This window comes from Acartia tonsa, chromosome 11, assembly GCF_053477335.1.
Source record: "Acartia tonsa isolate MP-2025a chromosome 11, ASM5347733v1, whole genome shotgun sequence".
Classification (NCBI taxonomy): domain Eukaryota; kingdom Metazoa; phylum Arthropoda; class Copepoda; order Calanoida; family Acartiidae; genus Acartia; species Acartia tonsa.
The window spans coordinates 35,636,541-35,741,993 of NC_137270.1; the positions used below are offsets into that span (position 1 = coordinate 35,636,541).

Genomic DNA, 105,453 nt, shown 5'->3' on the forward strand with positions numbered 1-105,453 from the left:
TATAGCCCTCTCTATTCTTCGACTTTAATATTTCAAATAAAATTTTTTTATTTTAATTATTTTCATACTATTTAGTTAATAAAACATTTATAATTATCTATATGCCTATTCTTTTATATTCAATATTATGAGATTTTCTTCTAAAATAATTTTGCTGTTGAGTTTCAATGTATAAAATTTTTGTCTAATTAAAGAATAGAAAATTTAGATTTTATCGTTTTAATTAGATTCAAAATATTTAGATTTCTTAATTATTTACTTTTATAACATTTAACTTATATCACACTATATAACTCAAGTAGCGCAGCTACTTTAAAATTGTAACCTTCTAACCGTCAACAACCCTTATTTCAGATTTTTCAAAAATCATTGATACCCCATGAAAGTAATGACATATTTTGTGATTAACTGTCAATACCTGCCAAAAATAATCAAATATATCATTTTTAGTTTTATATAAAGCTTTTTCCAGTATGGATTTGCAACCGAACAATATCCGCTGGATTAGAACCGGTTCTCAACCACACTGAAAAATTATGTATAGCATAGTATTACACACAATTTTCCACAAAAATTAAAATATAAAACATAAAATTTTTCATCTTTTTCTAAAGACTTACAAAACTGGGCCTAAAAAACTGGTTTTAATCTAATAATTTTTCTTTTTGATATCCACGGAAAGCTGTCTATAATACGATGCGATAAATTACTATTATTGCCTCGCTAAGCTTGGACAAAATTGTTCTTATTATGTAATGGCTTATTTGTCATTTTATAATTCAACTCTTTAGTGAGATTTTTTCTACTAAATTTAATATTTACATAAAATCAACACATAATTACTACGAGGAACAGTAAATTTAAAAACCACATATTTGAGAAATGCAAAATTATATAAAGATGCTGTTTTACAAAAATAAACTAAAAGTTTTATGAAATTTCTTAAAATTTTGATATCTATAGCATTGAGTATGTTAGTTTTTGTTTGATTTTAATAGCTCTTTGATTTAAGAACCTTTGAGTTTTCTCAAATTTTTGATTGAAGCTGTTTAAGTGCATATAAAAAAATGACGCCATACAATACAAGTGACCAATGAAAGGCCATTACACTGACTTAATTACCAATGGCAGGACAGTATGATGTCATTTTTTAAAGCACGATAAAAAGCTTTTTTTGATTGAATAGCAGAAAAAAAGGGGTGAAGATTAACATTGGTGTCATAGTCTTATCCATCAATAACTCATATTTATTAGATAGGGGTGATTCATTTATTATTCAACACCCCAATTTGCACTTTGGGATTGAATCATCAAATGCTTTCCAAACTCTAGTTTGCGATGGTGGTTGTCGGAGCAGTTATTGGAATGGTAAAAAACTCCAAATTTTCCTCCTCCCCAATTTCTTCCACCTCATTCTCCTCCTCCTCTTCCCCAATTTCATCTCCCTCCTCATCCCCCTCGCCTGTCGCGCCCGGAGCGGTCAAACTTGACGTGACCGGCGTTATGGGAATGGTAGCGCCGGCAAGAACCGGTTTTTGGGATGTGGTGGTGGTGGGTGTTGATGTGGCCACTGTTGTTATAAATGGTGCTTGCCCTAAAAAAATCTTTTTATAGAGTCTACAAAAAATGACGTCATACTGGCCTACCATTAGTCAATTGAAATCAATACTGGCTGGTAATTTAGTCTACCTATAATTTGTCATTAGTATGACGTCATTTTTTAAAGGCACTATAAAAAGCTTCAAAAGTTAATATTCCTTTTACACAAAGAAAATTAATCCAGTTATAACGTCAAGATACAATATTTTTGTAATTAATAAATTTGTAGCTGATTTTAGGATGTTGATACACTATTAATATCTTAACATCCACGAATATTTACAATATAAAACAAACATAGTTATATAGTTACAGACAGTGAGAGGTAGTAAGCTTTTTAGAACGCACTTTGCGTGTTAAAAAGGAACAAAAAGGAGTTTCATCAGAGTTACATAGTTGCGCACAAAGTTAATGCAAGTCGTAGAAAACGCTTCAAGTGTTTGAAATTATCTATAGCCAAAAATACGGCATACACAAAGAGAGTAGAATTTATTATTCTTCCATCTACTCAAAATTGATTTTGAAGAGAAAAATATTTGACTGGCTGAATAGTTAGAAGATATTTGTACCTGGTTCTAGTTTAGCAGTTTCCGGCTTGATGTAAGTCTTGGTGTACTCTGTGAGTGTCATGGAGTGCTTCACCCTCAAATGATTCAAGATGGCGGTGTACTCGTGTTTTACATCTCGTGAACAAACCTTTAAAAAACACAATACAGTAAAATGATGCTGGTAACAAAACCTACCTGGTTCCTGGGATTATTACAGGGATCCTGATATAGCAGTATAATAAATAATCCTGCAACCTTAATTGTTTATTATTCCTGAGATGGGTTTATGAAAGGAGAATGCTGCGTTTTTTCGACATTTTTTAGACCTGTCGTCTTCGTTCAATCAATTATTATTATGAAAGGCCCTGTAGGATTTAAACAGAGTATACAACTATTTATTTAAATATTTCGCTTTTGTTGGTACGGCTTTTATAGAAGAAAAATAAATAATATTAGACATTATACAAATAGCTAAAATAATAATTTTAAATTTTGAATTCCTAAGTTGTATACTCTGTTTAAATCCTACGAGTATTTTCTTAATAATGATTGATTAAACGAAGACGACAGGTCTAAAAAATGTCGAAAAAACGCGGCATTCTTTTTTCAAAAATCTAGCTCTGGTGCTAGCAACATATGTACAATCCTGGCCACATCCAATATTAGAAATTATCCCGGTATAAGCAAAAAGCGTTTTTAAAAACTAGTCGCTACTATTTGATGTAATCGTCCTTGGTTAGGTATATTTCTAAAAAAGTATAATTCTTTAACATATTTTGCTTTTGTAAAGAAAATAACAAGGATGACAGCATCCATAAAGTATTTTAAAAAGCAGATGTTCAATGGTCAAATGTTTTAATAATATATATTTTGCAGTTTGGCTGATAGACCAAGAGATTAAGTAAAGTGTCATGTATGACGTCATAAAAATACGCCTATTGTTTATCTCTTTTTTAAGGATTTACTTTCCCACTTTTCCTATCATCCCACCTTTTAGATATATTTTTATGACGTCTCACATGAAACTTTCCAGCGCGCTGCAGCGCTTCAATTAAATTATACAATGAATGCTTGACGGACCGGACAGACAAAGTAAATTACAGAGTAGCTTCGCTACAAAAAATGTTATTCGACATGTTACTTTTTACATGATTAAATATTTCTCACGAACATCAACTTTGAAGAAATAAACTTATTCTTTTCTTATATTCTACAAGTTACATGCACAGCATCTGTACAAAATGGTATTTGTAGGGAACGTTCCATTCCCTCATTGATCAAATCCTATTATATAACGTAGTAAGCTTTTTGTCTGTAGTGAAGGATCTCGCGAATAACTGAAACGATATGGTTCTCCTAATCTTCTTATAGGTCCAGGGAACTATTTTTGGGAAGGATATTTCCATCCTCCCATGATAAATCGCTCTTTAAAAAAACACTCCTTCCCAATTTTTTTTTAATTAAAGCCAATATTGAAAATAAATGGAGGGGGGGGGGGATAGGAGCGTAACCTCTAGTAACTTACTATTGTACCTAACAGAGATGAAAACATTTATAAGTAGCTAAGCTCCTAAATATAAAAGTAAGACGAAAAGTAAAAAAGATGTTTGAAAAAAATAAGCATCTATCAGTTTATCTTTAATAGCGGCCAAGAAAATCACAGAAGGGCATTTTAAAAAGTATATTAGTTTCGCTACTAAAAAGTGTTCTGTTTGCAAATAATATAATATACTTTCAAACTTATCATTACCCTTAAAATGCGTAGTTTTGCTTGTTTTCATCCTTGCTAAACATTTATATAATTCTAACGTAATTTTTATAATCCTTTTTCGAAAGAACGTTTTTCATGTGTTAATGTTCAAAAGATATTCTTTTATTAAGTACATGTAGAAATAAAGACAATCACGTCCAACACTAGCGATGCCTTTTCAAATATAATCTATTTATCGAAAGCAAACTTGGGGGAGGGGGGGTATTTTAAAACTACAGAAGGATATGGAAAATATATAGAGTAGCTTCTTAATAAAAAAATGTATAAAAACCTGTTTTTTTTAAATTACAGCACCTATAACCCCCCATTTCTCATGTTTTAAGCTATTTTACTTTTAGATTTAAGTCTTTGGATAATGTTAGGCTATTTTTCTGCCCTTTTTTACCCCTTTGAATACTGAGTTTCTCTCTTGATGCTAGGGGCTTAGCCGCTAGTGTTATTTATCTTGAAATAATACTTTAAAGGAAGCCTGCAAGAAAAACACCACTATAACTGCTGAAAGAATGCCACAGGTAGAACCAAATACCCAAAACTTGCAGCCCTTAGCTTCAATGACAAAAAAGATATAGGCACTTATAATGACATTGTATATAAAATTATTGAAAGTTTTTCAAATCTCATGATAGAAATTTAAAAAGTAAATAACGTCGTCTAGAAGTAAAATTAAAAGCTTATTTTCAGTAGAAAGTTATGTTGCCTGTAACTGAATAAACTGTATTTTAACAATATAGACACCCATTTGCATACTTAAAATCATTCCAAAATTTAAAAAACCGTACCTGACACTTATGAAGTGTTAAAGTCAACGCCGAGCTTCCAAAATTATTTTGATATTCATCCGGTGTTAAGCTGTGAGCAAGTTGGATATGCTTCTTAAATACAAACTCCTAAAAAATTCAATATTAATAGAATTAAGAAATAAATAAATCAATAAGGAAAAAATTAAGTCTTTTATATAGAGATCTTCGCTACTTATGGATGTTGTCATCCTTGTACCCTTTATACAAGTGTTCACGTGACTTTAATTAATAATTGAGTACAAGTGTTCACGTGACTTTAATTAATAATTGAGTTTCAATTACAGCTTATGAGCTTTCTAGCATCAAAAGAAAAACAACCGTCTGCAAAGTTTTAGGTCACTGGAAAAGGGAAGCAGGTAGTTGACTGTATATACCTTTATTCAATAGATCTATTAATGAAATCGACATTTACACAATCGTGTCAAGCGACACCTTAACAGAGTGTACAAAGCGAAGCTTTACAGAATACACAATGCACGTTATGCAGCTTTTATTACCTATAAAAATTACAACAAACAATACAAATGACCAATGATAGGCTAGTAATAGCATACATTTTACCATTGGTCAAGTAGGCCTATCATTGGTCATTTTTATTGTATGACTTCATCTTTTTATAGGCACGATAAGCTGATTTTTTTGTACGTCTAGAAATGTTACCTCTGGGAAAGTGATTTCAGGGCACATTTTACACTGATATTTGCATCCATTCGCCCAATGATTCTTTCGGACCTAAAAATAAAAAATAGTTATTTATCGAATCGTATTATAGACAATTTTCCGCGGATAGTTTGTTTGTTTTAAAGATATGTATTTCATAAAGAGAAGACATATAAATACAAAATTACAAATTATAGTACGAGACTTTTATTTACATCAACATAGCTTGGTAGCTAGAAATTAATCAGAAAAAAAAGTAATCACTGTGTTATTAAAAAATTAAGAAAATCAGAGATAAAATTAGTTTCTTGCCCTACATTTTGTAACAGTTTGAAGGAAAATTAGGTTAGGAGAATTGTATGGGCATGCAGGTTGTTTTTATTTTATTCCAATTTAAAATACAGTCTTCTTTGCTTAATTTGAGTGATTTGTTTTTGCGGCTAAAATAAGATTGGATAGTTGAGTATATACATTTAACGAGAAATCATCATAATACATATTAAATAAGTAAAAGCTTTCTTTTAGAAAAATAAATTGAGGTTGTCCATTATTATACTTAATATCTAAACAGCTAGTGTATGAATGAAATAAGAAGGAAATACACAAAAGAATAATGCATGATCTGTATTGCTTTCTGTTTTACATTTGTTGCAAATATTTTCAACAAGCTTATAGAGTGCCTAATAAAAATGACATTATACATTGTAATTGACTACAGTAATGGTGAAAAGTATACTGGCCTATCATTGGTCATTTGTATTGTATGGCGTCATTTTTCATTAGGCACGGCTAAAATACTACTTGTTGTTAATGCGCTATAATAACTTGAAAATTACCTTAAAAACAAGCTGTTTAGATTTATCAACAACAGGAGGTGTTCCCGTAGGAGGAGTGGCATTAAGCACCTCCTTGTCAACCGGCGTCTTGGCCAGCAGGTTGGCTGTGGGGGTCAACTTCAGCAGTGGAGAGGTCACAAGTTGTTGTTGTTGTTGTGCTTGTTGTGCTGCTACTTGGGCTTGAACAGCTGCCACCTGTTAAAAAGCATTGCTATTTCAAATTTTGTTGTTTTATGGGGGGAATTCTGTCAATACATACATATGTTTTCCTTTATATTAACGAAGCTACTCTTTAATTCACTTTATCTGTCCATCCGTAATGCTATTAAAACATGCTTTTCTCAGCTTCTATTAAGATATAAAAGTGAATTTATAGTGAAGATTCCCTGCACTTATGAGAATTCACTTCATAATTTACTTGGTCCGTCAGTCTGTCTGCCATGCTTTAAAAAGACATAGATTCTAATTTCTTAGAAAGGTATCGTGTAACTTTGTCTGATTGTCCATCCATGATTTTAAATACTTCACTACTTATGGATGTTGTCATCCTTGTTTTCCAAACTTAAATAAAAGATGAAATGACAATGCTTTCCTGTGCAAGAGCATTTATTGCGGCAGCTTGATTGCCGCCAAACAAGCTGCTTACGACAGCTGACATTGAAGCGGACGTGGCAGGGTTAGCCATGAGTGTACTTGGGCTAGCTACCAGTGTCCCTGCTGGGCTGGCTACAAGTGAGTTGGGGCTAGCTACAAGTGCGCTAGGGCTAGCTACAGCTGTCAGGCCAGTGCTGGGACTTGATGAGATGATTGTGATAGCCTGTGGACTGCTGAGTGTTGTTGTTGCCAGGTTTTGCTTGGTGGGTGCCAAAGAAGTTGTAGGAACTAAAGAAATAATATACTTTAACTGACTTTTAAAACATGAAGAAAATATTTAATTAAAATCATGTACAAAAAATGATTTTTATTGACTTGACAAAGGCGTTTGATACAATACTAATTAAAAGAAACATGCAATATAGAGAAGCTTCCTTACAACTTACCTATATATTTGGAGTAATACTGTGTGAGAGTGAGTGAATGTGACTCCAGATGGCTGGCCATAGTTCCTGATGACAGCTTCACACTCAGTCCACAAAGACTGCAGCTGTGGAACATCTGCTTTTCGCAGCTGCCAGGATTTGATGCTGAAAATAGATGGGAATTATTTTACTGAAAATTTTGAGTGAGAAAGAGAGTTTTTTTCTTTTCCACATTCTTATTGCCTTTTCATTAATTTAGTGTTCAAATTGTCGATTCTTATTAGAAATGGCATAATAACCTTGTCAATAGTTCGCAATTTCTGATTATATTTAAAATCATACATTTTAAAATTTTTTACATTAGTTGAATAGCAAATTGTGACACTGCGCTGAATGAATCTAATTGTTGGTATTTCCCTTTTTGCTTTGCTTTATGTTATTATTATGCCTGCATATTGTTATCCATTCTATGGTACATGGTAAGGTTTTTGTCTCAAACTAAAGATCTCAAAAATCCTGGTCCGATTTGGTTAAACTTTTTAGGGTAGCTTCAAAACTGTCTTGGGTTAGTTTAAAGCTCTTTCCTAATCCCTAAATTCCCCTAGATGGTAGAGGCGAAGCAACTAGTGTATTTAGAATAATCTAACCTGAATATTGGATAATAGAAACAGAATGGCTGTTTGCCAAATGATTTGAGAATGTGTTGATATCTCCAATGACTGTGGTGCTACAAACTTTACAAAATCTTGTCTCTCCTTGACTCCATTGTTCCACACTCTAAACAAATAGTTATATTAAAGGAACCCTGCAAGAAGTACACTGATTTATCTGCTGTAAGACTGCTACAAATAGACCTAATACCCAAAATATGAGCCTCTAGCTTCATTAACAAAAGAATAACAAAATTTCAAAATGACATTTAGATACATGAAAATTTTGAAAGTTTTCCATTGCTCATGTTAGAAATTTATATAGAAGCAAAAATAAAGGCTTATTTTAGGCAGAACGTTAGATTGCATTTAACTTATTGCATTCAAAAATTCAGTTTATGGTATTAACAACCAAGTTCAAGTCCACTTATATCGTCTAAAAATGTGCTCATGTTGCAATTTTAATCACGCAACCTCCACTATAATATTTACAAATAATTGCTTACCTTAGTAAAAGTTCCCGTTGTTTTAGCTGGCAGGGACGAGGTATCTGGCATAGACGTCGTAGGAGCTACAGGTCCCTTCTAAATATTTATCAATTATTTAGCGGTAAAAAAAGTATATTAATCCATCCATGGAATTTTAAAGAATTAGAATTAAGAAAAAAGTAGAGTGAATTATCTTATTTAATCGTGATTAGCAAAAGGGGATTCATATTTAAGGGGGGAAGTGATAGGCATGCAGAAACCATTATGTAAAGCTTCCCTATGATCGAGAACTCTAGCAATTTAGTAGCTATCGAAAGTTTAAGCTTCAGACAAAAAAAATTTCTACTTTACATAATAGAATACAGTTATTTTAACATTCTCTTTTATAACAAATATTAAATGTTTTTTTTTAGGAAGTAGAGAGATTGTTTTTTTTTCTATTTTATAAATGAGGATTAACTTTATATAAGGGTAACAGTATATCCGTTTGTGTGTGTTCATCGGTGTAGCGAAGAATCTGCTTTACAATAAAGCTTCTTATTGGTCAAGGGAAATTTTTAAGCAACTAGAGGGAGGATACCACCAAGAGAAAAACCCTAGTTAAAAATGGCCAACTCCTAATAGGTTTTTACGTTTTCTTTTTAAAATCACTATTGGAGGGTTAAGACTTTCCTGCCATCCCCTAGAGGCCACTACAAGAGTAGCCACTATTTGCAAATATTTACCTGTTTGATATATTTTTCTTCATATTCATTCATGGTCATATTGTGTGACTTGAGGTGGTCATTAATTCCAGAATATGTCCAGCTAACATACCTGGTACATCCAGGAACTCTAAATAATGTTTTTAAAGATTAATTTCATCATTACCACCAAGGAGGAAGGGGACATTGAGCTAGTTTTATAAGTAATGTTTTCCTATTTGGTGGCTTAACAACTTTGGGGACTTTTATTGGTTGAGTGTCCAAAAGTTTCAACCTCTAATTGTTATCTACAGAAGGGTTATTTTGTGTTTTTTGTACATCAATTTATTGCCTATTGTCTTATCCCTTTAGATCCATGCGTGTAATTAGAGGCTAATTAGAGAGAAATAAGAGATGTTTTAATACTATACAAATTATATATTTATGTAAATTTTTTAGAGATATTTTCTTTTTAATTCTGTAAATATAATCTACAATTTTTGAAAGTAAAATTTAATTGTAAATCATATATAAATGTGAAAGAGATACGTCTTTATTCTGAGTATTCTAAATGTTTTGAAAATATTCTCTCCCGATATTCAATTTTAATTCCTCCTTTTGACTGTTTTTTTTTATAAAAAAAACTTAATACCTATTTTAAAACTATCTTTCAATAAAGTGCCAAAGCGGTAGATATTTTTAGTTTTGTTGGCCCCGAGGGGCCCAAGGCTCGGAACAACATTCACCACCAACAATTTCACCAATCTTAAATCGCAGCTGAGAAAATCAAATTTCTCCATAGCTTTACGATAGGACTGACGGACAGACAAAACAAATACAGCACAGCTTCGCTACTAAAATGTAGAAACAAGGATATAATATTTCATAACATCCTCTACTAGACCTCACAGAGGGTTAGAATTTATTTAAATAAATTTTTAGAGGCAAACGTAATGTACTGGGAATTGTAAATTTTACTTACTTAGATCAAAGTAAGTGTTCCAAAAACTTCATATTAAATAAAAATAGCCGGAAAAATCCTCTAAACTGCCGTATGCCCCTCCCCCCCTCCCCCCCACTCCAAACCAATTTTTCTCCAATTTGAAAAGAACAAAATTGTACCCAGGGGATATTTAAAAAGTTTCGGGGTAAGATTGATTTTCCTTCCAGTACCTTTTCCCTGTTTGTTTATGTTTATATTTTTTCTAAAGAGCTTTCATCAGTGTTTCGGAGCCGGAGCCGTGGAGCCGCCATATCAAAAATTGAACTTTTAAAACCTTTTTTTTCTCTTGATTTTAGGTCGGAACCGGAGCCGCACCCAAATCAAACGGCTCCGAAACGCTTTCATAATATATTTTCCTAATCATTGTGTTATGATTTTGCATGTTACCTACTTTATTCAATTATAAAGTTACATAAGAGAGTATTTGAAAAGGTAGGGTTAAACTGAAAGAAGCCAATTAATTTTACAAATTTATGCAAAATCTTTAATTAAAAATAATTAATAATTTTAAACAGAGGTGGATTCTTAAAAACTTTTGCCTCACTAAAAATTCTTTGCCTTACTAAAATTAGTGAGGCTTGCTAAAAATTTAGAGGGGATAATTTTGCCTCACTATTTTAGTGAGGCAAAATGCCAAAAAGTATTTTAAGAATTCACCTCGGGATTCATTTCGATTATATCAAAGTTAAGTTAAGTGAAAAATCAAAGTTATAGAGGGGGATGTTATTTTGGAACCTAGTAAAGGTGTCTGACTCTGATTAAGACGTAAAAAATTGCCAATGAGAGGCCAGTATACATTGTAATTGACCAATGGTAAAATTTATAGTGGCCTCTCATTAGCTATTTTTTTACGTCATAATCAGAGTCAGACACTTCTACTTTTTTATTTTGTATTGGTTAAATCTACTGAAAATAATTTCCAACCCATATTAAAAGTATATGTTTAACTTATTTTTATTTCAAAATGTTTTTTTTAAAATTAAAGATAAAATAAAAGAAATAATATTAGATTTAGAATAAATGGATGTTGTGATAGGGGAATTTTAGTCGTCAAATAAGGTTGCTAATATATAGTCCTCAGATATTGGTCAATATGTTTCTCCATGGTCAGAAAAGGGGTTGGGGTAAAGTCATAAAGATAAGACTTGGGGGGAGGAGGGTGTCGTTATATTGGCCAGTTGGGAGAAACATTTTATTATAGTGTGTAGGAATCACAATTTCCACGTATTCTATATCCATTGAAGGAAAATTTACTAAATCTAAATAAAATTACTTTTTTGGCCTTTGATTATTGTGTTTAGTATTTCTATATTTTTCTCCCTTAATTAAAAAAAAAGATTTTACACAATTCAATCGGAAATATCCTAAAAAAGAATGTTTGTAAAAATGAATCACCTGCATGTGTATTGATTGATTTCTTCCTGACTTCCAAATTGTTCCCTGTATTCTCGTAAATTCATTCCGTGCTTGCTGTTTATATGGCTGATATAAGACACCTTAAATATACATTTATAGTTAGACATTTACCCCATCAAGAGGAAGGTGGTTCTAAAAGCCCCCCCCCCCCCATACACACACATACAGTTAATGGGCTGTTTATTACAATAGTCCCAAAATATATATAACAAAGTTTTCTTATTCGTTGGCTCAACAACTTTGGGTACTTGAGTGAACTTTGATTTGTTGATTTATTACGTTGAGTGTTAAATGAACAAACCAATGAAAATTCAATAAAAGTCCCCAAGGCTGTTAACCCAAACGAGGAAACGTTATTATAAGACTTTGGGGACAATTGTATTAAACAATATCAAAACAAAAACATTAAAATGAAACATGTATAATGAGGTCAAACGGAACAATAATTAAAACAAAATATTATTAAAATAAATTTTGATTATTTGAAGGATTCTTTTAAAAATAATTCTGCTCTTAATTATGTTACTTTTGTAATACGTCATATACATAATTCTTTACATATGTATACAATTTTTAATTGGATATTTCTTTAAAATAAGATTGTAAAGGAACAAAACGTTTCATGAAATCTTGTTAATAAGCTCCAAAATTTCCCATTGTTTTCTCGTCACAAAACTACTCTAAAACTGTAATTGTCCGTTTATTTGAATCCAGAAAGAGAGAGGGGGCTGTTTATTACAATAGTATAACAGTATATGTATAATAATGTTTTCTTATTCGTTGGCTTAACAAATTTGGGAACTTTAGTTAATTTTGATTGGTTGATTTATTAAGTTGTGTGTTCAAATGTTTAAACCACTAATTATTATCTACAGAAGGGTAATTTTGTGTATCATCATTGAGGATGTACATCAATTTATCGGCCATTGTCTTATCCTTTCAGATCCCTAATTTGAATCACTAGGAAATACAAAAATATATTAGGAAATATAAAGTAGTAAGGTTTTTGTATGAAGCTAAAAACCTAGGAAATTACAGGTCCAAATGGGTTGGTATGTGGTGGTTTTTATCTAGTTTCTTGACATCTCCCAACCTCCCCTAGAGGCCAGGGGCGAAGCAACTAGTTTAATAAAATAAAAACTATTTAGAAAGAAATATCTAACTTTAATTTTAATGCTGCACTACCATATAACTATTTTTATCCTTACATATTCTCATGAATTTTACCAATTTAAATAAATATTTTCAAAGAGCGGGAGCATAATTGGGAAATATAAACAGTAACAAGATAAGGTTTCATAAAATATTATGCATTTCAAAATTAAAATAAAGATTCAGGGATCTTAAGGGATAAACAATGGCCGATAAATTGATGTTCATCCCCAATCATGATCACACAATTTTACTAATATGTAGATTACAATTAATAATAATGTAGTGGTTAAAAAGTTTTGACACTCAACCTAATGAACCAACCAATCAAAATTCAACTTCAAAGTTGTTGACCCAACAAAAAAAACATTATTGTGAAAATTTAGGGACTAGTGTAATAAACAGCCCAATGCTCCCCCCCCCCCCCCCATCCCTAATAAAGCTATCTGTTCTTTTGTGCAGAAATTATTTTCTAATACCTAGGCAAAGTCTGATAAAAATGGTCAAAAATTTCACATAAACAGACATACATACATCCTCCTAATTAGGTCGATATGGCATACAATCAAAATGAAAGCTTTGTAATGCTTTTTCCGCGATGATAAGGCATTAAATAATCTATTAGAAATTTTTATAAAAATTAAGCTTTAATGTTCTATTTAATCTGTCCTGTTTTACTTTCATAGAAAGAACTATTCCATATCCCTAATACCTATAATTTTCTTTATTAAAATTCTATTAATTAGTATGTCCAGATCTTCTTCTCTAAGAAGACAGTATGTTTAATCAATTCCGCAATACATAATCAGTGGCGTGAACAGGGTTTTGTCAGGAGTGTTTAAAATTGACAACCCCTTAACCAAAATCAAAGGGGGTGTAGAGGCTTGTATGAGAGATACCTGAGGGGTGTATTTCTATTTTCAGATGGCTGGATACACCTCCTTAATTGTTTATCCCTCTTCATGACCAACAACAAAGTAAAACAAAAGTGGGGGAAGTCTATTCTTTTAACTTGACCCTTCCTTTGTCGCGTTCATTGGGTGTAGATCCTTGTCCAGGGGGTTTTATGTGTTTAGGGGGTTGCATCCAACCCCCTTAATTGTTAGGGAAAGTTATACAACCTCCTTCTACACGCCACTAAATTCCTAATAGTATTTCATGATCTCAAAAAGTCACCATAGCAAATAAATTTGAGATTTTGTTTAATGATGATAAAGAAAAGCAAAGGGGGGGATTTTTTCATGTGTATTTTCCGCAAAGTTGTGTTTAGCGTTTAATGAAATATGCTTATTAAAGACAGCTTGACTTAATAAGCGCATTTGACTAGACGCTAACACATAACTTTACAAAAAATATGATAAAAAATACCCTCTTTATAATGTGATACGTTAGATTATACAAAGTGTCCGAAAAAAAGTGTGACGTCAATAGATCCATCTCTTTTAAAGGGTTTTCCCACTTCTCCTCTCATCTCTCCCTGTTATAACGTCACACGGCTAATTTTTTCGAACACTTTGTAAAGTCTCGTGATACGTGTGCGGAGGTGAATGCACAACTCCTAAGAGGCCTCCTAATTAATTTCAAACTCTATTCAATTTATTCCTCAATTCTTTTTAAAATTGGAATATTACCAACTTTTTAATTGCGAATATAGTTAACAAAACTTATTTTTTGGTTTGTCTTTCATTTTTTTTCAATGGTATCCAATGTTTTAATGCAGGTTATCTCATTTGTTTGCTTTAAAACTTTGGGTACCTGAATTCAAAATTGATTAGTTGTTTTAAACTTGAGAGTGTAAAATCTTATTGACCATGAATCTTGATCTACAGAAAAGGTTATTTTGTGTTTTATATGTTTTTTTTTCAAATCCAGGTATCCAATGACTTATAAGATAAAGTTCAAGATTAAAAAAAAAGGCTTTTCTGCAATTGCATAAAATCCACCATGTTTTTATATCTTATAACTCTAACTATGATTAATTTAGGTTCAATATTTAGAAAAAAACTGAAATTTTTAACAAGGTAGAGACCATTGTAAATTTTTCATTAATTTTCATCAATACTTGAACCTTTATTCTAAAAAAAAAACTCAATGAAATAAGATTAAATTAATACTTTTTTAATTTAAATAGACATTTTCCTTCAATAGTCAAAAGAGAGTTTGTTTTATAGAATTTTTAAAAAAGGTTGAAGAATAAGGAAAAAGTAGTGTTCAGGTAATTTTGTAAAAAGAAAGAATTAAATTATTTGAATTTCATTTAATTAAATATATACCTCACCACCATCCCCCACCTATCTTTCTATAACTAAGAACGTCCAAGCTTTTTTAGTTGGAAAATTGAGGGGTTTTAAAGGTTTAAAATGGGGTAATTTAATGTATTTTTTTTGTTGAGAGGAGTAAAATAAGGGGTTTCTAAGTTTGAATCAAACAACCCAGCCCCTGTGTCTATAACCAAACCTTCTTCTTTTCAACCAAAACTCCGACAAAGGTTCCTTCTTTCCACAATATGGTTTTACCTGTGCTGTAAACTGTCTGTTGCAAGGTATACATGTAAATCTGGAGCCACGGTACCACGGCGCTTTCCCGTCCTGCGGCAGCCGCGTTGCGTTGGTTGCTGGAGGCAGACTGACCGACAGACGGCCGGCTGATCCTTCACCGGATGGAGTTATGTTACCGCCGGGTATTATCACTTCTCCTAGCTTTTGCGGTGATAGCTCAGTGCTAAAAAAAAACATTTAATTTAATTGAATATGGATTATATATATAACGTAAAATAAAAAATCTTCCTTTTAAACTCAGAGGCCAGCTGTTTGGCCGTAAGCAGCACTAAAAGTTGCCTTAATTGACGGTAAATTAATATACATCATAAATGATGATAAACAAGATTACAACTTCCTTAGAATAAAATTATTTTTTGAAAAGTTAAGACAAGAAAACTACTTAAGGTTTTTCAGCCAACGAATAAAATATCTAGGTGATAAAACTTTGGGTGCCAGTGTAATTTACATTCTAATGTCCAACACTCCCTGACTTGCCTTGGAATAAACTGGGAGGCCGTGTGTGCTCCCAGAGTCCTTTGGGTGGCCACTGTCGACCTCCGGGACTCTCCTATAGTCACCACAGGGCTCGGGATCTGGCTCTCATACTCTTCCAGGGTGAGGCTGTGCTTAGCCTAGAGAGATAGATATATTGTAGATGGATAGATAGACATATAGTTAGATATATTGTAGATGGATGGAAAGATAGATAGTTAGATATTTTGTAAATGGGTGGATAGACAGATAATTAGATATTTAAAGTCAAACTATTCTTAATTTTGACTAAATGTATATAAATTAAAAGGCCATAATCAGTTTGACTTAATAAGCACATTTGACTGGAAGCTTGCATTTCATTATCCTCATTTGTTGCTTTCTAAATTAATAAACAGATAGATAGGAATATAGAATATAGATGAATAGCTTAGATGGAGAGAAATGTGAAGAAATAGATAAATAGATGATGGTAAATAGACAAATGAATAGACAACGACTGTTCGTCTGCCCAGGGCTAGTCTATCTTTGGACTAAGCCTTAATAGATGGATTTAAAGTAAGATCGACACTGATAAAAATAAACGATTTCGCAGTTTATTGACCATAAAAGATAGATACATACAGAAATCTAAAGAATGAAAGAGGTACCTCTAAATGATATTTAATAATATCTCTCTCGCATTTCATGGATCTTTGACACAGTGAACAATGAAATATTCTTGTCTCAACTTCGCAGCTGCCAAACTCATTCTAAATAAAGATAAAATTACGTATACAATCAAACGCTTTTGTGACATCGATAAATTTTAGATTCTAAATAATCAACAGAAACTTTATAATTTTTAAAAGTGAACCCAAATTTTCAAAATTGTATACATTTTCAGACAGATATCTGAATTATGGAAATTTTAAAAAAATTAGGTTTAGTCCTAAAATATTCAGTCAGTAATATATCTGTAAGAAAAAAATCAATCCTAGGATTTTTCTTCAATTTTTTCTGGGATATTTGGATAAAAACATATACATATATATGAGATATATATTTTTTGATTACTGAGGTGAATTATTTTTTAAAAATTTGCCTCGCTAAAATCTTAGTGGGGCAAACTGGTTTTAGTGAGGCAAAAGTTTTTTTTAAGAATTCACCTCTGGTGTAAATTAAGTGGAAATTTATCAAATTCCAAACCGTTTTTTAGTTTCAATATAATCATTTAAAAATTATGATTGGGTGTCTATTAATTTTAATGGTTTTTTAGAATAAAATTATTAATAAACGTCTAATATCAAACTGTTAAATTAAAACCTATAATTTATAAAAAGAAATGTACACGTTCTAATTAAAATAAGCCACTTCAGAATAAAATGAAATTTTGATGAAAATTAGGCCTCTTTAAAAATCTAATTATTTTACAATATAACAGGGATCTAAAGGGATAAGACAATGGCCGAAAGAATGATGTACACCCCCAATTATGATTCGCAATTCTACCCTTACAAATATTACAAATAGAGATTAAATCGTCTTAAAGAAACAACCAATCAAAATAAATAAAAGTCCCCAAAGTTGTTCAGCCAACAAATAAGAAAAAGTTCTTTAAAAACTTTGGGGACCAGTGTAATAAACAGCAAAATGTCGCCTTCCCCCTTGACAATATACGTTTTTTTTTACAAATATAACAAATTTAAAATAAAAAATAGCTGTAATAAAGACAAAAAAATGCGAAGACACGGGCCATCAAAACTGGTTTTAATATTATGATTGTATGTATATTCTCATATTCGTAGAAAACTGGATATAATACGATACGATATATTTTTTTCAGTGTGGCTGAGAACCAGTTTTATCCACCGGATATAAATCGGATTCGAAGCCATGCTGGAACTAATATTACCTCATACGCTGTTCTTGATAGTTTATGGACAGAATCCAAATGATATCTACATGCTTGCGGATAATGCCAGTACTAAAAAAATAAAATATATTATAACATTGCATATACAAAGCATAAGACTATGTTAATTTGAAATGAAACAAGGATGACAACATTCATATAGTAGCAGAGCTAATAAATATAAAAGTAGGAAGAACAGCCAATCATATCTTTACACAAGAAAGTCTCAAATACAGAATAACCGACAGACAGGCTGACGGGAATGGTAAGTTATACATTAGATTCTCAGTGCTTATAAATATGAATATTAAACAAGGATGACAACATCCATAAAAGCGAAGCACTGAAACGGTAGGACAAACGGACATAAACACTTGTTTAGTATCTGAACTGAATAATCAGAATTTAAAAGTATAAGAGTCGAAGCAAAATTGTAAGTAAATATGTTGAAAAACTGCTTGAAGCAGGATAATATTTATGGACATACTTACATTTTTGGACTTGATTATAGAGTTGCTTCGCTTATAATATTGTTCTTTTTTGTCCCAGGAATCAATATACCAAAAATCATATCAAACGGATAATTAGAACACTTGAAAATTTGTTGTTAAAAAAGTAGAAAAATCAACATGTTAAAAATGGACGTACGGACATTCTGGTAATGATTATAGAGTTGCTACGCTTTCTAAATCGTACCCAACTACTACAGGAATCATCATGCAAAGTTTGAAATCGATAAGACAATTCTAACATGCCTAAATTAACGAATAAAAGCTATCTATCTCGGACGGACGTACGGACCGACCCTAATTATAGAAAAGCTTCGCTTTTAAAAAATTCTACAGAAGACAGATGACAATAAATGGTAGAAACGTTTGTACACTCGACAAAATGAACAAACAAACAAAAATTCAATAAGCCCCCAAAGTTGTTCACTCAACGAATAAGACTACGTTATTATGAGACTTTGGGGACTAGTGAAATTACAGGCCAATGTCCCTTCCCTCCCTCCAAAAAATAAAATAACCTTTTGACATATTTGACAGCTATATCTGCATCCAAAATACCAAGGAACATAGTCAACTCCTTCCACCTAAAAATAATTCATTTCCCTATTTTTTTATTTGCCAATTTACCTTACAGAAAATTACCCCTTCTGTAGATTACACTTAATGGTTGAAACATTTTAACACTCCAACCAATCAAAATTCACAATCAAAAGTCACCAAAGTTTCAAAGCCAACTAATAAGAATACGTTATTATAAAACTTTGGGGACTAGTGTAATAAACATCCCATTGTCCCCTCTATCTCTCTTTTAATCTCTCCTTTTTTTGACATTTACTTTTAGGGTCATTTTCTAATTCTATGAATATTCTTGAAAATGTTTATGGTGCCTATAAAAAAATTACGTCATACAATACAAATTACTAAATTACCAATGACAGACCAGTATACATTTTTATTGACCAATGGCAGGCTAGTATACATTTTAATTGACCTGATAGGCCTAGTATACACAGACTAAATTACCAATTGCAGACCAGTATACATTTTAATTGACCAATGGTAGGCTAAAACATCAGGGAGTAAGGGAGGGGACAATGGATCGAATATTCAATTTTTAAGTAGTCTCAGACTTTGGGGACTGGCTTAAAGGGAATGTGCACGAATACAGCAGATTCTTACTGATTTTGGGGACTTGCGCATCAATGCCCCGCTAACTAGCTGAGCTAGTTTTGAATATGCAGACAGAAAAGTTTGTTTTTTATCGCTGGTTTTAACAAATATTTTTTCCCAAGAAAATGTCTTTTCATGTATAGAAACTCTACTGTGATATTTATGTATTAAATAATCTAAGAACCGCTTGAATTTTGGGGTCAGTTATAAATATATTAGAAGGGTTGAGGGTGGTTTAAACAAGATTTTTCTAGTGATTAATTACAGAATGTTTACTACATTGTGATGTGTTGATAATTTAATTTTCAAGTAAATGATTTTTTCTTAGAACTAATTTTGTTCTAAATTAGGTTACCATGATCCCCTTACAATTTTGGTAAAATTTTCTTGAAAAATCTGGTTTTCGTTGCTTTTCAGCGAACCCTCTTAAATTGAATTAATTGCCCATTGTCCCCTCCCTTACTCCCTGCTAAAACATAGACTAAAATACCAATGACATGCAAGTAAACATTTTAATTGACCAATGGTAGGCCAGTTTTACGTCATTTTTATATTCACTACAAAAAGCTTCATATTCTTGATCTAATTTTCCTAAATTTTTCTCTATAGCTTGGCTAATAATCATTAATTAACATTTAGACTTTTATGCTTTTGACAACTACAAAGAAAATAGTATTTAAAGAGAATGGTATTTAGAAAAACAAAAATCACTCTCTTTTATGTAAATATGTAATAACACCATATCTGTCTATCTGTCTGTCTGTCTGTCTATCTATCTATCTAAGAACTTACTGGAAGAGTACTCATGCTAGTGATAGTAGGATCAATGGTATGAGCAGGTGGTGAATATACTTCTCCAATCTCAGCTGTATCGTCAATAATTATCTCTCCATCTTCCTCTCCCTCCAACTCTTCTAAAAAATCAAGGATGTCAACATATCAAAGAGCAGATTTAACAATAAATAAATGAAAAACTTACATTTATTTGTGTTAAAAATTAGTAAATTTTCAAAAGGAGATAATAATTTTTGTGTTTTCAATCATTAAATAACAGGAGATCTTTTTGTGATCACGCTAACCGCTAAACCGATATGGTTCTCCTATACAATGTATCTTAGGTTGGGTTCTAGGATGGTTTATAACTATTTTAAGAGAGAGTACCACCAACCTCCGACGAGAAAGCAATTCTAGAAAAAAAATCTAGATGCGAAGCTGCTAGTGTTGGTTAAAAAGTTTTAAATGTGTGGGATGATTCTGTAATATCTAACCTCTGGAATGATCTATATCGTCATCATCATCAATAGCAATACCATCCCCAACCTCTTCTAAGATGACTGGACCATCAAGTGTAACATTTTCAGATCCCTCCTACAATATTATAATAGTTATAAGTTGTTGTTTTTTTTCTTTCGAACAAAGAAAATCAATAATTTTGTGAGTTAACAATATTGGGGTTGAAAAATAACAGTTAATTGTGATACATTTTAAATTTGGAATTTAAATCAATAAAAAGAAAAAATTAAGCATTTGATAGTTTTTAAAAAAATATTACAAAAGTTAGGGCACGTTCTTTGAATAAATTTCTTTCTTTTTAAATTCAAACTTATATTTAATCATTTATTGTATTTTCCTCGGATATTAAAATGAAAATTTTTAAGATTAAAACCAGTTTGTAAGCCCTAAGTGGCCGAAGGCCAGGGCAAACAAGTGGATATTAATTTTATTATTCTTGGAAAATTAGTAGATTATTCAGTATTCCTTTAAATTATAATCGATTTCGAAGCCATACTAGAAAAAAACTAACACTTTTTATTTGAAAAAAGCAATAATTATTAACCAACCTGCATTCTTTGAAGTAAAAATTGCGACAAATCCGGCCCGTCATAGCCGTCATTTGATTCCGGCCGCAGCACGGCTAGATTTGGCGGTGGCGGGAGTGTTGGTCGCGCGTTCTTGCGCGGTTTGCGCTGCTCGCGCGCAACCACTTGGTCACTGGCGTCCATATATGCCCGTTCATAATCAATAAGCTCCTATAATATATATATTTTTATACCTAATGACTCAAGAAAAAGACCAAATTTTTTTAAGCAAGGTTTAGCCAAATTATTGATTTCAAGTTTTCAACTAAATATTTGTAACTGGAGAAAGTGTCTCAAAATTCAGCCATGTGACGTCATAAAAATGAGAGATTATCCATCTCTTTTTTAGGATTTTTTCCCCACTTCTCCTCTCATCTCCCTCATTTTATGACGTCACAATGCTAATTTTTGAGACACTTTGTCCAGTTACAAATATTTATATTTTTTTTATCTATATTTACATTTTTAGGACTTTAAGGCACAATATAAATCTATCGCTTTACAATGTTGTTTCTTTTGGGAGGTACTGGGAGGGTTCATAACTATTTCGAGAGGGGGGACTCCACCCTTCAAAATTGGCCCTGAAAAAAACCTTCTCGCCAATAATTTTTTTTTACTTTTTCTAAAAAAAATAAAAATTTTGTGTGAGTTCGACTCTGCCCCCCCCCCCCCCTCCCAACACACAAACTCAAACGCCCCTAGAGGCCTTTAGTTAAAAATAAAGATCAACTTACCAGTGTATGAACATTAAGTAGATGTTGAATAATTATTCCTTTCTGACACTTCAATTCTTTAGCACAAATAAGACAGCTCCAATATTTGGTTATAGTCTCTGCGTTACCATACCTTAACAATAAATATTATTATAGTTATTTATCGCAGCTTTTCGCGGATATTAAAATAAAAAAAATCTTCTAGATTGTTAATATGTTAATTATAAAAAATAAATGCATTAAAATGCCGTTTACAAAATCGCTAATTGAAAGTAGAAAAACGGAAATGTGGTTTCTAAAAAGGAAGGGTAAAAATATGCTAAAATAATATCTAAAATTCAAATTAATACCTATTTTTGATATTTTTAACATGTACTGTACATTTATGATAGAATTCTTTGAAATTAAGTAGTCAGGGAAGAGACAATGAAGCTAAAATTAAGCTACTCAATTTTCTCCCCCCTCCACCAATTTTCAAAATCATAAGAAAAACTAGGTGAAATTTTTTATTTATGGTTCATTTAGTCCTTGTTTAGTGTTTATGGCTGTCTTTCAACAGAAAAAAAGTTTTATTGAATCTGTATTGGGATTCATTAAAACTAATTAAAACATTTTATATACTTTTACATCATTTTTATGGTAGGTCTAAAACAGAAGCGTGCAAAAATCCTTAGGGGTTAATACTAGGGTTGGGCCGGATATCTGGCCAACGTTCGATATCCGGCAAATGAACGGATATCCGGCATTTAAAAAATCACCACTAAAAATATAAATTATTCGATTTTTAAAATATTATAAAATGACTATAATCTTCTGTAATAAAAGCTATTTTAATATTGCTGCGCTACTTTAAGACAAGGATAAAATTGTAATTATTTCATAAAAAAATCCTTCTGTCTGCAAATATTGTTAATTCAATTAAACAAGTTTTAATTTGTTTTCAAATTCAATTAGAAATATAAATTAGTATTATCTCATAACAGTACATCCTATTTAATATCCAAATAGATAGGCGCGTGTATAGAAATTTTGCCCGGGAAGTGCGCGAAGCGCACAAAATTTTTAAAACCAGAGGTTATGAGAAATCATTTTGCTCGTATTTCTGGATGTTGACAAACAAGGATAAGTAGCAATAAACATTTTGTATAAGAAAAATCACGAAACCTTTCTGACATATTTGTTTAATATTTATATTTCAATATGAAAATGCTATATTGTAATTTTTAAGCTTCTGTGAAGAAAAATATAAATTAAAAGATGAATATGATAAAAAAAATCACGTAACTATATAAACACTATTCAATGCAGTATAGTGGACACTATGTTGATCAAATAATACCCCAAATAAATGGTAGCCCCTTTTATAAATTGTAAAATATTAATTATAAAAATTACAGCTTTTAATGAAGTGTTTTCTCAAAATGTTACTGTTTTATGAACTTAAAAAAGGCTAGTTATATATTTCTCTACTCATTAGAACTTAGAGCCCCTAGATGCTCAGGGCTATTTAGTCTATCAAATGTTAAATTAAGGTCTAGAAATGATTTAAAAATAATATAAATTGTATCCTGTACATTATTTCTTTCTAATGCTTTGTTTAAGTCTTAGTGATATAAATAACTTATTAATTAAGGAATGACTTTGTTTTCTTTCCATGATCCACTTATTAATATGAAGGAATTTTATATTACTTACTTTGATTCATATTCCTTTCTTGACAGATTGTGAATTCCATTTAGATGCATTCGTAGAGCCTAAAATAGAAAATATTTATGAAGCACTGGAAAGTGTCAAGTGTGACGTCATAAATAGACGTCTAAAAAGGAGGGATGAGAGTAGAAGTGGAAAAGGAAACCTCTGAAAAAGAAATGAATTTAGATGTAATTTTTATGACGTCACACATGAAACTTTCCAAGGCTTCATATTTATCTATATCATTATTAGATTAGCATCATTTATTTTTCTACTTTGGTAATGATAATGACGTAAATATGAGACAAATAAGCCACCCGCTCAACATAGGCGTCCAAGGGGGGGGGTAATGGGCCATTTGGCACCCCCAAAATTTTGTGAACAATACCCCCCCCCAAAAAAAATTACCCCTACCTTGGGGGTGCCGTAGGCACCCCCAACGATTTTGGGGGGGGTATTTACCCAACCCAAACCATTTTGGGGGGGGGTAATTACCCCCCCCAAAATAAATGTTCTTTAAAAAAATTTTTTTATGTTCTTAAAAAAAAAAATTTTACTGAAAATTTTTTTTTTGGGGGGGGAGAGTAAATACCATCCCGGGGATCTATGATGTAATTGTAAAGCACTGAAGATTCCATAAAATAGATACCTAACTAAATTAAATATTTCATTAAATAATGAAAAAGAATTTCTATAGGCGATTTCTTTTGGGAGGATGTCAGGGTGTCTCAAAACTAGTTATAAAACTTACCAGGACCTATAAGACGCTTCACTTTAAAGTATAATCATATTGGTTCATTGGTTAGTGAGTTAATTATTGTATTTTTATGTTCTAAAGAATAAGATACTACTATATATTTGAATAGTAGTGGCGCCCTTAGCATCTAAGAACTCGTGTTTTCTAAAGGGTAAAAAGGGAGGAGAAAAATAGCCTAAAACCACTCAAAGGATTGACCTATAATAGTGTGGAACCATCATGGGATCTATGTGAAGCTTTCCTAAAAAGGAGAACTCAGTATTAAAAGTAATGAAATCTGAAGCTATAGTCAAATAAACCTTACTTACTACTTTATGTTATAGGATAGTACTTATTAACTTAATAGATTAGGTAGGTGCTTTTTTTACATAATTAAATTACCCCCCCAAAAAATTTTACCCCCGGGGTAAATTAGTTTGGGGGGGGGTAATTACCCCCCCCAACAGATTTGGGGGGAGTATTTACCCCCCCCCCCCAACAGACTTTAGGGGGGTAATTACCCCCCCCAATCAAATTTTACCCCCGGGGTAAAAATTTTGGGGGGGGTAAAAATAATTTTACCCCCCCCAAACACGAATTACCCCCCCCTAAAATTTTTTACCCCCCCCCAAAAAAAAGCTTGGACGCCCCTGCCGCTCAATATCGTCTTATATTCCACAAAAAGACTAAAATTTAAGATTTTCTTGAAAAAAATTAATAGTATCTTACTTATAAAAAACAAAGTAGCAATTAATTTAAAACGTTTTATACAAACAAAAATCTTCCTTTTTACCTTATTACATTGCAATAAAAAAAAACTATCAGTAAACTTAGAACGAACGTCTCCAAGGAAACTTTGTAACCAATAATAATATAAAAACTTGTAAATTGGAAAGGTCATAATAAAATACATTCATTATAAAAGTTTTTAGGATTATTTATATAAAAAGCCTATAAAACAACACATTGTATATGATTTATCAATATCCAGTATGGCTTTAAAACCGATTTATATCCGCCGGTTCTAAGCCATACTGAAAAATCACGTATCGTATCTTAGATTTAACAAGGATGGTTTAAATTTTATAATCGTACATTTTTATATCCGAGGAAAGGTGTTTATAATACGATTCGATAAATAACTATTATAAATTGAATAAGAAGGAAAAAAATGAAATCATTGCTGTATTGTTATAAAACCTAAAAGAATATTTTCCTTAACTGTTTATCAATAACAAATCATAGACAAGAAAGTAGTAGTTTTATATTGCAAAGCTTACTTAGATTTTATTTACAAACATTTGCTATAAAATTTGTGCATTGAATCCTTGTTTTTTAGAATAACTTAAGCTTAGAATGTCTGAGGTTAGACTTTTTAAATGTTAGGTTAAACCCAAGAGGATAAAACAAAGAAAATCCTAAGTATAATAAGCAAAATAACCCTTCATTCGATTAATTTGATCAGTTGAAAAGTTACGGCACAGTAGAACAAAATCGCAGACCCCAATCAAGATTCAAATCAAAGGAGTTTTTATGCCAACGAATAAGATGTCAAATTTATAAAACTTTGGGGACCAGTGAAATGTTCTCATAAGTGTTACCTTTACTGTATATAGACAAACGGATATATATTATAGAGAATCCTTGCTACTAATAATATCAATTGCATGATAATTAAGAAGCAATCTTTACTAAATCGCTTTGTTTATCATGAAAACATTGATTCGACATAAATACTTTCCTACAACAATTTTACACCCAAACCTTTTATGAAAGTAACAGTATGTGTGTCTGTCTGTGTGCACCGAAGGATATGGTTCTCCTTTACAGTGAAGCTTTATATAGATCCTGGAAGTGTTTGTAACTATTTTGGGGGAGTACCAACACCCTTCCAAGAGAAACCGCCCTGATAAAAAATGTCCCCCAAAATATTTTTTTACTTTTTTTAATATCAAAATTAAAAACGGGTACGGGTCGACTACCACCCCCCCCCCCCTTTCCCAAACGTACACCCCAAGAAACCTCTAGGAGCGTGGCTTCTAGTACGTAATAAATTAACATCAATACTAAGACGTTATTTCTATTCTTAACCCTTACAGATCGGGCCCCAATTCCCACCTTAATAGATCGGGAGGGCCCCCCCCCCCCCCTCTATCTCGGCTCCTGGTACAGATAAAGACGTAAATTTTTTTCTGGTGGTTCATGTGTATTTTTAGAGAAAATTACTTTTTCTAGTCATAGCGTTCAGACCGCTCCTTAGCCGCTTTTTAGCGGCAGCCGCTAAATTTTAAAACAGCTGTAGAGCGGCCAATTTTGCAGCTAGGATGACCAAATTTTAGGACGAACTTTTCTTTTTCCTAACAAAAAAAAATTACTTTTTCTGATCATCGCCGAAAAACGGCAAATAACGGAAAACGCCATTTTCGGCGGTTACGGCGGTAAAACGGCGGTTGGCGGCGCAAACTAATATTTTTATCTGTTTATTATTGCTCAAGGATTTACCAAAAAAAAATTAGGTCTCTAGCTGTAATAGAAGTCACGATATTCATGATATATGTCTGTAGTAAAAGCCGGACAAAAATCGGTCATAAAGTCGGTCAGGGAGCGGTTAAACGGTCATAACACCGCTTTTCTCAGAAGGTCATTGATATCTAAGTATTCACCAAAAAAAATTTAGATTTCTACCTTATACACAAAAGTCATAATGTAGAAATTAAGATTTATTTAGAATTTTTTCTAATTTTTTTTGCTACCCAACCGACTTTGACCGGACACCACGACCGACACAGATTAGATATCCTAATAAAATCAACTCTTGTCGACGTATAATTACTAAACTTAAAAAGTCATGAAGTTACAGCTCTCCATCTTACCTACAAAAAAAAATGAGATTGAAAAAACTAGAGGGGGGGGGGCTCTTTGAGTCCCCCCCCCCCGATCTGTAAGGGTTAAGATTGTTCAAAAAAAAAAAATCTACTAAAACAATTTTCTTTTAACAAAAAGTTTACAACTATTATTTTTACCTTTTTCTGGCCTAATTCTTTTTAGTAAAAGGTAATAATAATTAATTAAATAAACAAAAGATTAACTTTTTGTCAATTAAAGTTTTTATTTAGTGTCCTATTTCAAAGCTAATTATAGAGCCTGTAAAAATAACATCATTCTGGCCTACCATAGGTCACTTAAAATGTATGCTGGCCTGCCATTGGTATTTAGTCAGTCATTTGTATTGTATGACGGAATTTTTTGTGTAGGCACTTTAAATAAATTGATTTACATCTTTAATGATGATACACAAAATTAAAGACCCGTTGTTAAAACGTTTGGACACTCTACTTAATGAACCAACCAATAAAAATTCAATAAAAGTCCCCAAAGTTGTTAAGCCATTAAATAACAAAACATTATCTTGATACTTTGGGGACTAGTGTGATAAACAGCCCATTGTCCTGTTCCTTCCTGGTAGACTGTCAGTATTTCCTGTATGATCTCGTAAACGACTGGAACGATCGTTCCACAAACTTCATTGAAGTTTGGAATTGGTCTTGGGCAGGTTTACGGCTACTTTTAGGGAGGTGCATTAGCTCCCTTTTGAGATATAACCGTGTATAGCACATAAAAATGAGTGAAAAAGTTGTCTAAACAAAAACTTCCTTTTTAATTGCGACTTGATTTAAAGTTTTTTTTTATAACTATTTCTAGACACCAAAATGTCTGATAACTTCGCCATAGGCCATTTTCATTTACAGACATAAAAGATAAGTAAATTTGATATATCAACGGGGGAGGGGGGGGGGGGAGCAAGCCTTTTAAGGCATTAATCATTGCAAACCCTTAGTGAAATGATAATTTTATCTTAAATAAAAAGTTAAGAAAAAAGCTAAAGAAATATTCAATAAAATTTTATTTCAGTAAGAGTTATTTCCAGTATGGCTTAGAAACCGATTAATTTCAGGCATCTCGGGACTAACAAAACTGGTTTTAATCTTATATGTTATAACTATTATCGCATCGTATTATAGACAATATATTCTGCTATTGTAAAATTAAGAAACATTAAATTAATTCCAGGTTTGTTGGCCCCTAGAGACTAACGGCCAAGAACCGGCTACATTCCACCAAAAATGATTTAATTCGAAGCCATGCTGAAAAACAAATTATACTCTTATCCCATATAGATTGGAATATTGATAATTACACAATCAACAAATACCCAGCAGCTAGAAAAATAGATTAATAAAAGTCATTTCGTTGTGTTATTCCAAAGGATCTAAAGGTATAAGACAATGGCCAATAAATTGATGTACTCCCCAAGGGTGATACACAGTATTACCACTACTGTAGATTACAATTAATGGGTGAAACGTTCGGACCCCCAACTTAATGAACCAACCAATAAAAAGTTTTTAAGACAACGAATAAGAAAACATTATTATAAAACTTTGGAGACTAATGTAATAAACAGCCCAATGCCCCCCCCCCCCCACTCCTACCTATTTTTTCCCCAAAAGTTTTCTATGACCCTTAATAGCAGCGACGAGGCTATCCTATTATTACGTAGTTTCCGTATGTCTAAGAAGACGTTTTGAAAAAAATCAAGATTTACGAGTCTGACAGAATGTGGAAGGCTGAAAACTGTTTTAATGATAAATTGCATATTTTCTAAAACATTACTTTACGTCCAGCATTATAATCTGACATTTTACTTATTTGGGGTTTAAATGAAATAAAGTATATTTATCGCATCATATTATGGACAGTTTTCCACAGACGGTAAAATTCTTTAATAAAGTAAAAGGATCTCTGTGTGTCTGTATGTCTGTCTGTGTGTACCAAAGGTTCATGCTAACCATTGAACCGAAACGGTTCTCCTTTACAGGGCAGCATCTCATAGGTTCTGGGAAGGTCTATAACACCCTCACAAGGGAAATCGCAAAAAATATAATTAAGCCCATCTAGCGGCAGAAAAATATTTAGCATAGATTGAAAAAAAATATTCTATGTGCCCCTAGAGGCCGCTAGTATAAAATTATAGTATTATTTTACCTGTGGAACTGTGAAATATTTTTCCTCTGGACAGGCCTTGCATGTAAATTTACACTGGTTGTACCATTTTCCTGAACAAAAAGAAGAAAATAAATAGTTAATTTGATCTCAGACATTTCTAAAGAAGCAGCTATTAGTGCCTATAAAAATTACGTCATACAATACAAATTACCAATGATAGGCCATTATACATATTAATTGAACGATGGTAAAATGTATCTGGCCTATCATTGGTCATTTGTTTTGTATGACCTCATTTTTTATAGGTGCTGTAGCTGCTTTGTTTTTAAATCATTTTTGCTTAAAAAATTAAGTTAGAGGGAAGAAAAGTTTCTTGCCACAAAAAAAGACAACTCGACAAACACTTAAAGACCTTTTAGAATTATTGCAGGTATTATCCCTAAATAAGTATTCATAGCTTACCCCATGGATTTCTACCTGTAGGGGACGAAATATCAGCTGACACGCGTTGGGTAGGCAGCCGTGACTTGGACCCCTCCCCACTCTCCTCCGTCTCTCCCCCCAAATCAGCTGATGAAAGTTGACCGCCTTGTTGGGTGCTATCCAGCCTAATTTTATAAATATTATAAGGAAACAGTTTTTGATATTAGAAATATTAATTTGTTAAAGGTATTGGATATTTAAAAAGTGTGAGTCATAGAAAGAAAACGAAGTAGCGGGTTTCGTCGTTTTTTCTTCACAAAAGCTTTTGATAGCTTATTTTAGGTTAGATAAATGTTAATGATTGCCCCGCAGGATTAGTAATTTAGCCCCGCAGGGTTAGAGACCCCCCCCCCCCCGAGACTAAAAATAGGAGAAAAGTTATTGTGAATATACGACGAAACCCGCTTTCTTTCCATGATCCATAAGTTCCAGTATACTATAGATACAAGCATTGATAAATGAAAGATTAATTGATTAATTTCCTACTCATTTTAATGATCATAACTTCTCTAAATAGGGGAAGATTAATTACTCATCTCTTTAAATTGAATGACTTGTTGAACTGACCCAATTACAATAAACAAAAATATCTTTTTTTGTTAATTTGAATAATTGGTTGAAAAATTTGCATACAAAAAGATTGTACAATCCCATCAAGTTTTAATACAACTACCCAAAGTTTTAAAGCAAACCAAAAAATGGTGAATTCTTAAAAAAATTTTGCCCCACTAAAATCAATGAGGCAAACTAAAAATTTAGAGGGGATAATTTTGCCTCACTAAAATTTTAGTGGGGCAAAAGTTTTTTTAAGAATTCACCTCAGTATAATTTACAGTCCAATGCCAATGGCCCCTCCCTCCCCGGGTATAGCTGTCATCATTATTTTAAAGTTACTAAACCTGATTCTCTTAGGGCTGGGTTCATCATCCCCACCATTAGTTGACACGGTGACGGTATTGTTCCGACCAATCTCTGTATCTGTTGAATACCTAAAAATGAAGATTATCCTTATATAAAAGTAACAGGATGCTGTCTGTCTGTGTTTACCGAAGGATCTCGCTAACAGCTTAACTGATATTGTTCTTCTTTAAATTGTAGCTTGAAGGTCCTGTAAAGGTATAAAACTATATTGAGGGAAAGTACCAAACCAACCTCCTACCAAGAGAAATTACCTAGCCCCCTAAAAAAAAATAATTAACTCCCCAAATTTTTCAAATTTTTCAATAAAAATTGGAAGTGGGTTAACGCACACACGGAAGCATTGTAGGATACCCCTTAAAACACAAATCTCCTTTACTTAATCTTTACAAGCTTTTGCTTTTTCGGAAAGCTATCCTTTGACCAAACATTTTAGATAAACAATAGAAAACTAGAAGTGCTGAACAGAATACTTTGAACGAGTTCCTCCAAAACTTATGAGAAAAACATATTAAGAAATAAAAAAGACAATACTTTAAATATATTTATAAAATAGAACCAAAAAGAATAGATCTAGTAGAAATAGATGGTAAAATTGGCCCCATAATCCGTCATACTGATAATCTGTATTTCAAGCTATGTATGGTGTATTCCCATTATATGAGTGGCTATATTTTTGGACAATAAAGCTAGCTTTATCCTAAGAAATTCAATTATTTATTATTTATGGTTAGTCATTTCCTTCATATTATACGAGGAAATAACTTTTTATAAGACATAATTTACCCAAAGAAATTAGACTACTTATAGCTGAATAAGTAAACAATAACTGTCCTGTTGTATCAAATTATGTACACTTTCTAGCCAATAATAAGGATGGATTGTTACCTTACTGGGATCTACTGCAGTTTACGGTAAAATATTGCTGGTATGGAATATTTCAAAAAATCTATGAATTTTAAAGGCTGCTAGCTGCCAAACGGCTGAACGTACAGATCATGCCCGCACACTGTTTTAAGCGGCATAAGAAGGCCTACAAATAATCTGGAATAACCATAAATCAATAATACATAATTATCTCGCAGTGCAGAGAATTGCGCGAAAAAGACCTATTTTACGCGTTCTTTCTTCAGTGAAGCTTTCCCTGTGCATCATTGGATCTTTGCTATTTCAGATTATTTGTAGGCCTTCTTATGCCGCTTAAAATGGTGTGCGGGTATGATCTGTACGTTCAGCCGTTTGACAGCTAGCAGCCTTAAAAATTTATAGATTTTTGGAAATATTCCTTACCAGCAATATTTTATCGTGAACTGCAGTAGATCCCAGTAAAGTAAAGACCAATCCGTCCTTATTATTGGCTAGAAAGTGTACAGAATTTGGTACAACAGGACAGTTATTGTTTACTTAGACAGCTTTAAGTATTTATTTTTTTTTTGGGTAAATGATGTCTTAAAAAGTTATTTCGTCGTATAATATGAAGCAAATGACAAAACATGTATAATAAATTGTTAAATTGTTAAAAAGGACGAAGCTAGCTTTATTGACCGAGTATGTATCTAAATCTTCTTAATCTATTCCAGAAAGTTTCAAAATATATTTAAGTAAGCATTTTGTTGGGATATGTAATGCTTGATTTTTGCATAATTAAGTTTAGCTTGTTAACTGCAAGAATAATTATTTTGCAGCTTTCCGCGGATATAATAATGTATAATTATCCAGGGAGTAAGGGAGGGGATTTTTATCAGATTAAAACCAGTTTTATTAGCTCAGAGATGACGAAGGAACAGCAGGGAGTAAGGGAGGGGACAATGGGCAATTAATTCAATATAAGAGTTATCAAAGAAAGGGCATAAAATCCAGTTTAATCCAATAAATTTGTAGGAAATTATAAAAGGAATGTTAATTGAATAATAGATTTCCATAGCGTCATGTAAAGTGAAATCACAACTTGTTTTTGATGAAAAATATTGAGGTTTTTTGGTGTGATTTTTATATTAAAAGATTATTAGACCCGGCCAGCTGCTAGCAAGAATATGACTGCCCCTTTTTATTCTGTTTATTTCCCTTGCCCCCACCTCCCTTCTCCCTTCTCCCCGTCTGCTACATTCCAAACTAACACAACGAGTGTTTATTTCCCTTCCCCCCACTTCCCTTATCCCTTCTCCCCGTCTGCAATATTCAAAACATACATAACGAGTAGCGGCATTCTATGCGCAAGTCCCCAAACTCAGCAAGAAACTGCTAAATTCTTGCACATTCCCTTTAAGCCAGTCCCCAAAGTCTGAGACTCCTAAAAATTGAATATTCGATCCATTGTCCCCTCCCTTACTCCCTGAAGGAACAGGCTAAAAAAACTGGTTTTAATATCATGATTGTCTATTTTTATATTCGTAGAAAACTAGATATAATACGATATGATGCTTCCTTTTCCGTATGACTTTGAACCAGTTCTAATCTAGCGGATATCAATCGGTTTCGAAGCCATACTTGGTAAGTTACTAAAATTACTCTCCATACCTATAAGTTTACTAGGTGATGAAAAATACTAAAAGATTATTCTCTATCAGGGATCTAAAGGAATAAGATAATGACCGATAAATTGATGTACATACCCAATGATGATACACAAAAATACCCCTTCCATAAAATACAATCAGTGGTTCAAACATTTGGACACTCAACTCAATAAACAACCAATCAAAATTCACTAAAAGTCCCCAAAGTTGTTCAGCCAACAAATAAGAATACATTATCATAAAACTTTGGGGAAAAGTGTAATAAACAGCTCAATGTCCCCTCCCTTCCTGACTTTCTATGTATTTATAAATTGAGTTGCCTAAGCTTCACCTTAATCGGAGATGTCATATTTATATTCCTATTTTAGTCCAGTAAATCACGTTAATTGGTTAGCGATAAATAAAACATGTACTATTTTGAAGAAAAAAAATAGTCAGTTCTAGTTTTTGGGCAACGTTTGCTAATCTTGAGCAAGCTTATGGAAATTTTGGATGGGGATATCCTATTATAAAAAGTAGTAAGATTTTTTTTATCATTAGCGAATGATCTCGCTTAACGTTAAACCGTGAAGCTTTAATACTGATAGTGCTTGGAACGGTTTTTAATTATTTAGAGAGGGTGCCTCAACCGTTTTAGAGGGGCGTAGGTGCGTGGACCTCTTGGATAGTGCATCCACCCCCCTTAATTTTGCCACCCTACACATACCACCTGCTCGCCTCATAAGTCTTCAAAATCAAATTTAAATTTTCTAAGCTAAGAAACGTACAGACAGACAATTGAATATGATAGAGTATAGCTGCGCTACTTCATATTTTATCTTACCTATTTGTCATCATAGTTAAATCTGATATTTTTCCCGAGTCTGTATTTTGATTCTCCAAAACGTTGAACTTGGCTTCATAATCCTACAAAAAAATAACAGGATGTATGTCTGTGTGTACCGAAGGATATCGCTCACCGCTGAACCGATATGGTTCTTCTGTACAATGTAGCTTCTTAAATGTCCTCGAAAGGTTTATAACTATTTTGGAGAGTGTACTACCACCCTCCAATGAGAAATCGCCCCTAGAATTTATTGACCCCTCTAAAACATTATTTTTTTTACTTTTTCTTTTATTAAACTAAAATTGAAAATGAAGTGGATGACATCATCCCCCTTATCTCACTAACATAGGATAAAGCGATAACTAATGGGTTTTTGTTACATGCATTGTTTTATTTTTATAATGAGTAAAATCCTATAATTACTATAGGCTTAGGCTATAGTCTATAGGCTTATATCTATGTAAGGCTAAGGAGAAGCTAGCTTCTAGGCAAGTCTAGGTCATTTTACATGATTCCGCTGAATATCTTAAATTTTCTTGATGCAATTAATAAATATTTGTAACTTTGTTAAAGGTTTTCAAAAGCTGTCTTACCTTGAGAGTAAGTTCATGAGATTTAATATGTCCACAAATACTTTGATACGTCCATTTTATACTTATACCACATACCAAGCATCTATACAGTCTAGATAGATAGATAATTTATATATTAGAAAGAACTATAGGAAGATATACATATAGATAGATATATTTATATTTAAAAAATTATAAGTGAAAATATCCCAACAACACCCTTCCCTTATTTTTCTCCCTTCTTACCCACTTTCCTTTAGTTACATTGAAAACATGTTTTACGCTAACTCTACGCCACCAAAATATTTAATTTTCGGTAATTTCAAATGTAATTAATTGCAGCCCCTAAAAATATTCCATTCAAACTATTTTAGATAGATATCTAGTATATTATAATGGTAGATAGATAGGAACCCATTAAAAGTGTCTGACTATGACGTCAGAAAAAATTAACAATTAACCAATGAGAGACCGCTATATATTTTACCATTGGTCAATTACAGTGAATGCTGGCTTTTCATTGGTTAATTGTTATTTTTTTCTGACGTCATAGTTCGACACTTTTACGAGGTTCATAGATAGATAGGTAGTTAAATAAATAGATAAGAAAATGGATCTATAAAGGGATAGATAGATACATTGCTGTTAGATAGACAAAGATAAATTAGATTATAAGCAAGGGATAGATAGATACATTGATGGGTAGATAAATAAACAGATATAATGAGTATATGGTCCATAAAACAGTAAAAAGTTGAACAGTTGGTTAAAAAGGAAGGTAATATAAGTAACAAAAAGACTGATCAATGCATGAATATGATAGACAGACATGCAAACGACAAAAAAATAATCAATAAAACAGATAAAATACCTGAAAAATTCAGCTGAAGTACCATACTTCTCATTATACTGTTCTTTGGACAGCTGATGTACAGTTCTACAAATATACAATTAGGTTATTTTTTTAATTCAGTAATAGACATAGTATATCTAGATGGTCCAAATGGCCCCATAATTAAAACAAACGCTAGCAAACATAGACTGTGTTTATTTTTTGTTATATAACATTCAAATAATACGAGCGACGAAATTTTTTATTGCAATATTTAGGTTATATTTAGACTTCAAGTTGATTTTTCAACTTGTAAGAGGTTGATTTCCCTAAGGCTTACAGGCTCGAGCCCTGATAAGAAAAATGTATTACCTAATATGAGTACAGTAGTAGGTAAAATCTACGAAAGATTTAGAACAGATGACACAGGACAAATCACTGCCATGATACCATTGACTGTCGGGACGGTTAGTAAACGCCATTCCACCTAAACATTTTCAATAATGGATTTATTATTACATGGACCTTATTAGATTATAACATATTATGAACTCCAATAAAATTTGAAACTTGTAGCTGGCTAAAATAGCGACACCCCCGATAAACCCCCTTTAACCCTTCCCCACCCCTACTTCTGGATCAACGAACTGACCAATAAGTGGTGTCCATTTCCACTGTCATAATATCAACGCATATTTAATATCCATTATTATATTATGAATTATTAGTAACATATAAACTAGCGGATATGCCCCTAGGAGCACCAGACAGACACAGACAGACACAGACAGACACAGACAGACACAGACAGACACAGACAGACACAGACAGACACACAGAAACAGATCCTGTTACTTTTGTATTAGGATGTACATAAATTTAGTTTTTATCGTACCTTTAGTAGGTGTACTTGTAGCCGCTGGTGTTGTAGACGTTGCTAGAGCCACCGTTGGCTGCTGGAGGCCGCTTATTGAAGCGGTTGTAACCGCTGGCAGAAGGCCATTCTTAGCCGCTGTGATTGCAGCCGCCAATGCGTTGGTAACGGCTGCGGCCGAAATTACCGGACTGCCACGGAAGGCCAGCAGAGCTGCAGGACTTGCCTACAATTATAAAGCTTTTTATAGTGACTATAAAAAAATTACGTCGAATTGGCCTACCATTGGTCAATCAAAATGTATACTGACCTGACATTGGTTATTTAGTTTGTGTTATGGCCTGTCATTGGTCATTTGTATGACGTCATTTTTTTTATAAAGAGCTTCTAAAATTATTTGTTGGATAAATTATTGGTTTTGCTTTTAAGATACTTTTTTATGATTTTAGAAAACATTTAGAAAAATTTAATAGACATCCAATCTATTTAGGATATATGGGGGGGGGGATCAGAAATCCTTTTTTTTTGGGGGGGGGGCTTTGAAGTCTTTTATACAAATGTCCTCATATATATACCTTTAGTGGCGGTAGAGGTGGAAGGTCGGCGGCTGCGGCCGACTTACCAGGAGACTGAGAACTAACATCTACGCAAATATTTGCAGCCTAAAAATTGCAGTTGTTAGATTCATATTGTTTTATGTAAGTCAGTTCATCTGTCGCCCACATATTTCATGTTTTACTTTGTAGTCTACTAATGCATTTATTGGCTCTTACCAAAAGGGACAGAAAGGGGTAAGAAAAAAAAGCTTAAAAACTTCCAATAACTCAAATCTGAAAGAAGAAAAAAACGAAAACCATCACAGGACCTATGTGAAGCTTACCTAAAAATAAAGAACCCAATCAGTTCAATAGTTATTGAGATCTTAAGCTTCAGACAAAAAAAAACTTACTACTTTGTTTGGTAAAATAGAGTACAAAAATAACAAAAATGAACATACAGAATGTGAGAAAATATAAAAATATAAGATGTCAAAAAAGTACATCCATTTTTTACTTATTTACACATACAATAGAAAGATATATGAGAAAACATTGTCAATACATGAAGTTACATAACATTTTATTTTCCTAGATTTTTTTGGTTTTTTTCATTAACAACCCATTTTTATGAAATAACTGGATATAATACGTATATGATTTTTCAGTATGGCTTAGAAACGGTTTTATTCCAGCGGATATAAATCGGTTTCAAATCCATACTGGAAATAGTTATTGCCTCCTAGAGTCCTACCTGTTCTTTCAGTGCAGTAACTGGATTAACTGTAAACAACGCTGGCTCATTGTTCATGTACTTGGCTTCGTAATCCTGTATTTACCATATACTTGTTTTTAACAAAACAAAAATTGAATATAAAAAGTTTAGGACAATGGAAAATAATTTACCTAATCTATTTTAAATGAAATAGAACTTTTATATGCGTAAAAAATAATTTATTTATTTCAGTATATGGCTTCGAAACCAGTTAATATCTGCTGAATAATAACTGGATCTCAGCCATATTGAAAAATAATGTATAGCACCGTATTACAGACAATTTTCCACGAATATTATAATAAAAATCGTAAATTTATACCAGTTTTATAAGCCCGTGCCTTCGGCCCCTCGGGTCCAATAAAACTGGTTTAAATCTTGTATTTTTTTATTTTAATATTCGCGGAAAGCTGTCTATAATATGATGCGATAGATAACTGTACTTAATATAGTTAGAACTTTTTTATGATTAGAAAAAAATTATTTTGCCATACAAAATTGACCAAACTGCATTACTTTTGCACCACTTTTGACGTCATATTCTCCATCTCTTTTTAGGGGTTTTCTTTCCCACTTCTCCTCTCATCTTCCTCATTTTATGAAGTCACAGGAATCAAAAGTGACACAAAAGTTTGCGGATTTTTAATGTTGTGTTTTACAGATTTTGTTAAAAATATAGTTTCCTGGATGTTTGTAAAATGAACTTGTTTTAAATGCTGGCGAATACTCGAGTATTTCCATCTAATTGTAATATTTATTCTTGGATTATCCTCATATTTTGTTCATGCTTAAACTTTTGTTGCCTTGCCAGAAAGAAAGTACTGAAAAGGGGGCCTTTGCCCTGCAGGGCCTATAACTGCATTGTCCTATCTCTATTGGGCTCCACTGTACCCAATATAACCTAACCTAGCCTGACCTAAAAGCAAACAGAAATACGCCAAAAAGCTACCTAACACCTTTATTTTCAATTCTTTTTTCCAACATGTGAGGGGGCTTCTGTGCTCTATTACGAACTTTGATGTAAACCGCTGAACTTCTTATATATGATTAGTTTAAAAAAATATGATTTGAAAATAGCCAAGAACCATCCCCAGAATTAAAAGTTCTGCTATTAAAAGGAACAACTTTTGAAGCAGCTTATGATGCCTAATAAAAAATGACATAATGCAATAAAAATGACTAATGATAGGCTAGTATACCTTGTAATTAGCCAATGATAAAATTTAACTGGCCTATGATTGGTCATTTGTATTGTATGACGTCATTTTTATTAGGCCCTACAAGATGCTTTGAAATTTTTGCTTTTAGGCCTAACTACTTATACTAAGAGAAATAATAACTAATATAATAAAAGTAGTATGTTTTTGTTGTCTATTGCTAAGGATCTCGCTAACCACTGAACCAATACAGTTCTCATTTACAGTGTAGCTTCTCGCAGGTCCTGAGAATGTTTATAACTATTTTGGGAGAGGGTACCACCACCCCCCTAAGGAGATATCCCTAAGAAATAAAATTACCCCCTACTAAAAAAAATTTCCTTCATAAAACTAAAATCAAAAGAGGAGTGGGTCGACTCTCCCCACCTTCAAGGGCCACTAGAGGCCTCTAGGGGCATAGCCGTTAGTAAGAATAAATTCCTTATTTGAGCATTGCATATTAAGCACTGGTACTGATGGTAGATTTCAGCATCCTTCCCGTATTTTTCATTGTATTGCTCCTATAATAAATTAAATGTTTTTAACTTTTCTTTAATTTAGAATGCCTGTTCTCTCTCTAATATGTATATAGATTAGATTCATAGAAGGTTTCAAGAAAGGAATATCATTCAAACATTCCCAATAAAAAAATTCACTAGATTTAACTATTTAGAAAAATTTTGCATCCAGGGGGCATAATGATGCGCCTCTAGCACCCCAGGGGGGGGGGGGAGGGGATAGCGCTGGAAAGTGTCATTTGTGACATCATAAAAATACGTCTAAAAAGAAGGGATGAGAGGAGAAGTGGGAAAGAAACCCTTGAAAAAGATGGATTTAGACGTATTTTTAAGATGTCAAACATGAAACTTTCAAACGCTTCCAGGGAGGGGGGGGGGATTTGGGGCATCAAAAAAGCCTAGACTTATGGATAAAAATGGCCTAAATCCACCCTGGACCCTATGTAAAGCTTTCATAAGATGTAGAACTCAATAGGTTCAGTGATTAGTGAGATCTTAATTGTCAACCAAAAACCTTAATACTTTATGAAAAGAAAACCAAAAATGTTTATATACAAATTAGGGTTGGGCCGGATATCCGGTGTGGCCGGATATCCGGCCGGATACCGGATATTGAAACTATCCGGTCGGATATCCGGCAATATAATCTTTTATATTTTACAACAAAAATCTCAGTTTTTAAAAATCTTTAATGGCTTTAATTTTCTTATTATTGAAGCTAGAAGAACAATCTTTTTCTGACTATGTTTTTCTTTATGTAAATTTTATATTAGAAATCTCAAAACATAAATTTTGGCGGTGGCAGCAGTACTTGGCAGCTGCCAGCCGCAAACTGGCGGTTGGCAGGTAAACGGCAATAGATTTTATGAAATTGTAATATGTCATGAAGATATATAAAAAAGCCTAAGTTTAAAATTTGAAAACTTCAAGTTAAAATTTGCGGTCACAGGAACCGTTTAAAGATTTCTGGAGACCTTGAGGTTCAGGACTTGCAGGATTATACCTGGACCGGAAATCGACTTGAACAGTAACACCTATATTTCATATGAGCATGTACGACTATAGGATATTTTAGTATTAGATAACATGAAATGCTTTGTTCAAGTAAAAAAAAATATTTTTACTTTTTTTCCTGAATGACCTTACCAGGTTTGCTGGCATCCTGTGCCCGCCAGGAAGGAGGTATTAAAAAAATTCAACTTTCAGTTATGTGTCATACCCATATTTCGAAAGTCACTCAGTTATAGCCCTCTACCTCTATACACAGAAAATGAGATAGAAAAAAACAGAGGAGGGGGGGGGGGGGCAGGCATTTAACGCCACCTCCCCGCCCATCCTCCAACCGTTAGGGGTTGATATTACAGATTAAGGGTAGTAATAGTTCATTAGATAAATTGCTAAGAAGAAAGATCATTTAATAGTTACTTAATTTTTAAGTTTTGACCTTAATTTTATATAATAAAACACCAGTTTATGAAGAAATTTTTTTGGCGGGTATAGTCCCTTTCGTAGCAACAGAGCGATTATTCCTATTTTCACAGTAGCTTTCCTCCTATTTCTAGCCCCTGCGGGGGGCTCTAAACTTGCGGGGCCAATTGCCTAACCCTGCGGGGCAATCACCTAACCTAACCTAACCTAAAATAACCTATTAAAAGCAATTTAAAAATACGACGAATCGCCCCTTAAGGTGCGTTGCCACGAAAGGACTATATCCTTTTTTGATACTTTAATATGCAGTTATTTGGCCGGTTATCCAGCCGGATATTCGGTAATTTTGCCGGATATCCGGCGTTGGCCGTATATTTGCCGGATATCCGGCATTAGAAATCAGCCGGATATCCGGTATCCGGCCAAAAAAATATCCGGCCCAACCCTAATACAAATAACCCCTATTTCTCTTTATTTTAAAATATATAAAATCCTCTTGCAGTATCTATAGAAATACCTAGTTTAAAATGTATATACATTTACAAAATACGCAATTATGAAAAATATCATCAAAAAGAATGTAAAAGATTTAAATATTTGCATTAGAATAAAAAATATATTTTTTTATATTTATAATTCAAACAATTTCTTGGATAACAAATTCAATTCATCAAATTCGAGGACTTTTAAGTTCTTTTGAGGGGTAAATTCAGGTGTTTCAAAAGTTTGATGGGGATAAAATGAGGGGTTTTACAGTTGAGGTGGGGTATTTACTCCCCCCTCTATGACGTCTACGCCAAAGAGAGATGGGACAATGGGCTGTTTATTAAACTAGTCCCCAAAGTTTTGAAACTTAACATCTTTGGGGATTTTACTAAATTTTAATTGGTTGGCTTATTAAGTTGAGCATTCAAGCGTTTCAACCACCAATGTTAATCTACAGATTTTTGTGCATCACCATTGGGGATTTACATCAATTTATCGGCCATTGTCTTATCCCTTTAGATCCCTGCGTCTATGCATACCTTAGTAATGCCGTGAATCTTGCTAAAATGATGGAAATACCACTGGTCATTGGCGAAGTTTTTGAAGCAGATTTTGCACGTCAAGTCACTGCCATGGTACCACGCGTGCTCAGAATTATCTACCTCCTACAAAGATGAAGCTTTTTAAAGTGCCTATAAAAAAATGACGTCATACCGGCAAACCATTGGTCCCATAAAATGTATACTGGCCTGCCATTAGTAATTTGTTCTGTGTATTGGCCTTTCATTGGTCATTTGTATTGTATGACGTATTTTTTAAAGGCACTATAAAGAGCTTCACAAAGATAAATTATTATAAATAGATGAATTATCGCTTTTTCACAACCTCCCCCTTCAACCCAATTATACTCCTTTACCCCTTCCCTCATCCTTCTTCCCTTCCCCTTAGATGCATACCTTGGTCTTAGAGGAATGTTTACAATAATGATATGATCATCAGTGAGCTAAAAACAATTTAAATTCCCTTTCTCTTTCCCTTTCCTTTAACCCACCCATGGGCCATTCCCCTTCCCTTGAGATAGATAGATACCTTAGTTTCAGGGGCTGGGTCCTCAATAATGATATCATCCTCAGTGAACTGGTACCTCTCCCCTTCCCCTTCTTCTCCTTCTCCCCCTTCTTCATCACACTCATCTGAAAAAAATAAACATCATCGTTGCAATCAAATCACGAAACCTACCGACCTGTCATCCTTTTTTACACAACCCCTAAATGCAGCACTTTAATTCTTTTATTTAAAAATAGCGGCTATCTACCGCCCAGGGGCAGAGAGCAGCTACCAAATATAGTTAAAAACCATCCCAAGACTTAATTTTAAAAATATAACAGCCTTAAATCATCACAGGACCTATGTGAATCTTACCTAAATAGGAGAACCAAACCAGTTCAGTAATTATTGGGGTCTTAAGATTCAGAAAAAAAACTTTATACTACTTTATATACTAGGACTAGCGGCTACGTCCCCAAGAAGCCTCTAGGGGCACTGGTAGGAGGGAAAAAGGTGGCCTCATTACATTTTAAATTTAAGTTTCAAAAGAGTTAAAGAAATATTTTTTTGAAGGGAGGGGGGTGAAGACACCCTCTGCAAAAATAGTTTTAAAAATTCCCAGGACCTTTAAGAAGCTACCTTGTAAAGGAAAACCCAATCGGTTTAGCGGTTAGCGAGATCCTTCGCTACAAACAAACAGACAGACATCGTTCTACTTTGTATTATAGATGATTTGATTGCCTGTTAAACTTTTCAAAGGATAACTTACTATTTTACTGTAAATTTATTGTTTTAATAAAAAAAATATATTTTTTTATTAATCAGTATTAATATGTTATACTATACATTTAAAATATAAATATGAATACAACATAACAAAAGAAATCAAAACCTTTTGTAAAATATTTGAAAAAAAATGTTCAAATACAGGATTTAAATCTTAAGTTTCAATTTTTAATTGGACCTTTATAAAACATGTACAGATAGGTGTGCATTAAATATTTTTAAAAATCGTTTTTTGATCCTTAATCTAATTTTTAAGACGAATTCAGGAAAGTATATAAAGCTATGCTTTGATAGAAAAAAATTTCTCCCCCAGGGGGAGACCCTTCCCCTTTTTCATTAAAATCGAAATTGACATATTGCTGAAAAAAAGCTACCAGAACACTTTTTTGGTATCAATGGTCATTATATCACAAAAGGAATGGGTTGGAATAGCGCGCCTATTGATTTTTTTTTAAAAAGTGGTAATTCTGAGTCGGTGTAGTGTGCATTCTATCTCGCACATAATTGTTTCATATGCGCAATAAAACACAATTGTAGATAAATAAGATATTAAAACATGATGATTTTAACCGTTTTGACAACAATTTTTTATAATGTTATAATTAAAGCATCTTTATAATCAAATCTTAAAAATTTGAATATGTCCTTAAACAGTATACTGTATATATTAGCAGTTTTGAACATTTACTTATTTTTTGCTTCAACTTATACATCTATATTCTGCTTATTTAGTTCTGACACTCTACAAGTACATGTCAACTTTCGTTTTTCATTACGTTTAGGAACTTCGCTTTTATGGGTGTTTTAATCCTTGTTATATGATAGAATCAAAAGAAAGGAACAAAATATACTAAGGGGCGTCATAGCTCAGTGGGAACGCTCTGAGTTACGGTGGTGATAGTTCGTGTTCAAGTCCCAATGTGGCAAGTCAAATTTCTCAGTTCACGCAGCTTCCCCTGGTTGTGTAAGAAGGGAGATTATTGAGTGGTTTGGATACTTAATAGTCACGTACATAACATCTGTACAATCGTTATCCCAAGCTCCTCTGCGGAGAGCGTTATTCATTACGGTGACTTAATTTGGGACACCTGCCATACTCGACGAGAGGGTGAGGTAATATAGAGTAGCTCCCTTGAGACAGCTGGTCAAAACATAATGTACATGAGCGTGGAGCTTGATAGCCCTAGTAACTATACAAAGGTGTCTCGTCCTTCTCCATGACTACTTAGGTACAAACACTAAGAAACAATAGCTACACACACACACACAAAATATACTGTTGTAATAATTTGCTAATTAAATAATGTGTGGAAGCTAATGCACACCTTAAAAATATACAATTACACAATTATTTACGTAAAGAGTTGTGAATGTAAATTATACCCCTTTAAGAAATTTAAAATTTTATACAAGAACCTAATTTAAAAGGGAAAAATAAGTGGATAAACAAAATTGTATTATTCATTTTATAACGTAGAAAATTTTTTTTTTATTTGGTTAGTTTATAAAAGAGAGGGAGGTAGTCATATAATTTCAGAAAGTTAATAATAAGAGAAGAAAATAAAATTTGTTTGAAGAGCCTGATAATTTTTTTCCAGCAAGGCTTTGAAACCGATCAATGTTCGCTGAATAAGAACCGTCTTAGACATACTCGAAGATCATTTATAGCATCGTATTTCAGACATTTTTTTTTATTTTAATATCCACGGAAAGCTGTTTATAATACGATGCGATAAATAACTAATTAAGTTTCTTATACATTAATTGCAGTTTGACATTAGAAATGCATTCGAAAGCTAAAATATAACATGAAGTTGCTATACATGATGACAAGGATGACAACTTCCATAAGTAGCGAAGCACAAAAAATCGTGGATGGGAATGTATAGAAGTAGATTTAAAGGAGCAAAGAAAATCACGTTTCCCCCACTTTGTGTCTTTTGTGTATTTCGAATTATCGAGTAGCTTCGCTACTAATAAAAACATAACTGATGAAATCTCAAAATGTGGTCACTCGGAAGCTGTTAATTATCACTTACAAAATTGAATGAGTAAGGCAATAATTGCTCTTTTTTTATCCTTTCAAGGCTACACGCCTCTTGCAGAACTAAAACTACCCATAGAATGGCAATATTACAACTTGAAAAAAAAGCCATGAAATCAAAAACTAAATCGTCTTTGATCGTGGGATGAATTAAAATCTTTTTTTTGCTATTACCTATAAACATTTGAGAATCAGGGTCCGTATTTTCCTCTAGTTCCACTGTTGGCTCTATGTTGGGGGGTGATTCCTGGAAAAAAAAGGCATGATATAAAGGTACACTACAATTTAAAGTTTTTTGAATAGTCATATCAATTTAGCGCAGTAGTCCGAATATATAAAGTAGTAAGATTTTATTAAGAATTCGAAAACTACTGAATGAACAATTGATTTCTCCATTCAAGGGAAGCTTCGTATAGGTCCCTGGATGGTTTCAGTATGGTTGATTTTTATATATAAGACTTAGGATGGTTTTAAGCTATTTTCTGACCTTCTCTACTTATTTCAATATAGAGCCCATAGATGCTAGAGGTGCATCGGCTAGTCTGTCGAAAGGGAAAAAATGTGTAGCTTCGCTGCTATAAAAAGCACTTACCGGTACATTGACGTACATCCGTTCATACTCATGTATAGTAAGATCATGTATGAGGGTCATATGACTGTCGATATTGCTGTATTTGTGAGCAAGCTTTGCTCCACAGATTATACACTCGTACTGGCGGTACACTTCGCCCTAAAACGAAAATTATTAGATAAAAAATTTGTGAAAAAATTTATTCATCGCATTGTATTATATTAAATTATTAGATTAAAGCCAGTCTTTTTTAAAAATATATTATTATTCGGTTAATTCGCTTGATAAATACACTTACACATACACCCTTTGTATGATTTACAGTGAAAATATTTTTAGAACAAGAGAAAAATGAGTTCCTCAAAAGTAAAAAATAAATAAAATAGAAAATGAAGAAAGTCCCTCAATGACGTCATAAAAATGAGGGATGAGGAGAGGAGGAGTCGGTAAGAAAACCCCTATAAAGAGATGGATAATACCTCGTTTTTATGACGTAACATGCAATTTTTTTAGGGACTTTCTTCGTCTTCAATAGAATACCATTTTTTATTTGCCAATCTATGCAATTTAACTTAAAAGCAAAATTATCCCTGTTAGAGCTTTTGATCTGTTTTGTTCTACTGTAATACAATTGGAAAAGATGGAAACATTAAAAATTTATAAATCTATTTCAAGATCAAATGGTTTTATCTTCCTGCATTTCTTAAATCAATGTTTGATAATAGTTATTTTTCGTATTGTATTATAAACAGCTGTCCGCAGATATAAAAAAAAAATTACACTTATAAGATTTAAACCAGTTTTGTTAGCTCGGACCTTCATCTACTCGGGGCTAACATTTTATTATACAAGGAAAGCTGTCTATTTTGTTAGCTCGGCCCTTCATCCACTCGGGGCTAAAATTTTAATATCCACGGAAAGCTGTCGATAATAAGATGCGATAAATAACTATTATCCAATGTTGATTATCCTAGCTGTGCTCCTCCCAAACAAAACTTACCGAAGATGATTAAAGTCCCTCCACAGATTATGACATACGATTGAATAGCCAATGAGAGGCCAGTATACACTGTAATTGACCAATGGTAAAATTTATGCTGGCCTCTCATTGGTTACTTTATCGTATGACGTCATAATTTGTTGAGGAACTTTAATCATCTTCAAACTTACCTTGTGTCCATAAACTTTATGATAATCTTGCAGAGTTTTGTTGTGAGTTCCAGTGATATGATTGTGATAATCCTCTGTGCGCCAGAAGTGAGCTGAACATGGGGACACCTGTCATAAAAAAAATTGGTAATTTTTTCGCGCATTTGCGCATTTGTCATACTTTCCGTAAAGTTGTGTGTTATCATTTAGTCAAATGCGCTTATTAAGTCTAACTGTTCTTAATCATTATGACCAAATGTATATATATGAAATCCTCTGTGCGCCAGAATTGAGCTGTACACGGGGACACCTGCCATAAAAAGTGGGTCATATTTTTCGTAAAGCTGTGTGTTATCATTTAGTCAAATGCGCTTATTAAGTCTAACTGTTCTTTATTATGACCATTTCATAAATATACATTTGGTTCGATTATTTTCTGTAAAGTTGAATGCACTTATCAAGTCAAACTGTTGATAATTATAACCATTTCATATATATACATTTGGTCATAATTAACATATAAAAGTTAGACTTGATAAACGCATTTGACTTTGTAAATTATTGGTTTGTCTGGTTCTTTCCCTCAAAGTGCCTTTGGAGCACAGAACGCTCTTCCCACTTCTTCTTTTAAAAATTTTGAAAAAAGGCGGAGGTAAGTATTTTTACTATGCTTACTATGTCTAAACTTGCGATGCCCCAACCCTGCAGAAAAAGCCAGAAAAAAACCTAACCTAACCTGACTTAAAGTAATGAACAAACGAACGAAAAGTTCAAATTAAAGGAAAAGATCTAAAAGAACAAAGTAAGATTAATCAAAATAAACCTTGCAATATGAATGAAAAGGTCACATAGACCGAAAAAAACATTAGAACTTCGTCCAATCATATGACTTTTTAGAAGTTTGGACATAGCTTTCAATGTAAAGCAAACAAATCCAAAATAATACTTAAAAATGGAAAAGATTTTTACTCTTTATAGGTTCTAATGTATACCTGACATCTGAAAGTACATCCATCATACCACTCGGGACCTTTCTGTATAGCATCCTGAAGCAAGTGACTGGGCTTATTTCAAGCTAATAATTATCAATTTTAAATCTTCGAAAATGTGGATATTATCAAGGAGGGGAGGAAATTGGACTGTTTATTACACTAGTCCCAAAAATTTTATTATAACGTTTTCTTATTCGTTGGCTTTACAACTTCTGGAACTTTTCTTAAATTTCGATTGGTTAGTTCATGAAGTTGAGTGTCCAAACGTTTACAACCAATATTTGTAATCTAAATAAGGGGTTATTATGGGTATCATCCTTGGGGATGTACATCAATTTATCGACCATTTTCTTATCCCCTAAGATCCCTGGGTTATTATGCTCGTGTGTAAACGAGAGATATTGAATACTAAGGAGATAAATTTAAGAAAATTTAAAAAGAAATCCTTAAACTCATTTAAAATGTGGAAGTTCGTTTTATGGCTTATTTGCTAAAATGGATATTTTAGTAAATTATAATATATCTTACTTAAATCCATCAATTTATTGGTTAAATTATTGTTGCCTTTTCAAAAACTGAGTAATTTGGCCTATCATTAAAGCACAACTAATCACACACAGACAGAAATAGTTTTTTTTTAAAGACTGCTAAAAGAAAATTTAAAAGAAATCACTTTTTTGCCGTTTCATGACTAATTTATAATAAGTATAGAAAAACTTAGTAATAAATTACCTTAATAATGATTTCCTCTTGGGGTTTAGTGACAACCACAATGTTTGGCTTTAGTCCTACACCGGCCTGCTGCAGTATAAAACTGGTTCGGGACAAAACAGCTGATTTCTGCTCCTCCTGCTGTTGTTGCAACATGTTTGTTGCGCTGGCCGTTGCAATGGCGGGCCCTGGAGGTAGCAGTTTGTTTTCTACTTGTGGAGGTTGCGTGATAATGACGGGCCCTGGATTTTCATATTTGCTACCATAGTCTTCTATACTGATGTTGTGCTTTGTCGTAATATGTCGCCTAAAAAAGTAAAAAAAATAACAAAGTCCTTATAATTAAGTAACAGGATCTGTGTCTGTGTGTTTATCTGTTGATCTCGCTAAACGCTAAACCGATATGTTTCTTTTTTTTAGGACAGCTTTTTATTGGTTATGGGAAGGTTTATAGCTGTTTTGGGGGAGGGTACTACCACCCTCCCAGGAGAAATCTTTAAAAATAGGGACGTAGCCGCTAGTATTATATATTTTATTTAAATAAATTTAAATCCTTTTTCAAGTAAATTTTAATTTCATGTCATACAATACAAAAATATGTAAATCACGATAAATGAATGTTAAATTTTACTTTTTTAAAGACAAATATAAGAGAGAGAGAGAGAGAGAGGGGACATTGTTTTTTTACATTAGTCCCCAAAGTTTTATAGTAACGTTTTCTTATTCGATGGTTTAACAACTTTGGGGACATTTATTGAATTTTGATTGGTTGGTTTATTAAGATGGGTGTTTAAACGTTTCAACCACTAATTTATGCTATATAAGGGATAATTTTGTGTAGCAACATTGGGAATGTACAAAAATTTATCGGTCATTGTCTTATCCCTTTAGATTCCTGCTTTAGTATTAGTATTTTATTGCTTACCTAATATTCCAAAGCCTCCAAATAATTGTAGTGTTACAGATCTTACAGCTATAGTACCTAAAATAAAAATATAAAAATAAAACCTAATATTCAAAGATGTCAACAAAATTCTCAATAAAAATATATATATTTCAATTAACGCACAGCTTTTAGGGACTATTAAAACAAAGTTGCTCCGCTGAAGGTGATTAAATTCAATATTAAAAAGACCATTAACATAGGGTTTCTTTAATCAGTTAGTTTCGAATGGATCTTTCTTGGATCTGTAATAAACATATCTTATCTGTGTGTCTATTAAGAATAAGTTTTGGTTAAAACTAGAAGCTTTTTTTTAGTGCCTATAAAATATATACGTCATACTATACAACTAACCAATGATAGCCCAATATAAATTTTACTATTGGTCAATAAAAATTTATACTAGTCTATATTTGCTCATTAGTATGACGTCATTTTTTATATAAGCTGTTTCTAATACTGTCAATTTTGAATTGTGTTTTTTAAAAGCATTTCTTTAATCCACAAAAAAACACTTTTTATTGTATGAGTTAAAAATTTACTGAAATAATTAGTGTATATGTATTTATAACAGTTACTAAAAAGTTAATTACACATAATCTTTATTCATTATAAAAAGTTTTAGTTAGGAAAACATGTAAAAAACTGTAGACACTTTCATTTTCTTAAAGCGATGCCACTCTACAATTTTCTATTGCCTATGTTATTGTGTTGTCAATGAGGGATCTAGAGGGATAAGACAATGGCCGATAAATTGTTACACATTTTGTAACACCCCTGAAAAACTTTTAGATACCACAACTGAGCGCGCAGAAAAGATGATATGAGCGGGCGCGGACAACCAGACCAAGCAGCTATAAAATTGATGTTTACCTTCATGATGAAACAAAAAATTCTCTATTCTGTTAATTACAATTATTACAAACGTTTACACCAATAATTGTAATCTAGAGAGGATAATTTTGTTTATTATCAATGGTTATGTAGATCAATTTATCAGCAATTGTCTTATCCCTTTAGATCCCTGCAAAATATGGCAGGTGTCCTTCCACAAAGAGCAATAATAAATTCTAAATCATTGGTAATAATGAGTTTTATGTACTTAGGGAAAATGAATTGGGGACAGAAATTTCTTCTTTTCAATGTATGTATACTAGCGGTTTCACCCCTGGCCTCTAGGGGCGAAGCCCCAAGAGGTAATTTAAAAAAAATAAGTATTTCTGGTGCTTCCATTTATTTTAAAATAAATGCCTAAATAAAATAACTGTCTAAAAAATGGTGGGGGGATTTTTTGTTTTTGGGGGGGTGCCCCCCCCGGCCCCCCTTCCCCCCCAAGAAAATAGCCTAAAACCACCACAGGACCAAGAGGTATATTCCCTAAAGAGTAGAATCCGATCAGTTCAGTGGTTACCGAGATTTTTAGAGACAGACGGACGGACGTACAGATATTATTCTACTTTGTATTTGGCAATAATTGGAACATAATTGTACTTGTTGTTGAAATAACTCATTAAAGTTTGCAACTAAGCTCCTGTAAATCGGATTAAGCTTTGTTCAATAAATTACAAAAACAGCCACCTGGGTTGAAGAACAAAAAGAATTAACAAATCATTACAAAAACTTTATTCTTTTATTTTATAAATTTACTTTTCATTAGGATTTTTAAAAGTCGATGTGTGATCGTCTGTTTGTGCGTAATGAAAGCAGATGGCGCTGATTACTAAATCTATGCATATTAGCATTGCTCTATTTAGTTATAATCCTAAATGAAGATTAATGTAATAAATAAGTATAATCTGGTTAGCTAACCATTAATTTTATAATCGTCACCAGAAAGAATTTTATTTAAAGATAAAAATAATATTCTGCTTTATCAATATTAAAAACACTGCCATTCTATTATTGCTGATGTTAGTTTGTTTACCTTTGCTTTTATGGGTGTTGTCATCCTTGTTTTACATTTTGTCTTAAAAGTCTATTCAACCAGAAGATAGGGGACATTGGGCTTTTTAATACACTAGTCCCTAAATGTTAATAATAGTGTTATTCATTGGCTAAATAACTTTGGGGACTTTTATTGAATTTTGGTTGGTTGGTTCGTTAAGTTGAGGGACCAACCGTATCAACTACTTTTTTAATCTACAGAAGAGGTTATTTTGTGTATTACCATTGGGGAAGTACATCAATTTATCTGCCTTTAAATCCATGCTATTTAATCCTTAGGTTTTGTCCATAACTGAATCTTTTAGTTCGTTAAGGAGGCGCAGCCATTTGTTGTAATAAAAGAGGTTTAACTATAAAAAAAAGGATATATTATAATCGGCTTTATAAAAAACTACATGAATAAACTTCATACTGTTCTATACATATATTTGTTACAAGAATAGCAACAGCATAAAAAGCGAAGCTCAAAAGTATCAGGACTTATCTGAGGAAATCTTTATCTTTAAGAAACTTTTTGCCAATTTATAAATCGTCCAAGGGTTAAGGTTTTTGCACGAAGCGCATCAGATAATTTTGACAACCCCCATTCAATTTTTGACATACCCCTTATAATAAAATCAGCAGGGGGGTGGGTGAGTTTTAGGGGAATAACAAAATGGGGTTTATCAGCGGGTTGTAAACCATTGTTGGGGTATGTAGCATGGGGGTAAGGAGTGTATCTACCCCTATTAATTTTGTCAGGAGGTGGATACACCCCTTAACTCCCCCTTATGCGAGCGTATGTTTCAAATCGATAGTATGATTCATCTACAAAGCAGTAAATTATAAAGTACTGACATACTAAGAAAATCTTCGCTATGAATTATAAATATGTAAATAATCATATTTTATAACATGATTTAATGTATTTTTAAGGTTTTACATACGTCTCCCACAACTTAGTGTTAGAAAGCGGAGCTACTCTTAAATTATATTATCTAGCTCACATCCTTAACGAAATTCAAGGGTTAGTCTATACTAGGGTTTGGCCGGATATCCGCTTTGGCCGGATATCTGGTTTGGCCGGATTTCCGGCCATTTTCAATATCCTGCCGAATACCGGGTATTGAAACTGTCCAGATACTAGATATCCGGCTGATTTTTAATACCGGATATTCTGTTATCCGGCTGGATATCCGGTAATTTGCCGGGTATAGAACGTTGGAAAGATGTCCAGCCGTAAAAAACCTGTGCACGAAAATACTGTTATGAGTTATTTGCAGAGCTTTTTCCCAAACATTAGTAGGCAACATATTGTTTATTGTTTCCAATTACTACAAAAAAATTAGGGTTGGGCCGGAAACTTTTTTGGCCAGATACCGGATATCCGGTTGATTACTAAAGCCGGATATCCGGTATCCGGCCGGATATCAGGCCAACGTTCGATATCCGGCGAAATACCGGACATCCGGCCGGATAGCCAGATATTTTCCATTAGAAATCAGCCGTATATCCGGTATCCGGATAGTTTCAATTTCCGGTATCCGACCAGATATTGAAAATGGCCGGATATCCGGCCCAACCCTACAAAAAATATATATCTACCATATCTTAATTTTCCTTTAACAATGAAAAAAATCGATCTTGTTAACATTTCTTTATTAAAATGATAATAGAATGCATTTTAAAAGTAATAATATAAGTAAGTGCAAAGGGAAAAGCTTATTAGCAAGACAAGAAGGATTCTGCTACGAAATAAAAAAATATAGGATTTATTTACAAATTTTGTTTACCTATAATACAAAGTAGCTTGATGTCTGTCCATTTGTCCGTCTGTCTGTCCGTCCGTCTGTCTGTCCCTTAAGATCTTGGTAACCACTGAACCGATTGGATTCTACTCTTCTGGGATGGCTTTTGCTTTTAGGTAAGCTTAATAATTTAGTTGGAATGGCTTTAGGCTATTTTCCTAAATGCCCCTTCCCTCCCCTGGAGGCTAGGGGCGAGGCAATTAGTTTATTATAAAATAGGTGGCCATAATGACATAAATATTTATTTTCACCATATCAGCTATGACCGCCACGCCATAATGATTCCAGGTAAAACCAAAATATTTCAGCGGGATCTTTTTGAGAAAATTAGATTTTAAAATTTCAAGTTCATTTTTCACCCCCTAGGAGTTGCCGCATAATCACGACAAGAAAAGCAAAGATTATTTATTCAAAATTTTGAACAAGTTTGCTTTTATAAAGTTCTTTATAAAACCACTCCTGAAGGGAGTTAATTATTTGCCATTTTTATCAGTTGTTTTGCTAAGGTCACGGAAATTCAGCCTTAAATAAATCTTAAATAGAGAGGTTTTATGAAAGACTTCATAATTGCTGTTGTTCAAAATTTTAAATAAATAATCTTTGCTTTCTTGTTATGATTATTCGGCAACTCATAGGGGGTGAAAATTGAATCTGAAATTTTCAAATCTAATTTTCTCAAAAAGATCCCGCTGAAATATTTTGGTTTTACCTGGAATCATCATGGTTTTATGTCTAATTTCACCATACATAGGTCCCAGAGCTCGGCACATACTTTTGTCTTGATTCAATTGTAGCCTGGCGTGCCGCCTTTTTGAAATATCATATGTTACCAACGGCTATGCCCATGTACTTATAAATGTTTAATTAAAACGAAAGAGGTGAGAGAATAAAATTGAGAGAGGGCATTTTTGGGGCGATTTCGCTTGTTAAGGAGGAGGTACCGTCTAACCTTCCTATGACCTCTAAGAAGCTTCATTGATTTATATTGTAAATAACTTAATCTATATTTATATAAATCTGATATGTCTTACAATTTGTTTATTTTTAGAAATAACATAATTATTGAAATCAGTCTTTAAAAAAATATATAAAATTTATATAAGTAATATTTATTTTTAGTTAATTAATTTATTCACATTAGTAATGTTAATGCAAAGCAACTAGAATTAAAATGTTCAATACAAAGCTAATAAATAACATTTAATTATTATTTAGCAAAAAATTAATGATAGACTATAAGAAGCTCTTTAAAGTACCAATGATGTGCTAGTATACATTTTAATTGACCTATGGTAGGCCACTATGACGTCATTTTTATAGCCAATATAAAAAGCTTGTAGATACATTTAATTCAAGAAAGTTATTCATTCAAACGGACATTCGACCTTGTTCTAGGTATAGAGTAGCTTCGCTACCAAATTTAAGTAAAGGATTAAAATGAATATATTTAAATATTATACTATGTTTATATTGTTAAGATTTAGTATTACATTCAATATTTTAAACCTTAACAAAAAGTACGAGGTATGTATAATAAAATTACATAAGAGTTATTTATCGATTCATATTTAAACAGCTTTTCGCGCATATTAAAATAAACAATTATAAGATAGAAACCAGTTTTGTTAGCCCATGGCCCGAGATGCCGACGGCAAACAAAACTAGTTTTATTACTATGATTTTTATTTTATTATTCGTAGAAAACTGGATATAATATGATCCAATACATTAAATTTTAGTATGGCTTAGAAGTAAACAAGGATGACAACATCCATAAGTAACGAAGCACAAAAATTGTGGATGGGAATACGTAGAAGTAGATTTAAAGTGTATTTAATTAAATCAATAATAGATTTATTGGAGAAAATAAACATGAAACCTTGTTTTATTTTGTATGATGAAGATGGTTAAAGTAAATTACATACTAGATGCACATAACAATGGGAAAAATATTTTGAAACTGTTAATGCAAAAAAGTTTTAAAATTGTACCAAAAATGCCAAAGATAAAAATAGCCAAAAACCTGCTAAAAGGCAGTTTAGTCGCCATTGTTTCTTTTCTTAAAACGCCAGAAATTTAGTTTTAATATCTTTAACTGAAAAATTTATGAAAATTGGACCATAAACACCAAAAATATGGGTAAAAATGTGAAAAATATAAAAATAGCCAAAAACCTGCAAAAAGGCAGTCAGACTGTCATTGTTGTTTTCTTCAAATGACGGGAAATTTAATTTTGATATCTTTAACTGAAAAAATTTCGAAAATCGGACCATAAACACCAAAGATATGGGGAAAATTTGGAAAATATAAAAAATAGCCTAAAACCTGCTAAAAAGCAGTCCGACCGCCATTGATGTTTTATAGTTAATTGTGCTCCTTACTGATGGGAATGTTGTCAAAAAATTTCAGCTCTCTATCTTTTATAGGAGCCGAGAAAATTACGTTTCCCCCAATTCATTAATTACGGACGGACAGACGGACGGACAGACGGACGGACATTGTGAATTATAGAGTAGCTTCGCTACTAAAAATGCATAAAAATCTTTAATTACATTTGATAATATTTCTTATTAATTTCAAGTGACCAACCAAATAAATATCCCAATTAAAGATTAACTGTTCAACTAACAAGACAAAGGTGTTTATAGTGCTTGTAAAAAATGTCATATAATACAAATGACAAATGATAGGCCAATATACAAACTAAATTACCCATGACAGGCCAATATATATTTTAATTTACCAATGGCAGGCCAGTGTACATTTTAATTAACCTGCAATGGTAAGACAGTATGGCGTCATTTTTATATTCACTATAAAAAGCTTCAACAAGAACAAAATAGTGCCAAAAAGTGTAACTAACCTGTTATTTTCTCCTGTAAGGCCGTGCTTAGCTCTGTACTGTTGTAGACCCATGTAGTGAGTATTCTTTATGTGCAGATGGTAGGCGAAGTAAATATCAAAAGTCTGATAGGTTATACAATATTCAATATTATCATAAAACAAGTATGACATCATCCATAAGTAGCGAAGCATCCAAAAATCATGGATAGAATAAGGACATAAAAGCAAGAATAGATTTATTGCTAAAAATAACGAAACCTGACCCACGAATTTTTATTGGTATAGTATTGGTATAGGGAGACTTCACAAAACATCAGCCTATCTTGAATAGCAGATAAGAACATACATTTTACCCAAGACTGGCAGACAAAATGCATATATTCGTATGTAGAGCAGCAACTAAAACATAGACCGCTTGTTGTCGGGAAGGCGTGAATTTGACTCAAGACAATCAAAAGTTCCAGACGATGTTCGTGCAATCAAAGGTTTGGTTGTCTGTCGGATGTTTTGAAAAATTATTCTACACTTCAAAAGCAACTAAACATCCCATCCACCTTCTTTACCCTAACCCTCCCCTCCTACTGGATGGACGAACTAACCAATAAATTGGGTCCATAACAAAATTCCCCCCCCCCCTCTGTTAATATATCCACGTATCTATTGTTAAGCCGATGTAAGACCTTTTGGTGTATTTTCCCCCTCCCCCCTCTAGCGGTTATACAGGTTAAGTAGAGCAGCAATAAGAAACAAAAAATATTTCCAATCAATAAAAGGATTGAAGTTTAATACAGAGAAAAAATAAAACCATGTAAGTGGACGTTTAGCAAAATTTATGCTTTTACTTTTTTCAAATCCGCCAATAAAAAAAAACACATTTATCTAAAGTTAGAGAGTTGGTCAGCTTAGTGTAACGGGATATAAATATACATTTTGTACGTTTAAAAGCTTTTTTACAACCGAAAGAAATATTTTAAAATACATCAATTTTGGTCAATTTGAAAAATTACAAAATTTCCTAAAAATTTTCTTATATAACTATGACAATTCTTTTTGTGAAAATTTAGATATTCAGAGAGAAAAGGGACTTACGACGGTTTAGGAAACGCGTTCGCCATTCGTTAGCTTACCCACTGTTAGTGCAAGCATCAAGATTACAGGAAGGGAGTGGACATTGGGCTGCTTATTACACTAGTCCCCAAAGTTTTATAGAAATGTTTTCTTATTGGTTGGCCTAACAACTTTCGGGACTTTTTATTGAATTTAATTGATTGGTTCATAAGTTGAGTATCTAAACCTTTCAACCACTAATAGTAATCTACAGAAGGAGTAATTGTCTTATCCCTTTAGATCCCTGTCAAGATTGTATAAGTAAACAAATTATTGTAGTCTACATTATGGGCAATGCTCAGGAAAATTGGAGACCAATACATTTATTTATTGTCCATTGTGTTTTTTCTACTTCCCTGGAAATATTATATAATAATACGCAAAGGAGTTATTCATGCATTTTGGACATTGACAAAATATTGAAAAATAACTTTTATACATAAATACACTTTTTTTTAATTATTGAAACGTGATTCAAAATTTATTTTCTATTGAAAAGAAATCAGTGCAAGATTAGCTACATGACCCTTTACTTAAAATAATAATATAAATTTGTATTGAATATTCCTTCTGACAGATGAGACAAGTAAAAGAACATCCCTCGTACCATCTTCGAGTATAATTATCCACAATCAACTGAAAAAGATAAATATTTAGGAAGGGTGTAGGAGGTGTCCAACCCCTCCTCATAATTCAAATTGGAGAGGCCTATATACTTTTTTCTCAAGCCTCTCAAGGGTGACATAATCCATAGAAAAACCCTGTGCTAGCTATTGTTTACACACATAGAATTTAAATGGATACAATACGGAACTACTAACCTTTGTTCACTATTTAAAGGGAAAAAGACAGTTGCAAACATATAAAAATACGTTGAGCAAAAAAAACAGGGCATTATTTCCATTTAATGTTAGCTATTTGTAAAATTAAACAGCATTTTAAAAATCATTGAAATCTGTTAAAATACACCTATATATTAAAAGTTAAGCGTAACATACATATAACGCATATAAAGTGAGTAAAGCTAAACTTTATAGAATAGGTTAGTTTATCAAAACCATCTCTAAAAACCAACCAAGAAGCTCTTATAGGGCCAATAAAAAATCATGTATTTGACCAATGATAGGCCAATACACAGACTAAATTACCAAGGGCAGGCCAGTATACATTTCAATTGACCAATGGTAGGCCAGTATTACGTCATTTTTTATAGACACTATAAAGAGTTTCGAAAACTCTAAGTTTACCTTTTTCTCCTCCTCCTCTAGTTGTTTATCAGTAATGATGACATCACAATTTTCAAGAGTACCATCAATTCTCTTCACTTCTTGTACGGATTTTTCTGTGTCTAGAAAATTTTTAAGATCATTAACCAACTTTAGCAAATTAAAGTTTCTTCAGGTATAGGAAATAGGTTTTTATAAGTTTAGTTTTTAAAATTCTATACGCTGAAGATCCTGAAATTTTTTAAAAAGTATTATGGACAGCTGAACAGACAGACTGATAGCCAAGGTAACTCATTGCAACTTTCAGCATCTGAGAAAATCATATATATTTACAGAATTCAGCCATCAATTTTTGATAGCAGCTAAACAAGACCAACGGAATTATAGAGCAGCTACGCTGCTAGAGGATATAATTACCTTTTTTAACAACAAGGAACTTTTCTTTATAATCAGCCAATGAAAGATTGTGCATAGTTTTCATATGTCCTTTCAGTACACCATTCTTGTGGGCTAGCTCTACATTACATATCTAAATAGTTCAAATAGTACATTACAGACAGGAAGACAGATAGACAAACAGACAGATGGACAGACAGACAGACAGACATATTATGAAAGATTGTGCATAGTTTTCATATGTCCTTTCAGTACACCATTCTTGTGGGCTAGCTCTACATTACATATCTAAATAGTTCAAATAGTACATTACAGACAGGAAGACAGATAGACAAACAGACAGATGGACAGACAGACAGACAGACATGTTATGAAAGATTGTGCATAGTTTTCATATGTCCTTTCAGTACACCATTCTTGTGGGCTAGCTCTACATTACATATCTAAATAGTTCAAATAGTACATTACAGACAGGAAGACAGATAGACAAACAGACAGACAGACAGACAGACATATTATGAAAGATTGTGCATAGTTTTCATATGTCCTTTCAATACACCATTCTTGTGGGCTAGCTCTACATTACATATCTAAATAGTTCAAATAGTACATTACAGATAGAAAAACAGATAGACAGACAGACAGATGGACAGACAGACATATCATGAAAGGTTACATATAGTTTTCATATGTCCTTTCAGTACACCATTCGTGTAAGCTAGCTCTACATTACATATCTAAATAAGTAAAATATTAGTATACAGACAGATAGACAGATGGACAGACAGACATATACATATAGTTTTAATATGTCCTTTCAATAATTAATGTATAAGAATAGAGTGGACACGAGCTATATGTAACTCTAGCCACGGGGTTTGGACTCGACTTTTGATTGGTTCCTTGGTGCCGGAAATTTTAAAAGAACCAAGTCTTTTGCTAGCAATTTGCTAGCAGAAGATTAAAATGTCCCCACCACTTGGGCCAGGTAGTTGTCTGGGTTATGCATCTATACTTTACCATTTTTGTTTCAATTTAGCATTCAGAATAAGACAAATATTAGTTTAGAGACAGACAGAAGAAAAGACATACAGACAGACAGACATTGTATGTTATAGTAATATTAGAAAAGAATTCAATCTATCAGACAGTTTCACATATACAAATAGAAATACCGAAGACAAACAAATTTTTTCGAATAAAACAAATTCACAATGGATAAAAAATAAAAATAGGTTTTCAAGAAAAAACATTTTATAGTACCTATAAAAAATGACATACAATACAAATGATCAATGATAGGCCAATACACATACTGAACTACCAATGGAAGGTCAGCATACATTTTTATTGACCAATGGAAGGCCAGTATGACACCAACTTTTATAGGTACTATAAAAAGCTAATTTAAGAAATAAAATGAATTTCACCTTGATATGTAATTTCTTACCTTACATTCAATCTTATTAATAATTTCTCCGTGTCTACTAAATTTAGCGCGATACTCCTCTATCAACATACTGTGGTAGTTTCCTAAAAAATGGATTGTTTTATGAAAACTTATGCCTATTGAAATGAGAAGAAAAAGATTAAATAGAAGAAAATAAATAAACAGATTATGACGCCATACGATAAAATAGCCAATGAGAGGCCAGTATACACTGTAATTGACCAATGGTAAAATTTATGCTGGCCTCACATTGGTTATTCTATCGTATGACGTCATAAACTGTGGAGGGACTTTAATCATCTTTAAAAATGAAATAAAAAAAAAGTTGGCTTCTTCTGTATTTAATGCAAATTATGGTATTGATGGCCGTAACGAACACACACACCGACAAACTTATTGGGGAAAAAAGGCCATAGAAATGACCAGAAGGAATTAAAAATTCTTTTTAATTGGTGGAAGAATTAAGGACTTTTTAATAGACTCTACTCATAAGACGACGTCCAATACTTAGAGAACGACTGGATTATAATACTTGAAGAAAAGTGAACTATTTGAAGATCTCCGTTTTAAAGATGTTTTGGATTATCTAGAGATATATCATAACTGACCTATATGATGTTTATAAACAGCAAACGAGGTAAAAGAATCACTGCAGAGCATACAAAAATATTTGCATCCATCACTCCATTCTTCGTCCTAAAAAATACAAATTTAAATAAAATAAAAATTATAATCTAAAGCAAAACATTAGAGAGTGGAAGTGCTTTCCCTTAAAATGCCCTGCAAACAAATAAACTCCTTCCCTTCTATTTTCTTTAATAAATTAAACCTAATGGGGGTAATTTTTTCTTCATGTCTAAACCCTACTGTGCCCTAAACATGAAAACAACAATCATCCCTCCTCCATTTCATCCCTTCACCTTGATTGATTTCGTAAAGGGTGGGGAAGAGGGTTTACTCGACTAGTCACTTTAATGGAGACCTATTTAAATATAAAACACAATTAAATTGTCCTTGTTTCTCTGTTATGTACAATATTTGTTCTTGTAGAAAAAAAATTAACCTTTGGTGTCAGCAAAGAGGCAGGAATCATCTTTTTCTTTTCGTTCTCCGCCATCTTTGATTTATTCTCCGCCATTTTGGCAGTCTTCTCCTCCATGGGTTTCGCGACATTTGCGCTCTGCGCGTTTGCAGCAGCCGCAGCTGCTCTGGTTGCAGTTGTGACTGTTGTGGCAGCTGCGGTAGCCTGTTGTTGCTGCTCCTTCTGTTCTTTCTCCTCTTTCTTCTGTTCGATACGCCAGCTTTTTCTCTCCGGGATGACAGCTTTGGCGTCGGCTTCAGCCTTAAATAAATGGCGGGTTTTGTCATAAAGCGTTAAAGCAGTTAACGGGAAAGGAAGTAAACAAATTTAATATCCGCTGGATTAAAACCGGTTTTCAGCAAGTCTGAAAAATCATGTATAGCATCGTAAAAATATTAAAATATAAAATTAATACTAGTGTTGTTAGCCCGGGCATTCGGTTCTTCGGGTCTAACAAAACTAATATTAATCTTATAATTTTTTATTTCAATATCCGCGGAAAACTGTCTATATTACCATGCGATTAATAACTATTCTGACTCCTACACTAAGGATTAATAATGACATAAATAAGTAATTAATAGATTATTATATTATATAAATCAGAGAAAATGTAGGCTTAAACTTTCATGAGAACAAATAACATTAAATAAACAAAAATATACAAGGACAAAAATATTCAAAGAATTTATTAAACATATTTTAAGATAGTTAATTTACTACATTAAATCTTTTTAAATCAACATGATAACATTCTTATTATAAATGTCCATAAATAGTAAATCTATCTTTTTAGAGAACTCTAAAAAATCTTTGGAGGGCTTTGGTTCGAGCCCTGGTTTAAATCCAGTGATTTTCAAAAATCGGGTAAAAATTTGACACTTCATACACAGTGTGTATGAAGGTGCTTTGACTTTAGAACCTAAATTAGCAAAGATTATTTATTTAGAATTTTGAACAAGTTTTCTTTTATAAAGTTCTTCATAAAACCACTTCTGAAGTGAGTTGATTCATGGCCATTTTTATCCGTTGCTTTGCTAAGGTCACGGAAATTCAGCCTTAAATAAATCATATATCGAGAGGTTTTATGACAGACTTTATAAAAGCAAAGTTGTTCAAAATTTTAAATAAATAATCTTTGCTTTTCTTGTCATGATTATGCGGTAACTCCTAGTGGATGAAAATTGAACTTGAAATTTTTAAATCTAATTTTTCCCAAAAACGGCTGCATTTTAGATTTTATTGAAAGTTGAAATGAAGTTACCTAACCTAGGGTAGTGAAATGCACTATGTCCCAATTTAGGTTCTGACACTGAAGTCAAAGCACCTTCATACACACTGTGCATACATTATTATGTGTGTGTTTTTTCTCATTAAAAAATCAGGGAGGAGGTTTGAAACCAATATCAAAATCCTTATAATAAAATAATAGGATGTGTGTCAGTGTGTCTGTTAGTCTGTCTGTACCGAAGGATCTCGCTAACTGCTAAATCGATTGGGATCTCCTTAACAGGATAGCCTCTCATAGGTCCCGGGAAGGTTTAAACCTATTTTGGGGGAGGATACCACCAACCTCCCTAAAGAAATCGACAAAAATAAAAAAATAAAAAACGAAGCCCTGCGGACATTTTAGCAATTTGTTAAAAACAAATAGCTGATTTTAAAATATATTGAAAAGAAACAATTTTCAATGTTCCAAGAGGCCTCTAGGAGCGAAGCCGCTAGCATAAAATAATTCATAATCTTTTCCTATCCTATTATTGGTTACGACAAAATTAATGCGGTAAATATACATAAATTCACTTAGTAATATAGAAACCAATTTACAAAATTGGCAGCAGAAAAGTCTATTTTAAAACATGTCTAAAATCTTTAAAAACAAGGATGACAACATCCATAAAAGCGAAGCACTGAAACGGTAGGACACACGGACATTATCACTTGTATAGTGTCAGAAATGAATAATCAGAATATAAGAGTCCTATAGAGACCTATATGGCTACAGTGCAGCCGCTAGTTTGAATATAAAATAATACCTTAGCCGCCAGTTTGGCAGTGATTTCTTTTGTGTGTTGTTTGATTATATGGAATTTCAACTTGTTCACTTTCTTCATTCTTATCTAGCAATAAATATAATTTTAGTAAAATCAGGGATATTAGGGATAACACAATGGAAGAAAAATTGGTGTTCATCCCCAATGATGGTGCACAAAATTACCCTTCTGTAGATTATAATTACTGGTTGAAACGTTTGTAAACTCAACTTAATGAAGCCACAAATTTGTTGAGCCAACAAATAAGAAAACGATATTTCAAAACTTTTGGGAACAGTGTAATAAACAGCCCACTGTCCCCTCCCTCCCTGAAAAAGGAATACCAACCTGACAAATGGAACAGGTGAGTCCAAATTTTCCCTTCTTTGATTGTGCCTTCTCCATCATTTTCTTTATCTCTTCTTTTACAGTCTCTTTTGATACAACTGGCTTGGAGTCAGTCTGAAAATTATAAATAAATTTTTATAACATGGTATAATAAACAAAATGACCACTTCTGTAAATGGCTGTACTAATGGCTAAAAAGATTGGACAATTAACTTTAAAAACCAACCGATTATAATTTTAGAAAATTACCCAAAGTTTTTAAGCCCCTGGCTAGGCTATACCAAACTACTACCAAAGCCTTTTCTTAGTTAGATATACCAATATGTTAGGTAAACCTATTTAAATTTATGTGTCACATGATTAATGATTTTAAATTATCAAACATATAGTATATCCTGGGACTAGGAAATGTGATTTAGACAAAAAATTCCCCTCAACCCTCTTCCCCACTTCCCTTCAGCTATATCAAAAAACAAGTTTTACGCCAACTCTACTCCAACAAAAATTTAATTTTCGGCAATTTCAAATGGAATTAATTGGCTTAATAGCACTATAATAGCACTATATCAGCCCCTATCAGATAGAGTAGTAAGGTCTGAAGTTGTCTGAAGCTAAAGTTCTCAGATTTTTTTTTGCATTTTTCAGAGAAGCTTTATAATGATTTTATTTTTCTTACCCCAACCCCAACCCCCATAAAAAAAAAATTTGCTTAAATATTTTCACTGTTGTCTTACCTCTTTTTCTTCTTTAACTTCTTCATCTTTTATTTGAGTATTTTCCTAGGTGAATAATAGTTATCTATTGCATTGTATAATAAACAGCTTTCCGCAGATAAAAAAAATACATTATAAAATTAAACCCATTTTTGTTAACCCCGAAATATCGAAGTCACGTGCTAAAGAAACATGTACATTGAACAAATACCCAATGTAATTCACAAAATTGAAAACAGTAAAAGTGTCTGACTATGACGTCAGAAAAAATTAACAATTAACCAATGAGAAGCCAGTATTCACAATGGTAAAATATATAGCGGCCTCTCATTGTTAATTGTTAATTTTTTCTGACGTCATAGTCAGACACTTTAACTGTTTTCCACAAAATTGCTTTTGCAGATTACAATTATTGTGGTTGAAACGTTTGGACACTCAACTTATTAAAGCCACAATTCATAATTCAATAATAATAAGTTGTTGATTTTATGAATAAGAAAACGTTATTATGAAGTTTTGGGGACTAGTGTAATAAACATTTCAATGTCCCCTCCTTTCCTAACCATTAATATTGCGTCAGTGTGCCTAATTATTATAATTGCCACTTTATTTGTCATAATTCTACAAAGTAGTCAAATAAAAATAACAAGAGAAAAAGCAATAGGAAAGTTGGTCTAGCTTAAAATGTATGTTTTTTCCCAGATTTTTTTTCATGGCTCAGCATCTGTAGCAAGGCAAAGGATCAATATCAACTTCCCGTCTTATTAGTAAAATCCCACGGCCCCTACTGGCCATTGCGAATCTTTATAAGCAGTCATTTTTTGTTCTTGTTTGACAACGAAATCAAGCATATTCCATAAGCTTTTCCTCAATTATCTTAGTTTTATTTATCTCAACGTATTATAAACGACAGTTTTACGCGGATAGTAATATTATCATTAATAAGATTAATTCCAGTTTTGTTGGTCCCGATGGGAAGCCCGGGCTAACAATTATTTTATATATCGAAATTTGTCTGTAAAATGATATGATAATGTTTTTTTTGTATGGCTTAGAACCGATTCTAATCCAGCGGAATTCAATCGGTTTAAAATTATTTTTAAACTAACTATTCCTTATCACGAATTCAATAAGAAGTTTATAAACTTGTATAATAATAATAATAATATTGCCATGAAGATCTAAAATACTAATGATCAAAATAATTTAGGAAAATCAAGAAAAAATTAAGTAAATTGATGTTTTTTCCCTTTATATAAATGCTTTTTAAGATAAATTAAATTCTTGATAAAAAAGCTAATATTTTATTATCAGAACTCCAACAAGGGGCTAATTTTTTGCGCATTTTTCATAAAGTTGTATGTAACTGTTTAGTCAAATGCGCTTGTTAAGTCAAACCATTCTTAATAATGACCAAATGTATATGAAATGATCATAATTAAGAACAGTTTGACTTGATAAGCCCATTTGACTAAATGGTTACACACAATTTTCTGAATAAGCAAAAATCTACTTATCACAAGTAACCAAATAATAAGTTACAGATCAGCCTAACGTCAAAGAATTTACCTGTTTAAAGTTTTTGTCTTCATTATTATGACAAGATCCATCACAAATGTTTATATCTTCAGTTTGTGTTGAAATCTCTGAAATATTAAATAACTTATGAAAATACAAAGTTATATTATTACCAGGAATCTAAGAAAATGGCAGGTACATTAATGTACAACTCCAATGATGGTACACAAAATTACGGACTGATGGACTGATTTACTTACGGACAAAGTAAATTATAGAGTAGCTTCGCTGCTAATAATGGAGTAATTGCGCATTAGATTGAGAAAACTTCACAAAAACAATTCAGCTGTTCATCTCTCTATTCACCAGAGAAAATAACATTTAAGTCAGATGAACAAAACTAGGTATTTCAGAATAGCATTGCAACAAACATTATAGCTTATAGAGCCAACAAAAAATGACGTCATGCAATAAAATTGACCAATAATAGACAGTATACATTTTAATTGACTCATGATAGGCCAGTATGACGTCATTTTTATAGGCACTATAATGTACTTCAGATTATTAAGTTTACCTGTAAAAAATTTGCCACTGAAGAGGGTAGGAGGTAAAGGCAGGGGACTCTCGGAAGCATTTCTGGTGGCTGGCTTGGATTCCCCTGCGGGGGCGGGGCTAGGCCCTCCTGCTGAACTGGAACCCCCAGGTGACCCAGCTCTGATTTGGTTTTTTATTCTTAGTTTTAACATTAAATGGGATATGAAATAGAAATCCAAGCTAATAAATACCATCCCCCCCCCCCCCACAAAAAAATCTATAATCTGTAAGACAGAAGACGCAAACCCATCAGGGATCTAAAAGGATAAGACTATGGCCGATGAATTAATGCACACCCCCAATGATAATTTACAAAATAAGCCCTTCTATAGATTACAATTAGTGATTAATAGTTATGGACTAAATAAACCAACCAATCAAAATTCAATAAAAGTCCCAAAGGTTATTAAGCCAACGAATAAGAAAACTTTATTATGAGACATTTGGCACGTGTCTAATAAACACAACAATGTCCCATTCCTCCCTGCAAAACCATACATATGTAGAACCCACAATTAAATTTGCTAAGAATAAAGTTCCTAATATTAGAGGAATCAGGTAGAAGGTTAGGCTGGTCCAATAATTCTGGATATTCTTTAGGATACTGTAGAGATCTAAATATATTTATTAGGTTGGTCCAATAATTCTGGATATTTTTTAGGATACTGTAGAGATTTAAAATATTATTAATTAGGCTGGTTCAATATTTCTGGATATTCTTTAGGATACTGTAAAGATCTAAACATATTATCAATTAGGTTGATCCAATAATTCTGGATATTCTTTAAGGTACTGTAGAGATCTAAATATATTATATATTAGGCTTATCCAATAATTCTGGATATTATTTAGAATACTGTAGGGATCTAAACATAATTTAGGTTAGGTTAAGTTAAGTTTGAATATCTTTTTCTATAATTTGTCAGTGAGTAAAAAATAAAGGACAAACTTTCTAAAACTAGACTAGGATGTACAGGTTTTTTTATTTTAGGGAATAAAAAATCTCAATAAGAGGGGGGGGGGGAGGGTAATATTTTACCTTTAAAACATTTTTTTTTCATAGGGTGAACTTTACTATTTTTTTTGGTGGGGGGGGGGAGGGGTAATTAACCCACTCCAAAATTATTTTTTTTGGGGAGAGGGGGAAAGAAGGTAAAACATTTTCGTTTAAAACTTGGCGAGGTAATGGGGGAGGGGGAATTACGTCCCTAGCTAGCCGTGTAATTGTACAATTAAAGCTATTTACTGAACGTTTTTTTAATCATATTTTCTTAATATTGACAAAATTTTAAAAGGCTCGAGCAAGATTTCAATAGTCAAGGAAGCGTATTAAGACGTTAAATTATAGAGAAGCGATGCTACGCTATACTTACATAGTTCTGTTGATAACACTCTGAACTTCATACATAATATTATATAGTTATACTTACATAGTTCTATTGATAACACTCTGAACTTCATACATAATATTATATAGTTATACTTACATAGTTCTGTTGATAACACTCTGAACTTCATACATAATATTATATAGTTATACTTACATAGTTCTGTTGATAACACTCTGAACTTCATACATAATATTATATAGTTATACTTACATAGTTCTGTTGATAACACTCTGAACTTCATACATAATATTATATAGTTATACTTACATAGTTCGGTTGATAACACTCTGAACTTCATACATAATATTATATAGTTATACTTACATAGTTCTGTTGATAACACTCTGAACTTCATACATAATATTATATAGTTATACTTACATAGTTCTGTTGATAACACTCTGAACTTCATACATAATATTATATAGTTATACTTACATAGTTCTATTGATAACACTCTGAACTTCATACATAATATTATATAGTTATACTTACATAGTTCTATTGATAACACTCTGAACTTCATACATAATATTATATAGTTATACTTACATAGTTCTGTTGATAACACTCTGAACTTCATACATAATATTATATAGTTATACTTACATAGTTCTGTTGATAACACTCTGAACTTCATACATAATATTATATAGTTATACTTACATAGTTCTATTGATAACACTCTGAACTTCATACATAATATTATATAGTTATACTTACATAGTTCTGTTGATAACACTCTGAACTTCATACATAATATTATATAGTTATACTTACATAGTTCGGTTGATAACACTCTGAACTTCATACATAATATTATATAGTTATACTTACATAGTTCGGTTGATAACACTCTGAACTTCATACATAATATTATATAGTTATACTTACATAGTTCTGTTGATAACACTCTGAACTTCATACATAATATTATATAGTTATACTTACATAGTTCTGTTGATAACACTCTGAACTTCATACATAATATTATATAGTTATACTTACATAGTTCTGTTGATAACACTCTGAACTTCATACATAATATTATATAGTTATACTTACATAGTTCGGTTGATAACACTCTGAACTTCATACATAATATTATATAGTTATACTTACATAGTTCTGTTGATAACACTCTGAACTTCATACATAATATTATATAGTTATACTTACATAGTTCTGTTGATAACACTCTGAACTTCATACATAATATTATATAGTTATACTTACATAGTTCTATTGATAACACTCTGAACTTCATACATAATATTATATAGTTATACTTACATAGTTCTATTGATAACACTCTGAACTTCATACATAATATTATATAGTTATACTTACATAGTTCTGTTGATAACACTCTGAACTTCATACATAATATTATATAGTTATACTTACATAGTTCTGTTGATAACACTCTGAACTTCATACATAATATTATATAGTTATACTTACATAGTTCTATTGATAACACTCTGAACTTCATACATAATATTATATAGTTATACTTACATAGTTCTGTTGATAACACTCTGAACTTCATACATAATATTATATAGTTATACTTACATAGTTCGGTTGATAACACTCTGAACTTCATACATAATATTATATAGTTATACTTACATAGTTCGGTTGATAACACTCTGAACTTCATACATAATATTATATAGTTATACTTACATAGTTCTGTTGATAACACTCTGAACTTCATACATAATATTATATAGTTATACTTACATAGTTCTGTTGATAACACTCTGAACTTCATACATAATATTATATAGTTATACTTACATAGTTCTATTGATAACACTCTGAACTTCATACATAATATTATATAGTTATACTTACATAGTTCTGTTGATAACACTCTGAACTTCATACATAATATTATATAGTTATACTTACATAGTTCTATTGATAACACTCTGAACTTCATACATAATATTATATAGTTATACTTACATAGTTCTATTGATAACACTCTGAACTTCATACATAATATTATATAGTTATACTTACATAGTTCTGTTGATAACACTCTGAACTTCATACATAATATTATATAGTTATACTTACATAGTTCGGTTGATAACACTCTGAACTTCATACATAATATTATATAGTTATACTTACATAGTTCTGTTGATAACACTCTGAACTTCATACATAATATTATATAGTTATACTTACATAGTTCTGTTGATAACACTCTGAACTTCATACATAATATTATATAGTTATACTTACATAGTTCTGTTAATAACACTCTGAACTTCATACATAATATTATATAGTTATACTTACATAGTTCTGTTAATAACACTCTGAACTTCATACATAATATTATATAGTTATACTTACATAGTTCTGTTAATAACACTCTGAACTTCATACATAATATTATAAAGTTATACTTACATAGTTCTGTTGATAACACTCTGAACTTCATACATAATATTATATAGTTATACTTACATAGTTCTGTTGATAACACTCTGAACTTCATACATAATATTATATAGTTATACTTACATAGTTCTGTTGATAACACTCTGAACTTCATACATAATATTATATAGTTATACTTACATAGTTCTGTTGATAACACTCTGAACTTCATACATAATATTATGCTCAGTAAACAGATGGCTCATGTATCTAAAACAAAACAAACAAAAACTTTTATTATTATTATTAAATTATGATGTAAAAGTCTTTTAACTATTAGAATATCAAAAAACATAGGTATTTACTTGTGAACTTACGCCTCTAAAAGCTGTTAATTAAAATACCCCCCCCCCCCTCCCCTAAATTGTAATGATTAAATAACTACTTTGGTTGATTATAAATTTTAAATTATTGCATTTCTACCTGTTAGCTGGAAGTCCTGGAAAATATATGGTTGCCTTGCAGAACAGGCAGGATATGGTGTTTGGTGGGCCTGGACCCTCCATCTGAAAACAAATATATATATTTCAATAAATATATGAATATATACCTAATCCACATTGAATGAATATATGTAGATTTATAACCAGACAACTACCTGGATCTCTCTGTTGGAGACCTTTTCGACGAATGCTTGCAAATTGCTTTCTTGCTCTTTTGTAGTGACTTGGCTGTGTTAAACTGTTTTTAACCTATTTTTTTATCATATATCAAAAATATACTATGACACCAGTAGAATCAGACTGCAGAGCCCAAATTTGAATTAAGTCCCCAATAAACTTTTTTGGGGGGATTTAAAAATCAATTTTATATGTTGCTGTGATCATTTTGATGGAAGCAAAAGCATTTTTTAGTTTGGGGTTAAATTGTTTCTTACAGAACAATTTGATGTGATTCAGATTATATCAATACAATAATAAAAACTCTACTCTGTTCGATGCAAATAATTTTTTTCTAAAACAATAATTTATATAGAAGAAATTTAACATTAAAATAAAACATATTATTCTGAAGTCTGAACCAATTAGAAGTCTCGTTTCATTTCAGTTTTTTACAATTCAAAAAAGAGTGTTTTCACAAAGTGACTTATTTCCAATGTAGTTAAATAATTTTTATTTAATTAAAATGAAAAGAATGAAAACTATGCACATAAAAGATACATGCTTTTTAAAAATATTAAAAAAAATAAGTTTGAATAATCTTTTGTTTATTATATTTGTATATGTGACAAAAAAAAATTTGTTGTATTGCGTAAACGTTTGTTGTCATCTTTCACTATTTAACCCTTTACAGCCAATTTTTTTGTGTTTTAAATAAGTGATGGAAAACAAGCACGATAAAGTTAATTCATTTATATATTGTAAAGAATTAAGTTTTTAATGAATTAATTTAGATGAAATCAAAAGGCCTAATTTTACTCTATACCAGAATACTATATATATGAAGCAAAACACTCTAAAAGCTACGAATATCAGGGGCGTCGTAGCTCAGTGGTAACGCACTGAGTTACGGTGATGAGAGTTCGAGTTCTAGTCCCCATATGGCAACTCGAATTTCTCAGTTGAATACATTCACGCAACTTCCCCTGGTTGTGTAAGAAGGGGGTTATTGAGTAAGTTTGGATACTTAATAGTCAAGTACATAATATCAGTACTACCCTTATCCCAAGTTCCTCTGCGGAGAGCGTCATTCATTACGGTGACTTAATTTGGGACACCTGCCATACTCGGCGAGGGTGAGGTAATAATGAGTAGCTCTCATGAGATAGCGGGTCGAGTCATAATGTGCTTGAACGTGGAGCTTGATAGCCCTAGTGGCTATACAAAAGTGTCTCTGCCTACTCCATTTCTTAGGTCCAAACCCTAAGAGACTATGGCTAATCAATCAATCAATCAATCAAAAGCTACGAATTTTACCCAATTAAAAAAAGACCTTTTGCTCTGATCAAAAAAGACCACAGCAACAGTAAAATTAATTTTTAAATCCCCTCAAAAAAGTTTATTGGGGACTTAATTCAAATTTAGGCTCTGCAGTTTAATTCTACTGGTGTCATAGTATATTTTTGATATATGTTTTAAAAATAGGTTAAAAACAGTTTAATATTCCCGATGCTATTGGTTGATTTTTAAAAACACAATTAAAAGTCGGCACAGGGTTCTCAGGGTTGGAAAATGCAGTCATTTAAACCTTTCACCCTCTATTGTTCTACTCTAATCATGATTCCATGGACGTTCAAGCTTTTTTGTTTTGGGTGTGGAATATGAAAACTTTACTTCGTAGTCTAAAGTAAGGCAATTCAATCATAATATCATCAAATGTATATTTTATACTTTATTAAGATTCGCTCTTTTGGATGTTGTCATCCTTGTTTTAAACAAAGGTATAGCCAATTTAAAATAGGATTTATAATATAGATATCTTATTTTTATTAATTAAAAGAATAAATATTAATTAGGTATCTTTTCTTCATTAATTTTAGAAAAGTATAGTTACAAAAAAATTTTATACAATAGTTATTGATCGCATCCATAGGCGTCCAAGGGGGGGGGGTAATGGGCCATTTGGCACCCCCAAAATTTTTTGAACAATACCCCCCCCCCAAAAAAAAAATTACCCCTACCATGAGGGTGCCGTAGGCACCCCCAACGATTTTGGGGGGGGTATTTACCCCCCCTGAACCATTTTGGGGGTGTAATTACCCCCCCCCCCAAAATAAATGTTCTTTAAAAAAAAAATTTTGGGAGGGGTATTTACCCCCCCCAAATTGAATGTTCTTAAAAAAAAAATTTTACTGAAAATTTTTTTTTGGGGGGGGGAGGGAGTAATCCCCGCCCCCCCCCCCCCCCCCCCCTAAAAAAAGTCATAGTGTGACTCGAGCCTTGTGGTGTAATATATTTTATGTTCTTCGTTTGGTCTCCTAATAGTTAATGAAAAGTATATCCTAATGTTTCAATTAAATCAGATCTTGAACACCATGATAACAAAAAATTTAATAGTTTGATCATGTTTTATTTGCTTGGGCCTTTATAAGGGCTAAAACCATCCCGGGGATCTATGATGTAATTGTAAAGCACTGAAGATTCCATAAAATTGATACCTAACTAAATTAAATATTTCATTAAATAATGAAAAAGAATTTTTATAGGCGATTTCTTTTGGGAGGATGTCAGGGTGTCTCAAAACTAGTTATAAAACTTACCAGGACCTATAAGACGCTTCACTTTAAAGTATAATCATATTGGTTCATTGGTTAGTGAGTTAATTATTGTATTTTTATGTTCAAAAGAATGAGATACTACTATATATTTGAATAGTAGTGGCGCCCTTAGCATCTAAGAACTCGTGTTTTCTAAAGGGTAAAAAGGGAGGAGAAAAATAGCCTAAAACCACTCAAAGGATTGACCTATAATAGTGTGGAACCATCATGGGATCTATGTGAAGCTTTCCTAAAAAGGAGAACTCAGTATTAAAAGTAATGAAATCTGAAGCTATAGTCAAATAAACCTTACTTACTACTTTATGTTATAGGATAGTACTTATTAACTTAATAGATTAGGTAGGTGCTTTTTTTACATAATTAAATTACCCCCCCAAAAAAATTTTACCCCCGGGGTAAATTAGTTTGGGGGGGGTAATTACCCCCCCAACAGACTTTAGGGGGGGTAATTACCCCCCCCCAATCAAATTTTACCCCCGGGGTAAAAATTTTGGGGGGGGTAAAAAAAAATTTCGGCGCGCTTCGCGCGCCATTTTATCCCCCCCAAACACGAATTACCCCCCCCTAAAATTTTTTACCCCCCCCAAAAAAAAAAGCTTGGACGCCCCTGATCGCATCGTATTATAAACAGCTTTCCACGGATATAAAAAAGTACAATTATAATTGTACATTTTAATTGAGACATTGGACTGTAAATTATACGAGTACCAACTCAGACGTGCTCTTGCATTCGTTGGCTCAAAAACTGTGGGTACTTTTATTAAATCTTGTTTTATCCAAACTAGCAGTGTCAGAACTTTTCAACCAATAAGCTACAGAATGGGGTAATTTTGTTTATCATCATTGTGTATTTATATTAATCTATTGCCATTGTCTTATCAAAAATTCCTGATAAGTTCAATAAATCAAATAAGTGCTAATCTTTTTTTATTCGGTGGTTTAAGGCTATTTCTCGTATTTATTCGAATCCGTTGGATAGGAACCGGTTCTCATCCATACGAAAAAACTATGTCTAGCATCGTATTATATCCAGCTTTCTACGAATATAAAAATGTACAATTATAAGATTAAAACCAGTTTTTTAGCCGGGCTAAAAAACTGGTTTTAATCTTATAATTGTTCATTCTATATCCGCGGAAAGCTGTTTATAATACGATACGAGAAATAACTATTATTGCACTGTAGCTCTCTTCAGTAGATGTAAATTGATAATGTATTTTTAAAAATTCAAATATGTCATTCAACTTTTTGTTTTAAAGCAGTGTGTATATTTATTTGTACTCAAATAAATAAAAGAATTGAGAAAAAATGAATAAAAAAAACTGGATTACTTCTTATTTCATGAAAAATACACAGGGCTAAATATTTTAACAGTGTAAAAAGTTTTATAATTTGAAACCAATAATTGCCATTTTATTAAAAGAATAATTTTTCTTTGTTTTAAGGAATATTTATTTATTTTTAAAAACTTTGATAGATTGATAGATTTAAGCAATTTTAGCCCGAAGGCCTTTTTACCCTTCCCCTATATTGCCCTCCTTATGTAAATTCCCCCCTTTTACAGCAAGAAAAAAAGTAAATACACGGGGCTAGCCTAAGTAACACATCAAATATAAAATATGCCTTGTGTTTTCTTTTCCTTCCCACACGTAAACGCACCGACAACAAGACAGACAGACAAACAAACAAACGGACAATAAGATTACTCAGTTGTGAGTTAAAGCACATAAAATTTTAATTTCATATATCTCTCTTTCTTTCTCTTTCCCAATATCTCAGTCTCAAACAGTTAAATAATTGTTAAATAGAACTATTCCCTAGCAGACAGACGCCTGTGTGTGTGTGTGTGGGTGGGTGTGGGTGTGTGTGTGTGTGTGTGTGTGCCTGTCAGTCAGACCGCGTCATGCACACACATTGCTGCTGCGCACAAATAGGCCTACTCCGTAAGCCTATTCTCTGTACCGTACCGCCACTCAACACAATTACTCCCGTACTGTCACGCCACGCAACGAACTTGTTTCGCGGATTTTCAGCTAGGAGCGTCGCGCGTTTTTCGCCGTACTGGACGGAAATATTTACGCTGAAAATTATTATTTTAAATACAAGTATAAAATTTCCATGAAGAACTTTTTCCGATTGAAAAGGGGCAGAAAATATAAAGGAGATGGAATATACAAAAGGGAACAGCACCCTACACTTTTAGAGTTGTTCTAAAATCAACTATTTGATATTTTAAAATAATAAATTCTAGTAAAAAGGGAATGAACAAGGGACTGGGAGGGGGAAGAAAGTTTAAAGGGACGAACTAAAGGTGGAATAAACTAAAACTACGTTTTTTTTCTCATCTAAGCAAGCAACTTGTAAGGCTAGAAATAAGAAGCCTGCATAGATTTAAATTATATAATATATACACTACTCTAGCGTCTAAGAAATATTTAGATACTCTTTATAATACAAATTGTAAGTATTTTGTTTGAGTTAGAATTTATGTATTATCATAAATGTTATTTTGATATTTTAAGCAAATTGTTTCTTTACAACTGTAATTTTATTTTATTTCATTTTTAAACAGTTTGCCACAAAAATGGAAGATTGCAATGTCCATTATCCATTAAAAATTCATATAATAAAGTAACAGGATGTCTATCTGTTTGTTTGTACCGAAGGATCTCACTAACCGCTAAATTGATCGAGTTCTCCTTGTTAGGGTAGCTTCTCATAGGTCCCGGAAAGGTTTATAACTGTTTTGGGAAAGGGTGCAACCACCCTCCAAAGAGAAATCACAAAAAAATCTTAAACGCAACATAGACATTATATATAAAAAAAAAACATTTACAGTGTCACTAGAAGCCTCTTGGGCGTATCCGTTTTTTAAAAAGTTTTGAGGGAAAAATCCTCTAAAATGAAATGAATAATGGCGGAAGAATTATTAATATTAGTTAGAGCAAACATAAGCAAGGCAGTGCGTTCACTTTTCTGCAGGGAGGGAGAGGACAATGGACTATTTATTACACTAGTCCCCAAAGTTTTATATAACTTTTTCTAATTCGTGTCTTAAAAACTCTGGGTACTTTTATTGAATTTTGATTGGTTGGCTCATTATAGTGAGTGTTTAAACGTTTCAACCACTAATTGTATCTGAGTATCATCATTGGGGATGTATATTAATTTATCAGCCATTGTCTTATCTTTTTAGATCCCTGCACTTTTCCTGTAATCAAGAATTATAATAGATAGATAGATACACAGTAGTCATAGATAGATAGATGGTACACCACTGGTTTGGAGTAAACATAAGTATTGTAAGTTTAATCATATAAAAAAGGGGAAGGTATATATTTCAAGAATTTAATATTGCGATAGTGAAACAAGCAAAGGTGGATGGGGGGAAGGGTTGGCAGGAAATAACTTTAAAATAGGGTAGGGACAACATAATTTATACAGGATGGAAGGGGGAAGAATAATGTTTGGTTTAGAAATATATATACACTGAAGGAATCCACAGATTTTGTTAGGTTGGAGTTCAAAAACTAGAGCATGTAACATAATAAAATCCCGTAAATTTCAGACTAAGAAAAAAAAACAATTTTGAACAGTCATAAATCTGTCTCAGATATAACATTCAAGTTAGTAACTACTGCTGCATTTTACCGAAATATATATTTCAAAGAATAAAATCTTCACAGTTCATCGTATCTCTTAGTGAAGTAAATTTAGCTTGGTCAGTTTAGAAATGAAATAAGAGGTCTCTCGCATAATGAGCCCTAGCTCAAGCTAGATCAACTTTTTATCATCTTATTAAAACTTGGTCTCGTTTCTGTACTCCAACACTTAAAATTCCAATGTCTGTGGTTCCCCAAATATAAAGACACACAGATCAGACATTTCTACACCTTGAATTTCAACTAAATATTTTATTCAATTCTACATGTAGTTCAATTCAGGGAGGGAGGGAACATCGGGCTGTTTATTACACTAGTCCCTAAAGTTTTATATAAATGTTTTCTTAGCTTAGCGACTTTTGGGACTTTTCTTGAATTTTGATTGGTTGGTTCATTATGTTGAGTGTCCAAACGTTTCAACAACTAATTGTAATCTACAGAAGGGGTAATTTTGTGTATTATCATTGGGGATGTACATCAATTTATCGGTCATTGTCTTATCCCTTTAGATCCCAGAGTGGAATTAATGTGGTATTTGTATATTATCTACTTTTACTTTTAAATAGACTAGTTTATTAAGAGCGGGTTTAGGTATACTCCATTATGCAAAGCAACTCTAAAATTATTACTAGAAAGTCCGTACGTTTCAGTTTATAAACATCATTATTTAGCTTCATTGATGCTAAAAATGTAAGTATGTCCTTAAAAAGTAGTTTAAGCAGTTTATTTTTATTTAAAATTTTTGTGTAGACCTATACATTTATATTCTGCTTATTCTTTTTTGACACTCTACAATGTGTTAGTGTTTGTTTCCTACTCTTTCATTGCTTTGCTTTTATGGATGTTGTCATCCTTTTTACAAATAAAAAGTTTAATAACTTTTTTAAAACGATGATTCCTATTACAATTAGGGACAACTTTACAAACATAATAAATAGCAATAGAAATACGTTCATGGAGATTAAAGTTTATGTATGGAGTTATGGACAATGACGTATTGCATTTAAAGGGATAAAACAATGGCCGATGATTTGATACACAAAATTACCCCTTCTGTAAATTACAATTAGTGGTGGACACTCGACTAAATAAACCAACCAATCAAAATTCAATAAAAGTTCCCAAGAAAACATTATTATAAAACTTTGGGGACAAGTGTAATAATAATCCCATTGTCCCCTCCCTCTCTGGGCTGCGATACTATTGGCTATTATAAAAAAAAGTATATATGTCCATTTTTTCGTACTTGTAAATTAAATATCTATTATTTACTCAGAAAAGAGAATAGTTCTCCTCTAGAATTTTTGGTACTTGCTTACATGTGGTAGACTGGAGCACCGAAACCCCCCCCCCCCCCGCTTAGTTTTGACAAAAATCAAAAATAAGGGGGGGGGGGTAGTTTTTTAATGTCTGGAAAACGGCAAGGAGGAAAAAAGCACGGCAAGGCAAAGACTTCACCCCCCCCTTAATTTTGAAGAAAATCAAAAATAAGGGGGGGGGGTAGTTTTTTCACTGTACAACACGCCAGAAAGTTGAGTGAGGTAAATCAAGTAAATCCAGTATGCCAGAGGGGAAACCTTATTACGAGTTATTCATGTTTTGGGGCATAATTTCCTTATTCATTGACTGATTTTAGTAATTGATGTATCCCTGAACAGGTAGTCTTAAGGAGAATATATCAGAAGTGTTTTCATGGGGACTAAAATCAGTTAATAAATAAGGAAATTATGCTCCAAAACATGAATATCCCTGTTATAAGGTTTCCCCTCTGGTATACTGGATTTACTTGATTTACCTCACTCAACTTTCTGGCGTGTTGTACAGTGAAAAAAAAACTACCCCCCCCCCCCTTATTTTTTATTTTCTTCAAAATTAAGGGGGGGGTGAAGTCTTTGCCTTGCCTTGCTTTTTTCCTCCTTGCCGTTTTCCAGACATTAAAAAACTACCCCCCCCCCCCCCTTATTTTTGATTTTTGTCAAAACTAAGCGGGGTGGGGGGGTTTCGGTGCTCCGGTCTTCACATGTAAGCAAGCACCGAATTTTTATAATCATATAACACTTTTTGAAAAATAGCCTTTGATCAATTTTCGTGAGAATTGATAAAATTTTGTATGAAAAATTTTTACTTTTATGTTACTATATACTTATATACCTAACTTAAGAAAGAAAAATCGTTATTTTGATATATTTCAATTTAAAAAAAAATTTATTGAGATGTGCCCCAAGAGGCTTTAAGGACGTAGCCGCTAGTTTCCTAAATATATACATATATAGCCGGCAGTATATGAATCCTATCATATAAAGTTTTTTTGGTCTGTAGTTTAAGAATTCTATAACTACTGAACCGGTTGAGTTCATAAGGTTTTAGGCTATTTCTTTTTTAAATTTGAGTCTTAGGATTGTTTTAGGAAATTTTCAGTCCTTTCCAGCACGCTCAAATACACAGCGCCAATGTGCTAGGGGCGCAGCCGCTAATAAAGTATAATAAAATAACTTTAAATCCAAAAAGATTGAACAGAACATTTTAATAAAATTGTTTATTGATGAATATTTTGAAATACATCAATAATATTTCACAGATGAGCGAACATTCAATGTTCAACATTAACAAGGATGACAACATTTATATGAAGTGAAGCTCAACCAATCAGAAACCCTAAAAATTGGTAATTTATAATTATAGAGTGATTACCTACACTTTTAATATTGAAAAAAATGATAATTCATAAAGAGAGAGGGGGGACAATGTGCTATTTATTACACTAGTCCCCAAAGTTTTATAATAGGCTTTCTTATTCGTTGACTTATCAACGTTGGGACAATGTTGACTGGTTTATTTAATTGAGTTTTCAAAGTTTTCAACCTAAACTAATTAAAATCTACAAAAGTGGTATTTTGGTGTATAGTCGTTGGGTGATGTACAACAATTTATCGGCCTTAGTCCATTATCCCTATAGAAACCTGGTGAAATTTAGATTAGTGAACAAAGATTTAATGCAAATACTTTGTAAAATTCATTATAGTTTATCATGCTCTTGTAGACATACTTACAGAGAGTAAATTTATTCCTAATCGTACTAAGATTCACCACTTCAAAATCAAGTTATCCTTACAATATTTAATCAACAAATGTAAGGAATAGTCGGTTGGCCATAGAAGTAGAAAAGCTTCGTTTTTTTTCGGTGCCATGCTAATTCATCGAATCTATATCAATATAAAAATGATATAATTCCATATTCCACATAATACTGTATTAAATCATTATTTTATTTTACACTAGCGGCTGCGCCCCTAGTATCTAGGGGCTCTGTATTTTCTATGGGGTAAGAAGGGTGTAGAAAAAATAGCTTGAACACATCACAAGACCTATGTAAATCTTCTCTGAATAGTAATCTCAATCTTTTCAGTGACAGTAGTTATTGAAATTTTAAACTTCAGACAAAAAAAACACTTTATTACCTTCTTATAATAATAATAGGTAGAATAGATTGAAAAATATAATTGAGATTTATATTACCAAAGTCTTTAAAAATATACCTAAAAAAATGAAAGAGTCATGGAAAGAAAACGAAGTTGCGGGTTTCGTGGCATTTTCACAGTAGCTTTTGAAAGGTTGTTTTAGTTTAGGTTTGGTTAGGTAAGTGTTAATGATTTCCCCGCAGGGGCTATAAATAGGAGAAAAGCTACTGTAAAAATGATCCAAATATTTAGGGATTTTTTAAAGAACTTATAAATAATTAAATCCTAATTATTATATTATAGAAAAGGCCTAGATTGCCCTTTTATTGCCTTATTGTCAATATTTACTCTATAACAACAACAAGGATGACAACATCCATAATTAGAGAAGCACAAAAAAACGACGGGAAATTTATTTTTGATATCTATAACTAAAAAAATTTTTGAATAAACACTGAAGATATGGAGAAAGATGTGAAAAATATAAAAATAGCCTAAAACCTGCTAATAAGCGGTCCTACCACCGCCATTGATGTTTTATACATAATTGTGCTCCTTAATGATGGGAATGTTGTCAAAAAATTTCAGCATTCTATCTTTTACAGGAGCTGAGTAAATCTTATTTCCCCCATAGCGTTGCGGACTTACTGACGGACTGACTGATGGACTGACTGACGGACAGAGAAAGTGAATTGTAGAGTAGCTTCGCCACTAAAAAGATATAATTGTCCTATTTATTATACTTATAGTGGGATAGCTTCTCTGTGACAATTATCTACGTTAGTCCTGTTTTTTGGGGCCATTTGGGCCGAAAATCGGCGTTTCTCTTCAAATTAAGGCCGAAGATCGGCGTTTCTCTTCAAATGCTCTGTCGAGCACATACACCCCCCCCCCCCGCCACAACTTTATAGCGAGTAGGCCCGGGCCAATAAAACAGGGCCTAATTATATAATTAATATTTTATTTTTTGTGCAAAATTTTTAAAAAACTAAACGATGAATGTTTTTCAGTGTTACTTATAACAGGTTCCAATCCAGCTGAACTTAACGGATTCAAGACCGTGCTGAACAATATATGATAATTCTTTATAATAGAAGCTTGTAAAAAGAATATATTTTCTCGTATTCATTCGAATCCGGTGGATAGGAACCGGTTCTCATCCATACGAAAAAACTATGTCTAGCATCGTATTATATCAAGTTTTCTACGAATATAGAAATGTACAATCATAAGATTAAAACCAGTTTTTTTAGCCGGTGCCTCCGGCACCTCGGGGTTAAAAAAACTAGTTTTAATCTTATAATTGTACATTCTATATCCGCGGAAAGCCGTTTATAATACGATACGAGAAATAACTATTCTCGTATTCATTCGAATCCGGTGGATAGAAACCGGTTCTCATTCATACGAAAAAACTATGTCTAGCATCGTATTATATCCAGCTTTCTACGAATATTAAAATGTACAATCATAAGATTAAAACCAGTTTTCTTATATAATATAATATTATTCAAATGTCAAACTCAGTGATATAATACAAAGGAATAATAAACTTTTACAATGTTTGGGCGGGGGCCACACCCACATAATTATCGCAGCAAATATTTAACATAGACTACTCTTTTTTTTAGAGGGGAAATAATCCTTTCTATCTATTTTTTAGCACAGGAGCAGCTACTCTATATATAGGTTTGTTTATTATTGAATTTTGAAAATGTTTAATTTACTGCGCAATCAAACAAAAAATCAGTGGCGTGCGAACCGAAGGGGGCATTTGGGGCAATCGCCCCCCCCCCTAGCGACCAAAACGCCCCCCCCTGCCCCCCCCCCTAAATGTTAAAAAATGCCCCATTTTGTCCCCCCCTGGTCAACAAAAATGCCCCTTTTTGCCCCCTACCCTACAAAAAGCAAAACTATCCCAGTTTCCAAAAAAAAGATCAAGAAATACTCAAAAAAAAAAAAATTTTGGCGCTTCGCGCCAAACAGAGAGTTACTATTCATTTAACCTTACCAAATTTTTAAATTAGTGTAGAAATTAGGTTATAATCTTTTTTCACTGAACATAACAAACCAGGTTATAGGAAGTATTTTATTTTGTATAATATAAACTTTTTACCAAAGAAATTTTGTACATCCCCAATGATGATACACAAAATTACCCCTTATATAGATTACAATTAGTGGATGAACTGTATGGAAACTCGACTTAATTAACCAACCAATCAAAATTCCATTAAAGTCCCCAAAGTTGTTGAGCCAACGAATAAGAAAATTTTATATGAAATAATGGGGACTAATGTAATAAATAGCCCAAAAACCCCTCCCTCCATGCATATTTGAAGAAAAAAATTTGCGCTTCGCGCTCTTCTAAATGGTTTCTGCTATGAAATATTGGGGACTAGTGTAATAAATAGCCCAAAAAACCCTCCCTCCCTGCATATTTGAAGAAAAAAATTTGCGCTTCGCGCCCTTCCAAATGGTTTCTGCTATGAAATATTGGGGACTAGTGTAATAAATAGCCCAAAAACCCCTCCCTCCCTGCATATTTGAAGAAAAAAATTTGCGCTTCGCGCCCTTCCAAAAGGTTTTTACTATGAAATATTGGGGACTAGTGTAATAAATAGCCCAAAAACCCCTCCCTCCCTGCATATTTGAAGAAAAAAATTTGCGCTTCGCGCCCTTCCAAATGATTTCTGCTTTTTATCACAATGAAAGGACAAGTAATTTTTTATATTTTTTTCATAGTTCATTATATCTTTGGTTTTTATGGAATATAATATTAAAAATAATAAAATTTCTTGCTGTTTCGAGCATCCAGTATGTAATTTACTTTGACTTTCATCACACAACATACAGGAAAAAGGATTTGTGACTTTTTCTACCTAAAATATATATATTTTTCAACAGATGCTCTTTAAATCTACTTGTCTGTATTCTTATTAATGATTTTTTGTGCTTTGCTACTTAAAGATTTTGTCATCCTTGTTGTCATACAATAAAGAAATATTTAATATCATTTTTTCATTTTAGGTTGATTTTTGGTAAATTATTTCCAAAATGAGTGTTTTTATCTCCCCCCCCCCCAATTTTTTTTAATGGGGTTGTTATTCATCCTTCCTGCTGAGATTTTATAACATTCCCTTCCACCCATTAAAAATGTTTTGTGGTGGAGGGGGGGGGGGGGGGAAAGGTTAATTTATCTTCTGTACTATTTTTTCGAAGATGCTTTCTAGCTCCCTTCCCTTCGGTCATTGCAGGGTGGGGAGAAGGGATGGGGGAGAAGAGATGGGGGGGAAGAGGTGGGGGATATAAATGGGAAATAGGGATGGGGGAAGGTATGGGGAAGAAGGGATAAGGACTAGGAGGCCCATAATCAAATAATCCCACCCCTTAAAACGCCCTTATTTAAAATTAGTATATATAATCAAAATGCCCCCCCCTAAAGCAAAGTGCCCCCCCGGGGCACTTTGATTTAGGGGGGGGCAAAATTTTACAAAATCTTCAAAATGCCCCCCCCTAGACAAAGTGCTTCGCACGCCACTGCAAAAAATGTCATATTTAGGGATTTATTGACAATGAAACCAAAACCTTTGCTAATTTAACTTGATCAACATCTAATTTTATAAATAGAAATGTTCCCTAATTTTACTGCATAAGAGTTTACTTTTCTCTAAATGAGATAATGGAAAATTTTTGCTCTATGAAATATATTAATAGATAGATATCAATAAAATAATAATAAAGTCATATGATGATTGTAGTATCCAGAATAGTTATTTATCGCATCGTAATATAGACAGCTTTCCACGGATATAAAAATGAAAAATCATTTAAACCAGTTTTGTTAGCCCGAAGGCCCAGCCTAACTAAACTGGTATTCATTTTATGACTTTCATTTTAATATTCGTGGAAAATTATCTATAAAACGATGCTGACATGATTTTTCAGTATGGCCAAAACCGGTTTTAATCCAGTGGATGTTAATCGGTTTCGAAGCCATACTGGAAACTTTATTATTCATTTATTTCTGTAACATCTTGCTTAGATATAAATGTGTCTAGGCTACATAGGCCTGTCTGTAAACACACACACACACACACACACACACTAGCTGCGCACACCGTAGCTGTGTGTCGCTAGTGTCTGCTACTATATGTAAATAAAAACAACTTTAACTCTAAATAACTCAGGTTCTATTTCACATAACTCGTCGGAATATTAATAATTTTACCTTTATAATGTAAATTTGACGATTATTTGAGAAGATTCCCCAATAAGGGTCTGATATTATTCACTTTTCTGCTAATTCACTGTTCTTTTCACTTTTGTTGAAATGGAATTATTGAAGTGAAGAGAAGTATAAACAGGCAGCTAGGCAGTCCCCCCACGTCCCTTTACACGTCTTCCCCTATCCTACACACCCTTGCAACTGAGAGTTATGATACGGCATGGGCCAACCTGTTCCCCCTCTGTTCCCAGCTCTGGGCGCACTTTGGGCTGGGGGGATTGTGTACTGGCCCGCCACACACTCAGATCACTGCCTTTGTCATCGATACGATTGTTCGAACAATTTTTTCTTTAAAAGAATAATATAATAATTAATAATTAATGATTTATATGTTTCATCTAACATTAATCATTAACAATACGCAATAAAATTTATGAAATATAATTTTTTGTATCAGAATCAGTAGAACAATCTGATTAATGACACAAGAAGTAATATAGAATCTTACACTCTCTCCTTAATTCTCTTCCTCTCATCAAAGTCTCACAGCCTATGTACATATAAAATCTACATGGAATAAAGCAAGTATATCTGTATATATATTTGATATAACATAATGTTGTTGTTGTATATTTAATGTAAATGTTATTTAGAAATTGTTGTGTGTGTGTGTGTGTGTGTGTGTGTCGGTACGCGTCAACTTGGAGATCAACCTGTTTTTATGAAAACTAGTAAATTTTATACATTTTCTTTTTATAAGCGCAACTACTCTATGATTATTCCCTTAGAGTCAGTATGATGGGCTGGTTCATTTAGTTGAGTGTCCAAAAGTTTCAACCACTAATTGTAATGTACAGAGGGTATAATTTCGTGTATCATCAATGGGGATGTACAGTACATCAATTTATCGTCCATTGTCTTATATAACCCTTTGATCTCTGGGTTCTAATCAGGGGCGTCCAAGCTTTTTTTTTTTTTTGGGGGGGGGGTAATTTGATTTTTGGGGGGTTATCACCCCTTTACCACCCCCCCCCCCCTCCCTATAATTGGACGTTCTTGGTTCTAATAATGAAAGGGAAGTAAATTAGTTAAAGAACTTACTTTCAAACATTAATTTTCTGTTTTGATAAGACTAGGCATAGACAGGTATTAATAACTATTCTAAATTTGCCTGAAGCATTATGGATGTTGTCATCCTTATTTGAATACCATTACCAAACTAACTCGCTAATAAGAGAATGTTCTATTATATGTACAAAGCAAAGCTTTCCTACATTTAGGGTCGAACTTTGCATGATGAGTCTCGTAGTAATGAGGTACAATCTAGACATCGTAGTTACTCCATAATTAGTATCAGAAAGTGTAAAATATCAATTTTAAACATGTTGATTATTTAGTTTTTTGAAACCAATTTCAAGCATGATATTAATGACCCAATTATCTTGACTTTGGCAATGGGGAGCCCTAAGATGATAAGCTTAATGTAAAAAGCGAAGAATCCCTATAAGTAAGAGTACAAAATTTAATGTACTCTACCCTTAAGCATTCGGTATTCAAGCAATTTTGCAACAGATTTAAGAAATATTTGTACTGGATCTTAAATAATTGTCAAAGTGTTGTCACTCTATAATTGTCAATTGTTCGTTTGTCCGACTGTCTTAATTGATATGCTTCGCTTTGATGTACTTTGTTACCTTTGTTAGTCTTAAACTTCTTAGTTCTTATGCTAAAAGTGCACAACTCTTTAATTCTTTTTAATTATAAATTAGAAAAAAGTCCTTAAATAGAATAAAGTACCATTTCATAAGATTTTTTTCTAGTATGGCTTCGAAACCGATTAATATCCGCGCTGGATAAGAACTGGTTCTCAGCCATACTGAAAAATCATATATAGTATAGTAGTAGAGATTGTTATTCCATGAATATCATAAAACTAACAATTTTGTTAGCCTAGACCTTCGGCCCCTCGGGGCTATCTAAACTGATGTTAATTTTTCATTTTAATATCCACGAAAAGCTGTCTATGATACGATGCGATAGATAACTTTTACAAATACATAAATAATTTGAAGATTATTACATACATCTATGCTCGTAGCTTCACCCATAGCCTCGAGGGAATTTTGCCCTAAGGATTAGAATTCTTAGTATATTAATATATAAAACTTTTTTGTTCAAGAATGGAGAATAGTTATTTATCGCTTCGTATTATAGACAGATTTATGCGGATATTAAAAGAAATAAGGCCTTCGGTAACAAAACTGGTGTTATTTTTTATCTTTATTTAAATATTCGTGGAAAATTGTCTGCAATACGAGGCTATGTATGATTTTCGGTATGGCCGAGAACCGGTACTTATCGGTTTGAATGTGTGTGTTTCTAGGTGGGAGGGAACATTGGACTGTAAATAGTACTGGTACCCAAAGTTTTATAATAACGTTTTCGCTTGTTTAACAACTTTGGGGACGTTCATGAATTTTAGTTTATTGATTCATATGTTGAGTGTACAAACATTTTATTCGCCAATTGTAATCTTTTGTACGAGTTATTTTGTGTATCATCATTTGGAACGTACATCAATTTATCGGCTATTGTCTTATCCCTTTAGGTTCCTGGATAGAATAGATGCAGGATGCCTGTCTGTGTGTGTGTTTCAAGGTGGGAGGGAACATTGGACTGTAAATAACACTAGTACCCAAAGTTTTATAATAACGTTTTCTTATTCGCTTGTTTAACAACTTTGGGGACGCTCATGAATTTGTTGATTGATATGTTGAGTATACAAACATTTTAATCGCTAATTGTAATATTCTATAGAGTTATTTTGTGTATCATCATTTGGAATGTACATCAATTTATCTGCCATTGTCTTATCCCTTTAGATCCCTGGATAGAATAGATGCAGGATGTCTGTCTGTGTGTGCGTGTTTCAAGGTGGGAGGGAACAATGGACTGTAAATAGTACGGGTACCCAAAGTTTTATAGATAAAAATTCATCATTTTCATTGACTCTTATCAATTCTTGATTGGTTGGTTAAAACTAGTTTTGTCCAAACTTTTCAACCAATAATTTGATCTACTCAAGGTGAGATTTTAATCTTATTCTCTTTACCAGTAAAACATTTAATATATCTCCGAAAGTTTCATTTATTCCTTCCAGCACACAGTTATGGAATCTCGACAACAAAGATTTTTTTATCCAATCTTGACAAGTGAGGTATTTTTGGAAAGAGGAATATATATAGAAAACGCCTATGTAAATTAGAAAATCCGCAGAAATCATATTTGCAAGTTATTTGCAAAAATCTACAATGTTAATTTGCAAAATTAATTCCATCCCTTAAATGACAGATTTAGAAAAAAAAATTATGCAGTGTGTTTATCTATAAGTTTAGAACATACTTAAGGCAAAAAAATTTCTTTAGTGTTACTTTTTTCACCTTTTATATGAAAAAAGAAGTTTCTCACATTTTATGATAGAAAAAGGTATAGGAACAAAAAATATGTTTTTTTTCTTGATGTAAACACAATAATTGGCATGAAATATATCATCCTAAATGTAAAAAACAGATATAGAATCCTTTTTAGAGCAAATATAGTGCAAAAAGTAACCAAAACATTTTTGCAAAGTATGAAAATCTACAGAAAATAGTTCTTTTTGATTTTGATATACATATCAGATAAATGTATATAAAATTAGTGATCAAAAACTGTAAAACAAGTTATAACTTTATTCAACCCTATCAATGATTAAAATGCATTTTTAGGTTTACTCATTACCAAAGTAGCACATAAAAACTCTTTTTATTAGGTTATTAAACAAAATAAATTCAAATCAACAATTAGGCATTTTTTATAATGCAGTAGACCATTTTGTAGTTGGTTATTTGGAATTTATTTTGTTTAATTACTTCATAAAAAGAGTTTTTATGCACTACTTTGGTAATTCCTAAACCTAAAAGTGCAATTTAATAAATGACAGTGTTGAAAAAACTTATAACATGTTTTATAGTTTTTGATCACTAATTTTATATACATTTATCTGATATGTATATCAAAATCAAAAAGAACTATTTTCTGTAGATTTTCATACTTTGCAAAAATGTCTTGGTTACTTTTTGCACTATATTTGCTCTAAAAAGAATTCTATATCTGATTTTTACATTTAGGATAATAGATTTTATGCCAATTATTGTGTTTACATCAAGAAAAAACATATTTTTTGTTCCTATACCTTTTTCTATCATAAAATGTGAGAAACTGCTTTTTTCATATATAAGGTGAAAAAAAAACACTAAAGAAATTTTTTTTGCCTTAAGTATGTTCTAAACTTATAGATAAACACACTTCATAAATTTTATTTTTTTAAATAAGTCATTTAAGGGATGAAATTAATTTTGCAAATTAACATTGCAGATTTTTGCAAATAACTTGCAAATATGATTTCTGCGGATTTTCTAATTTACATAGGCGTTTTCTTTATATATTCCTCTTTCCAAAAATACCTCACTTGTCAAGATTGGATAAAAAAATCTTTGTTGTCGAGATTCCATAACTGTGAGCAGATATAGAAAAGAGAAATATTATTAATTTTTCCCCATTCTTGTACAATACAGTTATACGTATGATGTTGTATAAGTTCTAACCTAGTGCAATATCAGAAAACAAGGATGACAACAGCCATAAAAGCGAAGCTCTAAAATCAGAAGGAAGGGAAGGACAAACGAACAATAACTCTTGTAGAGTGTCAGAACTAAATAATCAGAATATAAATATGTAAAAGACTAAACAAAATTGTTGGTAATTTTGTTGAAAAAGTGCTTAAATAAAGGGTAATGTTTACAGACATACTTATATTTTCAGGACTTGTATATAAAGATGCGTCGCTTTTGAAATTGTAACTTGTGATTATAGGAATCAATATTCCAAAAATCAGATAAATTGGATAATCATTCAGAGCATACAAAAAATCGTTGTAAAAATAGGAAAAAAATTAGCATGTTTTAAATGACTTTCTGGTAACTATAATATAGTTGCTACGCTTCCTAACTCGTACCTAGTTGTCGTAGGAATCATCATGCAAAGTTTGAAATCGATTGGACAATTCTAACCTATTTGAATTTACAAAAATATCTAACTGTTCCGACCGGACGGACCGACGTTAATTATATAAAAGCTTCGCTTTTAAAAACTAATGCGAAGCACGTCTTTGAATGAAAACACTGCAACAGCAAAACAAGGATGGAATTACAAATACATATATTCCAATTAAAAGATTAAGAAAAAGCGTAAATTGCATATTGCTTCCCTTTCTCTGTAATTATATATTTATTGTTGGTTTTTAATATTAATAATATTATATTCAGATTAAAGTTTTTTCATCAAACTGTTTTCTTTAAATTTCTCATTAGACCATAGACGTCCAAGAGGGGGGTAATGGGGCGATTACCCCCCCCCCCCCCAAAAAAAAAAAACAATTTTGGGGGTGCCGTAGGCCTCTATTGGACAATCAAACAGACATACGAATAAAGTGAGTTAAAGAGTAGTCAAAAAGATTATATCTACAAAATTGTAAGACCAGCAACAATACAAAATACACTGTACCTTCGCTAATAACATTACATTCGAACCGACGGACTAAGTGATTTAAAAAGGAGTTGAGTAATAGTATTAGTCAGGAGTAATTTTTCAAAAAAATTCAGCTTTCTATCTTCAATAGAAACCAAATAAATCATCATTTTCCGAGAGATATTCCATGTTTGTTCTTGAAGTATCGAGTAAGTTATATATAAGGAAGCTTCTTATAATGTCTAAAAAAAATGACGACATACAATACAAGCGACCAATGATAGGCCAATACGCAGACTAAATTACCAATGGCAGGTCAGTATACAATTAAATTGACCAATGGTAGGCCAGTATGAAAGACAGACAAACTTACGGACATAATAAATTACAGAATAGTCTAAGTTCTAATAAGGAAAATATAAAAAAGTTCAACAAAGAAGTAATTTACTCTTACTTATTATAGGACGAATAAATTGGATGAAAATTGGTTATCATTTTTGTAACAAGGATGACAACACAAAAAGAAGCAAAATGTTAATTAAAATATCGACTTTTTAAAGTAATAATTTAGAATTGTCATAATAACATAATTAATAAGCCTTAAAATATAAAAAATGTTATTTTTTTATAAATTAATTGAGTCATCATCATCAATTATCTCATCTTTCCAGAGCATAGGCCACGCACAATGGTTCTCCAATCTTCTTTGGATTTGGCATGAGTTGAGGAATCATTAAAATATGACATTTTCTCATCTTGCAGTTCATTTAGGAGTTCAAAATAATTAAGTAATTAAGATAAAATATTTATATATAAAAGTAAAGGACAACAATATTTAAAAAATTTTATTTTGAAAATTCCAAAAGAAGTTTAGAAAATAGTTGTAAAAGATGATACCCGGCTAAAAAGCTGTCCAAAAAACGGTCCGACCGCCATGGATGCCTTTTACTTTATAATGACCCACAATTTATGTGTGTGTTGACAGAAAAAAACAGTCGTCTAAATCTATTAAAAATACAACTATTTCTCACATGATTGGAAGTCAATTTTTCATAAATTAAAAAAAATGTAATATTCATTTTCTCGTGGCTTTGATTTTAGTCCCAATTTTTTATATATAATGCATTAAAGTTTTTTGTCTGCAGCTTAAGATCTTAATAACTATTAAACTAATTGTTTTTATTTTTAGGCTATTTGTTTTTATATTTAAGTCTTGCGATGGTTTTAGGCTATTTTTATTACCCCTATCTGCTTTTTTAATACAGAGCCGCAAGATGCTATGAGCACATCCGCTAGTTTTACTTAATTCATGCATATAAGATTTTGTAATATTATATTTAATTGTTCTTTTTAGATGAACTACTAAATGATATTTCTACATCATTCATAATATCTTAAATAGATAAAGGAAAAAATCTGGCAAAACTCTGTATCAAACAAGTAGAGTACCTATAACCCCAAAAGATAGCTAACTACATGTATCTTAGCTTGAATGTGAAGCAGCTCTTTTTGTAATATATACTAGCGGCTGCGATTTGAGAGGCCTCTAGAGGCATGTTTTCTTCTCAATATTTGTTAAGATGAACTGTTTACCATAATGGTTTAGCAGTTAGCGAGATTCTTCTGTACACACAGACAAGCAGACAGGAAGCCAGTTACCGGTTTACTGTTTACAGGATTACCGGTATTATCCTCCTAGGATTTTTTTTTAATTTTGAAAATTTGAGTACCACCCCCTAGCCTGCCTAGCCGAAGCGCTTGGCCCCCTATCAATAGCTTTATTTTCATAAATTGTCCACAGAAACGAAAATAAAACCAATTAGGGGGCAACAAAAAACGGATTGATTCTATGATTTATGTCTACATAATCGTGGACAATTTAAAAAAAACCAAATAGATATGCCGGGGTGTACTAATGTTTTTAACTTTTACATTTTAAGGGATTTTACCTGAAAATTTTTCAGATTAAAACTTTTCATTCGTTTTCCTATGCATTAATATCAATCTTACACTGTCTATTTTCAATTTTATAGTTTTCCTTTTAATAGAAGTGAAGCTACTCTATAATATGAAGGTATAACTATACGTAAACATAATCTCATATGTAGCATCTTAGTTTTTCTTAAAAGGTATGCACTTTCATTCTGCTTTTTAAAAAAAAATTTTGGCGTTTTAAAATTGAAGGTTAAAACTTCTAGAAATAATAATAATAATAATGTTTATAAGGTGTATATATGTTGTTCTTCTAATTGAATACTACAGTAACTGCGCAGCATTTTAATATTTAATGTGTTAACGTATTTCTAACAAATTTATTAACAAAAGTAGACTAATATTTTGAAAGATATCTTGATTAAAAAGAAAACAGTTTTAATTTATATAAAATGTTTAAATATTAAAATACATGTATGTATATTACTGAATATTTTATTAACCTGTTACTAATTGAGGGGTGATTCTCCTTCGATTTCAAGTGATCATCTAGAGAACCCAAGGGCATCATCCGCATGTAATGGGTTACCCACTGGTGAATATTAGATTAAGTAACATCCAACAAACAACAATCCTTAGACTGCACGACCTTTGTCTGAGAAGTCCTAACTATGCCTGGTAATGTGCTGTTAATGCTGTTTTTGGGCCAAGGCATTCCCCATACTCTAACTATTTATATTATACAGTAATAGGGGCAATTTTTAACGTTTTTAGTTATGACGCGTGTCAGGCTGAGAATTTAACCTATCACCTCCCCGAAGACAAGCGGATACGCTACGTGTTGAGCCAAGGTCGCTGGTAAGTTCTGTCTATAGTTATAGTGTCTTTTCCCCTTGCGTCTAGGGGCTATGCATTTTAGAGGGGTGGTGTTTAAGAAAAACAAATCAATCTACTTTGTCTCACTAATTCGAAGTACTTTTTAAAATTAATGAAAATTCCACACTACTTTCTGATAATCGTAAAATCGACAACAGATTTTAAATTGCTTTTGTAATAAAAGTTGGTCGGTCCCTACTTACATTTACGGTCTGTTACATTTTGGTCATATTTGTTCTTGTTTTTTCCCTCTTCTTATATCTGCAATACACAAGACAAAATAAAAGTATTCATTTATTTTCCAGGAATTATTAATAAACTGATGCACATCAGAAAGAAAGGGGACAATGTGCTGTTTTTTACACTAGTCACCAAAGTTTTATAGTAACGTTTTCTTATTTGTTGGCTTAACAACTTTGGGGAAATATTATTTTTTAAAAATTTTCAAATTGGTATTTAAGCTGTTAAATGCTTTGCTTGAGTCAAATTTGTTAACTTACTTTGTTACTTAAATTTTTCCATTAATTCTAAACTGTTAGATTTAAATAATCTGTTATACTTAACTAGCGGCCTCGCCCCTAGCCTCTAGGGGCTTTATCCTAAGAGGTTTGATCAAACAAATTTTTTTTTTTGGGGGGGGGTATATTTTATTTTTGGGGGGTTTAGGGGTGTCCTACCCCCAAAGAAAATAGTTATAAACCTTCCTGGGACCTATGAGAAGCTACCCTGTATAGGAGAACCCGATCGGTTCAGCAGTTAGCGAGATCCTTCGCTACAAACAAACAGACAGACAAACAAACAGACAGACAAACAAACAGACAGACAGACAAACAAACAGACAGACAAACAAACAAACAGACAGACAAACAAACAAACAGACAAACAGACAGATATCGTTCTTCTTTGTATTATAGATAAATGTATTAAAATTGCAGTAGAAAAAGAATTAGAAATGCATAATGTCTAAAAATAATTAGTGAAAAATCTTTTGTTAAAAATAAGAATATTTTTCAGATGGCTATTTGATTGAGCCTGTGTACATGTTTAGTGATGGTTTTTCGCCATTTTATTATTTTTTCTCTGTAAAAAATGTAGTAATTTTCTTTTATTTTTCTCTCGTTGTCCTCTTTATAAAATTCGCCCCGCCCCTCTAATTACAAATTAACATTTCCAATACACTGATTATATTGAGTGCCGTCATGCCCGCGGGGTAAAAGGTGGGTCCCGTGGGAATATACATTACATGGGCCTGTTCTTTGGACATCAAAGGCCCGCGTGGATATTTATCAAGAGCGCTAGAGGTTGAGTGCAGAGCTAGAGAGCTAGAGAGAGAGAGAGAGAGAGAGAGAGAGAGAGAGAGAGAGAGAGAGAGAGAGAGAAATTGAGAGAGAGAAATTGAGAGAGAGAGAGAGAGAGAGAGAGAGAGAGAGAGGGAGAAATAAAATAAGAGAAGAAAGAAAAAAGTATGAGTAGTGTTTAAGGTAAACAAAAGACAAGGGGGTGGGGGATACGGTTCTCCTCCCAGAGAGATGAGTGGGGAGTCAAACAAAAATAAAACCTGGAACGGCCAGAAGAATATAGGTTTCATTCAGTTAGATTTTTCATGGTTACACAAAAGGACATGTGATTCATAATTATGTAAAAGTTAACAAATTTTTAAAGCTATTTTTTCATTAGACAAATTTTTTGGTAGAGTGTTGGTTATTATATTTAGGGTATTACAGATTAGTCCTTGGATTAAAAGCTTTATATGAGTTTATTTTTAAAGCGTTCATTCTTATTTTGTATTTGATTTTTTAAAAGAAATTAGCCTAAGAATGAAAGTTCTTTATGAGATGTTTTCTTTCATTTTTCTGTAATTATTTTTTCAAATAAAGTTTCATATAATCCAGGTGAGTTAAAGATATATTTAATTATAATAGTAATCTATCGCATCGAATTATAGACAGCTTTCCGCGGATATTAACATGTATGGTTACAAGAATAAATCTAGTTTTGATAGCCCCGAAAAACCAAAGGCTCGTGCTTACAAAACTGGTAGTAACTTTATGATTCTTATTTTAATATTTGTGCTCATTTGTCTGTAATACGATGCCATACATGATTTTTCATTCCTTGCCATGAATCAATTTTTAAGTATCAATTGTTGTGAAATATATAAATATTTTCGGGTATAATCCCTTTGCGGGGCAATTGCCTAACCCAATATAACCTAACCTAACCTAAAAAAATATCAAAAGCCAGTTTTCTTCAATAGAAAGAAGAACATACTTTTTACATTTACAAGTTTTCTTTGCTGTAAGGCTTTCTTCAATTGAAGTCCATTCATTTTTCATTTAAATTCAAACCTTTCAGTATTTTTCTTTAGATTATTATTCAAATATAAATTAGAAAAAAACAGAAAAATCTTGTTTATTGAATTAGAAAAAAGATTTGTATTAACAAGGATGACAACATCCACAAAAGCGAAGCTCTGAAACGGTATGACAAACGAACATTAACTCTTGTAGAGAGTCAGAACTTGATATGCAAAATATGAATATATAAGTTTTGACAAAATTATACGTAAATTTGTTGCAAAACTTCTTAAATACAGAATTCTGTTTAAGGACATACTGACCTCTTTGGGACATTATAATAGAGATGCTTCGCTGAAAATATTGTTTCTTATTGCAATAGAAATCAGTAATTGAAAAATTAGATCAATCGGATTATTTTATCACATAAAAAATTGTTGTTAAAAATGTTAAAAAATCAACATGTTTAAAATGAACGTACGGACATTCTGGTAACGATTATAAAGTTGCTACGCTTTCTAAATAGTACCTAACTACTACAGGAATCAGCATGCAAAGTTTGAAATCGATAGGACAATTCTAACAAGCCTAAATCAACGGAAAAAAGCTATCCGTTACGGACGGACGGACGGACTGACAGACGGACGTACTGAATGACGGACGGACTGACCGACCCTAATTATAGAAAAGCTTCGCTTTTAAAAAGAGAAAAAGAACATTTAGACTTATCAGGATTTCGTTTGCTTTCATTTGAAAATTAACAATTAAAATTTTGACACGATTAAAGCATTGTATTAGTGTTTAAATTATGGATTCCCAGGACATTTAGACATGATGTTTTATTCTGGATATCTCTATAATTGAGTCTCAATTGGTTAGTACGCTTATTCTAAGTATTTTGCTTAAATGCTTTGGAAACTTTAATAAAATCTTGTTTGGTTGGTACAAACCAGGGATCGGCAGCCGCGCGTAAGCCGCGTGTAAGCCTCAGTTAATTCGTCATTTTATCAATGTAAAAAAAATTCAGCTAGATGTATGAAACTGCTCTTTAGCAGTCCATCCTTCTTTCTGAAATTTCTTTTTCTGCTCTGAAGCAGGTTTAAAACTGAGGCTTATGCGCAGCTGAGGCGCGGCTGCCGAACCCTGGTACAAACTGGCAGTATCCAAACCATTAATTTCAAACTACAGAAAGGGTAATTTTGTTTATCATAATCAGGTGTGTCCAGTGTACATCAATTTATCATCCGTTATCATATCATTGACTTTATTTTAACTGGCCATGGGTGACATGATTTCGATAGGGAGAAAAGGGAAAATACAATGGACGATAAATTGATTTACATCCCCAATGATAATAAACAAAATTACCCTTCTGTAGCGTAACATTAGTTGTTGAAATGTCAAGACACTTAACTTAATGGACAAACCAATCAAAATTCAATAACAGTCCCCAAAGTTCATAAGCGAACGAATAAGAATACGTTGTTATAAAACTTTGGGAACTAGTGTAACTAACAGCCCATTGTCCCCTCCATCCCTGCTATATTGCAGATAAAAGTGGCGATGGCTAATATATCATAAAAATAACGATATTCTTATTAAATAATACATTACAACTACATACTTTCATTGACATGATAAACATTAAATCACCAAAGTTTTCACAGGTTCATATCTTAGTTTCGCTCAATGGATTTTGTCATTCTAGTTTTATTATATGTTGTAAAAAAAGATTTATTATTACTTTGATCTTATACCAGATTATCATGTAATCTAATACAGTGAAACTTGTAGATGGCTTAAATAACTATCTAACCCATTTACCATATCCCTTCATTCCTTCCTACTGGATAAACGAACTGACCAATAAATGATATTCTACATCCATTGGTGTAAACTGAATAAAAGCTTCGCTTCATAAAGTTTACGTCTAAAATTCTTTTTATTTGTTTATTCACGAGCTTAGAAATATAAACAAATATTTTATCTGAAACATTTTTTATTAAGTAACAATTTTGCCTTTTCTATTGGATCTATTTTTTTTTTTGCATTTCAAATTTAAAATATTTTGCATGTAAACAAATCTTTTTTAAATATTTAGATAAGAAACAGATTTTCAAAACTTTTAACATTTATCATAAAATATTTGGTAGGAGTAAATAATATAAGAGAGGTTATTTGGCTCAATAATAGACCGATTTGTGATTATTCTATTATATAAAGTAGTAAGGTTTTTTTTGTCTCTCTCTAGCTTAAGATTTCGATAACTACTGAATATATTAAGTTCTCCATTTCATGAAAATTTCTTATAGTTCCCTTGATTGTTTTAGGCTATTCAATTCCTATATCTAAGTTATTATTATTAAAAGTATTAAAATGAAAATTAATAATAGAATTGATACTTGTTTTAATAGCTCAGGCATTCGACTCCTTGATGCTAATAAAATGGTTTTAATACTACATTAATATGATGCACTAGATAACTATTACAGATGCATTTTATATGTTAGTCTTTTATAATATTGTAAAGCAATAGGGTAAAAGTTGAGAAAAATAATTCCTGGAAAAACTTATGCTGTTAATATTTAATATTTCTGGCTGCCTTTGGGATAGTATATATGAAAGAGTTATTTATATATGTACAAGGATGACAACATCCATAAAAGCACAGCTCTAGAACAGTAGGACAAATGCAAATGAACACTAAGCAGATCAAAAGTGTATAATACTAAACAAAATTGTATTTTTTTACAAAGCTGACATGCTTACATATTTACAACTTTATTATAGAGATGCTTTGTTAATAATATTGTAATTTGTTGCCCTGGGAATATCCAAAACCAAATGTATAGGATAAAAATAGCACATAAAATAAATTTTTTCAAAAAAAATAGAAAATTAACAGGATTTCAATGAACAAACGGACATTCTGGAAACGATTATAGAGTTTTTATGCTTTCAAAATCATACCTAACTGTTATAGGAGCCATCATGAAAAGTTGAAATTGTTCGAGCAATTCTAACCTGTTTAAATTAAATTTTAAATTGTGGGTATTATTAAAAAAGCATAAATAAAATTGCAGGGATAAGGGATAGGAAACCTGGCCATAAATTAGGTCTCGGCCTGGTTTTGAAAGGGATCATGCAACTTTTACCATTTGCCTAATTTAATGACCTTACTGGCGGACGGCTCATATTGGCTACCGCTCTAAACCAATAGTGTTGGTGATTGGTTGATACAAAACAAGCCCAAATCACAGATGGCGGAAATTTTAGAAGCAGACAATTATAGAAAAAATAATGATTTCGTCTGCTACGAAAAAATAGATATAAATGGTGTTAGATCACATTAGTTTAATTATTAAATCTGCTTAGAGTTAAACATTAAAAAAGGGCCACATAGAAAAAACAAAAATAACGGGATTATTTTTTTGGAAAGAAGGTAGCTACGAATTTTCATTTGGTAGTTTTTAAATTAGATGTTGTATTTTGAATTTTAAAAATTTAGTACGGAAATGATACAACACCTTCACCCTAATTTTTGTACAATACAACACAGTACAGATATATCATTACATTATATCCAGTATAGTATCCAAAGAACTTGATAGAATGTTACCCAAGTGCATATTTATTTATTTATTTTGAATTTTAATTAGCAATGAAATTTTCAAATAAAATTTTTACTCATTAATAAAAATGCAAATAATACAAACTAAAATCTGTCTGAGGGAAACCCAACGATAGCTTTCTGACAGTTCAAATTACCAAAGTAAAAGATAAAAAATTTTGGGAGAGAAAAAACTTCATTTTAACAAAAGCCATTAATATATAGGTTTATAAAAAGTTATGTTTTTTACTTTAAACTAGCTACCTGAATTTGATTCTATACTTTATCTACACACACACACACAGCTTTTTCATTAGCATTTTATACGAACCACTGCGCTATCCCAAAACTGGTTTATTAGGCTAGAAATAGGCCTAGGCTTGAAATAGGCCTGAAATAATATTTTCCTACGCTTCCCATCCCTTATCCCTGTAAAATTGTTATCCTTTAGAATTATCATTTACATCGTACTTTTAAAAAAATGATAAAAAAATCAATACATTTTTTCTCAATAATTATTGCTTTCTTGTAACAAAATAGTATCGTCATAAGTAATATTCCTGTTCACCAGGTATTTAAGGGGATAGGACTATGGAAAATAAAATGATTTACACCTAAAATTATCTCTTTTGTAGATAAAAAGTTTGGATACTGAAGTTTTAAACAATTCAATTACGGATAAATAGGTTCCTAAAGTTATTAAGCCAATGAATGAGAAATTGTTTTAATAACTTTGGGGACCAGTATTTTTTACAGTCTTTAATGGCCTCTCACACTCTGCTTTTTACAAATTCTTTAAAATTATCATTATTGTATACAATGGTCTGCACAGGGTTTTGCTAGAAGGGTGCGTGCGAAAACCAAACAAAACTTCTTTAACCCCTCTTTTGCACGCTTATAATCCTTTTATTTTTTAAAGGATATTATAAGATGATACAAAATCTAACTACATTCATATTTACTCTTTAAATATTTCCTCTATGAAATTGAATAAAAGTTCTGTTTTAGGTATCATATATCATATTCACATAAGAAAACTTACTTTTTTCTCAGAAAATTATTAAATCACTGACGAAAGAGGATTAATTCGAAAATGAAATAGAAACAAATAAATCGTGTTATATCATATTGGAAAAGAAAAGTACTTTAAAACAAGAATGACAATATTCTTAGCTTAATATTTTTATGTTAGTTTCTTATCATATACATCCAAGGGTGGGGGTAAAGGGGTTTTTAACCCCCTAAAACTTTTTTTAAAACCCACTAAAAATTTGGAAAAATACATTAGATTATCCCCCTCAAACATTTGGGAAACCGCAAAATAAAAAGCTTGGACGTCTCTGTATTTTATCCACAGTTGAAAACAAAAACAATTATGTACCCTTTAGGCTAACAAAACAGGTATTAATATATTTTTTTTATTTATCATCCGTGGAAACTGTCTACAACTATTCTGGGATATTGCCAATTAAATACAATCTACTCAAGATTAAAGAATATTTTAAGATCTCCGTTTACCTCATAAATCCAAAAAATAAAAAAGTTTTACAATTTTGTCTGCTATGTAAATAAAAAGTTTGAATAGTAATTATATTAAAGGAATGGTCATTTTAATAATTTCTAAGTGTGTCTAGGTTTCTATCCTGCCCAATAGTATCTCTAAAACTGCTCTTCTGACTCAATAATACCTTTAGAATGTATGCATCAGGATCTTAAAATTGAAAAAAAATAGCTTCATTTTAAAATTGATATCTTAAAATTATCCTCCCCCAAACCCCTCCTTTACCCCAAGTGCCCCTTGAGGCCTTTGCTGGCGTATCCGCTAGCATTAAAATAAAGTTTAAGGATATTAATCTCCAGGGAGGCAGGGGATATTGGAATATAAATTATAGTAAAAAATTGAATCACGTTCTCGGAATTGTTGGCTAAAAACTTCAAATCTTAATTGGGTTGTACAAACTAGAAGTGTTCAACTATTTACATCAATTGAGCGTCCATTGTATTATCCCTAAAGATCTCTGTAAAATTGTAAATCTTCTTAACTCTGATAACGTAATAAAAATAAGCATGTTTTTGCTTAATATCTTAATGCATATTTACAGACAATGTTATCATAAGAACATTCATAAACTTTATTTATATTTTGCTAATTAAAATAGAGTTTTTTAGATGATTACTTTTTATCAGAGAAACTTTTCTATATTTAGGATCGGTCCGTCCGTAACGGATAGCTCTTATCGTTGAATTAGGCATGTTAGAGTTTTCATACCGATTTCAAACTTGTCATAGCGATTCCTTTAGTAGTAGGGTACGCTTTAGAAAGATTAGCAACTCTATAATCGTCAGTAGAATGTCCGTACGTCCATTTGAAACATGCTAGATCTAACTTTTTCACACCTAAATTATGTATGATATTATTATTCATTCATCTAAATACCATATTAAAGTACCAAATTATAATCGACGCATCTCTATAATGAAATCCTAAAGATGAAAGTATGTCCTATTGTTGCATTCTTAATTATGCAACAAATGTAGTACAATTTTGTTTAGACTTGCATGTTGATGTTCTGCTTATTCAGTACTGGTACTCTTCCAAATGTTAATGAACGTTTGTCTAACCATTTCAGAGCTCCGCTTTTATGGATGTTGTAATCCTTATTTTATGAGTGTCTACACTCTACACAATGTCCGTATGTCAATAATGCCAATTTTCTATGGAAAAGTCTTTTACTTTGATGCTTCCGAAATGTCTCAGGAAGATTTTAAATATAAGGAATGAACATCTTCTCAACATATTAATCAGGGATAAGACAATGGATGATAAATTCATGTGTACTCCAAATTATGATTTATAAATTAATCTATCTGTAATTTAAAATTATTGGTTAAAAATTTGGAACATTTAGGTTATAAAAGAATCCAATTCAGGTTTTTAAAATAAAATTAATCATAATTACTTGGCTGCTAAATGAGTTAGGCTTATAAAAACTTCTTAAGAATACTCCTAAATGATTATTTATTTTACACAAAAGCTAACTTTGTGTGTCTGTCTATTTTGTTCGTGAGACTTTGTTAACTATTTGTTATTTTTTGTCCTTTGCTTGGTGTCAATGTCATCCTTTTTTTTTTCAGACAAAATTAAATGTTATTTTTAATGGCTGAAATGGCCATTTTATTTCTAATTTCCAAGTAAACATCTCAATCTTTAAATTAAAATGTTTAGAATAATAATCAGGTAAAAAAAATTTTCAGGGCTTGATAGCCGCGCGTCAGCTGCAACTAAGCCTCGACAAAGCCCAAAATGTGTCAAAAATGATCCATGTGATGTCATAAAAATAAGGGATTATGCATCACTTTTTTAGGGGTTTTCTTTCCCACTTCACCTCTTATCTCCCTTATTTCTATGACGTTACATGGATCATTTTGACACAATTTTGACACATTTTGGGCTTTGTCTAAGCCTCAAATTGAAACCCGCTTTGATGCTCTGGAATTTTTTGTTGAAAATAGGGATTGCTATATTTGGGTTAGGTTTTTCCCTGAGGCTTACAGATGTTGACGCGGCTGCCGAGTCCTGATATTTATATAAGCGCAGCTACTCTATAACTATCCGTGCATGTTGTCAGTCCCTTTCGTGGCAACGCCGCTTAAGGGGCGATTCTTCGTATTTTCACAGTAGCTTTTCTCCTGTTTTAGCCCCTGTGCGGGGCTAATTGTCTAACTCTGCGGGGCAATCACCTAATCCAATATAACTTAAAATAATCTAGTAAGAGCCATTTAAAAAATACGTCGCATCGCCTCTTAAGGGGCGTTGCCACGAAAGGGACTATTTTATCTATTACTAATATGTGCTTTTAAACTAACCTAACCTATGGCTATAACCATACCTTTTTTCACTTATCTACCCCTGCAGGGCACTATTAACCTTAACCCAACCTTATTCTAGGAGCAGTATAGACGCCCCTGACGTCACTATAGATGCAGACAATATTTCTGATTTCAAGGCATTACTTCCAATATAAAATAACTAGCGGATACTCACCCTAGAGGCCTTCAGGGGCTCTTGAGGTTGGGGGATAAGTCGCACCCTTTCCCTATTTTCAATTTTAGTTTTAAAAATAAAAATAATAAATGTTTTTTTTTGGGGGGGGGGGTAGTTATTTTTTAAAGGCGATTTATCTTGGGCGGTTGGCGGTATCCCAAAATAATTTTAACCTTTCCCATAACCTTTTTAAAGGAGAACGATATTGGCAGTTAGCGAGGTCCTTCGATCCTTCTACACAAAACATCCTGTTACTTTTATATAAAGCAGTAAGGTTTTTAGTTTGTCTGTTAAGATCTAACTTATCAAGCAACCGGTTTACATGCGTTTTTTGGGTGATGGACTTTCTTCCACCCCCTCAACCTTTCCATTCACTATACATACATAGCACCTGAATGCTAGAAACACAGCCGCTAGTGTATAAAAAAGTAATATTTTAACAAATGCTCTCCGATTAATCATTATTATCTTGCAATCTAGTAATATTTATTACCAGTATCGTAGCTACTCCAAAAGAATTTTGTACCTACCTAATAAAAAAATAGTGCCTCAAATAGACAGGCAAACATCCAACTCATCATGAACTTTTAAAGAGCAGCATTTAAACAAGGATGACCAAAATCATATAATGAACAAACAGACAAAGTTGTTCAGTTCTCATAAAAGAGAGAATATGAAAAACTCAAAGAAAATGACGTAATCTTTTTTTTTTAATTTCTATGTCTGTAGAAGCATGACCGATAGACAGACGGACAATATAATGTACAGAATAGATGCATATTTGTCATAGGATTCCTCACTAAAAATTTCAGCTGTCTATCATCAATGGCATCAGAGAAATTCACATTTTCCCTATAGCTTCACGGACTGACTGACTTGTTATCAGACTGACACACAGACAGACAAAGCTAATTATAGAGTAGCTTAGCTAGATATCCTTTCATTGCAATTATTTGTCCTTTTATCTTCTTAAACTTCCTACACTATCACATTACAAGAAAATTAATTGAATAACATAGCATACAAGAGTTAGGGCTGGGAAGTATTTGCTTGTAATTGTCTGTCTGACACAAAATTTTACATACCTTAGCCGTTTTTTTTATCAGATTTTTATAGGTTTTTGTATGGAATATTGTTTTCAATTTCTATTAATTAATAAGTTGTCTGTTTGTCTGACTATATGAAATTTAGCATGCTAACTATTTTTTATATATTTTTGACATTTTTTGCAGCATTAGGAGTAATTTATCTTTGGAGGCTGGTGGTACCCTCTCCCAAAATAGTTATAAACCTTCCCAGGACCTATGAGAAGATGAATTTTAAAGAAGAACCATATCGGTTTATCGGCTAGTGAAATCTTTCGGTATAGATGACAAAAAAAGATCCTGTTACTTTATATAAGGACTAGCGGCTATGCCCCCTAGAAGCCTTTAGGCGCACTCAAAATAGGAGAAAAAAAGACCCTCCTCCATTTTCATCCTGAGTTAAAGTATAAATTTTTTTGATGGGAGTATATTTTTTGTGGGGAGGGTGGAGATACCCTCCCACAAAATAATTAAAAACCTTCCCTGAATATATCAGAATCTTCTTTGTAAAGAAGAACCATATCGGCTCAGTGGTCAGTGAGATCCATCGCTACAGGCATAAAAGCTTACTACTTTATATAAGGACTAGCGGCTTCGCCCCTAGCCTCTAGGGGCTTTGCCCCAAGAGGTTTGATCAACTTAATTTTTCGTATTTTAGATTTAAAAAGAAAAAGTAAAAAAAATTTTTTATTTTTTTTTTGGGGGGGGGGGTTGGGGGTGTCCCACCCCCCAAGAAAATAGCTTAAAACCATCACAGGACCAGTAGGTATATTCCCTGAAGAGTAGAGCCCAATCGGTTCAGTGGTTACTGAGATCTTAAGCTTCAGACGGACAGACAGACGGACAGACAGACGGACAGACATCATTCTACTTTGTATTATAGATAATTATAGCTATCTCTTATTGGTATTATTTTTGTTAACCAACCATAGGACTATGAAAGTCCCAACTCAAATAATAATAATATGTGGTAAAAGAGAGAGACTAATAAATATTTATTTACAGATTATAAGATATATTCATACATTTTTTCTTTTTAATTAAATTGATTAACCATAATATCGCCACTAGTGAAAAAATCATTACTCTGATTTGATTATACATTTTTTCTTTTTAATTAAATTGATTAACCATAAT

The 105,453-nt window shown here is 32.3% G+C and overlaps 3 protein-coding genes across 3 annotated transcripts; all 3 read right to left on the reverse strand.

Moving 5' to 3' along the window:
- Positions 1-372: 372 nt before the first annotated feature.
- LOC145331396 (uncharacterized) lies at positions 373-6,418 on the reverse strand. Its single transcript, XM_080176027.1, has 5 exons — positions 6,215-6,418; positions 5,379-5,450; positions 4,698-4,805; positions 2,169-2,295; positions 373-1,594 (listed from the first exon to the last, which is right to left on the reverse strand). The coding sequence occupies exons 2-5, from the start codon at positions 5,403-5,405 to the stop codon at positions 1,329-1,331; spliced, it is 528 nt and encodes a 175-aa protein (XP_080032153.1). The 5' UTR covers positions 5,406-5,450; positions 6,215-6,418; the 3' UTR covers positions 373-1,328.
- LOC145331262 (uncharacterized) lies at positions 5,762-56,134 on the reverse strand. Its single transcript, XM_080175879.1, has 39 exons — positions 56,035-56,134; positions 49,423-49,479; positions 48,519-48,804; positions 47,787-47,840; positions 46,816-46,923; positions 45,667-45,804; positions 45,249-45,321; positions 42,287-42,390; positions 41,737-41,862; positions 39,207-39,286; positions 38,251-38,310; positions 37,549-37,621; positions 36,834-36,920; positions 36,280-36,484; positions 35,757-35,871; positions 35,424-35,489; positions 34,574-34,664; positions 33,978-34,060; positions 30,620-30,709; positions 29,715-29,845; positions 29,277-29,347; positions 23,498-23,556; positions 21,824-21,935; positions 21,072-21,260; positions 20,499-20,598; positions 20,023-20,144; positions 18,579-18,644; positions 17,552-17,623; positions 16,308-16,409; positions 15,661-15,797; positions 15,142-15,346; positions 11,453-11,553; positions 9,097-9,205; positions 8,390-8,467; positions 7,881-8,010; positions 7,255-7,398; positions 6,798-7,096; positions 6,215-6,409; positions 5,762-5,818 (listed from the first exon to the last, which is right to left on the reverse strand). Exons 1-39 carry the CDS (start codon positions 56,085-56,087, stop codon positions 5,762-5,764), a joined length of 4,428 nt encoding a protein of 1,475 aa, XP_080032005.1. The 5' UTR covers positions 56,088-56,134.
- A 1,501-nt stretch (positions 56,135-57,635) lies between these two features.
- Positions 57,636-85,196, reverse strand: LOC145331263 (uncharacterized). The gene is made up of 15 exons (XM_080175881.1): positions 84,907-85,196; positions 70,762-70,844; positions 70,480-70,548; positions 67,024-67,098; positions 66,465-66,604; positions 65,939-66,015; positions 64,391-64,435; positions 63,657-63,770; positions 63,312-63,395; positions 61,258-61,536; positions 60,803-60,890; positions 60,195-60,277; positions 58,766-58,877; positions 58,370-58,470; positions 57,636-57,758 (listed from the first exon to the last, which is right to left on the reverse strand). The coding sequence occupies exons 2-15, from the start codon at positions 70,842-70,844 to the stop codon at positions 57,636-57,638; spliced, it is 1,473 nt and encodes a 490-aa protein (XP_080032007.1). The 5' UTR covers positions 84,907-85,196.
- Between the last annotated feature and the right edge of the window lie 20,257 nt (positions 85,197-105,453).

What these genes read in the sequence shown, in the direction of transcription:
- LOC145331263 (XM_080175881.1), bottom strand. Translation starts at nt 70,844, where the DNA reads ATGGAGGGTCCAGGCCCACCAAACACCATATCCTGCCTGTTCTGCAAG. An exon ending in AAGACAAAAACTTTAAACAG is followed by an intron (nt 64,436 to 65,938) that starts GTAAATTCTTTG and finishes TTATTCACCTAG; the next exon opens with GAAAATACTCAAATAAAAGA. An exon ending in TGTTTATAAACATCATATAG is followed by an intron (nt 60,278 to 60,802) that starts GTCAGTTATGAT and finishes TCCATTTTTTAG; the next exon opens with GAAACTACCACAGTATGTTG.
- LOC145331262 (XM_080175879.1), bottom strand. Translation starts at nt 56,087, where the DNA reads ATGGGTCTACAACAGTACAGAGCTAAGCACGGCCTTACAGGAGAAAAT. An exon ending in TGGAGGCTTTGGAATATTAG is followed by an intron (nt 48,805 to 49,422) that starts GTAAGCAATAAA and finishes TTACTTTTTTAG; the next exon opens with GCGACATATTACGACAAAGC. An exon ending in CTAAACAGCTTGTTTTTAAG is followed by an intron (nt 5,819 to 6,214) that starts GTAATTTTCAAG and finishes ATCTTATTTTAG; the next exon opens with CCGCAAAAACAAATCACTCA.
- LOC145331396 (XM_080176027.1), bottom strand. Translation starts at nt 5,405, where the DNA reads ATGTGCCCTGAAATCACTTTCCCAGAG. An exon ending in CTGAAATCACTTTCCCAGAG is followed by an intron (nt 4,806 to 5,378) that starts GTAACATTTCTA and finishes TGAATTTTTTAG; the next exon opens with GAGTTTGTATTTAAGAAGCA. An exon ending in TAACACTTCATAAGTGTCAG is followed by an intron (nt 2,296 to 4,697) that starts GTACGGTTTTTT and finishes TGTTTTTTAAAG; the next exon opens with GTTTGTTCACGAGATGTAAA.